The sequence below is a fragment of the Rhinopithecus roxellana genome, chromosome 3 (assembly GCF_007565055.1).
Source record: "Rhinopithecus roxellana isolate Shanxi Qingling chromosome 3, ASM756505v1, whole genome shotgun sequence".
Lineage (NCBI taxonomy): Eukaryota > Metazoa > Chordata > Mammalia > Primates > Cercopithecidae > Rhinopithecus > Rhinopithecus roxellana.
The window spans coordinates 92,311,174-92,455,352 of NC_044551.1; the positions used below are offsets into that span (position 1 = coordinate 92,311,174).

The 144,179-nt window shown below is 44.8% G+C and overlaps 1 protein-coding gene and 1 long non-coding RNA gene across 2 annotated transcripts; both read right to left on the reverse strand.

Moving 5' to 3' along the window:
* Positions 1 to 13,871: 13,871 nt before the first annotated feature.
* DAP (death associated protein) lies at positions 13,872 to 90,413 on the reverse strand. The gene is made up of 4 exons (XM_010356610.2): positions 90,151 to 90,413; positions 77,302 to 77,398; positions 17,284 to 17,326; positions 13,872 to 15,848 (listed from the first exon to the last, which is right to left on the reverse strand). The coding sequence occupies exons 1-4, from the start codon at positions 90,203 to 90,205 to the stop codon at positions 15,735 to 15,737; spliced, it is 309 nt and encodes a 102-aa protein (XP_010354912.1). The 5' UTR covers positions 90,206 to 90,413; the 3' UTR covers positions 13,872 to 15,734.
* Positions 27,919 to 38,287, reverse strand: LOC115896419. Its single transcript, XR_004056297.1, has 2 exons — positions 37,695 to 38,287; positions 27,919 to 28,272 (listed from the first exon to the last, which is right to left on the reverse strand). It is a non-coding gene; the product is annotated as an uncharacterized LOC115896419 (long non-coding RNA).
* Positions 90,414 to 144,179: the final 53,766 nt, after the last annotated feature.

Below are 144,179 nucleotides of genomic sequence, written 5' to 3' on the forward strand. Positions count from 1 at the left end.
GCCTTCCAGCAGGTGAAGAGATGCTCCCGCTCCTTGCCCCTAGGGCCATGCTGTCATCATGGTCTGGAAAACCCCGTGGTGTCCTCAGTACCAGCAACAGCGTCCCAGACCATGTGGGCCCAAATCTTTCCAATCCTGGTAAGAATAGGCGGGCAGCCCCCAGGAGAAGCCCCCCGCTTCTCCCACAGCCTAGAGTAAGGCGTGGTGAAGAGGCCTGGCCTGGGGCCTTCTGAGAGGAGGGGACCCCTCCGGGGTGGATGGTGTCCCTAATCGGCTCTCCCACCGTCCAGCCACTTGGAACAAGGAGAAAAGCCAGGGCGACAGGAAACGTGGGCCTTCTGTGAAATGGTGGAGCCTCTCCTCTCGGCCCCTTCACCCTGCAGGTGGCACCCAACTGCAGCCCATGCTGGCATCCTCATGGCTAGAGCTCCAGCAAGCATGGCCTGCTGCTGCCTCTAGACTGCAGAACGCAGCCAATAGATGAAGGATTTCATTATGTCCAGCTTGTTTTCTCATCTCCAAGCGAGGAAAAATCATGCCGCTTTTATAAAGAAATTATGGACACATGGGAAGCTTCAGAAAATCAGGGCTGAGAAATGCATATGACAGCCTGCTCAGACACAACCCACTGCCCCTGTATTTCTGACCAATGAAACAGTATGCAAGGGGGTCTTATTCCAGACTCTCTGCCCAGACTGAGCACAGAGCGTGGCGTGCCCCTGACCCTCGGGCAGCAACTGCTCCCCCAAGAGAAGGGCCTTGGCCAGAGGCAGCTGCATAAAGAAATGGGGCTGAGGTGGCTACGGAGCCATCTGATGCCTGTGTCTGCATCTGTTTCCCAAAAAGGTTATGGGTGCACCAGGCACCCAGACTGTAAGGTTTCAGGACACAGTTTCTAAGTCTGCCCTCACTTCTGACAGCAACTGCAAGCTTGAAGGGTTCCCCAAGCTACCTCCCACTTTAAGAGTTTGCTAAAAGGATTCACAGAACTCAGTGAAAGCTATTATAGTCGTTGAATACAGGGCAAGGGCACCAACAGAAATGAGCCAAAGGCAGAGAAGCATGGGGCAGTCAGGGAGGGTCTGAAATGTGAAACTTCCACTGTCCTAAGGATGCGTCACCCTCCTGCCAATGATGCGTGGCAAATGCATGAAGTATTGTCAACCAAGGAAGCTTGCCAGAGCTTCAGTGTGCAGAATTTTTATTGGGGCCTCACTACACAAGCATGAACAAATGATTGATTGATCACATACATAATTGAAATCAGGCAGCAAGGCCACCTATATATTGTGTAACTCAAAGCCACCATGGTTGGTCTTTCCTGCATGGCCAGCTCATCCTGAGACTGTCAGATGTGGCTGACTCTATGCTAAGGTTCCATGTGGCCAGCCTTTGCCACCAACAAAGACACTCCTATCAGGTATGCCATCAGTCACCTCCTAGAGCTGAGGGAAATGGCCAGACCTCTCTGTGGGCAAGGCCACATTTTTTCCTATGTACCTGGCTCCAGGCTGTACTGGTAACAAATCCCAAGAGGCCCACTGACATCCATGCAGACATACTTGATACTGGGTCTGATTGTATCACAGAGTCATGCCGTGAGAACAGACACAGAGAAAATGGCAGAACCTCAAAGACAATCAGGAGCCTGGCTTCCACAGCCAGTGATGCAGAGCTTACCCAACAAAGGTTAAAGAGAAGGTGAAGGATGAGTCAGTCACAACAGGCCCCACCCAAGGGGACAACTTCACCAACTCCCCTGCTGGGCACCCATGCTCCCTCTGGGGCCTCAGCCTTGACCTTTAGTCTCTGCATGTTTTCTTCCCTCCTTTTCCCCACACATTCTTGGAGATCCTTTCTATTGTCCACAACTTGAATGCTGACTTAGCACAATTGAACAATAGTTGGCTAAGTGGGTTATTTTCTGTTGCTCCAGTGTGCTCTGTCTTGAAAGTGGGCTCTGCTCTATTTTTTTGGAGACAGGGTCTGGCTTTGTCACTCAGGCTGGAGTGCAGTGTTGGGGATCTTGGCTCACTGCAGCCTCAACCTCCCAGGCTCAAGCGATCCTCCCATCTCAGCTACCCAAGTAGCTAAGACTACGGGTGTGTGCTACCATGCCTGGCTAGTTTTTGTATTTTTTTGTAGAGATGGGGTTTCATCATGTTTCCCAGGCTGGTCTTGAATGTCTGGGCTCAACTGATCCTCCCACCTTGGCCTCCCAAAGTGCTAGATTAGCCATCACGTCTGGTCGGCCTCTGCTATTCTGAGCTCATAGCTTCACAGGGAAGCTACTGAAAGGTATTGAAGAGTAGTGTCTCTTCCTTTGTTCAAGGGAAAACCCATTCTGGCTTGGCTATTGTGAGCATAGGTACTAGGTCAGGTTTACCTGCATATCACAGAAAATCCAGTAATCATCATTGTCACTGTCGCTGTCATCATCATCATGATCATGGCCTATACTTATAAAAGTGCCTACCATAGTAGGACCCCAAGAGTTAGAGGAACAGCTAGGTCCTCTGATTGCCAGTCATGTAACAATGCTGTAACATAGAGACCATTTCATGCTCGTTTTACAGATGGGGAATCAGATACAGAGAGGTCAAGTAACCTATCCAAGGTCTTGATGCTAGTGAGTGAAGGTGCTGAGATATAACCCAGGGTGTTCAGCCTCAAAATCTGTACTCCAAACTTTTCTGTTACAACCAAGAAAATAGTGGCTTAAATACTTAAGGGTTTGTGTCCCCATAAGCAAAGTCCAGAGAGGCAGACTGGGGTGATCATGGTGGTGCCACTGTCATCAGGGACCCAGGCTCCTTCTGTTCAGTCATCCTTGGAAGGAGCTGGCATTAACTCATTGACTCATGATCCAAAGTAGCTGCTGGAGGACAAGCCATCACACCTGTTTTCCAGGCAGGAGGAAGAAGTGAGGGGGGAAAAACAGGCAAATCTTCTGGATGAGTCAACTCCTTTTAAGACACCATCCTCTTACATAGCCTATTGATTAGAATTCAGTCATGAGCCACACTTACCTGCTAGGCTGGAAAATGGAGCAGTAGAACTGGGTCAATTGCTGGCATGTATGTAACGGGGCTCCAGTCCAAAGACAGAGGGAAGAATGGACACTGGGAAGCAACTTGGCAGCAAAGCCAAGAAAGTCAGTCTCTTGTGTTTTCTTCCCTGAAACGTCTCCTGTGGGGCAAGAGGGAGGCAGCCCTATCCTTTTTTCTGATTTTTGGAGCTCTTCACCATTCTAGACCTGCTTGCCCCATAGGACTTTCTCTTACAGTTCCCTGTTCTAGGACCCCTGAAGAACAGCCCTGCAATGTGTGCATAGGGGGTCCTATTTGGTACTGAGAGAGACAGGGTCTAGAGCGTAGAGTTGGATTTCTGTACAGTGAAAGCAGGACTTAAGTCTGGTCTTTAAAGATTTCCTCCTTTTCATGATATGGCCCACTGTCATTGTCATTGTTATCATTGACAATGATGAAATCTCTTCAAGATTAATAGGTTTCAGACTTACAGTGCTACCATCCTGGGAACAGGACCTAGACACCTGTGAGGCCCCAATTATTGACCTAAATGGTTGACAATTGGAGGATCTAGCTGTTCCTCTAACTCTCAGGGTCCTACTTTCACCTGAATGATGGACTGATTGGTTCAATCAATTAAAAATGTGTGAAAATGACAGTGGAGCTTCCTGCTCTTTAAAAGTTTGTGGTAGAAATCATAGCTGTCATATTGATCTTAGCTTTGCCACCTACTAGCTATGTGATTGAAGTACATTATTTTACTGCACTAAGCCTCAGTTTCCTTATCTGTAAAACAGCAATGATGAAAATGTCTACCAGTAGGATTGTTATGAGCATCTAGCACATAGTAAGTGTTCAATAAATGTGAGGAGGAGGATGATAATGATGATCATGATGGTGGTGGTGATGGTTATGATCATGGTGGTGGTGGTGATACTGATGACAAATGATGGTGGTGGTAATGATGGTGATAGTGATGATGAAGGTGGTGATGGTGATGAGTGATGATAATGGTAATGATGATGGTGATGGTAATTATGGTAATGGTGATGGTGATGATGGTGGGGATGATGGTGATGATGAGGGTGATGATGATGATGATGGTAATTATGGTAATCGTAATGACAATGATGGTAATGATGGTGATCATGGTGCTGGTGATAATGGTGATAGTGATGATGGTGATAGTGATGATGAAGGTGGTGATGATGATGATAGTGATGATGATAATGGTAATGATGATGGTGATGGTAATTATGGTAATGGTGATGGCGATGGTGGGGATGATGGTGATGATGAGGGTGATGATGATGATGGTAATTATGGTAATAGTAATGACAATGATGGTAATGATGGCGATCATGGTGCTGGTGATGATGGTGGTGATGATGGTGATGGGGATCATGATGATGGCGATTTAGGACCAGAATCTCCTTCAGTGGGAAATCCGTCTACTTCAACACTTTTGTGATTAATGAAAGAAATAGTATAACTCTGACTAAATGTATATGGGTTAAACAAAGCATTAATTAATAAATGCCCATTTGTCATTGTCTTATTGTGTTCAGGTTACTTAATTGTCCTTGAAGAAAATGCTGGTTTCGTGATCTAATGCTTTCTTGGACGCTGCAATAGTGTTGCACCTGAAAAGTAATAATCTTTTGGTTTGGTTTTGTTTCCTAGGATAACTTTCTTTGGGATCCTTTTGATATACTAAGAGCGTCTACGAGGATGGCCGAATAATTATTAGGCTGAAAAAAAAAAAAAAAAAAACCAGTATTAAGGCAGGGAAAATCCTTCAGCTGTGAAACTAAACATTACATATATGAAGCCCTCAGCATCATGTTAGGGCTGTTAAATATATGTGATGTGACATTACAAAGTAATTTGGGATGATTTCCTTAGTATGCAAGATGGAAATGATTCATAATTACCCCAAACACCGTTTCTTAGGTGTTGTTTTTATGCATGTATTAATTACGGCTGTGGTTGTTTTTGTTTAGAGATGCTTTGTACTCCAGTCTGTCTTCTTAGGCACAGCCTTATCTGTGATGGGCTAAGTCTTAGGATGTGGGTTTCTTGCATTGGCCACTGGTCCCATTGGGTGAGGATGGAGGCGTCATTGCTATAGAAGGCAGGGGATTTGTGATGAAACTTGCATCTTTTGAAAAGTTTGGTTTTGGACGGTGCTCTGAAATTTGTCTTTTATATACGCGTGACGCAATCTAGTTGCACGTTGCAGCTAAAAGCGGAACCAACTAATTGAACATTTTCAGAGTCTGACGGAAATGGTGGGTGCCAGCATTCCTGGTCTATCATCCAGTTAGTTTGGAGGCTTGGGTAAGTGCCAGGTACGGTAAGAAATGACCACATTCCCCACATCTAGCCTTCACTCCTGTGATAGAAACAGGGATTTGTTGAGGGGCTGCGATAGGTAGGAATTCTGCTAGCAGACAGGGATACAGGACAAGGCCAAAGTCCCTGCCCCGAAGGAGATCTTTACCTACACCAGTTTCTTTTCATGCTACTGTTCCGCAGACACACACATTTTCCTCTCAGCTATTCATCCCTTTGCCATGCACACTGATAACTGGGAGGTTAATCAGCCTGAGGCACACATGGTTCATTTTGGAAAGCAGCTGCCATTGTTTACAAAGAGGTTTCTAGACCTGTTTTTGAGAATATTTAAATAGCTGAGCCAAAAGCCAGTGTGACTGTCCTTCCTGCCCTAGGTGGGTGTGCTGGGAAGCCACCGAGGGCATTGATCTTGGCTCTTTTTTGTATCAGTGACTGAGAAAACCACCATTCAGCTGGAGAGCAACTGAACGCTCTCCCTGAAAGCAAAGATTTGCTTTATCTAAAATTTTCCACTGCGTCCAGGAGCAAATCTGCATCACAGCAATTTACTATTTTCTGCTCCAGGAGCTGGAAAACACAAACAAGCCTGAGCTACTTTAGTTGCTTCCACGAAACATGCTGTCATCACTGAAACGCATGTATTTTTTTTTTTTTTTTTCAGGATTCCAGGTTGAGGGAAATTGGCTTTTGATTGTTTAATTGCATTATTATAGATTTTTAGTGGCATCTCTGGCCTCCACCCACTAGCAACCTCCAGACACTGTGAAATGTTCCCTGGGCGGGGGGAGGGCAACATCACCCCCAGGTGAAAATCATTGCCCTAGAAATAATGAAGATCATTATTAGCTCTCTAAGCACATTCCATGTTCTCAATACATCCCTATTTAAAGAGTAACATAAATGGGTTTCTGGTGACTTGCACAGGAAACTGAGTCCTTATGCTACAAAATGTTGGAGTCTTTCTTTTTATTTATTATTATACTTTAAGTTCTAGGGTACATGTGCATAACGTGCAGGTTTGTTACATATGCATACTTGTGCCATGTTGGTGTGCTGTGGAGTCTTTCTTTTAAGTGACCCTTGGCAGTGCAGATTGGTGATGTCGAAATGTAATCAAAAGCTCATTCCAGGCTTCTGGGTAGAGTTCCAAATCCTCCAGATTATATTAGTTCATTATAGCAGACCATGCTGGGGCTTTTCCAGTTGACAAATTAGATTTTTTTGAAAGCATGGCAGTTGGATTTATGAAAATAGTTAGGATTAAAGGGGAGGATGAGGGAAAATACTTTTCTCTTGTCATGAATGCCCTTAATTGAATTTTAGAAACTGTGTTTAGAAGAGCAAGGCAAATGCTAGACAGAAAGTTGTAAAGATTTGCAGATAGGTCGAAGTAAAACACATCCAAGATGCTTTAACGACCCAGAGTGAGGAAAGAAAAAGACCCTCTCACATTGTTTTATATTGTTTTATACTCAGTACCTGTTTTAATAAAGAAACAAGGAAGTAAAACCAAAGACAGCAGCCCGGTGCCAGGCCCAAAACCAGGCCTGGGTCTGCCTGGCCTAAACCCAGTAGTTAAAAATCAACTCGTAACTTAGAAACCGATGTTATTCATAGATTCCAGACATTGTATAGAAGAACACTGCGAAACTCCCTGCCCTGTTCTGTTGCTATCAGTGCATGAAACCCCTGTCACGTATCCCCTAGATTGCTCAATCAATCACAACCCTTTCATATGAAATCTTTAGTGTTGTGAGTCCTTAAAAGGGACAGAAATTGCGCACTCGGGGAGCTCGGATTTTAAGGCAGTAGCTTGCCAAAGCTCCCAGCTGAATAAAGCCCTTCTTCCTTCTACAACTCGGTGTCTGAGAGGTTTTGTCTGCGGCTCGTCCTGCTACAAGAGAAAAAGCCACAATGAATACTTACATGAGCTAATTTTATGTGTCAACTCGGCTGGGTCATGACACCCAGATATGTGGTTAAACATTATCTTAGATGTTTCTGTAAAGGCGTTTTGGGATGAGATTAACATTTAAATCAATAGACTTTCTGAGTCAAGCAGACTGTACTCCATTATGTGCGTGGGCCGCATCCAATCAGTTGAAGGCCTGAATAGAACAGAAGACCAACCTTCCCTGAGCAAGAATGACTTCTGCCAGCAGAGCTTTCAGACTTGAACAGCAGCACCAGCTCTTCCTGGGCCTCCAGCTTCCTGCCATCCCTGAAGACAGGGGATTTGATAGGCTGCATAATCTCATGAGCCAATTCCTTAAAATAAGTCTCTTCCTATATGTGTGCATGTGTGTGTACACATGGATAAACACGTGCACACACACACACACACCCACTGATTCTATTTCTCTGGAGGACCTGGTGAATACAACTGTGATGAGGCTGTCTCAAGTTCGCAAAGCCTCATGGTTCGCCACCACCACCCACTCCCTCCCTCCCCGTTCATCAGGCGCATGTGGCTGCCGGCGCCTCCTGGGAGGGTTACAAAATGCCTGTATTTTTTTGTTTGTTTGTTTTATTTTGTTTTTGTTTTTATACTGCAGAGGCCAGCAGGATGCCAAGTCTTAGGGAAAGAGAAGTTTACTTTTGGATTTGTAAAAAGAAGTATTTAACCAGCACAGCAGCTGTGAAGACAAGAAAAGCTGCAGAACTGCAGAACAGCATGGGCTGCCGAGGCAGTGGCAGATGCTTTAACAATAACCAACGAATTACAAACCCGCTGGGTCTGGCCATATCTCCCCATGGCTCTGCTCTCTCGCCCCCAATCCCTACCCTTTCTCAGGCTGCCTGCGTGGCGCTCATCCAGGCCAGCGCCCTCCACTTGGCTGGTGGTCATTCCATGGTCTCCTTGGCCAGGTTCCTGTCCAAGCCATGGGCACATCACATCCTGTAGCTTCCTGATATGCACACGGGGGTTCACCTGGTGCCCAAACCTAGTAAGTGGCAGGAGGCACCTGAACCTGAGCCCCGCCTGAGCTTCCGGGTTCTGCGGTCCAGGCACTGGCTCCATCAGGGGCTGGTTCTAGTTTGAACTGGAGCTAAGGAGGTTCTTTGAAATGGTGTCGAAACGGCAGAACTCCAGGACACATTTGAATAGGGTACCAGTTCTCCTTCCTCCCTGAACCCAGAAAGGAAACGTCCCAGGGATCCCCTCCCTCTAGGAGGGGCCTGTTGAGACGGGGGCAGCCCCAGGGACCTGACCTCTGGGTCAGGGCAGGGCAACAGGGGTGTCCCAGGGGCACATTGCAGGCGTGGGGAGGGGCTGCTTGCTTCTCGGGTGGTCGCAGGGGAGAGCTCAGGGCTTGTGGTCCACGGGGCAGCAGATGAATGAGTCAGGGGCACTGGAAAACGATGTGCTCCTCTTGGTAACCCCTCCAGTCTTGGATCATTCCAGTGACACGTATAAACATTATGAAGGAATTTCTCAGTGAAAACATTCAAAGGGCTGCGCTTTGTGCTGGGGCCACCTGAGCCCAAACAAAGACTGAGGTGGATGGCATGCAGGAACCAGAGGCACGCATGCGCCGCTGACCTCTGGGTGACAGGTGGCCCCTGCAGGGTCCTTAGGGCCCAGCACCCTTCTGCCCATCCCTGCTCCGCCAACACTCACCTGGGCCCCTGGCCTCCTCTCCATCTCTTCATTGTTCCTGAACACAATCTTGAGTAGCATTGATCCAACCATCCCTTTCTGGAAACTTCTTGCCAACTGCAAGCCTCTGTATCCCTCTAGCACCCTTTGTCCATGCTGGGACCCCTGTCCTTGTGATCCCAGTAATGCCTCTCATTTACTGAGCATCTGTATTAACCATGAGGTTAGTGTGTATGACTTCTTTTCATGCTCACAAAGCTCTGCGAGTGCAGAGTTGCGATTGGGTAGGTGGGGTCCAGAGACGCTGATGGAGGAGCCTCTCGCTCCAGCAGGGCTGAAGTTTGAGCCTGCGCAGGGGTGACTCTAGAGCCTGTGCTTGCCCTGGTGCAGTGCCATCCCCCCTCACCCTTCCTCAAGCCTGCCATTCACCACATGGCCATTAAGGCACATAGGTGCTCATGACCCTGTCTTCCCCGTCTCTGTGCAGCAAAGGACAGCTTGTCCCCGACACTGTGTCCCTAATCCAGGGGCAGCAGCTACGCAGAGCTTCTTGCTCCCTGTGGGGGGTTTCAGGTCAGCATTTGTCCTCCTCACAGGTCTCCTTTCTCCATGTTTTGTGCCTTCTGTTTAAGCTCACCCTTTCCTGGTCCTGACTGCTATCATCTAATCACCCCTGGGATGTGCTGCTTCCCTAAGGATTTCAGCACCAGTTTCATAGTCTCTGGGGTCTCAGCATCTACACTGACCCTTCCAGGTCTCTCATTTCTTCGACTTTCCTCAAATGGCTCCTTGCTGTCCTGCTGACTAGCTCCCCTGAGTTTCTGACTGCCAGTCTCTCTTCCCTCCCTCAGAACCCCAAGCTGCCCTCTCCATGGTTATCTATCCCTTCTGGGCTGGCAGGTGGTAAGGTTTGTTTGGTAATTGAATAATAAGCCTTTAGAGTGACACTGCCTGTGTGCAAGTCCCAAGTCTTCCAAGCGTCAGTTTCCTCACCTTGTAAATGGTTATGACGATATGGGGATCCATCTCCTGGGACAGATGGTGCACGTCTATGGCTCAGCACAGTAACGCACGCCTGCACAGAAAGAGCACCTGGTGTTAGTCAGCAATCCCTGTCCCCTAGGCTGGGCCCTAGGCTCGGTGATTCCGGGCACTGCGGGAAGCACTCTTGATCTTCTGGCCCATGGCCATGCTCTGGCCCCATGCTAATCCCCACACTTGACTGCAGGGAGTCTCTACCTCTTCCAAGCTCCCCCAGTTATGGTTAGAGAAAGTCCTAAGACTGGATGCATCAATTCCACTACAGATCCACTCTCCTCTGTCTCAGCTCTCAGTCTTTCCAGGCTCAGTACTCTTTTGAATAATTTGTTAGTGGCCTTGCGTCTCAAACATCCCGATCTTCTCAGCGCCCTATCCTGCAGAAGCTTTCTCATAGGTTTGCTGAGAAGGCTGGCTGTGCATCTGCAGTGGGTGCTCTCTGCTGTCCTCTTCCCAACTTCAGTGTGACTTTCCTGTGTCCACATTGACTTCTGTCCCTCTCGCCTCCCCTCAAAGGTGACCTCCCTGCTTTGGCTCATGAGCTCGCCCTCCGTGAGGCCCCAGGACCTCTGCTGTCAATGAACATCGTGCAGTTGTTCTCTTTCTTACGCCTTAAATCACTCTGGAGCCTTTCCCCACAAGCATGTTCAAGTCTTCCTTTAGCTCAGGCTAAAAACAACTTTTCTTCTTCAAACCTACCCTCTCCTCCAGTGAGGGTCTTACCTACAGCTTCCCGTTATAGGCAAACTTCTCCACTCCTAATTTTGTGAAATCTGACTTCCATCTCTCCACCTACCAGAAGCCCCTGCTCTAGGGCCATAGGGTGATGGAATGCAGTCGCCTGTCTGCAGCTCCCTGTGTCCCATCTGCCAGAGCCCCTGGCACTCATGACCTTGTGTGCTGGTGTGCCTCTCCAACCTTCCCTCACCTGGCACCTCTGCACTCATGCCTTCGGTGTGTCTCCACGGCCTCTCCATCACTGAGTCCCTGCCTTTATCAGCATCTCCACACAGATGGATCCCAGATGACTCTCCAGTCCTGGCATCCCTCCAAGCTTCGGTCTCACGCTGTCAAAGCCCTGCACAGTAGCTCTGCTTGGAGGTCACGTAGGCACACTGGACTCTGCACGCAATGGTCTCTTGCTTCCCACATTAATTCCTCCTCCATTCATGCTGGCTTTTCTTAACACCTTCCCCAATATCCTGGCCATCCAGCCTTGAAACCGCAGCATGCTCTTGACCCCCTTGCCCTTCACATCAAACCACATTCTGTGTTTTCTGTTATTTAGTCCCAAGACCATGGTTGGGTGAGGCGTGATGTGTTGTGGGATCAGAATGATCTGGATTCAAGCCTCAGCGCTGCCATTTGCTAACAGTGACTTTTAAAGAAACATCTTTATTGAGATATATTTCCCATACTACACAATTCGCCTAAAGTGTACAGTTCAATGGCTTTTAAAAAGCATATTCATGGGTATGTGCAAGTATTCACATGGTTGATTTTAGAATATTTTCATCACCTCAAGAAGAGACTCTGTACCCTTTGGCCATCACTTTCCTACTCCCCCTGCCCCAACACCAGCCCTAAGCAAGCACTGTCTCTATAGATTTCTCTGTTCTGGACATTTCATATGAATGACATCACACATGTGATCTTTGGTGACTGGCTTCTTTCACTTAGCATGATGTTTTCAAAGTTTATCCATGTTGTTGTGTGTTATCAGTCCTTCACTCCTTTTCATGGCTGAGTAGTACTCCACTATGTGGCTATATATTTTGTTCATTCATTCTTCAGTGGATGGACATTTGTGTTGTTTCTTCCTTTTGGCTATCATGAATAATGCTGCTATAATCATTTGTTTACACATTTTTGCATGGACATGTCATTTCATTTTTCTTGGGTGTATATACCTAGGAGTGGATTGCTGGGTCATATAACTCTATGTTTAATTGTATGAGGAACTGTTTTCTCACTTGAGGAACTGTTTTTCTCACTGTTTTTTCACATGGGACTGTTTTCCCAAGTGGCTGCACATTTTGCACTCCCAACAGCATTGTACGAGTTCCAATCTCTCTGCATTCCTGTCAGTACCCTTGTGTCATTGACTTTCTGGTTCTAGCCATCTTGGTGAAGTGGTATTTCATTGTGGCTTTGATCTGCATCTCCCTGGTGACTAAAGACGTTGAGCATCTTTTGATGTGCTTATTGGCCATCTACTAACAGTGGCTTTGACATTGGACCCTGAGCTTCAGTCTTTCCTCCTGTAAAATGGTATAACCACCATCCATGGAGCACAGTGGCAACACTGTGACTCTCTGGGCTGAGGACACATGTGACAGCAAGTGATCCCACAGCCACTGGACCCAGAAACAGGCAGCCTCTGCAGCCGAGGGTCCCGTCCCTTTATGTCTCTGCTTCCAGTCTTTTCCCTGTACTTCCTGCAGCCAGGCTTGGGCTGCTGTATGGCCAGAGATGCTGTATCAGGAAACCTGCAGCAGGTAAAGGTTCTCCCAGCAGAGTTTTTGCAGAAAAGCAATGCACTAAGTGAACTGTTCTTCAAATGGTGTGAGCTGGGAGTGAGGTTTCTGCCTTTTCGGCACATGGGTGATGTTCTTGGGTGAACGACGTTCCCCCAAAAGATATGCTGAAGTCCTAAATCCCAGTGCCTCTGAAAGTGACCTTAATTGGAAACAGAGTCTCTGCAGATGTAATTAGTGAAGATGAGGTCATACTGGAATAGGGTGGGCATTCATCTAATGACCGGTGTCCTCAGAAAACAAGGGAGATTTGGAGACAGACACACAGACAGGGGATGGCCATGTGACGGCGGAGTCAGAGACCGGAGTGATGCTGCCCACAAGCCAAGGGATGCCAAGGATGGCCACAGCCACCAGGAGCTGGGAGAGGCCAGGAAGTCCCACTGGGCCTGTGGAGGGAGTGTGGCCTGGCCAATACACTGATTTCAAACTTCTCCAGAACTGTGAGAGAACACACTCCTGTTGTTTTAAGCCACACAGTTTGTGGCTTAATTTGTGACTTTGTTAAGGTAGCAATAGAAAACTGACACAGGATAATGATGCTCAGGAATGATGTGGAGAGCCCTGGGGGTGGTTCTGTTCCATGCTTATTGGATGCTTGGCATTTCTGGCCACCACCATGTATTTACTGAGAATGGACTCTGTCTAGTGACAGAAAATGAGTATGCCCCTGGTTTCTGTCCTCAGCTTAGCATGGGAGACAGGAGGCAGGAATACAAGCAGCAGCTTCAGAGGCAACACCAGACAAGGCCAGGGTTGTTGGAGGTGTAGACTCCAGCTACACCCAAGCTGGGGCTGTGAATGCGGCCCCTGGTGCTCCCTCTGGTGCTCCCTGACAAATACAGCCCTGGGTGAGAAAACCTCAGGCCCCTCCCACTCACATTCCGATTTGATTCTGGATCGCCAGTGTAATAGTTGTGATTATTTTCTCACAAGGGTTACAGGACACCTTCTGATTAAGGCAAACGTCTTGTACATCAAAAGCTGCTCACCGTCACCCCTGGGCTTACTATTAATCATTCTCTCTTACATCTGTTCCCAAAGGGCCTACCTGGCACAGGCCAGCTGCTGGGCCCAAGTAATATGCTTTAATCAATGGTATTAAGCTTTTCCATGTTATGACATTTTAAGTAGATAATTAGACTCGACTCACCAGGTGTCCAAGAGTTCGACTTCTGTATCTGGAAAATAAGGTTTGAAAACACCCATCATGTACACATGTATGGGTATTTGTGTTTCTATTGAAACCATCTGGCAACCCTGGTAAAATATAAAAGGGAATCTCTGATCTACAAGAAAAAACAAAGCTGGAGAGAAATGCAGGAGCTTTATTATAAATCATCAATATTCTTGAAGTTAACAACTGATAAACTCATTTAGGCAAACAGTTTGGATTTAATGATCTAAAGCCCACAGATACATGCCAGATCTAGCTAAAAGTACATAAAAAGCACACCTCTGGAATCACAGCCCTCCCTCCGGCTGAAGACTGAGAAGCATTCAGCATGCTTCTGGATTTCTGCAACGGCAGGGGCAGGGGTCTGCACGGGCCTGACCTGGTGTTGCTGGAGCGTGGCATCCCCTCCTGGGTGCTACTCCGAAAGGCAGGCTGGGAGGTGCTTGCTGGGGTGTTCCACGGCAGCGCTGCTGACCAAGCTTGGGTCTCTAAAAGCCACCCTCAGTTTATACCAAACTGATGAGGAAATAGGTGGCGACAGGGTCTTGAAGGGTACACGCTGGCTTCCCTTAAGTTGATTAGATGGGAAACCAAACACTGCCTTTCAAGTGTGGGGCTGTGCTGTGCTCCCTCAGGGAGGACGAGCGCTGGGTCTGACCAGGTCTGCCTCTGCCCTCACCAGCAGGCAGACGTGAACTGAACAGTACCAGAAAGGCTGGTGGTTGGCAGCTGCTCATGGCATGGTTGCTGACCTGCAGCAGATCGGCTGTGGGTGAGCAGGACAGTCAGGCCCTCCACAAGCACTGTTCTGGGGTTTCGTCTGAGGACGCAAACCCTCTGGCTTTTCGGAGATGCAGGGTACTCTACCGCCACCAGCCAGTGAGCAGACTAGGACATCTCTGGACAGGAAATTCATCTAAAAATCGGAGGACAACCTGATGCACCCAAGTGACGATGGACCCAGGCAGCTGTGCACACGGGGTGGGAGGCGTTTGGAGCAGTTAGACCCATCGGTGGACAGGTTTTTCTAGCACAAATGGAATGTGGTGTCTCACGTCCCTAGGGAGACAAGGGGCAGGTTTCTTATCTGGTCTTTCTAAGCTTTCAACTCTCTGGTTCAAGTGTCCCAGAATGAAGTAGAAGTCTATTCCTCCACCCTGGTCCGTGGTCACTTCCAGAACTCTGAAGTGGCTCAGGAGGTGATTCCTTAAGGCCAGCTTTGCTTGATCTCCTGGTGGAGCCTGTCTGGGCTGAGGCGATGTTGGGCTTGCCATGCCGAGATCTCATACCAGAAGTCCTCCCTCGGAGCTACCTGCCTCCAGCCTCATTTTTTGGCATGTTGACTCTTGGAATTGAGGGGCTATTTCTAAGATGCATGCTTTTTTTTTTTTTCTTTTTGAAACGGAGTCTCGCTCTGCTTTTTTGGCTTTTCTCATGGGTGCCTCATCAGCCTGCACAGGATCCCCCATCTCACAAGGGAGGGAAATTTGGCGTTGCTCTTCCCTGCCTCTAAGGTTCTTTCTGAGGGGCCGCCCAAACTCATTCCCTTATTTCTTACTTTCCCACAGGTGTTAAGATTTTATTGTCCCAATACTAAAAAGCATGCAATGGCTGAGCTTTTCCCCTAACATTAATCTCATCCTCTCAAATGTGTGCCTTCTTGTTTTTAAGACCACAGACAAGGACGTCAGGCGACTGCTGAAATAGAACTAAAGCTAAAAGTTTTTCTCAGATTTTGGCAAATTCTGCTAATGGCACCTCTAGGGGCGCAATCCTCCTCAAACGACATCCAACCTGACTCACCATAAACAAGGTTTGGGCTGGAGCGGTTTCTAGTTTTAAATATGGAAATGTAAGGCAAAGGACAAAGCACTTGGTTTTGCCTTAGATTTCCCAGCAGAGCAGGATTTGGGAGACAGTGCTGGTTTTCTCTGTCAGGGAAATACCAAGTACAGTAGAGCCAGGGCCACGGGGGAGGCTGGTGGGGTCCAGGCTCACTTGCGTGGCTGCTGGATGTGCTGGGTTCTTGGGGAAGGATGCTTGTCCATGGAGGCATGTGGCTTCTGGTGAGCCACCTGCGCGGCTGCCGGGGGGAAATCTTTGTCACCCTGTCAGGATACACAGAAAGCTCAGGTTGGTCAACAAGAAGCATGGGGTTCGTGGATGAGGAAGCCCCAGGCCAGTGCCCACCAGCGTTTCTGCAGGATGCATGGGGTTCATGGGTGAGGCGGTCCCCAGGCCAGCACCCAACAGCATCTCTGCAGGAAGCAGTGGGTTTGTATGTGAGGAAGCCCCAGGCCAGCGCCCACCAGCGTCCCTGCGGGAAGCAGGGAGTTTGTATGTGAGGAAGCACCAGGCCAGCACCCAACAGCATCTCTGTAGGAAGCATGGGATTCATGTGTGAGGAAGCCCCAGGCCAGCGCCCACCAACGACCCTGCAGGAAGCATGGGGTTCGTGTATGAGGAAACCCCAAGCCAGCGCCCACCAGTGTCCGTGCAGGGAGGGCACGGACTGTGAATGGGTAAAGGAAGGTGGAAGCCTGTCCCCTGTGGGTGGTGGGGGGCCCAGGCCATCAGAACCAGGGAATGGCAGGTGGCACTGAGGCTCACACACTGGCAGGACAGCAAGAATGCTTACTGGCTCTGCCCCATGCTGTGAGACACAGGAACACGCGACTCCCACAGAACTGACTTGGATGCTGGAGGCTTTCTTCTGCTACATTTGTATTTGTGACTATTTACATTGGGGGTAGGACAGAACCAAATCCAGGATCTGAAGTTCAGATGTGCCACCACAGCTGTGAGCCAGGCCTGGGGCGCTGGCCGGGAAGGAAATGCACAGGGCGCCTACGAGACAGAGCCAGGTTCGGCCTGCCCAGTCTCATGAGGGACCCGCTATTTTCCAGAGGGATCAATGGGCTTCTGTGCCAACTGTGGGTGTGGCCAGAGTGGGGCCCACACGAGCAGGCTGGAGCCACATTTCTCTGGCTGGCAGGTTGGCTGGCTGTGGTCACAGTTCCACCAACAGTGGGCTGTCCCCAACACTGGCACTTTTCTTCAGGCACCCTCTGATAAGAAAGTGAATGTCCTGAGAACAGCAGCCCTGTGGATGGCAATACTGTGGGGGTTCACTGGCGGGGGTTCGCTGGCGGGGGCTCGCTGGCGGGGGTTTGCTGTTGGGGGTTCGTTGGCAGGGGTTCGCTGGCAGGGGTTCGCTGGTGGGGGTTTGCTGGCGGGGGTTCGCTGGCGGGGGTTCGCTGATGGGTTTACTGGTGGGAGGCCTGTGCTTAAGTCACAATGTTGGGTCTCACCAAAGGGTGGCTCTGGAAAGGTAAAGGATGTGACCCAAACTGTGAGTCTGGCCTGGGGTCTGCAGAAGCACCCTCTGGGGAAATGCGGCAACCAAGAGAGCCATGGCCACAGATGAGATGAGCAGTGGTGCTGGGTTATTCCAGGTAGAGTTTAATAAAACCAGAAGGAACCGGGAGACTCCATGCTGCCATGCAAAGGCCTCAAACCCACTGCAGACGCTCCCAGACTTACCCGGGCAATGACCCCAGAGATGAACACAGTGGGTTTAGGTGGACTGGAAAACAAGAAGGGAAAAGGCAGATTTAACAAAACAGTCCAAAAAAGGGGACACAGTGGCAGAGCCAGGCTGGAGGGCGTGGAGGCGGAATGGGGAACGAACCTCTTTCTCTGCATTATTTGTTGTAATGACCACACTACAGGGCTCGGGAGCCTTCTTCTTCTGAGGCTAGTTCAGCTCCAAGTACGAGAGAGAAAGAGACTGCAGCCAACTGCAAGTGAATTGCCTACAAGCACTTCCTATTTGTGCTTTTTTTAGAGACAGGGTCTCTGTCACCCAGGCTGAAATGCAGAGCCACGATCATAGCTCACAGCAGCCTCCACTCCTAGACTCAAGTGATCCTCCTGCCTCAGTCTCCCGAGTAGCTGGGACAACAGGCGTGCATCATCACACCCGGCTCATTGTTTTATCTTTGCGGAAGCAGGGTCTTGCTATGTTGCCCAAACTAGTCTTGAACTCCTGGTCTCAAGCCAACCTTCCACCTTGGCCTCCCAACATGCTGGGATTACAGGCATGAGCCACCGTGCCCAGCCTATTTTTGTTTTTTGGTTAAATCAACACATTTTAACCGTGGGCAAGCCCAATTCTTTTGATTTAATGAGATCATGAAACAGGCGCTTCGCTAAAGCAGGGGAGAAGTAGCTTTACATGGTGTGGACTTGCAGACTTTCTCACTGCCTCCTCAACCCTGGGCTTCCCCTTCCAGCAATCCTCACAGGGGAGATTCCAGAGCCAACACAAACCTCCCGTCCCCCATCAATCCCCGAGCATTACAAATATAAGGTCCTTGGGAAACTTGTCACCTCTTGACATGTTAACTCACACTGAACTCACCCAAACTGTGGAGTATTGAGGGAATGGATACAGTACCAAAGCAATACAGCTCAGTGTGAAAAAACAGACAAGCCCAAACAGGCTCAAATCACCAGCAGGTCTACCATCTGAAAACACGTGCTGTTAACACGGCGCTATCCTTCCAGGCTTTCCTTCTATGGATAGATGTACGTGCTTTTCTTCTTAACTTTTTTCTTACAAAAACAGTCATACTGTTTTGTAATCTTCCTTCTGAACTAAGACTATGGTAAGCATCTCTCCATGTAATTATATACTCTTCTGTACATTTATTTTTGATGGCTATGTGTGCCATAATTTAAAAACATCAGGACACAGTTTAAGGTAGTGGACAAGGTGTGTGCACTTCCAAAATGCCTCCACCAAGGTACAGGCACCACTCTTAGGTACAGGCACCCAAAATGCCTCCACTCTTAGGTACAGGCACCCAAGAACAGGAGGTGAATACAAGGTCAGCCCAGCTGGGACAGCACGATAGATCTGGAACACTCATGGAGGTAGGTGGAGAGGAAGCATCTCCCTCTTGGCTCAGTTTTGCTTAAGGCCAGCCCTGCTGGGCAGAGGGGGTAGAATTTATCCCTTGAGCTCCCCAGCCTGTCTCTTCCCAGCTCTACTTCTCCTCTGCTGCTGGTAGTCTTTTTAAGGAATCCACTTGTCTTAGCTTTGTTTTGCTGCAGGCAAAAGTCCCAGCATTCAGAAAGTTCACTGACTATTTACTTCCCCAAAGAGTTTACCAAAAACACCTGAAATTCCCCCAAGTAATTTCTGTTACTTTGTGAGATTAAGAAATTTCAAGTTTTGGCTGGGCGCGGTGGCTCAAGCCTGTAATCCCAGCACTTTGGGGGGCCGAGACGGGCGGATCACGAGGTCAGGAGATCGAGACCATCCTGGCTAACATGGTGAAACCCCGTCTCTACTAAAAATACAAAAAACTAGCCGGGCGTGGTGGCGGGCGCCTGTAGTCCCAGCTACTCGGGAGGCTGAGGCAGGAGAATGGCGTGAACCCGGGAGGTGGAGCTTGCAGTGAGCTGAGATCCGGCCACTGCACTCCAGCCCGGGCGACAGAGCAAGACTCCGTCTCAAAAAAAAAAAAAAAAAAAAAAAAGAAATTTCAAGTTTTACAAAGCAGCACAGAGACACCCCATACATGACCTTGTTTTATTTAGTGTTTGTTGTATGGTTACCAAGGGTGGATTTTCTTCCCCTTCCTTTATGTGTATGATTTAGCTATAGGATTAATAGCCGGCCAGAGATGAGTAAGCTCAGCTCAAGTTTAAGTCCCGCCACGTGGTGTAACTGAATACATTTAGATTCTTAAAGCACACCCTGCTGTGGTGCCTGATGCCACCCACAGGGGAGGGCTTCCAGGGATTCAGGCCAAGAAGTTTGCATCCAAAGCTCAGGAACTGTGGTCTGAATTCTAACATTTTATAAAAGATTTGGAAAGGAATACAGAAATGGCAGCACAAAGTTTCTTAAAGTCCTTTGGAATGTTCTTTTAAACATCTATGAACAGCCTGAAGCAGGGATGGCCCCACTCTGGTAGCAAATCATATAGTATCATCTTGAACAAGGCACAGCCGTCTTTCCGCAGCAGGAGTGCACAGTGGCTTTCATTGTCTCCATGTCTTACTTGCTTTTTAATCTGTCGAGGCTCTCAAAGGCGGAAATACAGGAGATCACCCCACTCCAGAAACTTGATAAAAATGTCATCCATAGAGAGTCAATCTAGTAAGAATACATGCATAATAAAGGGAATTAGCTTCCCCATCAAACTGAGCCCTAAAAGGTGGCTGAGGAAGCTTGAGTAATTATGTACATATATAGGTAAACACCCTCCCCTCTACACACACACACACACACACACACACACACACACATACACACACGTACCTTGTTTTATGGCATCGGCTTATTGCAGTTCACAGGTAATGTGTTTCTTTAGGAATTGAAGGTTTGTGGCAACTCTGCATAAGCAAGTCTATGGGCATCCATCTTCGTTATTATTATGTCTGTTATGGTGATCTGCGATCATTGATCTTTGATGTTACTATTGTAATTATTTTGGGGCACCATGAACTGTGCCCATATAAGATGGTAAACTTAATCAACACTTGTCGCATGTGTTCTGACAGTTCTACTGACCAGCCATTCCCTGTCTCTCTTCTTCTCTTCAGGCCTTCCTATTCCCTGAGACATAGCAATATTGAAATTAGGGCAACTAGCAACTCTACAATTGTCTACAATGGCCTAGAAGTGTTCAAGTGAAAGGAAGAGTCGCATGTCTGGTCACTTTCAATCAAAAGCTAGAAATGACCAAGCTTAGTGAGGAAGACAAGTCGGAAGCTCAGACAGGCTGGTCTCTTCTACAAAATAGCCAAGTTGTGAATGCAAAGGAAGAGTTCTTGGAGAAAATTAAAAATGCTACTCCAGTGAGAACTGGTGTGAGTGACAAGGAAGTAAAAGAGCATTATTGTTGATACGGAGAAAGTTCGAGTGGTCTGGATAGAAGACAAGCCGCAACATTCCCTTAAGCCAAAGTCTAATCTAGAGCGAGGCCCTAACTCCTTCAGTTCTGTGAAGGCTAAGAGAGGTGAGGAAGCTGCAGAAGAAAAGGTGGAAACTAGCAGGGATTGGTTCATGAAGTTTAAGGAAAGAAGCCATCTCTAGAAGACAAAAGTGCAAGGTGAAGTAGCAACTGCTGATGAAGAAGCTGCAGCAAATTCTCTAGAAGATCTAGCTAAGATCATTGATGAAAGTGGCTACCCTAAACAACAGATTTTCAGTGTTGACAAAACAGCCTTTTATTGGAAAAAGATGTAATCTAGGACTTTCATAGCTAGAGAGGGGAAGTCAGTGACTGGTTTCAAAGCTTCCAAGGACAGCTGACTCTTATTAGGAACTAATGCAGCTGATGACTTTAATTTGAAGCCAATGCTCATTTACCATTCCAAACATCCTAGGGCCCTTGGGAATTACGTAAAATCTACTGTGTGTGTGTCCTCTATACATGGGATGACAAAGCCTGGATGGCGGCACATCGGTTTACATCAAGGTTTACTGCTTATTTTAAGCCCACTGTTGAGACCTACTGCTCAAAAAAAAGATTCCTTTCAAAGTATTACTGCTGATTTATAATGCTCCTGGCCACCCAAGACCAAGTATACAAGGAGATTAATGTTGTTTTCATATCTGTTAAGACAACATTCATTCTGCAACCCATGGATCAAGAAGTAATTTCGACTTTCAAGTCTTATTATTTAAGAAATAAGTAATTCCACTGGTGGATTTGGGCAAAGTAAATTGAAAACCTTCTGGAAAGAATTTAGATGCCACTAAGAACACTCATGATTCATGGGAGGAGGTCAAAATATCAATATTAACAGGAGTTTGGAAGAAGCTGATTCCAACCCTCATGGGTAACTTTGAAGGGGTTCAAGACTTCACTGGAGGAAGTAACTGCAGATGTGGTGAAAACAGCAAGAGAACTAGAATTAGAAGTGGAGCCTGAAGATGGAACTGAATGGCTGCAATCTAGTGATTAAACTCCTCAAGGATGAGGAGTTGCTTCTCATGGATGAGCAAAGAAAGTGGTTTCTTGAGCTGGAATCTACACCTGGTGAAGATGCTGTAAACACTGTTGAAATAACAACAAAGGACATAGAATATTACATAAATTTAATTGATAAAGCAGTGGCAGGGTTTGAGATGACTGACTCCGTTTTTGAAAGAAGTTCTACCATGGGTAAAATGCTATCAAACAACATCGCATGCTGCAGAGAAATCTTTCCTGAAAGGAAGAGTTGATCTATGTCACAAACTTCATTGTTGTCTTTTTTTTTGAGAGAGGGAGAGAGTCTCACTCTGTTGCCCAGGCTGGAGTACAGTGGTGCTATGTCTGCTCAATGCAACCTCCACCTCCCAGGTTCAAAAGATTCTCACGCCTCAGCCTCCAGAGTAGCTGGGATTACAGGCGCACACCACCATGGCTGGCTAATTTTTATATTTTTAGTAGAGATGGGGTTTCGCCATGTTTGCCAGACTGGTCTTGAACTCCTGGCCTCAAGTGATCTACCTGCCTCAACCTCCCAAAGTGCTAGGATTGCAGGCGTGAGCCACCACACCCGGCCTGTTGTCTTATTTTAAGAAACTGCCACAGCCACTTCAACCTTCAGTAACCACCAGCCCAATCAGTCAGCGGCCATCAACACTGAGGCAAGACCCTCCACCAGCAAAAAGACTGAGCCTCACTGAAGGCTCAGATGATCATCAGCATACAGAATTTTAAATTGTTTTTTAATTTTAAATTAAGGTATGCACATTGTTTTTTAGATGTAATGCTAGACGTAATGCTACTGTACACTTAATAGGCTACAATGGAGTGTAAACAAAACTTTTATGTGCACTGTGAAACCAAAAAGTTTGTGGGACTCACTTTATCGCAATATTTGCTTTATTATGGTGGTCTGGAGCAGACCCTGCAATATCTCTGAGGTCTGCCTGTACATATTCATTATTGAAAAGCAGACAAGCAAAAAAAGTTAAAATCACTTGTAATTCTGTATTACTGTATGTGTGTATTTATAAAGACTGACACAAGCACAGAATTACTGTCCCATCACAACTGCCGAATGGCCATGGAGACTCTGGGGGCTAAAGGAGACCCCCAGCAATGAGGGTGGTCTACGCTGTGAGTAGGCCACCCTATGCAGAAGTGGATGAAACTCTAGGACGCAGAGGGGCTGTCCAGCATCAGGGTGCCAGCCTGGAGAGGACTCCATGGTGGGTGTTCCTGACAGGCTCCTTGGTTGAGCCCAGTCCCATTATGTAGTAGCTACCACGTGAGGCTCTCTGGGGACCTGGCCATCAGGAGTCTGTTTCCAGCACTGGTCCCCTGTGTGCACTGATGACGGATGTCTGGAACCCAGGGACCTGCCACAGTCCTACCCTTCCTCCCTGCCCTCGGTGCTCCTCAGAGATGATGTCCTCTGGGCATCTCCTGCATTGATCACGACAAGGGTGGGGTTCTATGCCTCCAGTATGTCCCAGGGGAAATGTGTACGAACAGTGATGATATGAGACCATGACCACTCTGCTCTAGCCTGAGTGCTGGAAAACACACATGGAAGCCGAGGCCTAGAACCCAGCCTCTGACTCCCAGTTCATGCTGTTTCCTTTCCTAAACCCACATTTAGCACCTCACTCCCACATGAGCTGCTCAAGGACACTGTCCCATCACAACTGCTGAATGGCCATGGAGACCCTGGGGGCTAAGGGAGACCCCCAGGAGTAAGAATGACCCTCCCCCTACAGTCCCAGCTCATTCCAGGAGCGTCCAGGGCCGTGGCTGCAGGTTGCAGATTCTAAGAGTCCACGGGAGGCATTCACAGATGGCGCTGTCCTTGCAAAACCCCAAATTTTACGGAGATAGATCCTATGTGGTGAGCCATGACTGAATCATCTGAGCTTTAGTGGCTTGCTGGATTCTGCTCATAAAGACAGGGCATGTCAGTGAAAATCATGCTAGGCTCAGCATAAGAAATGTGCCTCTGCCAGCCATCGGGTGGTGGGGGTGAGGTGAGGCCCGCCGGGTGCGGCAATAAGCCAGGGGTTGGTGTGCTTTGTGCTACATCCTATACAAAGTGGCTAGTCATTCTGCTGGATGTGGTGCTGGTGACTTGGCTGAGTGATGGCAAGACTGAGGGTCTGGCGCTGCAGTCAAAGGGACTCAGGACGGAAAGGCCGTGAACTTGCCCTCGTGCACACCTTGAGGGCTGACTCCGAGCTGAAGAGCAGGAACAGGGAAAGTCACTCAGTGGCTTAGGTCAGAGCTTAGGTCAGAGCAGTCTTTTGGGGGCACAACCATAACAGTGTGCATTCCACCCAATTAACTTGGGGAAGAGCAACACGAAGACCTGAGACTTCATCCTGCACTGCTGTTCTTTAGTGCCCCCATCTGTTTGGTGCCGGTAAGAAATAAGGTACTGAAAGAAAGAACCCTGTGTATCCAGCACTTCCGCAGGTGAGGTCCTTGCTTTAAGACTGCACTTTTTACACGATATTCAAGAACTGTATTTTGTGAGAAAGTCTTATCAAGCCCCAAGAGGCGACTCGGTGGGAAGTGACAGGACACCAGACTGAGGGGTCTCCTTTAGCTCTGGTCTGCTCCAGGCAAACGTTATTCCTAGACAGTCCAAGCTCTCTCTCCTCTCTTCTAACTTCGTTTGGAAACCCCAGCCAGCTCAGCAACTAATTACAAACAAATTATTACCATTTTAGCCATTTTTAAGTATACAGCTCAGTGGCATTAAGTATATTCATAATATTATGCTATCATCACCTTTATCTATTTCCAGAACTTTTTCATCATTCCCAACAGAAAGTCTGTCCCTGTTAAACACTAGCTCCCCATTCTCTCCTCCTCCCAGCCCCTGGCCATCACCATGCATTTAACTATCTTAGGGATCTCAGGTTAAGTGGAATCATACAGTACTTGTCTTTTTGTGTCTGGCTTATTCCATCTAGTATAGTATTGTCAGGGTTCATTTATGTGGCAGCATGTGTGGGAATTCCGTTTTGAGGCTGAATAACATTCCGCTGTATGGACAGACCACATTGTGCTTATCCATTTGTCTGCTGATGGACACCTGGACTGCTGCGAATGGTGCAGCTATGGACGTGGGTGTATAAATATGTGCTCGAGTTTCTGCTTCCAATTATTTTGTGTGTAACTCAGAAGTGGAATTGCTGGGTTATATGGTAATTCTGTGTTTAACTTTTTGAGGAATCACCACCGTTTCCACAGCGGCTATTCCATTTTAGATTCCCACCAGCAACGGACACGGGTTCCTATTTCCCCATATCCCTGCCAACACTTGTTTTCTGTTTTATTTTATTTTTTGGATAAAGGCTCTATTCTAATGGGTGTGAAGAGGTATCGTACTGTGGTTTAGATTTAGCAACTAATTTTTAAGAATAAGCTTCCCTGCTGCAGAATAACAAGTATCAATCTGTATTGATCATTCATCATTAAAGGTCTTTATGAACCAGAAGTCCTCCCCCAAAAGTCTCTCCTCTAAAACTGAAAAGGCCATAATTGGCTGTAAGGACATATGGCAGCTGCCCATGAAAAGATGGCAAAAGGCAGGCCTCTTCCAAGATGTCTAGCGGCGGTATGTATCTTCACGTCACTCGCCCCGTGACGCAGCGTATGCTGCTGAAGGTTTCCATCAAGTTTGGCCCAAAGGCTTCAGAGCCCAGTCGTTTTTTCCAACTATAATTAACAGTAAGTTAAATTGGCAAATAATTATTTATGATGTTCATATAGTAAAAACAGTTACTAAACTCTTTGAGATATGGTGGCTTGAACAAAATCTCACAAGCGAGAAACCCCGGTCAAGAGTCTGGGTGTAAGGCTGTACAGGCAAAACATGCCTATTTTAAATGCCATTAGGCTTCCATGCCAAGTACAACCTGCATTTCTCAAGTCTATAAAGTATGATAGCTGCTTCGAGGATTTATTTGATCTGATGAAAACCATTCTGACAGATGCTGTTTTGAAGATGCAACATTATTTTCTCTCAGGAAACAGAGAGAGTGAAAACTATCAACCCTGCCCGCCCCGTGTCCTCAGGCCTTTCCAGACTTTAAAAATCACACTTATTTAAATGTAAAGGAACTGCAAGCCAGGCAGAATTAGCCAGGATTAGAATCCAGATAACACTTCCTATACACTAGCAGAAACTGCAGCTTTTTCACACCCAGACTAAGCAGCCACCTGCTGTGCGTGCACGTGGGTCTCTCTTGTCCATCTGGTAAGGACCACATCAAACTCTGAAAAGGACCCTTTGTCCTTAACAGAAGTTCACTATTTCCTATTTTCTAAATTTTCTTAATGAAGAAGATTTACACCGTATTGGCACTCTGTGGAAACTGCAGACAGGCAGGATGAAGTGCCAGAGACGCTCACTGAGGGAGCAACCCTGCAGAATGCAGATCTCATCAAGACTGAGCTTGATGGTCTCATCTTTAAAGGCATGTGGAAAGGGCGGAGAAACCCAAATTCATAGTTTTAAAACTTCCCTAAACTCCCATACAGCAACTATTTAACTCAATATATTCAAATTACTACCATCCCAACACGTAACTCATATAAAAATTGAGAAGATTTAACGTTCATTTCCCTCCCTCGCCATCGCGGGGCTCTGACAGCGTGGTTTCTGTGCCAGTTCTGAGAGGGGTAAAGCGATGCGCTCTGTGAGTTAGGGCTGGACAGGAGGTTCCCTACCAGACAGACGGCTGCTGCAATCTACACCTTCATCCTTTTGCAGTCGACAGCTGGAGGGACTTCAGTGGGGGCCGCCTGGATGTCTCCCAGGGGCCCGGATTCTGTCTTCTTGCACTTAGTCCAGCGCCCATCCCAAGTCTAACGACTCTTCCACAGGACAGCCCTTTGATATTTGAAGGTGACCACAAGCCCCCAGAACATCCCTTTCCCAGACTCAAAGGCATGATTTCAAATTCCTTCACTCTCTCAGCTATTTTCCCAACTGCGTTCCGGTGTGGTTTCTAGAGCTTTGCTTAGAACTGTACGTGACACCCCACATGTACCTACTCAGTCCCCACAGGACACCGATATTGCAATAATACTTTCTCCTGGGCTACAGAGAGCAGGTCAGCCAGAAAATGAATCCGGGTGTCCCAAAAGGACCGATTGTTAATAATCTTCAAACAGGATTGCTACTGATAGGCAACCTGTGGACAAAGTAATTTGTATCTGCTGCCCTGCTCCAGCCTGGCTCACCATAGCTAGTTTTGTGGGGTCCTTACCCTTCTTCCCTTAACCCTGGGGGAGCTTCTGCACTCTTGGAAAAATGTAGTGCCCTTCTTCACCACAAAATAGGATTCTGTGCAACAGCGAGGGGTCCGATGTGCATCTGACTGGTCAGCCTCTTCCTTCCCAAGCATCCTGGTAGGGATTAGGGTCAGCTTAGTTACCACGTAGGAACATTCTGGGATGGGGAGAAACATGCACACACACACATACACACACACACACACCTGTGCGCAGAGTAGTAGTGAAAGTGGGAATCTGGTCAAGTCTCTGATCCCGCTGAAAGTAATCAAAATGGCAGCAAAGGCATTACTGGGGAGCTGTATGTAACAGAATCATTTTCATGTTAGTTTTGACCTGGGTTCATGGAAGTCTACTCAAGTTATCCTCTGCAAATGCTGTCTCCTCTTCATGTAAATGTACTCTATTAGTGGGAAGTGTGTACACACAAGGCAGGGACACATGGCCTTTTAATAAGCCATTGGGGCTCTATTTTCCCTAAAGGATAGAAATGATCTCAGGTGATAAAAGTTACTGTTTACCAATCACCACTATGTACTATGGACCAGCTGCTGAGTTAGGCGCTCCCCTTAGAAGTGCTGTATCTAACTCTCTTGGTCCTGGGAGGCAGGAGCTGTCCATTTCACAGATTAGAATGGTAAATCAGAAAGGGCCGGTCATTTGCCTGAGGGTTGCACAGTGATAGGTGCTGGGAACCAGACTGGGAACGAGGGCCGTACGGGGCATGTAATCTTGGTCCCAAGCCCAGTCCCCTCATTTTAAAGGGCTTAGCAGCCTCAAGTTTTAGCTTGTCTTCTGTGTATGATTTAGAGACGCAGAGTTTTAAGCTAAACAATCTAAATGTAACCTGAGAGTCCTTTATTCAACCAGACAGTACAATATATTCAAATCTACCTAAAGATTTACTTTCTGACTTGATAGTGGATTTTTTTTTTTACTGAAAAATGATCACTTATGTCTCTAGCATTTAACTATCACACAAAGCACTTCCACATAAATCATTTGCTCATCTGAGTTCCTTCGGCAGGCGATGTTCTATTTCATGGAGGAAGAAATGGTGCTTCAGAGAGGCTGGAATCTTGCTTGGGGTCCTGGGGGCAGAGCCCGGGAGGAAGCGCAAGGGCTGTGCTCTTCGGCTGGGTTGCTGAGATCTCCACCATTTCAGACGACTCTATTCCTCAGTCTCGGGAACAAAATGCAGGGGAGGCTTCAAACCATCCAACAGATCCAGAGGCAGCTGACAGTTCCAGAGACGATTCAGAACCACAGAAAGGAGGGACAGTGGCAAATGGACACCATGAGTGTGGGCTCTGGTGTTGGATAATCTGGGTTAAAATCCTGACTGCCAGGGACAAGCTGGTGAGCTAGTGTTTGGCTTTTCTGAGGCTTAAGTTTCCTTGTCTATAAAACTGGACAGTAACAGACCTTACCTCCTTAGGTGACTGTATACATGTGTACACACATACACACACACACACACACACACACACACACACACACACAGCAGAAAGCAACAGATTCGAAACAGGGTCAAAATAGAGTTTCAGAATTTGCTTCTAGGCTGCCTGGTGGGCTCTGTGCTTTCCTGAGGAGGGAAGGCAAAGAGACTGCTTTTCTAGGGTAATGACCTTGAGAACTGCACCTCAAATCCAACCCTCTGTCAGTGCAGAAGAAGAGGCCCCTGGTCCTCGCCCACTGTGTGCTGATGAGAGGTAGTCACAGTGTGCGCTTAGCATGTGTGTAACAGAGAGGACACGACGCTAGAGCCCTGCAGTGGGAGGACGGGGCACCCTTGATCAGCTTCTGCCCGCACAAAGTGAATAGGGCCGGGGGCCTTTCTCATGCACGGATGAAGGGGTGACTTAGGTTGCGGCCCAGCACACGTGCTCATTGACTGGGAAAAGCAGTCTCCCCGTCCACTCTCCTCAGGAAAGCATGGAGCCTGCAGGGCAGCCTAGAAACAAATTCCAAAACTCTTGTTTTGACTCTGCTCGGAATCTGTAGCTTTGCACTTCCAGAGTTTATGGAAAATATATTCCCACCTGGGGTGACTTTTTAAACATTTCCTAGTAAGTTGATGGAAAACAAATCCATTCCTGCCATTTTTAGTTCTTGAAATACCTTCTTGGCTTGGTCTTAATTTATTTGGGCAATTAATTTTCTGGACAGCAAAATAATAATTAGCATGGCTGGTGAGCAGAGGGAAACGTCTCACTCGACTGCACCCAGGCATTTCTGGGTAACGTCCTTCTTCAGAGGGTGACAGTTGAAGCCGTCGCCCTCCTTCAGCCTGGCTTCAGCACTGACAACATTCCCACAAGATGGCACTGCTGGTCCTCTCAGCCCGTGAAGGCTCCGGCCAGCTCGGCCACCGCGAGGAGAAATGGAACCCAGCCGGGCACTGTGGGCAAGGGCTGCTGGCACCTGGACACGAGGTGCCCCTTCTCCCCAGGAGTGGCTAATTGTCACATGAGTCCGACCAAAGGTATATAAAACTCAACTCCAGCGCTGCAAACACAATTCTAAACCCGAGAGAAAATAACCTGGAACCTAATTCCTTCTAAATTTGATATATGAAATTTATAATATGTTTCAAAAGGGCACAGCCAGAGGTGCTCTTCTAGGGGAGAATACTTGAGTTCGCACTGGTCTAACAGCACCTTCTTTGCAGTGAGATGGTGGTTTCATACGACTGGAATCAGAGTCTTCAAATCTTTCAGTGAAGAGGCTGGGACAGCAATCTGCCCCTTCCTCAGACCTACTGCTTCCAGGACACTGTGATTTCAGGACAAAACCTCACCCCAACCTGTTCTTCTGGTTCTGGGCCAGGTCTGGGTCTGTGTGGGAAGGATGCTGTCATTTGGGGGTTCTGAAATATTCCCCTCCAGGTAGCATTCCACCCACAGATAGTTGGCTAATTGTTGATCCAGATGTCAAAACTTCACAGAGATTTTTTTTAATTAGGAAAGGCTAAAACCCCAAGTTCTGAGTGTGTCGGGTGAACAGGGCTCATCAGTAGATGACGTGTTCCACACTCTGCATGCAGTGTGAAAGCCACAGACTGGGTGTCTAGTTTAAACAGGTGGGAACCTTCATTTTCCCTCTAGACACAGCTCCAGAAAGCTCCTGTGGGCCCAGCACTCTTCCCGTCCCAGACCACCTCAGCTGGCGTGTGGCTCTTCCCTCCCCCTCCTCCTGCTCTTCCTTATTCTACCTCTTTCCCCGGATGCAAAGAAGGGGAAACAATGACAGGAAGTGTTAATTACCCTTCTTACATCTTATGGATTTAATACGTACTGATGGTCCTGCGCCACTGAGAGTCTCAACATTCATCACATATACAGGAGCAACCACATCTGAGGGGCACAGCCCAGGCACCGCTTCCTGACAGTGAGGGAGGGAGGAGGGGGTAGGGGGAGGCCTCAGCCTGGTGTAGAAATCCCAGACATTCTGCTGCCATCTCTACAGGAGTCAGAGGCGATTCAGAACCACAGACAAAAGCAGTGTCATGGCATGTTTGAGGGCTTGGGCTTAGAAAACAGATGGTTCTGGGGTCAAATCTCAGTTCAGATGAGCAGCCTCTCAAAGCCTCAGTGTCCATCTGTAAGATGGGAATGATTCCTACTTTGTAGAATAGGGAGTTTAAATAAAATAGTGTATTCACTGTGTTTGGAATAGACCTCCACTGACAAGCTCATGTTTAGTGGCGATAAGTAATGAATTAGTTTCCTATGTAAAGACAGTCTAGTCATTGCTTTTTGTCCTCTAAAGCATAACACATCCTTTCTCTCTCTCTCATTTCTTTCAAGTCTGGGGAATTTCAGAGTTTCTCAGGGCTTCTTTGAAGAATGCCAGCGTGCCCACCTTGAGTTTCCTCACTCCTTTGTTCTAAGCATTGCATGGTGCCATGGGGCAGGGTTTGAGGACATTACTATGAGAAAAGGTTCCCCCAGCACCAAAGAGTGGGAATCCCTATCCACCTCCACTCCCATCTCCACTCCTGAACAATTCAAACACTATAAAGCAGCAAAAATGGCTGCTTCCTTTACTTAATGAAATGTTCCAGAGAAGATAACTTTTAGGAAGAATGTAGGTTATCGTTAAAGGCAAGAGGCAAATTTTTAAAAAAGTATGCATGTGGCCGGGCGCGGTGGCTCAAGCCTGTAATCCCAGCACTTTGGGAGGCCGAGACGGGCGGATCACGAGGTCAGCAGATCGAGACCATCCTGGCTAACATGGTGAAACCCCGTCTCTACTAAGAAAACAAAAAAAAAAAAAACAAAAAACAAAAAACTAGCCGGGCGAGGTGGCGGGCGCCTGTAGTCCCTGTTACTCGGAGGCTGAGGCAGGAGAATGGTGTAAACCCGGGAGGTGGAGCTTGCAGTAAGCTGAGATCCGGCCACTGCACTCCAGCCTGGGCGACAGAGCGAGACTCTGTCTCAAAAAAAAAAAAAAAAAAAAAAAATAGTATGCATGTTTAACTACACGGCAACATGGAAGATACTGGGGGGAAGCCCACCTAGGCGTAGCTCCAAAGCTACACCATTGGGAGACCTTGGCTGTAGGTGGGCCACCTCTAAAGACGCTAGATCAGGCATTGGACACAGTCCTTTGCAGGATTCAGAAAGGCTCCTGGCACTGCCCTAGGAAGTGCCTGCTCACCGTGCTTTATTACATGGTTAGCTCGTTACAACAGAGAGACGTGTGGCTGTCCAGTAGGGTCTGAGGACAATTGGTATGATGATTAGTCTGTATAACGATCATCTATGTATTAAAAACTTTACATGTTGCTTGATTTCAGTATGTAACATTTACCCTAAAAATAGTTCCATCTCTGATTCCGAACACGTCCATGCTTTAGAGTCATTCTTGGGAATTTCAATTATGGGGAGGTGCTGGTGACTGCTTAATGCTGATTAGACAGGTGCTTTAAAAATCACTCTATTAATTGTCTATATTTTGAAATGCAATCTTCAGGCTCAAGGGTCATATTATAAATCGTATCATTTTTGGGAGGTGGGTGTCCATGGTTCAAAGTACAAAGTATGTATTTTAAATAGGATAAAACTATGATGGCTCTAAAAAGGAAAATGATCATGTAGGTAGAAAAAATCCAACAAGACAACTGTCAATGGAATTCCTATTAGAAGGACGCACACACTAATCCAATACCAGGAAACTCATCTGGTCTGAGTCTACTTCCATCTCCGGAAGCACAGGTGGCTGACCTTCAATGGGATCAGCTGTCACTAGGATGTTTTCATGCAGAACCAGCAACAGAATCAGAGACATGCCAGAGTTAACTTGTAATGAGGATACTTTCCAGCCAGGTATCTCTTAGTCACGGAGCTACGCATCTAGCAAGAGTCAAAGCATGGCCTGGGAGAACCACGCACAGTGTGGGTTCAAGTCAGGGACACTGCATGATAGAGGAGGGCTTTCTGATTCCTCTGTGGCTGGATTCACCAGGAATTATGTCCTTAATCCACCTTTCCCACACACAGCAAGGGAGGGAGTTGGTGAGCTGAGAGTACAGCTACTCGCCAGCCAGCCAGGCTGACACAGTAAGTGTCCTCAGTGGTCTCTGGATCTGCAAATTCAGCTGCTACCTGATTGGAAATGCTAGCTCTGCAAGCCCTCCTAAGGCCCCTCCTCAGATCATACCAAGCACTTGGGCCTTTTCCAGACTTAGCAAAAAAAGGAAAAAAGAAAAAAAAAAAGAGCAGGGTCAAATAGGCAGAAAACTAAACCCACAACCAATTCTGTTTACTTTTCAAAACCAGCTAGTGAGTTAGGACAACTTACATTCAACCCAACAGCCCTACCTTCACCCACGTTTATAGCAAACACTGCAGAGTATTAGAATAGCATGGGAGCACAGTAGGGCAGGCTGTGGTATAGACCAGCATCAAAGTCCCCTAAAGTTTGGGTTTTGAGAAAATGTACTGTGAGCCACTAATTAGAGTCTTCACTCACTGCCTGATATTGACTATTCATGATGCCCTGATCTCTAGTGACTGCGTCTCTCTTGGGTAAATTAATATTCAGAGCCCTAAGGTTTATTGTGGTTTATTTATTAGTTGGTTTCATTCATTTATTCACACACATGCTATATATATACATATGCAGATGTCATTCTATCTATCAATCAATCATTTATCTGTCAACAAAAGTTCTCTGAAAAAGGAATTTGGAGGAAAGAGATTTTATTCCAGTGAACAGTTTGCAAACCAGGAAGGCACAGCCTCCAATATAAAATGAAGGTATGTTCCAAAGAACAAAGGAAGGCTTGGGTTTTAGAGCAAAAGTTCCTACCCAGGTTCCCAATCAGGTCTGTTAATTCAAATTTAAAAAATGGGGCCAGGCGCGGTGGCTCACGTCTGTAATCCCAGCACTTTGGCAGGCTGAGGCGGGCGGATCACGAGGTCAGGAGATCGAGACCATCCTGGCTAACACGGTGAAACCCCATCTCTACAAAAAATACAAAAAATTAGCCAGGCGAGGTGGTGGGTGCCTGTAGTCCCAGCTACTTGGGAGGCTGAGGCAGGAGAATGGCGTGAACCCGGGAGGCAGAGCTTGCAGTGAGCTGAGATCGTGCCACTGCATTCCAGCCTGGGTGACAGAGCGAGACTCTGTATCAAAAAAAAAAAGAAAAAAAAGAAAAAAAAAAAAAGAAATTTGCTTAGTTCTGATTGGCTGATACAGCTGAGCCCTGGTTGTTTGGTTCAGGTGAGCTCTAAGAGTCCCAAAAATAAAAAGGTACAGGTTTTGGGGGAAATTCAGAGTGCCTTTATGACTCCTAGTCAGCAAATGGCCACTTGGCTCTATTTAAAATCTGGACCCAGTGAGCCACTAAGGATCTGTATTGGAAGACTGGCCCTTCCAGGTTCACATTTGTTCACATCTACCTACCTACCTACCTACCTACCTACCTACCTACCTACCTGCCTGCCTACCTACTTACCTATCTGTCTGTCTGTCTGTGGTGTTTATAAGTATCAAGCATGCCTGAAAATAAGGAAGCATTTGCACAATCTCTAGAGCATTTCCTACTTTTCCTGCCTGTCCAGTTGCTAGAGGGACATAAGAGCTTGTCTCTGCTTCTTATCACTGTCACCTTCTTCCTCCTCTGTACTAACAGGCATTTGGTGTTCACAAGCTGTATGGGATGCTGGGTTAGGGACTGAGGTGAAGATTGGTCCCAGAGGGCTCCCTAAATAGCAAAAGGCCGTCAGGCCACACCTGTGAGGTTTCCCAGAAGCTAATGCGAAAGCAGGTCACCATGGGTTTCTGGAAACGTGGGCTGTCTCTGTTTTGATGTGGCCGGTCTCTGTGGCAACCACATGAAAACTAAGTATGTCCTTATTGACAGGAAGGACTTCCACAAGACTGATCCTCATCAGGGATGAGAGCTCCTCCACAGCTGTTCCTGAGGACATATAGGGAACCACAGAATCTCTGTGAACTTGGCGAATGAGCCTTTCCAGAGAGGAATGAAAGGGCAGGGGCAGGAAGTAAGGGGAATGTCCAGTGTGTGCTGCACTAGGCCCCAGGCCCACAGCTCTCACTCCCACCTGTTTCTCCCAAAGGTTCCCGGTGGGGGGGGGGGGGGTCTCCTGCCTTGAGGCAGCTTCCTTTGCTTTCCATGGGGCAGCCAGATAACATGCTTTACCACCAGCAAATCTCACCAGTGAAGACATCCATATGCCTTGTTATTTACAAAGTGAGGAGGCAGATGCTGGATGATGGACACAGCAAGCTGCGACCTGGAGAACTCCTCTCCGAGCTGAGATGCACCTGGAGGGCATGGCCTCCAGCACGAAAAGGGTAACCAGAATGGGGCTCTGGGTGGGCCCCTCCATGGGCAAGATGTGACATGCTTCTAGGGAGCATTAGGGCTCAATGGAAACTTTCCACTAAGACGTCAGAGGGGAACTGATTTGTAGTGTATAATCCTCATTTTGAGGTGGTATGCATGAGTAGACATCTACATGACAGCCTTCCTTCTTCCACATGGCTGGGCAGATAAGTCCACCCATCTGACTTCTGAGACCCACTGGAGAAGTGACAGAAAGTGCAAGAACAACACAGGTGCATTTCAGGAGAACTGCCACCACCATCTCCAAGGACAGCCCTGAAAATGTTAATGAATTAGAATGCAAACTAAGGTTGGGGCCAAAGAAGGAACTGGAGGCTCTTTCTTCTCCTTTTCACACCTGCTGGGACCTGTAGGAAGGGGAGTCTTGTTAGGGATGGAAGAAGGGAAGGACATTTTCAGTTGAGGCACAGGTTCTGGTGGGGAGCTCTCACTGGCACTGTGGAGCCCCAGGGGCAGCGTGGATGTGTGGGGCATGGCAGTCACGTGCATGGATCTGTGCTCACCACCACTGTGCCCGGGCGCTTCTATCAGGTAAAATATTCACTGAGCAACCACCCAGTGCCTGCCCAGTGCTAGGTGCTGGAGACCCAGGAGCAACCACCCAGATGGGGCCAGCCCTGCTGCGGCATGAGGGTGCTGGGCTCTCTGCAGCATTACAGGACTCAAGGCTGACTCAAACTGCTTTGCAAACTAACCCAGGGCCCTTGTTTCTCTGGGTCACGTGCTATAGGTAAGATGGCCCTATGGTTTTACATTTTGTTATCTCAAACCAGAACACACTGGCTGACCAGCACAAGAGAGAATGTGTGAAACCAGACCTTTCCCAGAAAATCTGGGCCATGTGGCCCCTGTTCTGAGTAGCCGGGTGTGAAATGCCTGTGTCTGTGCTGTTCCATGCATCTGACAAACAAGCTGTCACCTTAGAAACCAGAGGGAAGAAGCCCACATAGAAGTGAACACCCAGGAGGCAAACCATGGCATCTGGCTGGGGCATGTGGGTACTTGGTCAAGATCTGAAGCAACCGTTGGCTCTGAGGGTTTATTTCCCAAGGAAACAAAAAATGCAGTGTTTAAAGTGAGATACATGCATAAAGCACCCAGAGAAGTCATCTGCCTCTGTGTTGCTTGTTTAATAAAGGCAGGTGAAGATGGAACGGGAGCACTAACTCAGAACACTGATGTAAAAGAAGTCAGCTGTATCGCGGAGAATGCAAGTCAAAGAGGAGTTCTTTTCAAACTCAAGATGCAATCTGCTGCTTTTCCTCAGCATTTGCCTCAATAAGGAACCAATTTGAATATTTTTAAACCTAGCATCTTTATGGTTCAGTAATGGGGCTGAGAGCGAGTCCTAAAATGGTTTTCAAGGATAGAAGTACAAACATACTGTGCACTGTAGTTTCCAATAATGATTGCAATGTCAGATGACATTGTATTTGTCTTCTATCATTTTCTTAAAATAAATAAATAAATAAAAAGGTCAGGTGGCCGGGGGTGCAACCAATCCCCTGCCATCTCCTCTCTGACCAGTAGCGGGAGAATGAACTTCATTCAGGGCAGCAAATTAGGCCTCAAGTTATCCCTAGGATGGTGGTTACATCCCTGATTCCCTGGGACAGTCTGGGTTCAGGCATCCGTCCTGTGTTACTACTAGTGCTGCTTTCTTTCACTGTCAAAGCATGTCAGACTAAATATGCTGCATGGTCACTCCAAGCTGAGACACGGAATTCTGGTATGATCCTCAACCTTTCCGGGGCACTTAAGTTTCATTTTTCATGGAAGAAATGCTCGGATTGCCTGTGCTTGGTTCCACCTTGATACGTGAGCCAGCTGATAAACACCAACTTCAAGGCTGGCTCATGTTCTCTTTCCATCACTTTCCTGCCCCCCCAAGGACAGGACTTATACTTTCCCAGTTGTGTTTCCACAAGAACTTCCCACTTATCACAACACGGCTTTAAGCTTCTGCACGCATGACTCCCCTTCAAGGTCAAGGACCATGGTGGAATTTGTTGTGTGCCCAGCGCCTGGCACATGGTCTGGTGCACACACATACTCAACAAATGCTCTGAGCACCAAATGACATCACTGTTCAGTGATCCTCAGCTTAGCACAAGTTTGTGGTCATGGCCAGGCAGTGAATGAACCACAGTGCTTAGCTGGGACTGTTTGTTGCTCATTTCTTAGGAATAAGTAACTCTCATGCCCTGCTCGCCTCAAAGGCTTGCAAAAGAGCGATTAGAGATAGCAGATTTATTTTTGTGACCTGACAATCTGGCTGCGCTGGATCTGCTGGCTATGGGGTGATATCTGGAGTCCCCAGGCAAACGGGCTCTTCCTCCAGCTTTTGCCAGACTGACCTGGAAGATTAGCTTTTCTCCCTCTTTAGAGGGAGCTCAGGCTAACAGGTACTTCAGATCTTTTCAAGTCAAACTTGAGAATGGTGATAGAACCATGAGTTGAAGCTTAAATGATAAAAACAGTAAGCTAGAGGCAGTACGGAAAAGAGGAATGGGGTGTTACCAAAGAATACATTCACGAGCCTGAATTAACAAATTTAACAGGAAAAAGCCCATCTACCTTCTTTACGGCAACTCCTGGCAGCTGCCAACAACAGCTGGATGCCTTTGCAGGACTCTTGCCTAAACCAGAGAAAGGCTAAGGATCAAAGGTAGCTCATCTTGTAAAGAAAACATGTCGTTTTAATAAAGTGCGATGCCACTCATGACCAAAAATACCCATGCAAAAGGGACAGTAACATGCAGACAGATGTGCACCCTTACCCTGAGCAGAGACGATCTGGCATGCCTTGCCTTCTCAGCCAGTCTCAAATGCCTGAAGGATCCGGGTCTTAAGTTTTCAACTTTCGTCTCCTTACCTAAGGCTACCCCACAATTTCTGGGTTTAGTCATCGGCAAGTGAGTGTTGGGAAACAGCCAGTTTCTGTTGATTTCCCCTTATCACCAAGCACCTGGGAGCAGGAGCCAGCTGCAGGCTCTGTGAGGAATGACTCACTCTGGGCAGGAGGACACACCTTACAAAGCAGGGGTGCTCCCAAAATAGGGAGCTTACTTGTTGGGACACAGAAAGATGTTTCTCCCTTTAGAAACAACATGGATGACGCAAACAATATGGTCCCTAAACTGTCTCAGAAGACACACGATCCAAGTGTAGGCTGTGAAATGCTAGTGTGCTAGCCTTGGGGCTGAGAGCTGGGCCTGGCTGGCTGTAGGCTTCTGCAGAGTAGCTGCAGCCCTGCACACAGGCAGGGGGCTGTCACCGACTCCCATGTGGGCAGGTCTGTTTGCTGCACATCAGGTGCTTTCAGCTTTGGAACAACTGTGTAGAGTTCTATTTTAGTATTCCGGAAGCATCACTGAGGAAGCAGTCCAGTGAAGTTAGCTCTAAAAATACTCTTTTCTCTAACAATTAAAAGAAATATACCAAAGGATCCATAAGGGATGAATAAATTATTAAACTATTAAGAAGTTGCTATAAATATGCAGTGTTAATTCAATAATTCATAACAGACTGGTATAACAAGATTTTTTAAGGTTCATAAAATACTGCTGGCTTTGGCGGTAGCTAGCGTCCTGGCGTGCATGCCAATTGCTTCTTTACCCAGCAGCCTGGGGGTGGGGGGCACAGGGAGCCTCCCCGGCTGGTTGCCCGCCCAGGGACCCCCGTAGAGGAGAGCACAGGGCCTCGCTGGGGGGATGTGCCTTCACTGCCTCTCCAGCCTGGCTGGGGGCCAGGCACTGGCTTGTCTCTGTGGCTTCACAACAAATGCAGCAGCAGTGAGGATGGGGAGAATTCACAGCACCACGCTGTGACCGAGAGCAGCATCCTGAGGGCTGGGCAACCTCTTGCCTGAACCTGGGAACAGGGGGTCCTGCCTGTCAAATACCAGGCCAGCCTGGTGACCTTCATCTCCACAGGTGCCTTTGTACCCTAGTTTCCTTCACAGTCCCCGATCTCTTCTACCTGGAGCCCTTGGGGCTACACAGATTTCAGAATTAGGGATTTTTCAAGTTTTATAAAGGTAATATGTCATAAAAATCATATATAGTGAACAGCTCTGGAGGGGCTTGGGCAGCACCCCATATTCAAATCCATTCATTTCTCTACAGCAAAATGTATGGATATTACACTAAGTAGGACTTAGGGACCATAAATAGCCCCACATCAGTTCAAGTTTTGCCACCATGGGTTTCAGTGTGAAAACACGAAGCCCTCTGCAGTTTTCTGAGGGCTCTGGAATCTCTATTTGCTAGACCTGGATACATGGGCACTTTCCGCTCACCACTTCCTATGCGTCTCTGTGCTGTTGCCCAGTCTGCTGCCAAGAAAGGGAAATGGATTAGAAACAGATAAGATAGTAAAACTGTCAGGAGGTAAAAAGATTACTCTTGGATTACATGGAGATGCCATGGTCAGCTCTATACACTTATCTGTATAGAGTAAAATTGAATTCATCCAATTAAGTGAAAACCCTTGGCAAAGCAGAACAGAACAAATGCAATCAGGGAATTTCCCCCAAATTGTATCTTGGCCTTTTCTGGGTCAACAGAACTGAGTACCAACACCTGTCTTCTGTTTGTGCGGCCTTCACTGATTTCAGAGCCCACTGCCTGTGGTCCCTCAGTCTTTCCTGCGCAGTGCACAGGGCCAGGAGCCCACAAGCATCACTGACCTCCTTTTCATACAGGTGAGGAAGCAGCTTAGAGGCAGACAGTCCCTGTGGTCACAGGAATGGGAGGAAGTGGAGCCAGGACAAGCACCTGGGTCCTCAAATTCTCTGGCAAGCTCTGGTCTTCTTACACCTGTCAGATGCACAACCTTAGAATTGTGGCCCAAAATACATTCTGCCTGGCTCTCGTCCTGCAATTCAATTTGAGTAACCTGTGGTCAACTAAATTCTGGAAGCACTACTTCCTGCATCCTCCTCTGAGAGACTGAAATGCCCCTTAGTGTACTGGGGCTCTGAGCCATCTTAAGGAAACCAGATTAACTTCATTTCACCCATTTCCTGAGTGCGTTTGAATAAGGAAGCCTTTTGGGCAGAACTTCCATTAGCATCAACCCACTGTGGCCCACATTACAGAGGGCTGCGAGACAGGTATTAAAGGCAGAGTTTCAATTGTGTTCCATATTTTATGTAGAGGTAAAGATGGCTTACACATTTTAGAAAGAGTTTTACCTTGGCGGCTAAAGAGGGGCCACAGTGATCCAGCGGAGACCCTGGGCTAGGGAATCCATTTCTCCATCCTCTTTTTCTCCACCATTGGGCCATGTGCTATTTGGTCACTGGAAGGACAAGTCTGTGTGGCGGAAGCCTGGGCTCTCTCCACTGCTGTGTGAGGACAAGGCTGTGCATTTGGCCCCAGCCTTTCAGTTGCCTTGTCATTTGTGATGAAACAGAAGCAGTTCCACGCAGCGTGCCCCCACGGTATGTACTATCTGGGCAAAACCTGTCAGACAACGGGCATTTTTCATGGAGAAAGGAGAACTCAACTTTGGTCTAAGATGCTCTCTGTCCTCCTGAAGTTTTCTTTTCCTGCTCAGTGTCATCTTTCACGGAGAGAGAAGCAGATTTAAACGTAAGGTGCAGTCACACCTTTGAGTGCTGATTTTCTTTTGTTATGATTTGATATATCTATGTGTTGGGAAATTCCAGAAATTATGAAATCCTTGGTTAGGTGGGTGTGCTGGACCAAGTGTGCTTGGTGAGACATTAGTTCCATAAGCCCGTACAAAAGTGACATTCCTTTCGGGATTTACTGCCCCTGAATCATGTGAGAGCCCTAGAAACAAAGCATTTCTCAAACATGCATCATTTTAGGTAGATGAGAAAGAAGCCACAGTCACCTCCACCCTCTGGACTGCAGAGAGCTCAGTTCGCATCAGCATTTGCATCCAACAGCACAACATGGAAAGCAGTACACAACAAAAACAGGCAGAATTGTCTTCATAAACACATTTTGCCTAAATATTCTGTATTAACCAGAGCCATCCACTTACAAGGTGTTAGGATTACTTTTAGTTCCAGGTGCTTGACTATAAAATGATGGAGATACATCAAGTACTAATGAACATACTACTAATAATAGCTAGTATTTCTTTCTGACTCTGGGCCCAGAACTATTCTATATATTGGAGACACATTAACTCATGTAATCTTTACAACAGTCAGCCTAGGTAAGTATTATTAATAATCACAGTTTTACAGATAAGGACACCTGCACAGAGAGGTTGAATAACCTGCCTAAGGTTACACAGTGAGTAAGAGGAGAAGCTAGGAACCAAACTCACAAGTGTGACACCAAAGCCTGGGCTCCTAACTGCAGCTGATGCTTTCAAATCCAAACCTCAAATGCATTAATGCCTTATATGGCTTGGGCACAATCTTGAGAATTTATTCAAATGTTACTTGGTTTGTCAGCAAGTCGGACAGAGACAGACTTGTTAAGACAAATTCACTTTACTAATCAGTGACGAGGCAATTGAGAAACATTTTACATAGAAGAATTTCTTGTCTCTTGTTTATGAGACAAAAATGATGATGGGATTTGATAAGGACATGCTTGCACTAACCTAAAAACTGTATCCAAATTTAATACATTAAATTGTACCTAATGAAGAGGCCAACAGATGTGTGCACCTGATCCTATGCTGTAGGTGGGAGCACTGCCCTGGAGAAAAGGGCTCAGCATTCCAGAAAAGCCCAGAAAAACCTGATGCACATGGCATGCTTCAGGTCTACCTTCATGAACAACACAAACCTCTTGTGTCCTCCCGTAATTAGGTAACCTGGTCACGTGCTTCCTCCTTTCTTGATCTGAATTCCCACAACTATAAGAGGGAAGGATGGCAGGCTAAGTTCAAAACCCACATGGAGAAGTCAGAGGGGACTGGCTTTAAAAAGAAGCCATGGGTCTGTCCCCAAGTCAGTCAGCCAGTTTGCAATGTCTGAGGAGGCTGGGGCTCAATGTCAAATGAATAATGAAAAATCAGCTGGGCATTTACATTTAAGCCAAGTGCTATGAAGGGGAAGGCCAAGGTGCTAGAGGAGCATAGGGCAGGGGTTTACACTGGTTTGGAGGGACAGCAAGATTTCAGCTGATATCTGAAAGATGTAGCTTAGTCAGCTGAGCAAGTGTTGAGAGGCAGACACGTGGGTGGGCTCGGGAATGGGAGAACTGCCCAAGGGTGGATTCTGCCTTTTCTCAACAGCAGCACAAACTTGAGTAATTTAAAGACTCATATTCAAAACCCCTTAACAATGTGGCCCCAGCACTGAGCTGAGGACAGGAAAGCTGGTGGTGTGATACATGGGTGACATGGTACATAAACTATGTGGTGCAAAGGCAGTGTGATGTGCAGGTGGTGTGATGTACGGGTGCTGTGATGCATGGGTGGTGTGATTTGTGAGCAGTGTGGTGCACAGATGGTGTGATGCACGGGTGCTGTGATGCATGGGTGGTGTGATTTGCAATCAGTGTATGGACAGTGCAGTGCACAGGCGGTGTGATGTGCAGGTGGTGTGATGCACAGGTGGTGTGATGCATGGTTGTGATGCATGGGTGGTGTGATTTGTGAGCAGTGTGGTGCACAGGTGGTGTGATGCATGGGTGGTGTGGTGTGATGCATGGGTGGTGTGGTGTGTGGGTGGTATGGCACACAGATGGTGTGGCATAGATATCACATGACGCACAGGTGCTGTGGTGCAAGGGTGGTGTGATGGATGGGTGGTACTGGATGAGCACTGGCTCTGCTCATCATCCAGTTCTCTTTTAGATTAAATTCTCCATGAATCACCTTAATTTGGTGCCTTACCCCATGCTGTCACTACCTCCAAGTGGCTCTATTCTTATTTAGGCTTGAAATTCTTAAGAGTTAGATGCTACACTGAAGAGTTGAATCATCTTTTAATATTAAGTACAAAGGAATTCCACAGGCGATACGAACTTGAGCATTGTTACAACTCCAGGCAGATATACCAACAGGCAGATTATAAAGGGCATATGCTGTCAGAACAGAGAAATAACTTGGGAGAATATAAACTCAAATGATCACTTTGAGGACAAAACTTTTAAAATCAAATTATTAATTCTTCTCTACTCTGTAATTGCTTAGAAGATTTTCTATCAAATGGCTTTCCTATATTTTCAGCATCACCAGCAATAAAAACCTGGATCATTTTACAGTGTGACGCAGTGGGCACAAGTGCACACACACACATACACAGATACACACATACACAGAGACACACAGACACACACATATATACACAGATACAGACACACATACACAGAGACAGACACACAGACACACACATATACACAGATACACACAGACACACATACACAGATACACACATACACCGAGACACACAGACACATAGACACACACATATAAACACAGATACACAGATACACACACACAGATACACACAGACATACAGACACGCACACACCACACAGACACACATGCAGACACACACAGACACGCACACATGCATACACATACACACATATCAGACACACACATATCACACACACACACACACACACACACATCTTCCTAAACAAACAATTCTGCCCCTTGTATCCTGGGATGCACTAATATTTTCTGCATGGTCCCAGCCCTGCTGATCTCCATCCACTAAACCGACTTCACGACCCACCAGCAGGCTACAGCGTACAGTGTGAAAAGCACGGCGCCTCTGAAACCATGTCATTAATGACAACAGTTTCCACGCTTTCACTTTTCTCTGTCATCGTAAGCAATGGGGGAGAGTTCTTGTGCGGTTGTGCAGGTGGACACCTACGCTGCAGGCCCATATAGGAATGGGTTTGGGGTCAACAGATAAGGCTCTGGACGCTGTGAAACGTTCTCAGCACCTCTAACTAGGGTGCGAGAGCACAGGAGCACAGCTGTGCCTGTTGTCGGGTGAGTGACTTTTCTGACAGAGTAAAACCTTATTTCGTTGGATTTCACTAATTTGAAGTTCATGTTCATTGGGTCAAAGGTTATAGGCAACATAAACAAGATAGTAGAAAGAATATTAAAACCAAAAGACCCTAAATCTACAAATAATTGATACGTTAATTACAAGTAATCCTCCCTTGTGCTTTCAGTCACATCTCCTCTACGAGGAACTCACTTGGCACCTCTGGAATAGACAAGTCTATGCTATGGCTTGATCATGACAGAAACACCACCACATTTCTTTATAAATATTTAATAACCTGGATTTTTAAAAAGCACATCTGACTACCATTCACTATAATTAACACAAATAGCTGAAGTTCTACTGTATGAGGTACGCGTTATAAAGGTTTTTAGGTTTGCTATTCAGGATGTGTACATGCATTCCTATAAAAATCCAGGCAAGTTACTGGGGAAAGATGAATAAAAGTCTGACTATGCGATGCTGCAGCTGTGGCGCTCACACAGTGTGACTACTGCGTGGTGTGGTGTGCCAGACCCAAACGCAGGACACTCCCAGAGGAACGAGGTAGGTAAGGGAGCCCAGTATGTCAATCCCACCACTGGGGAGAGCTTGGAAAGGATTTTCAAATCCAACCTCATTGCTCCGACGTGTTCAAAACATCCCACCGCGCTGCCCAGAGGGTTGCCTCCTGGTCAGATGGGTTTGGCAAATGGTTAAACAGGGCTGTGTGGCTTTCTCCGAGGCATGGTCTCCAGGGCAGGTCACAAGCTAAGGTGCATAATGAATTTCCAGGAGAGAATCCTAGAGGCTGCTTGCCTCCGACCACACGACAGGAAGCCAAGGAGCAGGCTTGGAACTCTGCTGCACAGCAGGGCTCCCACTCTCCACAAGGGCATTAAAATGTGGGCAATGGACCAGAGGCTGACACCCACCTGTAACATGTCCCAGGGTATACCCCCAAAGGGAAGAGTGGTGAGCACTGTAGCCTGTAGCCCCCTCTTGTATTCTTCAGGGCAATGGTTCCAAGTGGAGTCCTGGGACCCAGGGCATTGGCACGGATTCACCTGGGACTGGTCAGAACGCACATTTCTATATACGACATAAGCCTTCCTCAAACACAGGGGCCCAGCGATCTGTGTGTAACCAGCCCCAGGTGATGCTGGCACCGCTCAAGGCTGACTGCCAGGCTCTGTGATGAGGGAGCAGTGCCCACATAAAGAGGCTGCCTGGGAGTTTCCCTCACCTCCACCTTCAGAGACAAATCAGGGAAAAATCACTTCCTCAGCAAACGACCCCTCCCCTTACCTCGGCTCCAAAACAATCCAGCCCCAAAGCCTCAGGGAGAGGTGGCTAGGGCCCTTCTGAGGGCCTGCTCTTGGCAAGGGGCCACACGGAAGCCTTCACAGCCTCAATCACACCAAATCCCCTGAAAAGTCCTGTAAACGGGTATCACAGGCCCATCTCCGAGATGAGAAGCTAAGACTCAGGGAGTCGCAGTTATCTGACCCAAACCACAGAACGGCCCTGGCAGAGGCAGGTTTAGCTCCTCTTCTCCCTGTGTTCACCCCACTGCACTGAGAGGCCTTCTGGGAAACGTGTCCACAGCCCCAACACAGATAGAACCATGACGGGGCCACAGAGCGCTCCAAGTGAGGCCCCAACACAGACAGAACCATGACGGGGCCACAGAAACCTTTCATGGGGCTTAGGGCCCACAGAGCGCTCTGAGTGAGGTCAGGAGGCCTCTGGCATCGGGCCTCGAAGGGTGGTGGGATGATGGGTGTGCTCTGGAGGGTGCAGAGGAAGGGATGGGGGTTCACACCGATGGAGGGGCTGGTGGGAAGCACAGCGCCTGGGAAGGTGGCCGGAGAAGGTGCCCTGATGGCAGAACGTGCCCTGGCTTCTGTGGGTGACAGAGCAAGCAGGCTGCGAGTGTCCTTCAGCCCTGCACCTGTGCCTGAGTCCCAATCACCAGGTGTTAAGGGACACTGTGGAGTCAGTGAGAAGCAGGTACAAAAGGGAGGGGCAAATGGAATTGTTTGGGGCAACTGAAGGGATCTTGGGCATCTGCATCAAGCTGCCCAGTTACACCACCAAGCTGAGCCAGGCGAAGCGGTGAGGGCTCAGAGGTTGTCCGTGGAGGCACGGTGTGAGAAACTGGCTGAAATGAATTTACCCCGGAGTGTATTGTGTGAGGACAGAAGGGACAAAGAGAAAAGGCAGTGCAGCTAACAAATAACAACTGAGGTCTTTAACTAAATACCAGTGAATCTAAGACTTGAACTCTTGAAACATCTGAAGTTGTCAACATGAAATAAATCTGGCCATGGGGTCCACACTTCCATGTTTTGAAATGACGGGAGAGAAACGTGTTTTGCTCTTCTGTACACAGCAAGGGGAAGGTCGGTATAAGCAGACCCTGGGATCAGCAGGGCCAAGAGTAGTGCATGGCTCCCAGCTGGCGGCTGAAATCTACCCACCCGGGGTGGCCTGGAGCTTTTACCTTCATCAGAATTTCATTCGAACTTTGCCCTGATGCCAAGGGATCCATGTCTGCATTCACCCTCTATGAAGGCCAGCCTCGGACAGGGTGGAACTAGAGACAAAGGTGGTCTCTAACCACCCTGGTTTGAGGAAGGATTCTCCTTATGACTGCCCCCACACTGGTCCTCTGAGGACACACGCGCACCTGCCTCCTCCAGCGTTGATGCTCTGTGAGAGTGATGACTTCTACGCTCTCTTACTCTTGGCATTAAAAATCCTCTGAACTCTGACAGCACTTCCTCTATTTCCTGGAGTCAGTGCTTCTCACCACCCTGCCCTCCAACTGTCTATCCCCATCTTCCTGATAAGACCTCAGCCACTTCACTCTGGGTGGGACGTCTGTTTACTCTTTCTCACACAGAGCTCTGAATAGAGCCTCAAGAATTGCTGATTCGCTGACTTCATTAAACCCAAGTTTGGGACTCAAGAGTAAGTTAGTTCTTCAATGAAAAATGATGTGTGTCTAGCATTTGCAAGCACTGCATGGGTACAAAGTAATATACTACACAATCCTTCCTTAAAAACAGGACCAGGCAGGGTAGGAAAGACTTAAGGCAGGCAACCACTATGTGCCAAGTGAGAGGCTGTTCTGGCTGAATTTCACCCCGTCCTTCCCAGCAACATATTCATATGTTGAAGTCCTAACTCCCAGAATCTCTGAGTATGACTCTTCTTGGGGACAGGGCCTTTAAAGAGGTGATTAAGTTAAAATGAGGTCATTAGGGTGGACCCTCACCCAGTATGACTGGTGTCCCTATAAGGGGAGAGCAGGACACAGACAGGCCCAGAGGGAAGACCATTTGAGGACACAGGGAGAAGACGGCCATCTACAAGCCAATGAAAGAGGCCTCAGAAGGAACCAACCCTGCTGACACCTTGGTCTTGGACTTCCAATCTCCAGAACTGTGAGACAGCAAACTTATGCTGCTTCATCCCCCCAGTCTGTGGCACTTTGTTAAGGCAACCCTAGCAAACTAACACAGTGACACACACAGCATGTGTAGAAAGAATTCAGATGGGAGAAGCTCCTGTGGGCTGGGGTCAGAAGGGAAGGCTTTGAAAAAGCCACTTCAGCGGGGCCTGGAAGGACTGATGCAATTCAGGGTATGGGGGGATTGGGAAACCCCTCCACATAGGAAGGGCAGCAGAGGTGTGGAGGAGGACTGAGGACTGAGTGTATTCTGCTGAGTAGATTTTGGCCTCTCAGGTCCTGATTCATGGAAAAGGTAGGCAGTGATGTCTGTGAGGAGGGCTGGATGGGGTGGGGGAGACTGGGCAGGGTCTTAAGTGACAGGTTACAAAGGGCAGGAGCCCATAAGAACAACATGGCACAGGGGACAGAGTTCTAGACCAGGGCAAGGGAAGCCCCGTGGGGCTATACATTAGCCTTGAAGTTGGTGGGAATGCCCTTAGCTTCTCAGGGCTACTGTTATTCAATTGCAGAATGACGATGTTGAACTCTTTCAGTGGTTATCAACTTCTTCTGTAGCAGTAGATCCTGTTTTAAAACATCAAATCTGAATGAACCTCAAGATATCAAATGGATCTAGGTGGGGCTCCTATTGAAGTGGGGGAGGGAGAAGCCTGAGGTGGACTCCAAGGCATCCACTCATTAGTGCAGGCCTCCATACGACACATGCACCCATGAACTAGGCTGAGGGAAAACCAGTCAACCAGCCGACCAACCAGCCAACCAACCATCTTTATCTCTGTTGACATCTGACTAGTATTTAGCATGCCCTCTCAGGGTGAACTCTGCAGGCAACTTTCCCAAGCCAAAGGCTACATAATTGATTCCTAGGGAGTAAAGGCTACGGGCTGGGGACACTGGAATCTCAGGCAAGACAACCTAACATCGGAATCAAAGGTCAACTGGACTGGGGCGAGACTGAGACAAGGTGACCAGTAAGAGGTTCTGTGGCAAACCAAGCCTAGGATCTGTGGCAGTCGGAGCATTTCCTTGTGGGAGTTATGTTCTAGGCATGACAGCAGGACTGGGTTGGGCAGCAGAGGAGGAGATCACAATGACTGATTTTCAAGCCCAGGAGGAGCAGGGAATGAGGGAGGCAGAAGACTGAAACAGAGAACTGCCACCAATAGCCATTCATAACGTGCTTTATCTTGCTCAAGGCTGGCATCTTTTCATCTGAGAGGGGTTACTGTTTTGCCCCCCATTTTCCAGCTAAGAGACCAGGCCCTGAGAGTTGAAGTGTTTTCCACAATCACACAGGCAGCAGGTCCCAAAGCTGGGACTCAAACCCAAGTCTCCTGCCCCAAGCCCTGTACACTCCATCCACCAGAGGCTGAGGTGAAGCTGGACCAGGAAGGAGTCATCCCTCCAGCCAGCAGGCACGCCTGGTGTGCTCTGGTGGGGAAGCAGGGCTGGGCAAGTGCTGCTGCATTTATTCCTCATTCGGGTGATGACAAAGGCGGGAACATGCAAGTTCTCTAATGGACGGTGAACAGAAGAAAGCAGAGAGGTCTGAGAACTGAACATCAGGGAGCAGTCAAGATCCCATCAGGCTGCCCATGTATTTCCTCTTAATATTTGACAGCGAAAAGGGTGATTAGGACTCACAGCAATGCAGGCTTGCAATGGAATCACTTAAACTAGGCTGTGGGTTCTTTCCACATGGAAAGGCATATGGGGTGTAGAACTGTGAGAGTCACACTGAGATCCACACCTTTGGAAAGTTGTCTGATGTAATAAAAAATTGGAGTAGACATATATGTTTTGACATAACACAGATCTAGGAGGTATAAGGTAAAGATTCTTAATTTAATGGGTCAAGAAATAAAATTCAGAACACCCATGAAGTAGGCTGGGGAAAAACCAACCAACCAACCAACCAACCCTCCATCTTTATCTCCACTGACATCTGGCTGATATTTAGCATGCCTTCTCAGAGTGAACTCAGCAGTATCAGCAGTGCCTGTAACTTTTTCACCAACAGAAATCACAGATATTAATAGTCTTATATCACATTCCTATTGTTGCAGATACCTAGAAATACTGTTGACATTCATCACTACTCTAAAGTGATGGCAGTGATCAGACCTATCAGGAGACCTTGTTATTAAATCTTTAAAAAATTACAATTTAAAGTATTATTTTGATATTTGTACTTCATACTTCTTCCGGCAAGAAAACAGGTAATACAAATAAAAACAAAGTCAGGAAAAATATAAAGAAAAAAATTCAAAGGGATTTGAAAAGTGAGGGAGCACGGATATTCAGATACACGGCGATATGGGGATCTGTGTTCCCACCAAATCTCATGTCGAATCGTAATCCCTAAGGTTGGAGGTTGGGTCTGGTGGGAGGCGACTGGATCATGGGGGTGGATTTCTCATGAATGGTTTAGCACCATCCCCCTGGTACTGTCTTTGGGGTTGTGAGTGAGCTCTCGTGAGACCTCGTTGTTTAAATGTGTGCAATACTTCCCCTCTTGTTCTCTCTTGCTCCTACTCACACCATGTGAGACGCCTGCTCCCCCTTTGCCTTCTGCCATGATTGGAAGCTCCCTGAGGTCTCCACAGAAGCACAAGCTGCCAAGTTTCCTGTTCAGCCTGCAGAACCATGAGCCAATTCAACCTCTTTTCTTATAAATTACCCAGTCTCAGGTATTTCCCAGGTATTTGCACTGCTATAGTGCAAAAATGGATTAACACATATGAATATACAAATATGCAGGCCATAAGGGTCTCCATGTCTTCAAGAGTTGTGCCATGAATGTGACTTAAATTTGCTTGTGCCCAAAATGCAGGGAGTTATGTGGACAGTTGCTGAGTTCCTGTTTTTGGAGGAGAGGAGGCCCCAAACGTAAAATGTTGAAGAAGTTAAAGACACAGTAGCCTGATGTCCCTTGGGTTTGGTCCTTGGGAGGATGCTGCTGTACCTGCACTAGGGAGTATTTGTGAAGTAACAGGCATGGCAGCCATATTACAGGGCCCAGGACAGCAACAGGAGCAACTTCCCAAACATCAGGCTGATGCCCCACCCACCTCCAGGTGCCACTCACTCCAGGTCTAAACAGCTCCTGGCCACACTTTGCACCATTCCACCCTTGGGGACATGGAGTAGAAGCCTGAGCTGCCAGTGGGTTCCTACAGCAAAATCTTCTGAGCTTGAGAAACGCAGGCACACTGGCAATGTCTTGTGGGTCAATTACCAGGCAGTTCCTGAGGACCCAGCAAGGTACTTTTGAAGAAGCTGCTGGGTCATTTCTAGGCACATAGCACCTCTCAGAAGGAAAAGAAAAATGCTAAGAAGAATTAACACAATTGTTAGGAAGTGAGTGAGTTAACTAAGGTCTCAAGGAAAACAGGGGTGAGTTTTCCGATGCCACAGAGAGAATGGACAGGCTGCTGTAGGCAGGGAGGCCATCAGCCTCGTTTATTGTTCATGCCCCCGGCCCTAGGAACTCACCATGGAATTCCAACAAGGCACTGAGGTATTTATCGCTTTCTTTGCGTGTCAGCTTGTCACATGTAACAATTAATTTGAGATCCCAAATTGGATCTGACAGGAAACCTCTCAATGATACACCATGCCCAGATTTAGCAGAGATAAACACTGCTGTTAATTTCTCCAGCAGAGGATGAGTATCAACCCAGGGCTGCTTTCATCAATGTCCATCTCACTCAGTGTGGGCCCACCTCATATTGGCATTGTTCCCTTTAGCTGATAGCTGTGGTCAATTTTAGAAGTGTGATGTCCTAGGGTTGCCTGCCAATTATTTCCCATTTTCAAAGTGATGAGAACGTGACAGGGGACACAGAAACTGAGCTCCATTGGTGAAGAAAGAGTGGGCAGAATGAAGCTGGATAAGCCCTGAAACTGTTGGTAAGAAGATAAAATGCAACTAAGAGAAACTGTGCTTTACAATGAAGTTTTCAGGAACACATCTATCGTGCAAAGTACACCCTTTTGAAGTCTAGATATCTGTGGGTAGGCCCCTATACTAACTGTGACGGTTAGTACCCAGTGTCAACTTGATTGGATTGAAGGATGCAATATTGATCCTGGTGTGCCTGTCTGTGAGGGTGTTGCCAAAAGAGATTAACATTTGAGTCAGTGGGCTGGAGAAGGCAGACCCACCCTTAATTGGGTGGGCACCATGGCCTTTTGAAGTCACAATTACAACACCAACTGGGTGACAATACTTTGTAGGGCTGGGGCAAAGTTCTCCAGAAGGCTGTGTATGCTCTCAATCAGCCCCCAATATATGGTACTGTTTCTCCCATAGCCAGGATTCATGGGTCCAGTAATTAAGGGGTGGAAGTAGGAGTGGCACCATTCACCATTACCCGTAATGATCCACTGGCAAAATATTTGCTTCCTGTTCCCACAACATTACGTTCTGCTAGCCTAGAGGTCTTAGTTCCAAAGGGAGGAACGCTGCTACCAGGAGACACAACCATGATTCCGTTAAACTACCAGGAGACACAACCATGATTCCAAGTTAAGATTGCCACCTGGACGCTTTAGGCTCTTCTTACCTTAAGTCAACAGGCTAAGAAGAGAGTTACAGTGTTGGCTGGGGTGACTGACCCAGACTCTCTAGATGAAATCAGTCTACTACTCCACAACGGAGGTTAGGAAGAGTATGCATGGAATACAGGAGATCTATTAGGGCATCTCTTAGTCTTACCATGCCCCGTGATTAAGGTCGATGGGAAACTACAACAGCCCAGGCAGGACTACAAATGGCTCAGACCCCTCAAGAATGAAGGTTTGGGTCACTCTACCAGGGTAAAAACCACGACCTACTGAGGTGCTTGCTGAAGGCAAGGGGAATACAGACTGGGTAGAATAAGGTAGTCATCAATACCAGGTATGACCATGTGACCGGCTCCAGAAATGGGGACTGTAATTGTCATGAGTATTTCCTCCTTCTTTTGCTAAAAACATGTTTGTGCATGTATATGCTTGTACTAAGAAAATATCTTTATTTCCTTTTCCTTTATCATGTGACATAAGATTTACTGACCTCATCAACATTTAAGTATTGTTAACCTTATGTAATAGCATTTGGGTTAGGGATCGGTGCATTTCTGGTTGTACAAAGGATAGTTGTATTATGTTCGGTGTAATTATGACCTTATTACTGTATTTATTTGAAGACGTATGATCTCAGGAAATGTGTATGGGTTCAAGCTGACAAGGGATGGACTTGTGGTGGTTAATAATGAGTGTCGACTTGATTGGATTGAAGGATGCAATGTTGATCCTGGGTGCATCTGTGAGGGTGTTGTCAAAGGAGATTAACATTTGAGTCAGTGGGCTGGAGAAGGCAGATCCACCCTTAATCTGCTGGGCACCATCTAATCAGCCATCAGCAAATATGAAGCAGGCAGAAAAACATGAAGCAAGAGACTGGCCTCACCTCCTGGTCTACATCTTTCTCCCCTGCTGGACGCTTCCTGCCCTTGAACATCGGACTCCAAGTTCTTCAGTTTTGAGACTCGGACCTGGCTCTTCTTGCTCCTGAAGCTTGCAGACAGCCTACTGTGGGACCCTGTGATTGTGTAAGTTAATACTTAATAAACACTCTCTCTCTCACACCATATATATATATATACATTCACGACTGCAGATGGTCAGATGCTGGCTGCTATACCCTGCCCGGACCCAGATGCCACAAGAATGTCACCTTAATGAAAACTATATGGGGGAAAATGACAACATCTAAGTGACGACACTTTACCCACCAACAGCAATGCCCTTCTCACACCCACCACCCAACGACTGATACTCATGCCAAATCTTTCTTGAAATTACTATTCCCCACCATCCTTTACAGACTGCACTTAGGAAGGAAGGAGCCCACAGAACCGAATATCAATCACAGAAGCTGCATAGCAAGACATTCAGTGTTCGATGTACCGAAAAATCCTCTTTACACGTCTTTATGCTTCTGGCCACTGCAGCCGCAAAGTCCAGCCATCAGAAGGGACAAGCCATCTTTCAGAGTCATGTGCCTTGATGAAATGTCAATGCCAAAGAAATATAGACAGATATGCCTTACGTATTTTGCCATGTCTCCTCCCTCTTGCCATCACAGTCTCCTCTAAAAGAGTAAGCAATTAAAAAAGAAAAGCTAAATGTTCAGTCCCTATAAAACAGCACTTACAAGAACAAACTCACACTGATAGAGAGGGAAGATACTGTATTAATAGGCCATCAGGTCAAAAAAATTAGAAGATAAGAATGGTAAAAGCCATGGCAATTAATTCAACTCCCTATACATAGTCTATCCTGTAAATATAATTTGATGTGCACAGGGCTGCTCAGCTGGCTATTAGTGCAGTGGTCAGCTCAGGTCTTCTAGGCCAGTCCTTGTTTTGTAGCATGATGCCTTGTAAGAACAATTCAGTGGCTGCAAAACTTTGGAAATAGTACTTAGCTCCTTTGGGTCATCCGAGCAAAACTACTCCTGTGAAGCTCATTTCATTGGGATATCGGGGGAAGAAATAGCAGAGAAGGAATGGAGGCACATACAGAAACAATCATTAAGAAGACCCAGGCAAGAAATAAAACAGTTCTTGAGCATTTTAAGTAAAGAAAAAGGCAGTATGCTACAGCCACTAATTAACACGTAGCCCTTTCTGAGGAGAGATTCTATCACAGGCTCCAGGCCAGATACTAAAGCAAAAGAACGTGTGAAACCAAGCTCCTACCTCATTAAAGATCTCCGGTCTGAGTCGGTCCTACATGTTATTATATGCCATAATCTTCATCTTCATTACAATGCTAAGTCGTGACACCTTCTATGTTGACAGAACTCCTAAGGATACAGAAGGAGACTCGCACATCTTGCTCTGCATCTTAGAGGACTGTGTGCTATCCCAGTGTACTTGCCAGGTGTCTACTTGGAAGATTATTGAAGTAAATGCCAAAATACAAATGGTGTATTGTTTGGGTGCAGAAAAAAACATATAACAAAAAAGTAAACCTGTGGGATGTGTTCAAGGCACCACACAGCAAAGGCAATCCATTTCCTTGTGCTACCATCAAAATGTTATACGATAATTTCCGGTAAAAACTCTTAAATTAAAATCATTTAAAAGCACAGCACCTCTAATCCTGTTTAAGCCTGAAATGATTCATAAATACCTACCCAGGAACTACTCTGCCACCAAAGGAATGCAGATGGCCTCGGTGAGGATTAATCAATCTCTGGAAGGTTCCTGAGGACTGACTTGTACTTTCTTATTTTCTCCAGAGTCTAGCAAGGTTCCACCTCTCTAACAGGAACCCCATGAATATGGGACTGCTATTAACTCGTGCTGTGCTTTTAGTTCTTTTCAAAGCTTACAGATATTCCTATTTTCCCCTCATTTTCTTTTCTCCATAAAAGTCCCATAAGAGAAACAGACACACGCACACATCTTGTGCTACAGATGAGGAAACAGGCACCAAAGGTTCATGATTTACCAGGGGCCACCCAGGAGCAATGGGCCAGCACCCCATCAGCTTAGGGATTTCCTAGACTAAATGCTTTACATACATTTCAAGATAGACCAGGGGAGGCTGGCTCTTGCAGACTATGTGTACCTAAATTGCTTGATTTAGGAGTCATAAATGTGGTCCAGGATTTTCAAAAAGTTATAACCAGCACATGAACTAACAGACCAAAGGCTCAGCCTGGGTGGAGTCAAACTAAAGCCGCAGAGGAAACATTCCTCCTTTCTGTTTCTGTGTCCCGAAGGGATGAGGGCTCCAGTGACTTGGAGGGCAGAGTGCTGGTGCTCCCCCAGGCCTCTCACCGGGGTACGCAGCCATCTGGACAGAGTCAAGCTCTCAAAAACCCAAAAGCCGCAAGGGGGTATAGCTCCCCCCTCCCCCCAGGAGGAGAAGGCGGGGGTTCTACAGCCGCTGGCTGACCTGAGCTCCTTGCTCCCCACACTCCCATTCAGGCTCCCCTTTGACCCAACACCCCATGGGCTTGGCCTCACTAAGGCTGGGAAAGGGCTACATTTGTTTCTATCTCTGATCACGTTTGGAATCCCTGGCAAAGTGAAAACAAACCTTCTATTCTTCAGCCGTGTTTGTTTTGGGCCCATTTGGCACCACCCTTCCCATTTCAGGCTTATTTTTTTTTTCCACTTAACACTCATCACTAATTTGGTAGAGGTGAGTCACTGGTTTTTACCCTGGCTCCAGCTTCCTCTTATTTGTACTTTTCCAGTCTAATTTCCTTTCTTTGCAGTGCCTTGAAAGTCTCCAATCGCTAGCCTCTGACATAGTTATATCGGGTCCTGAGCTTGGGCTGTCTCTAGTCCTGAGGTGCGTGGGCTCCTGCACGCTGGGCCAGGGATTGCTGAGAGTTCAATTGTGTTCCTGGTTCTGAGGCTCCTGCCTGCAAGATCTGAAGACTCACCACGGCAGCAGCTGACCTTCCGGTGGAGGCAGGGAGCCTCCGCAGAAGCCGGTGCCACTGCAGAGCTGCTCCAACACTGCTGTGGTGTCTTATAAAGCCCCAAAGCTTCAGTTGACAATTGGGGTAGAAGGAAAATCACTGAAACTCCTCTGTCTTAAATGAGCTTGATGGAAGTCAGTACCTAACAACACAATCCTCGTGCTGAAAAGATGACTCTCAGCTTAAACATTTGAAGTAGGATTTTAGGCTGTCTTCTCAATAATTTCCCCACAACTCTTTGGGAAAAGATGACCAGTAAACAGGGCAGAAACGGTGGGCAGGAGACTGGAAGTCTTTGGAGTCAGACACGTTTGGATTCACATCTTATTTGTCAGTTACTTTGGTAATGACCTTAGGCATGTCATTAGTCTTTCTCAGTAGATGTCCTTGACCATAAAAGAGAGTCCCACCACTTACCTTGTAGGATGTGAAGACTAAATAAGACTAAGTATGTAAAGCACCTGGTCTAAAGGTAGCTGTATTTGCTGTTATTTGGCTATTAGACTTCCTGAATGTTGCTGAATTGCTTAAGTCATACCAGGGACAATCTTTTAAACTTCTCATTCTCCAAGGCCCAATTAAGATGAGACATAATCATAAACTCAACAGGACACATCACAGATGCTTTCAAAATAGATTCAAGTCCCATGGAAAAAAAAAAACGTTCAATTCTGCCTGTTGGATAGTTGTCATTTATACCCTGGAGTCCTTATAAATATGGTGGCCAATTAGGAAATTATCATTACTCACCCACAGTGAAAGAATAAACTGTTCATGAACCATTTTCCTCCTTTAACACAGTGTTCACACATTTCTGAAATGTGTAGGCTTCACTTGCATTGCAGAGACTGGGATGGTGCCCGTGTCTCAGATGAGTGCTGCTCACAGCGTGATGGGGAACAAGCAGCACCACGAACTCTGGGAGCTCAGGAGAAATAGTCTCAGGCCCACCTTAGCCCTGCTGAGGCAGAATCTGCATTCTGACCAGATTCTCAGGTGATCTGCAAGCACATTAAAGTCTGGGAGGCTCCTTGGTCACACAGCGGAGGCAGACATGTGACGGTGAAGGTGCTGGCCTTGGCGCAGGAGGCTGGGTTCTGACTGCTCTTCAGCCCCTGCCACTTCGGCTTAGCTGACGGACAATGGGCAAGTCACATCACCCTCCAAGCTTACCCTCGTTACACCCAAAACTGTGAAGGGCCTGAGATTTTATCCCACTTGTCAGCTAACACGTCAGCCTGCCACTGTGTGTGCATGTGTGTGGAAGGGTGGGTGTGTGTGTGTGCACGTGTGTATGGGTGTTCATAACAGAAGGTGCAAGACCTCTGAGTCAGAGAGAGCAGCAAGAACATCTTGGCCCTAGTTTGCTAAGTGCCAGTCCCCACAGTGATATGACACGGTGAGGGCCAGGTGTCACCTAGGCATGTAGTGGAATCATCACAGAAGAGAAACCCCAGACTTAGGGAACACTGACCTTGTACAGGGCTGCTGGTGACCTTCCCTCTCCACTATCGAGAGGGAGAGACAGAGACTTAGCTTGATCCTGGAATGTAAGCAACTGTTTCAGCATATTGGAAAGGAGACTTCTGTAAGCTGTATTGTCCTAAAATGTCTCCTTATACAAACATTATTAACTTGGCTGTAAATGTCTTTGCTCAGAGGACCTGGACTGTGCAGAAACATGAGATGTTCATGGGAATGGTCTCTCAGTGTGCCCATGTGTCAGAATGGGTGGCTGGCACACAGCAGGCAACAGTACCTGGCCACGGTCCCGGGGGAGCTTGTAGTCTGAGAACCACCCACAATGGAACCACAGTGTCATGAGAGGGGAAGTCCCAGGTACCTGTGGGAACACACAGGGGTCAGCACACCCTGATGAAGGCGGGGCTGTCAGGAAAGCGTTCCTGGGGCTGACTTCCAAGCTGAGACCTGATGTTTAGATTGGCTGGTTCTGAGTGCCAGGCAGGGAGCCCTGACAGTCGGCCGTGACAGGGTGGTGGGGATGGGGCCTGCTGCCTTGCTCCTAATGCTAAAGGGCCTGACTTCATTCTGAGGGTTTGGATGTGGGGGACTGGGGAGAGGGAGAAATACATGTTGATTCCCTGGTTCTGGCTTGGACAACTCTGTATCCAAGTTAGGAGAGCCTAGTAACAAGATGGAAAGGGGAGCAGAGTTGGAGGGATGAAAACGGTGTGCTGTTTGTAGGCAATTTGCTGTGTTTCCGGGAGTATAAATTGAGATATCCAATCTATGCAGTCATCCCTTGGCATCCATGGGAGAGTGGCTCCAGCACCCCTGTGGAGACCACAATCCCACAGATGCTCACGTCCCTGATATAAAATAGTGTAGTATTTGTGTATAACCTCCACACATCCTCCCATATACTTCAAATCATCTCCAGTTAGTTACAATTCCTAATAAGATGTAAATGCTATGTAAAAAGCTGTTACCCTGTATTGTTTAGGGAAGAGTGACAAGAAAAAAAAAAGTCTGTACATGTTCAGTACAGAGGCAATAATCCGTATTTTTTTCCTGAATATTTTCAGTTCACAGTTGGTTGACTCTGCCGTGGGTTGAATCCTTCGATGGGGAACCCACAGACACAGAAGGCTGACTGTCTATGATTAATAGGCAAAGAAAAGAACATGAAGGCAGTCGTAACTTACTTTTTTTTCTGGACATCAGAAAGTGAAATTTTATTTTTTGTATTTATTTACTAATATTTGTTTACAAATATTTCTTCTTTTGATAATTATTTGTTCATCTTCTTTTTAAACCATTGGGAATTTGATGTGTTTATTATTGACTTATATGAACTTCCCATTCATTTTTAGTCTGTATTAGGTTTTCTGCTATCACTGCTACTTTTTAGAATCCTTAAGTGTGGAGTTACTTAAAATGCTGGGGGAAAGATTTAGACTGAGCCCAAGGGATAGGCCAAAAAGACAGCAAAGAAGACCTCTGAGGGACCAAGACTATGTTATTTTGCCCTATTTTCAGAGCTTCAGGGAAATTAAATATAAACAGATGTATGGACAAGTCAATTCTGAGTTTAAGAAATTAAAGCAGTGCTACTAATTGATGATTTTACTGATTTGTTATTGTTCTTGAGAAAACCTGACCTTCCAGTAAGTTCAAGTAAGCAGATATAATCACCAAACTCCTGGGTTCAAATTAATCACACACTATGAAAAACATGTCTTGCCTTAGACACAACTTTTGATCATGACCACAGCACTGGGCAGGGGGCTGGGCTGTGGGGCTAACCCATGAAGAAGGTCTGGAGAGATACCCCCATGTGGCACCCTTGTGTCAAAGTGTGAGTGAACTGGGGGGAGAGATGCGGAGAGGAAAAGGTAGGGGGAAAGGGCCAGCCAGCACCATTCCCAGCATCAGTGACATCATTTATTCTGCTTTCTTCAAAATGAACATTGATGCTGTTCCCCAATCAGTACAGACTCGTCATATTTCCACCTATCGCAATTCTATGTGTTTTTTTAGGTTCAAAGGGTATCAACTTTCTCATGTTAATTAAACAGCATGTTAACTGACAACATCCATGTTGTTAATTGTCCTAGTTTTTTTCTCAACCCACAGAACTTATTTAATATTGCAGGGTATCAACAACACTTTTCCCACAAAGAGTGTAGGTTTCAAAAATGTCAAAACAATTCCCTCATGTCCACTTCCCACTGAAGGATAGCTGAAAGTTAACCCTAGCTACAGAGGTCATGCTCTGCTGTTCTGTAGGTAGGAATGTTAGATAAATGCAATGAATTCGTGTTCTTATAATCAAACAAACTTTATACCCAACCTCCATCTTTGAAAATAGGCTCCCATATCAGAATACGTGTATTTCTCCTCCACCATCTCAGCTTCCCTCCCCTTCATTTCCTACCTCCCACGACGTTCCCCCAAAAAGTAAACAGTAATTACTTCTCTTAATTTAGATTGGCCAAAATTGCCCTAAATTTCATTATCACTCTGAAACTGCAACAAAGGAATGCTCAACAGACGTCATTTATAATCTTCTTTATTCCTGACTTACCTAAATTCAAAGTGATCTAGTTAGAGGTTTTGCCAAATTCTTGGAATACCAAAGACATCCCCTATTCTCCAGTGTTCTTTCTTCAGTTGTCCTACCTAGAATGCCAGGACAACTACAGCCAACCACATTCTGACTAGCACACCAAACACTCTTGATCGTGCCTAGTTTTCAGGATCCTTAGCCTCAGGTTTGCCCGTACATCCTGAAGCCATGTCCAACAGCGATGCTACTCTGGTTCCCCTTAGCAGAAAATTCATCTTTACGGCGACCCCAAGTTAACAGTGGAGCGGAAGTGCTCGGACATCTGGGTGCTGCCAGAGCCTGCCTGGCGAGCTTCTGCATGCATTTGTGGGCCCACAAGGACACTGACTGCACAGCTGTGTCCTGGGGCAGCTACCCTAGCATCTGTCTTCATTTCCTTTTTCCACATGCATTCTGCAGAGGGCCTTGGCTACAATTAACGGTGGTTACAAAAATTCAATCAGGCTGTCCTCACGGGCGGTTTTCTCAGGAAATAAAGACCCCTCACTGCCCCTTGCCTTCTGTGCTTTCTTTGCAGCATTGCTAAGTCTACTTGCTACAGCTCATCTTCAGCTGTCCATATGCTTATCATGTGTTGTTCCCAGCGGCATGCCTGCCCTGTGAGAAGAGGGATTTTGTTTTGCTCACTAATGTGTCCCCACTGTGTAGAGAGTACCCAGCACAGACAAGGCACTTACGGACATCAGGGGAATAAGCAAATGCCCATGTGCAGTGAGTAGGTACTCAGATGTGCGTGCCAGGGAAAACAGCCAAGGGCTGCTGCTGAAAAAATTATGAGGACACGAAACCCTGTCCTATACAAATCTACTACAAGAGTGGGAGACCGAGAGCCCTGGCGGGGGGAATCTTTCTCTACTGAGAGCCCTGGCCGGGGGGAATCTTTCGCTACTGAGCCCTGGTTAGGCGGGAATCTTTCGCTACTGAGAGCTCTGGTTAGGCGGGAATCTTTTCTCTATGGAGAGTCCTGCGGGGGAAGGGAGGAATCTCTCCATAGCTTTGGCTGGTGCCAGTTGTACCTCAGAACCTGGACCTGGATTCTGATCTCTTGCTACCAGCCACATTGGCTTCAGATCCCAAGCCCTGTGCGAGGGTTCCTGAACCTCAATGCCCAGGCTCCAAGTCCTAACATTTGGCTCAGTGGTGCTCCCTGCACTTCATTCCTTTTCTGTACAGACCTGGGCCACCTCCTCATCCCCACTACTCCAGGAGACTTCCCGAGCCTGGCTTCTGCCCGGCCAAACTGCCTGTGGTGCTGGTCTTTGTGCCTGGCTTCCCAACCTCCATGCCACTGCAAACTGCACATCTAAGGCAACTGTAGCAATGTCTGACTTAGGGATAGTCAGATCACCCGATTCTGGCCAATGAGTTTGCTAGGGGGCTTCTGGCGAAGCTTTACTTCCTGCTAAAAAGAGATGAAAGAGGAGATGCCTGTTTCTTCCTCTCAATGCCACTTGTCTGGGTGTGAAGCATGGATCCGCTACAGCCAACCCCCTGCTAGCCTGTGGAGGCAGCTGCTCCAGGAGGAGGGCAGAGAGGTGGCCCTGGAAGAATCCCAGGGACCCACCTCTCCTGTGGTCAATCCCATCCTGAGACTTCTTCAAAGAGTCAATGTGTCCTTGCTGCCTGGGCCTGCAGCCTGGCTGCATGAGATGCCTCTCTCCCCAACCCTGAAGGGTCCTGACGTCCCTGAGGAGTTCAGCCATGGCCCTCCAGAAAGTCCTGTCACCACAGTGAGCTTCCACTTTCTCAGCGATGACAATGTGTGGGCTGAACCTAGCCATGGTTCCCAACTGTCAGGCATAAGGACTTCCTTTTTATTGAGGTAACATTCATAGAACATAAAATCCATTTTAACCATCTTAAACTGTACAATTTAGTGGCTTTTAATACATTCGCTACGTTATGCAACCACCACCACCATCTAATTCCAGAACTTTCATCATCCTCAAAAGCAATCGATACCCATTAAGCAGCCACTCACCATTCCCCTTTTTCTCCTCAGCCCCTGGCAACCAGTCATCTGCTGCCTGTGTCTACGCATTCGCTTATTCTGGATATTTCATATAAATGGCCTTGTTGAATATGTGGCCTGGTGTCTGGTTTCTTTTATGTAGCACAATGTTTTCAAAGTTCCTCTGTGACCGTACCATTAATCAACCACTCCATTCTTTGTATGAATATACCATATTTTGCTTCTCCACTCATCGGCTGATGAACATTTGGGCTGTTTCAATTTTCTGGCTATTGTGAATAATGATGGGATGAACATTCATGTATAAGCTTCTGTTTGAGCACTTGTTTTCAGTTCTCTTGAGTATATACCTAGGAAGGGAACTGCCAGGTCACGTGGAAATGCTGTTCAGCTTTCTGAGGCTCCACCAAACTGCTTACCACAGCAGCAAGGGCCTTGTTTTTTGTTTTAAAAATATTTTTATTATGGTTAAAAAACATATATCACAAAACTTACCATCTTCACCATTTTAAGTGTACAGCTTAGTAGTGTTAAGTAGATTTACACTGTTGTGAAACAGACCTCCAGAACTTTTTCATCTTGCAAATCTGATACTCTGTACACATTAAACACTAATCCACATTCCCCCTTCCCCCAGTCCCTGGTAAGCACCATTTTAACTTTCTGTATCTATGAGTCTGACTACTTTGGATACCGCACATACATAGAATCATGCAGTATTTTTCCTTTGGTAGCTGGTTTCTTTCACTTGGCATAATGACCTCCAGGTTCCCCCATGATGTGGCATATGACAGGATTTCACCCCTTTTTAAGGTTGAATAATATTCCTGTGTGTGTGCATGTGTGTGCACGTGTGCGTGTGTGTACCCTACATTTTGTTTCTCCATTCATCTGTTGATGCGCACGTGAGTCGCTTCCACCTCTTGGCTACTGTGAACAGTGCTGCTATGAGCACGGGTGTACAAATATCTCTTGGTGACCCTGTTGCTTTCAATTCTTTTGGATATATGCCAAGAAGAGGACAAGGGCTAATTTTTAACACAAAACACTTTGTGGATTGGTACCCAATATATGTTTCACTTTTGGTATCTAGATCCTTCTGGATCTTTAGCAAAATCTGACATCTCACCTCTCAAGGCCCCCACTTAGGAGCACCTGGATTAAGTGATCCTCAGGTTATGTCCAACTCTAAAGCTGCTGATTCTATGAGAATCCCTTGAGTAGAACACCATCCTTGATACTCTGGCCCATATTAATTCCACAGTAATGACTACAGTCCTGCCTTAGGTGATGTGCACAATCAAAAATCAAAGTAAACATCCTGCCTAGAGAGAAGGGAAAGCCCAACAGAACATGTGAGGATAAAGAATTTTCTTCCCCAACATGGCTACTACTGCATTCACCTTTTTTCACCAACTGGAAAATAAGAAGTAATCAAGTTAATTGACTATTTTATCTTCAGAGAATCAAAGTCCAAGATGATTATTACTGATTCACCAAGTGTTTTCTGAGTGCTATGCCTTCTGAGACAATTGAAGTCAACAGGGCTTATTTAGATAAAAAGGACTTAAAAACTTCAGGCCTAGTCATTTTAATGTAATAAACTCAATAAGGGCTCTTACTTTGATGTGGTTATTATTACATATTTCATTCTATAAAATCCAAGCACTGGAGAGTTGATTTAAATTCAGTTCATATGTTTATGTAATAAAACACTCCTGATAAATAGTGCAACCTTTTGAGTCACACCATAAAAACAAAAGAGCCGTCCGTTCCAACAGGCTGACTGCAGTGCAGATGCACAGAGCAGAGCCTGGAAGGGAGAACCGATCGCCCCATTTCCTTTCTTCCCTCCTCCCATCAGATTAAAAGAGCCCCGCCGGTGTAGATGGGAGTATGACAATCTTAGAAGGAGGCTGGGACTTGTGGAAGGAGAGACAGCAGGAAGGGGCCATTCGGAAGCTCATAAATCACACCTGGTTTCCACATCCGTTATGTAGCCAGATGTTGTACAAACACTGTCTCAAAGGCTATTACCAGCAGCCAGTGGCCCTGGAGGAAAGCCTGGCCGCCCGCACTTTCTTTCTCATCCCCAAATCTAAGGAGTTCAGCCAGGATCTCGTGACATATGGGTACCCATATGCTCCGTCCCTCCGTGGCGAGGCTTTGATTCACTGCCTGCCAGCCTCAAGCCTTTCTCTGGCGTCCACCTCCAGGAGAGGAATCAGGCTAGATTCACTGGGAATCCTGACAGTGCTATTACTCTGTGTTCATAGGGCGATTCTGGGCAAAACTCCTTAAAATGCTCACAGTGTAATTTCTACTGATCATGCTAAAATACACATATCCACAGGTGTTGGGAGAAATGTTTAATTTCTATTATATACAACAGCAAAAGTGGTATTGGGCCGTGATGAATTAATCTATGATTAAGGTAGTCCCTTGTGCTTAAGAAGGCAATTATTTAGCTGGGAAAATGAGCTAAACATGAAGATATATTCTATTTACATTTATTTTTTATCTAAAGAAACAAAATGAATTAAGCTCTGCCACTATTTACTATGTGGCCCCCAGGCAGACTGTCCCTCACCAGCCTCCTGGTCCTGAGAGCTCCCAGGGAAGCAGCGGGGCCGCCACCCACAGGCCTCCATGCCCTTCACTTGCTTTCAGTGTCTTCCAACATATCCATGACTCCATTTGGTTAACAGGGTAATGAGTTCAATTCTCTAGTATCATCCTGAATATATCCCAAGTGCCTCAAACTGTGCTCAGATGTTGAATTTAGAGTGAATTTAAGCTAACTTTTACAAAATGGACAAGTGGCTTAAACAAAATTCCTGAAAAAATAACCTCTGGAGGCTGAAGTTAATCCCAATACAAGCACAAGTGAACATAAGCAGAGAAGCACTCCTGCCTGTCGTCATTGATCTCCATGTTACAAATGTCAACGACCCAATCATATCTGACAAGAAGCAGCTCTCCCCTACAAAACCTAAAATTGCCTGGAAGCCCATTCGAAATTTAGATTTACATCCTGAATTATTAACGAAAAATCCCATCTCCAGGGTATCTGGACCTTGAGATTAGCTAATGATAGTACAAAGTCACTAGAAATAGCAAGACATTTAAAATATTGCTTATTTCATCTTTATCAAATATCTTACCATCCATTTTGTGTAGGTTTCATAACTTATCTAATGGCAGTGTAGTGCACATGTATACTTTTAAAATGAATATACATATATTGGGGATGCATGCAGAAAACATTTTTCTTAATTGATAGAGTGTGTGATCAAATTTGGGGCTACACCGCCGTACACAGCATGCCCCTGGTCAGGAAAGCAGGCTGCTGCAGTGCTCAGCATAGGCAACAGTAAACACTGGCAAAGGGGAAGAGAGAATCATTTAACATGTAAGCATCACAGTTAATAAATTACCGTGCTGTCTTTGCTGTTGGGATGCCCACAGAGCCAGGAACTGCTAGCTGATGCTTAGTGTCACAAGGTGCTGCTTGCTTGTCGTGGGTTCAATTTACGTTTCCCCAAGAAACACAGGTTGAGATCCTAGGCTCCAGTACTTAAGGGCATGACCTTATCTAGACAAAGTTGTTGCAGATGTAATTAGTTAAGAAGAGGTCATACTGGAGAAGGGTAGGCCCCTAATCCAATGGGGCAGGTGTCTTTATAAAAAGGGGAAGGTTGGTCACAGACAGGCACACAGGGAGAACGTCAGACAAAGGCAGCAGAGTGAGGCTGCCACCAGCCAAGCACTACCAGAAGCTGGGAGAACCCGCGACAGACCTTCCCCAGCGCCTGCAAAGGGAGTGTGGTCCTGCCGACATCTTGATCTCAAGCTTCTGGCCTCCACAACTATGAGACGCTACATTTCTGTTTTCAAACCATCCAGTTTGTGGAACTTTGTTATGGGAGCCCTAGGAAAACAAATGTGCTGCTTCTCGGAGGAGAGGAAGCCGGCCTGCCCGGAAGTTCTGCCCACTCTAACCTGGGTGGAGATGAGAGTGGGTCTGTCCTAATGGCAGATCTCGGTGCTGCCATTAGGGCAGCCTGCAGCCTCTGGAGAGGCTGCCAGGTGCCAGCTCTCCCTGGGCAGCCTCGCTCGCGCAGATGCCATCCTGCATGGGGCTTCACACGCAGCGGATGCTGCCAGCAGATTCGGCTGCCGTCAGGGGGTTTGAAGGCTTGTGCTTGTTCTGTCAACTTTCTGCTGCCCAAGTTGCCACAGGCAAAACGCTTACTTTTACCACTCCCCTGCTGGCACATAAACTGTGACACTTCAGCAATGCCCCATTTTGCCTACAGCCTTGGTCTCTGAGTCTCAGTCTGACAAACCCGACAGGAAGAGCTGCCCAACAGCAATGGGAATCTTCCTGATTCTCCTTCCCAGGGCAGATGGGCTATTTGTTACTATTTTATGCTGCCATGAAATCAGGACTGCTTTTTATTCTGGGCTCTTGCTGTGCCTTCCATACAGCTTCTCCCTGGAAGAGGCATCTCAGTCCATAAGCAGTGACAACCAGTTACCTCTCAAACAGATATTCCATGTCACTCAGGGCCCAGGCCATGTTGCGGCTCTGCCTTTGGCCAGGGCAGGGCTCTGTGGCCCATGGCACTCCAGCACCTGGGTCAGCTGCTGCTGGCAAGTGGTGGGCCCTGCCTGCCAGCACAGGGCACTCACAATATGGGAGCTGAGCCAGGTACGGTGGCTCATGCCTGTAAACCCAACACTTTGGGAGGCTGAGGCAGGCAATCAGCTGAGGTCAGGAGTTTGAAACCAGCCTGGCCAACACGGTGAGACCCCATCTCTACTAAAAGTACAATAATTACCCAAGCATGGCATGTAGCCTGTAATCCCAGCTACTCGGGAGGCTGAGGCAGGAGAATCACTTGAACCTGCGAGGTGGAGGTTGCAGTGAGCTGAGATCACGCCACTGCACTCCAGTTTGGGCAATAGAGCGAGACTGTCTCAATACAAACAAACAAACAAACAAACAAAAACTGGAGCTGACAGCTGGCTGGTGCTCAGCATCCCTGGTCTGCTGAAATCTCCACACACATCATAGAGAACAGGGACACGCCCCTTTTAAAAGGCAGCTCACAACTAGCCTGGATACAAAAGGTGACACTGGAACTTAAGGGTGATGTTGAAATTGGTTCATCAAACGGCTTAAAGTTCAAACATGCAAATCATGGCTCAAAGATAAAAATTTCCAGGCATACAGGCCTGAGATTTAAGCTGGCACATGGCTGGGCCATCTTTTAACTGAAGTTTAAAATTTTCTGTTTATTATCTTAACAATGATAATAATGAGAACCATTAAAAATTGCCATAGCTCACCATTTGGCATCTGCTATGGGTTGACTTGCGTCTTCCAAGAAAGGCATGTTGACATCCTAACTCCCAGCACTTCAGAATGTGAGCTTATGTGGAAATGGGATCTTTATTAATCCAGTTAAAATGAAGTCATCAGGATGGGTCCTAATCCAGTATGACCAGCGTCCTTATGAAAAGGGGAAATTTGGACACAGAGACATGCAAAGAGGAAAGACGATGTAAAGAGACACAGGGAGAAACCATGTAAAGGCACAGGACTGGAGTGACGCCATCTACAAGCCAGGGGATGCCAGAGATTGCTGGAAACCACCAGCAATGGAGCAGCATGGAACACATGCTTCCCACAGCTCTCAGAAGCCACCAACCTGCCAACACCTTGCTTTCAGCCTTCTAGACTCCAGAACTGAGATGACAAATGTGTTATTTGAAGCCACCCAGGTTGTGGCATTTTGTTAAGGCAGCCCTGGGAAATAAATACAGTATCTCTACAGTAGTCACTGTTTTAGGCAAGCATCATCAGTGAGTGCTCAAAGTAGCAGGCGAAAGTTTGATGAGAAACATGATACTCATAGAGTTGCAAAGTATTCCCCCGTGAGATACGTACGAATTACAAAGGGTAAAATAGTAAACTAATAGAGGAGAAACTTAGCAGATGCCATCTTAACTGAATGACCAAAGCTAGCATCACCAGCCATGAGATGGGGAGTGTCGTGTACCTCCTGATCCAATACACCAAGGAGGACAAGACCTCGCTTCGTGCGGTCCCTGCCCTGAAATCAGGACCTGAATTCAATCGTGGAGGCACATCAGAAAAACTGAACTGAGGAACTTCCTACAAAATAAATGACCTATGCTCTTCAAACATGTTAAGGTCATGAAAGATTTTAAAAAGCTGGACAACTGTTCTAGATTAAAGGCGACTAAAGAGATATCACTGAATGAAGGAATTATCCTGGACTGAAATTTGTGGCAGTAGTGGGAAACCGGGCCAAGTCTGAAGAGTCTGTAGATTAGGCAACACTACTGTTTCAATGTTAGTTTCCTGATTTTGATAATTATACAGTACTTGCTTTTAGTAAACATACACTAAAGTATTCCAGAGTAAAAGGGCTCTTCAGAAGAAAGTTCGTATAAACAGACAGATGTAGATTTAGACATATGTGAGGGTAAGAAATGGGAGGAGCAATGTAGTGAAATTCTACCATATGGGGTATATGGTAAGGGGTAGATGGGATCTTTTTAGTACTTTTTTTTTTTTTGGCAACTTTTCTGTATGTCTGAAATCATTTCAAAATAAAAAGTTTTAAAAATCCCCACAGATGTAATAACAGCTATCACTTAATATGTGACTGAGATGGTTGAGGTGTTTTTATATTTTGTCTAATTGACCAGTGAATTATAATCACATGAGGCAAATACTATGATTCCCACTGGCACTCTAGGCCTCACCCAGGACTAAGCAGAGACCCACCTTGGTTGGAAAGGGATGGGGGAATTGAAAGGCTCTAACCCACAAGGCTCAGCATACACACAGAGCCTGCTGAAGTCCAACGGCAGGGCAGGAAAATAGACACACCTTCGAGGCACTCATATCCTAAGCCACTACAAGTGGGAAGGTTATAATCCTACCTTCAATTAATTTGATGTTTGTGAAGTCTTCAGTCTAACTAAAGCAGAAACACAGCCCAGACCCAGTTCAATGATAAATACTAAATTCACACACACACACACACACACACACACACACACACACACACACACACGAATGGGTTTGAACAGAAAGGCATGCTGTTTTCTGGACTGATGTAAATATTATTTACTTCAGCTTCTAGAGTTATTTCTGTCTCTGTCATTCTTTTACACACCAGGTTTTACTTTAGTTAAAAATTAAAAGACCCTCAAAGAAGTGATGTGACCCATTGTAAAGGAACAGTTAACAGAACGAGGGACTAAGCCTGGATGTCAGACCCATCAGATGAAGATTTAAAATAACTGTGACAAATATGTGTGAAAAGACAGAAAATTTCAGCATGGAAATGGAAGCTATATATTTTTAAAAGCCAAATGGAAGTGGAAATGAAAAACGGGATATCAGAGATGAAGAATTCTTTCACTGGACTTATCACCACACTGGGCACGAGAGAAAGGAGTCAGGTTCAAAAGAAACCAGAGGAAAAAGGAGTCGGTGGCAGAGGGGAGAAAAACAGAGCATCTGAGGCCTGTGAACATATCAAATGGTTTTATACGGGGATAACTGGAGTTTCAAAAAAAGAAGAGAAAAATGAAGCAAAGAAATTTTTGAAAAGACAATGGTCAACAATTTTTCCAAGCTGATGACCCCAAATCATAGATCAAAAATACTCAGTGAAAGTAAGATACATACAAAGACAACCAAACTTGGTGCACCACAAACACACTGTTGAAAAACAGAAATAAAGAGAAAATCTTGAAAGTAACCATAGGTAAACAGAAACATTACGTACAGAGAAAAATGACAAGAATTATGGCTGACTTCTCACTGTACACAATGGAAGCCAGAAAAAATGGAATACCACCGTACCTGGCCGTGAAAACATCTTTCAAAAGTAAAAACAAAACAAAGACATTTTCAGAAAGACAAAACCTGGAAGAATTCATCTCCAGCAGACACTATCACAAATATTTTCAGAAAGAGAATAAAACAGATAGAAACCTGGTGGGAAGAAAGAAAGGACACCAGACAGAATGAACATTAGATGCACATAATGAATCTTTAAAAGATATTTCATATCTATCTTTCTTTAAACATCTTTAAAAGGCTACTCTTAAAAACAATGACAATATAAGTGGAAGTTGTAGTCAGTGGTGTGTTGGAGCTGACTGACACTGGTATGTAGAGCTGACTGTTCACATACATGCCTTCACAAGTCTATGTTTAGTGATGTCATGTTGTTAGTTTAAAATTGGCTGTAGCTGGGTGCGGTGGTTCACGCCTGTAATCCCAGCACTTTGAGAGGCTGAGGTAGGTGGATGGCTTGAGCTTGAGAATTTGAGACCAGCCTGGGCAATGTGGTGAGACCTGGTCTCTACAAAAAAAATTTAAAAATTAGCTGAGTGTGGTGGTGCACACCTCTAGTCCTAGCTACTTGGGAGGCAGAGATGGGAGGACTGCTTGAGCCCAGGAGGTTGAGGCTGCAGTGAGCCAGGATTATGCCATTGCAATCCAGCCTGAGTGGCAAGATGAGACCCTATCTCAAAAAAAAAAGCAGGTTGGTGGGGGGCGCTGTGGTAGGAGTATTCACACTATAAAAATAACAAATACTACAAATTGGGGCTTTTAACATTTTTTTCTTGGAGGGCCAGGAGTCAAGTAATCACCAGCACATTATTTTTTATAGTACTAGTAGAAGTATATGATAAAACACAAAGTGGGTAGAGTGGTAATTAGAAGTATACTGTTGTAAGTTTCTTAAGTTGTTTATAAAGTAGTAGACTAGTTTTTGAAGGCAGACTAAGTTAAAATGAGGGTTGGCAAAACTTTTCTATAAAGGGCGAGATAATAAGTTCAGTTCATCATTACTATTTATGTATTCCATTTTTGTAAACTTGCCTACTTGCTAAAATTTATTTGTAACCCCCAAATCAAACACACATTGCACCTTCATGGTCACTCACAGACACAGGCAGAGCAGCGAAGGCTTTTTACAGTATTTTTTGTGACAATCAACCTGCATTTTCCCAGTTGAGGCTGAAGGTGGTGCTCTGCCTTGTTTCTGTTTTCATACTGTACACAATGTGCTTCTCATGGCTTCCATGGTAAAGACACTCTTTTCATTTTGTTTTGTAATTAACCAATATATTGGGGAAGATACTTTGAGACTATGCAAATATCCTGTTGACTACATAAATATCGTGTTTTTCCTCAAACTTTTACCCATTAATTCTGACATCCATCAGTGGATCTTGTCTACAACAATTACTGTGCTGTCTGCCTCCTGGTGATATTCTAGTTACCTCCTTTCTTACACATTAAGTTCACTAAGGAGTTCTTCTATAAAAAATAGCTATCCGTTCTCCTGGCTTATTAATTCAATTATTTATATCAGTATGGACTCATGAATATTTATTTTACCGTATCGGTTAAAATCTAACACTATCGGCCAGGCCTGGTGGCTCATGCCTGTAATCCCAGCACTTTGGCAGGCTAAAGCAGGTGGATCACAAGGTCAGGAGTTTGAGACCAGCCTAGCCAACATGGTGAAACCCTGTCTCTAATAAAAATACAAAAAAAATTAGCTGGACGTGATGGCGGGTGCCTGTAATCCCAAATACTCAGAGGAGAATCCCTTGAAACTGGAAGGCAGAGGTTGCAGTGAGCTGAGATCACACCACTGCACTCCAGCATGGGCAACAAGAGTGAAACTCCATCTCAAAAAAAAAAAAAAAAAAAAAAAAAAAAAAAAACAACGAATACTATGACTTTGCTACAAATTATTCCAGCTAAGGCCATAAGGAGATCCTTCAGCTGGGCTTCTGTAACATTCTGCCCTGCCCCAAACCTTTCTGGAGAACTTCCTTATGTTCTGGCACTACAGTGTATTCCAGGCTCATCTAGTATTTTTCCTGTCGTGGCCTGGAATCAACTACTTCTCTAAGAAACCCTTGTTCCTCTGACTGGGGAATGGTGTTTAGACACCACAATCTGGGCCCCAGGGATGCTTATGGCTGCATGGGTGTCAGTTCTTCAGGCCCTCTCAGTGAACAAAGCTAGGAAATACAGGTATGACACTAACCCTCTCATCCATATTCATTTCTGTATATCTGTATAGGTATGTTTGTATCTACCATCCATCCATCCATCCATCCATCCATCCATCCATCCATCCATCCATCCAAACCATATGTTCATACAAATACTTCCAGTTCCCATCCAACAGCACCAAGTTCATTTCAATCTTCTCCCTTTCCTATTTGTAACCTCTTTCTCTGACAGTGAGGAACTTGGCTCTTTGTTTGTTGAATCCTAGTATTTACATAAGGCAATTTCAGAATTGCTAAACCATGCCCTTTAAGAAGCCTGTTTACTAACTGAAATACAGCATTTATGCATAGTTCTTTATTGTCTTTGGCCTTATAGTAACCACTCAAAGATGTTGTTTTCCAAAGTGACTTAGGTAACTCCCCACTCCCCTCAATTTGGTTATATCAAGCAATTGCATTTCCCACTCCCTTCAATCCATCAGTGCTTGTATGCCATTTTGGGTCCCTCCCACCTCTTGGTTGATGTGAATTGCTGGCTTCCTTGTCAGGTATGTAAAACAGTGACATGGTTCTAGGTCAGGACTATGCAAAAAGCCAAGCTCAGGGAAGAACTGTTCCTTATTCCCCATTCCAGTTTCTCCCATCCTTCCACCCCTTTCCCATCCACCACTTGTCAGTGACCAAACCTGTTCTTTTCTGGTTTACCCCTTCTGTTACCCATTCCTTCTTAATATCTTGTACCAAGCCCAGTTCATGGCAGAATGTCAGTAAATGTTTGACATTCAACTGTTTTCTGAACTCTGACTCCTGACGTCCATTCTATGCCTGCGATCTCTCCTTTACATAACGAAACTGGCTACTTCATCTTATGACACTCAGCAAAAGGCTTGAAAACCACCACTTTCCTTAACTGGGTCAGCTCTGAGATAGAACCAAGCAGCCACACAGGGAAGTATTAGCTAATAATAATGGCTATTACTCTTCCTGGACATGAAGAGCCACCAGTAACTAGAACCCAGGTTGATGAAAATTCTTTGGCAGCATTTTCACATTTTGGCTCTTTTTTTTTTTTTTTTAACACAGCATCTCAAAACAACTTGGGAGCATAAGAAATTATGTTCAAGTCTGTGGAAAACTACAAGATTCAAGGGAATAAGAGTTGCATAAACAATTGCAAGAAAAATAACTACTAGTAAAAGTTGCAGGGTTTTTTTTTTTTTCCTGTCAATACAATAACATCTTTAATCTTCCATTTGTCCCTTTTCTCTGTAATCAGTACTTGATTTTCCAATTAATGGGGAAGGAAGCCACCAGAGATGAGTCAGTAAATTTAAAACTAGTCTTAAATGTCTGGCAAGGAAAAGAAAGTGTTGCAAATGTACATCTACGGCTAAGGAGGAAACTGGCATTTGGTGTTAGGTACTCATTTTCATATCTAAACAACACTGGGATCAAAATTAAAAAATATAAAACTTTAGGATCAGGGTAATGTGGATAGGAAAGTCACATGCCCTAAGACATTTCCAAGAGGATAATTGTTTTATATATTCTGCAAGTAAGTAGGCTTTTCCATACCTAAAGTAAAACCAGCCCAGCCCCCTGAAACCTTATTGTAAAGTGATAATTAGAGCATCTACTGATGGTGAGGCATGAAAAGGGTAGGATTATGGGTTTCAGGAGCATAGACAAGGTTATGGGCAACCCCAGAATCAGTAAGTTTCATTTACAGAGAGATCAGGATTGTAGTCTATGTGGATCCAGGGACTTATGTGACATGTCAGGGGCAAGGGCTTCCAAATCAAGACAGACTCAAGGCTAAACCCTGGCCAGGCCAATGACTGATTACATATCATTAGGTTGGAAACCTCCATAAACTTTGCTTTCCTCATCTCTATAGTGGGCACAGTAATACCAACTTATGGGTGCAGTGAGTATTAAACCCAATGTGAAGCACTTAGCAAGTGCCCAGCACAAAACAAGAGCTCAATGGGTAAGCAAAGCCTTGTGGAGGAGCGTAGGGAATCTGGAAACTGCCACCAGCACTGGAATGCTGGCACTGCCACTTACTTACCGTGTGCCCTTGGAAAAGTCACTTCACTCTCAGAACTGTTGAAGAGGGAGTAGTAATTCAGAATGGGAGTAATGGCCAATAATAACCAGCTCTGAGACAGGGATGATAACAAAGTGAGTAGTAGCACAGACCAAATGAATTAATATGAACAGAGCAGTTAGAACAGGGCCAAGCTCACTGCACTCTGTACGAATGAGTGATGATGATTATTAATTACGATTATGCAATCAGCCCACCAGAGAAATGGGGAGTGGGAGTGCACGGTGGTAAAAGTAAACTATTACACAGAGTACCAGGCCTGGTGGAGTGTGTTAGAAAGGGCTATTTTGGCACCTTACATCAATAGCTGAAGAGTATACACAGGCTTACCCCATTCTGTAAATGCTGTGTCAAGTTGTTTAACCCACAGCAGTAAACAGCCAAGCCAAAGTCAAGAGGACAAGTGCTAACACACTCATCAGGAATGTATCCTAGCAATTTGGCTGCAGGGAACAATATCAACAAAAGCCTTGCTCATGTGCTTTGCAAACCATACCCTGCAGTTCCGCCTGCTTCAAAATATCTGGTTCTCTAGAGATAGAGAATAAATCTTTAAGGTAAATAAGATGCTACAATCTACAGTGCTGGGGTGCTCCATCTTTTCTCTTCAACCGTTCATCCTCTGGCTTATTTATTTAAATTGCTCATCTTCTAGAAAAGCTGCATTTCAACTCACGAAAAAAATCAATACAAAGAAAACTAGTGGGCTGTTCTGTCCTTATTTCTAAACTTGCTAATAAATTGCTATCTCTCATTGTATTGACACTGTGTTAGGCAGGGAACTAGCTGTTGGGACCTTACTCCACTTAAACTCACCAAGAAAAGCATGTGTTTCATTAACTTTCCAGGACTCTTTCTTCTAGGCAAGGCGTTATCTCTTGCCCTCGTTCTTCCTTAGGGAAACAGGTGGTTCTGAAGAAGGGCAACAACACCCCAGGTTTCTTAGAGGGAAATTACTACAAGCTTACACACTCTTAGCCTCAATTCCCAAACTCGGAATTGAGAATGCTCGGAAAATGGAAGGTTTCCTAATAACTTATACTGAGGCAAAACTTAACCTGAAGTGACATGACTCCCTAAATTTAAAAATGTTATCTAATTCAGTTTGAACATCACATACAGATTAAAACATGCTGCCTGAGACCCCACTGGGGGTGCTATGTGGTACGTGCAAGGTTTTATTCTCCTAAAAGCAGTATTATCCTCCTAAACCCCCAAATTTCTCCATTCCAAAATAAGCCGGGCCGCAAGTCTTTCAGATATACAACTGTGAACTTACAGGAGAGTTGCTGATGCTATTATGTTCCAAACACAGCTTTGTGAACACGGTCAATGAGAAAAATAATTCTAGTGTTTTCTTTTTTTTTTTTTTTTTTTTTTGTGAGATGGGAGTTTCTTTCTGTTGCCGCAGCTGGAGTGCAGTGGCATGATCTTGGCTCACTGTAATCTCCGCCTCCCGGGTTCAGGTGATTCTCCTGCCTCAGTCTCTTGAGTAGCTGGGATTACAGGTACATGTCACCACACCTGACTGATTTTTGTATTTTTAGTAGAGACGGGGTTTCCCCATGTTGGCCAGGCTGGTCTCGCACCCCTGACCTCAAGTGATCCACCCACCTCGGCCTTCCAAAGTGCTGGGATTACTGGCGTGAGCCACCATGCCCGGAAAATTCTAGCACTTTCTTTAAACTGCCTTCTTTTAAAACCAGAACTGGGACTGAATCTTTACACTGCTAATCTCATGATTTAAAATGGACAATAATCACTAATAATCACTCAGAAACGTCACCCAAAATGCTGTCCTTCCCTCACATGGCCGCTCCATAACTCATACTGTCTGAGGTTTTATAGACAATACTCAATGGGGAAGGCTACTTAGAAGCAGACAGGCAGGGTTACCAAGAACATGCACCACTTCCTCATGTGGGTGCCTGCTCTTGGCAAGTACCCATTTGGAAGCCCAGCCCGCTGAGCACTGCATGAGAACTGGGTTGAAATTCCTGCTCCATTACCTAGCAAGATACATGATACGGGCAAGCTGATACCCTCTTTGGGGTTCTTTTTCCTCGTGCACAAACTGGGGAGAATACCACCTACTATTCAGGATGGCTGGAATGAAACGAAATAAAAGCATGCACCTAATCCGCAGGAATCAAGGTTAGCTTCTTTCCACAGCCTCTTTCCCTTTCCACACCCTCTCCTCTTCTGGCCGAGACATCATCTGGAGACAAGCTATAAGTAGAGCTTAGCTTAGTGCTTTCTTCTATGTGGATGAGCTCCTGCAGAGGTGTGTTAGTGGTGCCTGTTTCCGTATTGCAAAGTCGAGGGAAATGGATTCCTTTCAAGCTCCCTGAACCCAACTGGAAATCTGAACCTTTAAGGAAAATAGGTGTCGAGCGGGGAGGAGGGGTCTGCAAGGAGACCCCTGTGCTGGCCCCAGGAGGGGTGGGAGCAGAGGTATCATATAAGGACACCCAGTCCTCATAAGGGCATGGCCTTGTAATTCTAGATCTGGCTGATGATCCGAGGGAGGAAATGCTTTAACCATTCTTAAATCAGAAGTTTTTGCCCTGGTTCCACAGACAGACAGGTCCACCCCTGAGGTTCAACCAGTGTGGCAATTCTCAAGGGTCTCCATGTGATTTCAGTATGGAAGCCTAAGTTGCAAACTACTGCCCAGAAATTGTTAGTATTTGTTTCTCTGGAATGACAACAGAAACCTGGAGCACAAAAGACTCACAGGTGCAAGAATTTGTCTACTTTGCCCACTCTGGTGGTCTAGCCTTGGGGAGAGGGTGGCGGGCAGCTGTGTCCACCATCAGAAAACGAAGGGGCCACAGGCAGTTGCTCCTGCTTGGCTTGGCTTGCCCTGGCTTCCAGGAAGGAAGGCACACTGGCTAAACCCAGGCACCTGGGCAGGTGGAGGTAGGTCTCTAACTGCACAGACAGACGGGGCACCAGCCCTGATGTGGGGTGGGGAACAGGGTGGGCTCGTGGGAACTGGTCAGGGAAGAGGACCTCTAGGGGCTCTATTTCTCCCCTGAGAAAAAGCCCCCTCCTCCCTGATTAGGAAGGGAAATATACACAGAACAGGGCCCCCACATAGCCCAGGAGTTATCAGAATCATAGAACAGAGAACAAATGTTAATGTTTAACCGAATAGGGTTTTTGGGAAACATGCTCAAGTCACCAGCATCGTCCCACCTGGGGCTTTCCCATTCCTGGTCATCCTTGTCTTTCTCTTCTTTGGCGTCTCCAGTATGTGGATGTTTCTGCACAATTCGCATTCCACCAGCTTTCACTGAAATGAAAACAGAAAGAGTGGGATTAATGTGGAAATGGGGCTGCCTGTGGATCAGGGGGACCAGTTGGAAAGGTTTTGGTTGCTCAATGGCCACAAGTTAGTCTGGATAATCTGGCAATTACAATGATTAACTAGGGAAGGTCAAGGCTGTCGGGGTAAATTCAAAATGATACAGCACTCAACATAATCTCTCACTATAGATCTGCTCAGAAACTTTCCAAGGCTCTTGCTTTTCTATTTGGTCACCTTTCAAGTATTTTGTAAGAGCAGCAGTGTAACCAGGGCACAAACTACACAAAGAGCATGGCTGCTGCTTTCAGTTCTCCACAGCCTCAACACAAGGACTCACCTCAACCCTCCCCTCTGAAATTTACCTTCTCAAATATCGAAGATGTTTTTGATGGGGTGATATGGTGATGGGTGACATGGGACAGCTACTGTGCCTTCACAGAGCCCAGGCAATTGGCAACAAAACTTCTGCTGCAGCTTTACCCAAACTGTGCTATGAAAGCCTACCGCTGGCCGATGTTAACTTAGTTTTAAAAAACAGCTTTATAGATATGTAAGTCATGTAGAATACAATTCACTCATTTAACTGGTATAATTCAATGGCTTTGAGCGCATTCAGAATTGTACAACCATTGCCATAATCAATTTTAGGAGATTTTCATCACCCCAAACAGAAACCCCACACCCATGAACAGTCACCCTCCATTCCACCCCTCCCAACTCCGGGCAGCCAGTCACCCGCCACATGCTTATTCTGGACATTTGATGTAAGTGGAATTATAAAATATGTGGCCTTTGGTGACTAGCTCCGTGCACTTAGCGTATTTTCCAGGTTCCTCCATGTTATAGCACATGTAAGTATCTCATTCCTCTTCTTGTCAAATAATATTCTATTGCATGGATACATCACATTGTATCTCTCCACTTGTCAATTAGACATTTGTGTTGTTTCTACTTTTTTGGCTATTATGAACAATGCAGCTATGAAGAACCTATACATAAGTTTTTGTATGGACATATGTTTTCATTTCCCTGAGTATATACCGAGAAGTGGAACTGCCAGGCCACATGGTAACTCTGAATTTATCCTTCTGAAAACCACCAAGCTCTCTTCCAAAGCCTCCACACTATTTCACATTCCCACCAGTGTGTGGGTTCCAATTCTCCACATGTTCCCAACACCTGCTATTGTGTGTCTTTTTAATTATAGCCATCCTAATGGGTGTGATGTGGTCTCTTATTGTGGTTTGATTTGCAATTCCTTTATGGCTAATATGTTAATACTGTGTTGTAATGGGTAGGGTGATGTAGGATCTAGTAAGAGTGGGAAATGCTAGGTTGAACAAAATTAAATAGGTTTCCCCAAGAGAGAACTTCTTGGCCCTTAGTGTGCTACCCTGCATGAGGAAGACTTACGGCAGGCATAGAGCATGCCAGCTCTCCCCAGCCTATCTGACCACACACTTTTTTTTTTGGTATAATACCAGTTATCCTCCATCAAGACTACAGTGTTCCATGGAACAGAATTTGGAAATGCTGGCTGGCCCTATATCCAAAAAGCCTGCCTCACATGGTAGCCACCAGCATGTGTTTTGGGGTCAGCACGTTCCTCCACGCCCTTAGCTATGTGGTCTCAGACTAGGGTCTCAGATTCTCAAAGATTCCCTGCTTCATCTGCAGAAAGGAGATAAACTTCCTCAGACTGTTGAGAGAGAGGTGTTCGGGAGAGTGGGGTGCTGGCTAGAAAGCAGGGCCGTTTTCCTTGCGGTCATTGGCCCCCCAGGCTCTGGGTGCAGGCCTTACTGAGCTTTACCCTTCAAGTCTCCGCCACAAGATGGCTAACATCATGATACAGTCAACTTGCCACACCATGTCCTCTGGCATTTTAAATTGGGGTGGACCCTGCTGAGTCACGAAAGTCCAGGCCAAGTTTCTTTATGCTGCTGATGAATGGGAAGGAGAATGGGAGAGGCAGCCTGGGGCTTACATGCTTCAGGTTTACTGGTCTTCAATTTCCCTGGGAGACTTCGTCAGCCCCTGACTGGAGGGAGATGGTGACATTTGCTCCCAGGACCAGCATTGCCCCAGCAGCTGTTAGAAAAGGGCAAAAGAGAGCAAGGAAAATGAAGAACTGTGTTTAAACCATTCCTCTGCTGGCTTGGGTTCAGAACTAACATCTCCCTGCTGCCCGCACCTCTTATCAACAGAGAGGAGATTCTACTTGGGGCAGAAGGAAACAGAATCCTGCTCAGTAATTCTCTCAAAAATATGCTCTATATCCCATCAATTGATTTTTAATCATTGTATTTTTCATTCCTAGAGCTTTTGTCTCAAATTCACTAAGTCTGTATTTGATGGGGTCTTATTCTTTTCTTTTGTGTTCCTTTATATAATCATTTTAGTTGTATATCCAATTATTTGATTTTCTAAAGTCCTCTGGAGTCTAATCCTGCTGTCTGTTTTTGTCTGTGGATTCTTGCTCTTGTCCTGGGAGACTGTGGAGGAGGAACCTGTCTTCACTGGGCTTTACCAGTAAGGATCTTATGGGGCCTGTGATGCAGACAGCAACCCTCTGGGGAGATGCTACATGTGTTTTTGTCAAGTCAGGAGTATGGGTGTCTGAAAATCCTTTTCAAGGCAGATTTCTCAGAAGACAAATTGCCAAACAGTGCAAATATGAACTGAACTCATGTAAAAGCAAACCTTTGTTTGCAAATTCTCAAGGAAACTTCTGTCCCCATGTGGAGCCCAGGCTGACACAGCCCGGCTTCCTGGCCCTCCCAGGGCCACTGGGCAGGTTTCCCTCTTCCACCCTGTCCCCAGGGGTGTGGCCTCTGAGCATCCAGCCTTGGCTATTCCCTGCCTCCTGTGGGCCCACCTCTCATGCTAAAGGTCTGAATTTCAGTTCCTTCTTTGTTTTGGGTTTCTAGGAATTCCTTTCAAGGTCAATTTTTTTTTTAAAAAAGCGAAAAGCCAAAGACAAAACAGAAGAGACCTACCATTTGCAGGCAGCTTTTTAATCTAAGATTTCCCAGCCTATGTAGTTGGCCTCCCAATCAGAAATGGAGACTGAAAATACAATTATCTACACCTTAGGGTCATTTTCCACTCTCTTGAAGCATAGGATCTCGGAGTTATGAATGTTTTGGGCCCAAGGAAGAGCTTAGAAGAACTGTCTCACTAAATGCTCTTTAAAAATTAATTTTCCTCCCCGCTCTATCCCACCTCTTTCCCATGCTCATCAGAAATTGATGAAAGATGCTATTACGGGCTGAATAGTATACCCCCAAAATTCATAGGTTGGAGTCCTGACATACCCTTAAATTGCAATTGTATTTGGACAGAGGGTCTTTAAAAGATAATCAAGTTAAAATAAGGAATTGAGGTAGGGCTCTAATATAATAGAAACGGTGTCTTTATAAGAGAAAGAGACACCAGGGATGTGCACACACAAAGAAATGGCCTGTGAGGTAACAGCAAGAAAGTGCCGTCTGCAAGACCAGGAGAGAGGCCTCAGGAGAAAGCAGGGCTGCCGACACCTTGATCGTGGACTTCGGACTCCCAAGCTGGGAGAAATAAATGTCTGTGGTTTAAGCCACCCAGTCTGTGGTATTTTGTTAAGGCAGGATGAACCAATAATACAGATGCCCATTTAAAAATGATCTCTGAATCTTTTCAACTTGGCACACGTGAAACTTTTAAACTGTAACTCACAGATGTGTTCATAAAGTAAAAATAAAAAGAGCTGTGCAACTAACTACAAAGAAAACTAATGATGAATGTCAAGGTGACATTTGAAATGATCAAGTCTTCCGCAGCTCCTGCAGAGCAGCCTGTCCACTCCTCCACTGAAATAAGCACACAATGTCAGGGCTCAGTCACCCAGCATTAGCACTTGCATTTAATCTAGTTTCTAAAAACAATTAACTTCATTAATCCCTCTCAGTATGTTTGGTGATTAATGTAGCAATAAAAAGTGGCAATAATCATAATAATAACTCAAAGCTGAGACAGGTTCATTTTAACTTGCAATACTGCCAAAAAATATGACAGCACATATTTATTGTGATTGTTGCATCACTGTCTCTAGAATTCTTCATTTGTAAAACTACAAAAGCAGAATTACTTTTGCAGAAATCTTTGCAGAATGATTTGCAAATCAGTATTTTTAGGAGAAACAGAAAAACCTTAGATTTTTGTTGTGGTGGTGGTTGTTATTCAGATGAGAGCTTCAAATGTAAAGAATAAGCTTCCTCTTAGCAGAAGTGCTGTGCAGCGGCTAATAACACAGATGCTGGAGCTAGAACCTTGGGTTCAAATCCCAGCTTTGCCTGTGTGTGCATGTGCCTGTGCATAAGTGTGTGCACATGTGTGCCTACGTATGTGCTTGTGTGTGTGTGTGGCTGTGTGTGGGCAAGTTGCTGAAGCTCTCTGTGCCTCAGGGTCTTCCACCTATGACGAAAGGGTGACAATGTTCCCCTCTCTCAGGGCCAACTGAGGATTACATGAGTTAGCACACATGAAATGCCTCCAACAGGGCCTGGCACACAGGATGTGCTCCACTGTTAGCTAGTCTTATTAAATGGGTTTTTAATTTAACATTTAGTACTTAGAGAGGCCTCTAGAGTCCTCAAATCATTGGTGCTTTTCCAGTTCTTCACCTTCTCTTCACAGCAGTTCCTTAAAGAGCACTGCCCTATGGGTTGCTGGGGAATGAAGGCCATGCCCTGTAAAGCAACTGCCCACCATGGTGCTGATCACCACCAGGACCTCTGCCATTACATCAGCACCTAAGTGAGGAATATTCTGGAGAATCACAGATCCAACTTCTGCTCTTCATCACCACTCTGTGACAGGCACTGCTCTAACCACGTGGAGTCCACGCATCTTTCCACTGTACAGCAGCCCCACGGAGTAGATCCTGAGGCAGGGAGAAGGGGAAGCCAGTGGCCCCAAATCGCACAGCTGGCAAGTGGCAGACTGGGTTCCACCCTTAATCATAGGTAAGCCTTTCCTTCCTCAGACTCCTTCCAGGAAATACAGCACCATGGCTTCTGAGAGTAACTCAAAGGAATGGCCTACAGATAGGGCCAGGTTATTACACTACCTAGATAAGGAAAGGTGAGTTTGAAATGAAAAGCTCTCTACAGAGCAGCTGCCCGCCCAAATGGGAAGGGGAGTGGAGGAAGCTTTACCCATGGTCACATCTGGGAGGTAAGCAAACACCAGGGAAGCAAATGACTACATGGGACCCTGGGCCAAGCATCCATCCTCAGGTGTCAGGATGGCTGGCTGTAAGACAGAGTCACTGGTGGCTTGCTATCTGCTAGTGCTCAATAGCAGATAGCAAGAAAATGGCAATAGCAAATAGCAAGAAAATAGCTAGAAAATGCTATTGCGGGAAGAAAAAAGGGGATATACCGGAAGAGTCCCATGAACCAGGGAGCAGTTTACAGTGGGGGGCTAGGAAGCGCTGTTAATTCACACAAATGTCCCAAAAGCATTCACTGCAGGTACTGGAGCATGACACACAAGTATATGCTACCTTTGTTCTTGCCTGAGAAGAGCTATTGAAATATTATTCAAACGAAGCTCTTCTACCTAAAAGAAGAGATGAAAGGTTCTGAGGACTGTTCTGGTGGAAAGAACAAAACAAAACAGAAAACCACCACTGCTGCAGGTTATGATTAAACCACAGGATTTTAGGTAGAGCAATGTATTGGCAGGTAAGCAAAGGGGTTGGTGAGATTAGGTGGGTAGAACTTCCCAATGCGAACAGAGCAAGAGACTATGGCCTATCTTAGTTAAGAAAAATGACTCCACCAGGAGAGAGGAAAGTCACTGGCAAGTGGAGACTCACATTTATGGAAGCCCATGCACCTGAAAGTGGGAACCCTAAAAAATGGAGAGGATAAAGGGGTGAGAGGCGGTAAGAACGTACGCAGAGAGTGAGTGCTGACAGTCTGGCCCAGTAACAGATACAAGTTATTGAAGACCCCAATGAGACCCTTGCCCCCAGACCAAATGGGGCCCTTACAGGAGCTTTCACGTGTGCACATATAAGCTAGAAGTAATGGTTTGTGCTAAAAAATGAGCCAGAGCCCCAGATACATTCCTGAATTTGCACTCTTGTTGGCTTCATATTGCTATTTATTCTGTGCTCAGAATCATAGACTGAAGGTGAGAAGGCTCTTAAATTACGTGGAGCAACCCCGTTAAAGAATGAAGTTCAGAGACATAGTGGGACTCCCCTGGGCCACGGAGCTTTGACTCTGAAGTAGTAATGCCTGACTCCATCTTCCACAGCAGTGTGTGTTCCATCCATGACATGGTTTTTGACCCAAAGGACAAATTCAGTACTGACTGGGCCAGGATGGGCACCCTGCTGGACAGCTGACTGGGCCCCTTTCAAGCTGGGAGGTACATGGAGCAGCTACATGTATATCCCTGAGTATAGGGAGGCTGATTTCAGAAAGTTTAGGGGAAAGTAGGATCTGCTGCCTGGACGTGCTTTGGAAAAGCTGGCATTGGGAGTTGGTTGAGGCAAGGACTAGTCAGGTGTTCACCAGTCTCACTCCCAGCTTCCCCGTAGTTGGATTGGGGGCATCAAACTGAGTCCTGCCCAATAGTATGGGGAAAAGTGACTTTGGTGGGCAGCATCATGACATCATGTCCCCCTACTCTGGAACCTGTAAGTGTGCTGGGCTACATGGCCAGGGGAAATGAAGGTTGTAGATGGAATTACGGTTGCTAATCAGCTGACCTTAAGCTGAGGAAGAAAGAAGGGAAACTGCTATTCTGTGCTTAGAATCACAGACTGTGAAGGTGAGGAGATTATTCTGGATTACCCAGATGGGCCCATGTAATCTCAAGGGTCTCTAAATGTGAAAGAGGGAGGCAGAAGAATCAGGGATCCGAGTGTGCAATGTGAGGATGTGACTGGTCATTGCTGCCTTTGAAGAAGCTTTCCTTGGCTTGTGGAGGAAGGGGCCATGAACCAAGGAAAGTAGGTGGCCTCTAGAAGTTGGAAAAGGCAAGAAAATGGATTCTCCCCTGAGCATCCAGAAGGAACCACTCACCTGTGGATACCTTGATTTTAGCCCAGTGAGACCCATGTGGGACGTTTCACCTCTAGAACTATAACATAATAAAATTGTGTTGTTTAAAACCACTAAGTGTATTGTGATTTGGTACAGCAGCCATAGGAAACTGATGTGATGACGCACACCACTTGCTGGCCACACCATACAGATCCCAGCACGGTGACCTACACTTGTCTCCTCTGCAGCAGCCACACATTGAAAAGCTGGTGTTATGCAGCAGGGAGTGTCTGGGCCTCTGAATTGTTCTTTGTTAAGAAGACCGCCCCCCAAGACAGAAAATAAACTTGGATTAGTTTGGCCACTGAGAATTTAGGTTGTTTGTTACAAGACGAAGTACCATTTTCTATACCTAATCTAGTACTTTATACAAAAGTGAATATTCTCTATAGAAACAAAAAAGATTTCTGAAGCTGGGAAGGGGAAAGCAGTCACAAAACCAAGTAAGAATGCACAGGGCACTGGCCGAAATGAAAAGGACACTCACCAAAGACGTGAGAAGGCACAGATAACCAAAAATGGCTAGAGAAGGCTGGGCGTGGTGGCTCATACCTGAAGTCCCAACACTTTGGGAGGCCAAGGTGGGCAATCGCTTGAGCCCAGGAGTTTGAGACCTGACTGGGCAACATAGTAAAACCTTGTGTCTACATAAAATACACAAATTAGCTGGGTATGATGGTGCACACTTGTAGTCCCAGTTACTCAGCACACTGAGGCGAGATCTCTCGAGCCCAGGAGGCCAAGGTTACAGTGAGCCAAGGTCATGCCACTGCACTCAAGACTGAGACCCTGTCTGGAGAAAAAAAAAAAAAAAAGGCTAGGGAAGAGGTGAAATGTCAGGGGCCGCCTTGACAGAAAGCTTCTAAAAAAAACCGTGGTAACTAAAGGGTCTTGTTTTCCTTGGCATGTTGGGAACAAGAGCAGACCTCTAATCTGGACCCCTCAATCTATGGTCCTGACTGGTTGACATTGGGACTATGCTTAGCAAATCTGTGACCGCAGGGTTAACAGAAGACAAATTAGTCTTCCGTTTCTAGCAATCGATAATCTGAAAGTCTTTCTGGAGGGAGATAATTCAGGGAGAAAATTCAGGGGGAATTACACTCGAGTTTTGAAAGGCATCCTTAACTCATGTCTGAAGGATCAATTAGTATAAGAACTAAGTTACTTTGAAGTTACTAAAAAAAGTAACATGGTCTATTTTCCATTTTACTTGAAAGAAATACAATTGTGCTTATATTTCCATTTAATTCACTTTGAGAGGGGATGTAGAGTCTGCTTTTCAAAGAAAACCATATGTAAGATTAGTAACATTCAAAGCTATCACGTAACAGATTTATGAGAACTCTACTGACACATGGTTTTGGCTCCACTGGGAAATGGAGGGGAACTGGGCCAGCAAAATGTATTTAACAAAGAAATTTTACCCATCTCACTGCCACAGACTCACAAAGACTGGCAGAAATGAGCAATAGCAAGGCTTATAATTAGGTCCCCCTTTCTGCTATGGAATGCTATGACTGCTGTTAGATGAAACAGAAAGAATCTTGCTAATTCTAACTTTGCTAATCTGCATTTGCAATAACTCATCAAACAAGCAGTCTCACCCCATTTCTCTGCAAAGATTTTGTAGTCAAGAGCAGTGGTCAGGTCTCAAATCATTAAGGCTGGATTACTTTTACAGAGGACTGCAGACGACAGCACATTTGCCAGGACGTGATGCAGTGCCATCATCACTTGTAAATAACAATACCTGTATTTGCACGGCACCTTTCTCTAACACTCTTCAGAAGCCTTTACAAACTGCCTCATTTGTCTCCCACCTTGGGAGGAGACACCTGGCCAGGGACGGAGTCGTCCCACAGGCTGCTGAAGTTCCAAAAGGCAACAGCCTTTCTAGTTGCTCCCATTAGGTCACTAGCTCAGGCGAGTTGGTAACAGATACTCCAAACAGTTGGGTAAGGTTTTTTTTTTTATTTCAGACTAAGTTCTTGCTCTTCTTGCCCAGGCTGGAGGCCAGTGGCATGATCCTGGCTCACCACAACCTCTGTCTCCCAGGTTCAAGAGATTCTCCTGCCTCAGTCTCCGGAGTAGCTGAGATTACAGGCACCCATCACCACACTTAATTTTGTATTTTTGGTAGAGACGGGGTTTCACCATGTTGGCCAGGCTAGTCTTGAACTGCTGACCGCAGGTGCTCTCCCCACCGGGGTCTCCCACAGTGCTGGGATGACAGGCGTGAGTCACCGCACTCGGCTCTGGGTCAGGTTTTTAAATGGCACTGTGCTCGGTATCTCAGCAGTAAGATGACTGCTGATTTCATGAGTTAAACGTGCCAAGTGCTTAGAAGTGTGTCAGTACATTGTGACACTCAACATACTTCATTAGTGTTTCCACTAGTCTGCTGCCTGAACCGGCCAAGAGGACCACCTGCATCCCTGTGCACAGTAGAGAGCGCTCAGAGCCGAGGAAGGTGTGGGCCCTGTATGCTATGGGGGCAGTGAGGGGTGAGAAGAGGCCCTGGAGAAACTCAGGAGCGCTTATTAAGTATTTTGTGCCACCCCAGGGAATAAACAGATGGAGAAGACCCAACCCTGGAAGCAAGAAGACAGGCAGACAGGCAAAGGTTAGTGCACGAAGGAAAACAAGGGGATTGCAGGAATGTACAGGAGGAGATATGGGCCAGACAGCAATAAAGAGAAGACACAAAAGAACATTAAGATAGTCACTGTAAGAGAATTTTATTGTTTCTGATTGAGCATTGAGGCACAAGTCTGTTATCCAATTTAAGCACTTAATGAAAGCATTCTCAATGTGTTTAAGGCAGTGATTTTGGTTTATGAACTGTGCTCTTGGCAATCCTTGATGATTATCCTTTATTGCAGTGGACTGCCTTTTTTTTTTTTTTTTAAACTATCTACCCTTCAGAGCTGCCTACTCTCTGGCAATGCCAGACTAAACAAGAACACCGGAGCTTCCTGCCAAAAAAGGTTCACACACAGTCCTCTGTAACACCTGGGAAAGTGCATTTGAGGGGGTGCTGCTGGCATTTGAGGGGTGCTGCTGTCAGGCCCCTCCTCTTAACTATCGTCTTGGAGACAGATGACAGACGGTGACAGCCACAAGCCAGGAGCTCATCCCATAAGTCTAAAGGAGCTGCCCTGAAGTCACTAGAGGAGTTTACCTGTGGGATGAACAGTGCTGGTACCCTTACGCCGAAGAGGGCCAGAAGAGTCACTGCAGCAAACGCAGCCCCTCCCTGCGACTTGCCCTGAGGCCCAAACCTCGCATTTCATAAAGGAGAAAAACTGAGTCCCAGTGAAGCATGAAGTGATGTCCTCAAACTTAGAACCCAAGCTCACTGCTACACTAGCACAAATAAGCTGCCTCTTCCCTCCTGAGGGGTAAATAAGCTACTTACTCTGTAATTCACAAAGCCTAGCTGTTTACTCTGCAATCCAAAGAAAACCAGAGTCCAGCAAGAAATTTTTCCCAGGGAGTGAGTATGTACAGTTCATACCTCTGACCTTAAAAATCTCCATATGGGCACTTTGGAAGGCTGAGGCAGGTGGATCACCTGAGGTCAGGAGTTCGAGACCAGCCTGGCCAACATGGCAAAACCCGGTCTCTACTAAAAATACAAAAATTAGCCAGGCGTGGTGGCAGGTGCCTGTAATCCCAGCTACTCGGGAGGCTGACACAGGAGAATCTCTTGAACCCAGGAGGCGGAGGTAGAAGTGAGCCAAGATCGTGCCACTACTCTCCAGCCTAGGTGACAGAGTGAGACTCTGTTTCAAAAAAAATAAATAAATAAAACAAAGAAAACAAAAAAATCCTCCATATGGGTATATCTCTGTATGCAATTTAATTACTGTACTTTGGTTCTGTATCATTCCAACAGATATGCTTTAATGTAACCTAGGTCCTGGAGAGCGGAGGGCCAGGGCAGTTCCTGGAGGCAGCTCTGCCCCAGGTGGAAATCAAGGCGCTCCTCCCCACGGTGGACAGGGACCAGCTGTGGTAGAATGGAAGTCAGTTATCCTTAAAGGAAATCCCATTAAAAAAAGTACCTCCTTTTGAGGTACTTTTTTTTCTTTTTTCCTTAAAACCAATGCAACACAAATTCTCCCAAAGCCCATTTTCCACCCAGTGGAATGATTTTCTAAAACCCCATGCCTCTTAAGTTCTCTGGCATCAGTTAGACATTTTTCTTTTCTAGTGCCAGTTAGTTTTGTCGTAGAGAGCTTCCATCACCACCGAAAATATTGCCTACACTGGACTGCAACATATTTAAAGAACAGCTCCTATTCGTTGTGCTGGGGCAAGGAATTCCCGCCCTACAGTAGAGGACAGCAGAGAAGGATAATGGTAATTTTCTTTTTTTTTTTTTTTTTGAGATGGAGTCTCGCTCGCGTTGTCGCCAAGGCTGGAGTGCTTTGGCTCAATCTTGGCTCACTACAACCTCTGCCTCCCTGGTTCAAGTCATTCTTCTGCCTCGGCCTCCTGAATAGCTGGGATTACAGGCGCCCACCACCAAGCCCAGCTAATTTTTGTACTTTTAGTAGAGACGGGCTTTCACTATGTTAGCCAGGCTAGTCTTGAACTCCTGACCTCAAGTGATCCACCCTCCTTGGCCTCCCAAAGTGCTGGGATTACAGGCGTGAGCCACCGCGCCCGGCCAGGAATCTTTATTGTAACAAGAAAATGGCACAGATGTGCCACCAAAAGAAGCCATGTTTCTCAAAGACTTCTGTTCCTAGAAGACTGAGTTTATGACACTAAGGTGTGCTATTAAGACCCTAGAAGAACCCCACGCATCCACACATTGAGGTGACTTGGCTTCTGAGACCCAAGGCCTTTGATCTTCTCACCAGTGTCCCTCCATATGGGCCGAATGCCACTGGAGAGTAGAAACGGAAACAGACCCGTCTGGACAGAGTCCAAAGTGCAAACAGGAACTGCGCCGAGAGAGAGGAGGTGGTCGCAGAAGCATGAAGGCTGCTTAGATCCCTAGGTTCTAAGAAAGACCGCTCTTTCCTGGCGTTAACTTCCTTAGCTCAGAAGTTTAGGATTTGCTCAAAAAGAGAAAAAGCACCTTTGGAAAAAAAAAATCTGGATGTGGAAGAAACTGGCGGTGAAAGTCATATTGAGTGATTAACGATAAAAATTATTTCCGGTCCTTGGTTCTTGAATCGGTATGAAACGCTGGCAGCCTCTAATTAATCATTACCATGATATTAACACCACTGACTTTTCATTGTTTGTTACTTTCTTTCTAGACATCTGTACTTGTACCTTCTAAGTAAATATTATCCGCCAAAACTTTGGTATAAGTTGTGCAACTGGGTTCGCCCAAGGCACCGGAGCCTGCGCGCAATCGCACAGGTACACAGTGGCCCGCGCGCCTTAGGAAGAAACGCGTCTCCGCCGCCTGCAAGCCGGGCCGAAGCTCAGGCGGGCTCGTCCCGGGCCTGGGCGCCCGAGGTCTCCGCGGCCCGCGCCCCTCGGGCGAACATCAGGGTCCGGACCAAGTCTCAGCGCCCGCCGGGGCCCTCCCCGCGGAGCCCCCGCCCGGCGCCCCCGGGTTCGAGCCCGCCCCCGGCACCCGCGCGTGGAGAGAAAGGGGAAACGAGTCAGTACCGGCGGGCGGGTGTCCAGCTTTAGTCTCTAGTTTCCCTTCGGGAGGCGAAGACATGGCGCGGCGGGGCTTCCGCGGGGCCGAGGCGGCGGCGCGGTTCTCGGGCCAGGCGGGAGTGCGCGAGTGAGCGCGGGTGTGAGCTCCGGGAAGCGAGCGGGCGGGAGAGCGACGCGCGCGCGCGCGCGCGGGGTGCCGAGGCCGCGTGAACCGAGCGAGTGCCACTGCCGTTAAGGGGGCGCGGCCGCCGCAAGCCGACGTGGCGCAGCCAAGCCCACCCACGACGTGCGCACTGACGTCACCGCAGCCCGCCCGCCCCGCCGGGCCGCGAGTCACGTATACGGAGCTTGCGCTGCAGGCCGCGCCACGTCGGACGCTGTGGCCGAGGGCGGAGGAGGCGGGGGAGGCGGGGGAGGCGGGGGAGGCGGGGGAGGCGGGGGAGGCGGAGGGAAGGGAGAGAGGAGTGGGGGAGTGAGAGGGAGAAGGAAACAGAGGGAGGTGGGGTCCCCGGCTGGCTGCGGGAAGTTAAACAGGATCTAGCTGAGGATGCCTCCTGCAGCGAACGCGGTCAGCCAGGCTCCCGGCTATGCGGCGACGGCGGGGTGACTGCGCCCCACATGCGGGCCAGGGCCGGGGCGTCCCGGCGGGGAGGCAACCGTCCCCTGAGGCCCTCAGCCCCCGCCGCGGCAGGGCCTAATGAAGCGCGGAAAGGCGAGCCCACATGGCAGCGACGGGGGCGGAGAGAGCAGAAATTTGTTAAAAGAGGATGCGAGGGGAGAGCCTACTTTTTGAGTGAGGGCCAGCGCTGGAGAACGGAGGGTGGTTTGTGCCCTGCCCTCTCCCGGTATGGACCAGAAATAAAATTCTAAGCGCCGCAGCCAACGGATGGACCCTCCCCTCCGCTGGTGGCCTTCTAAGTTGTCGTGAAAAACTAGTTCAGCCCTTGCTGGGAAGTGGAAGTCAAACATGGCCTCACAAATATTCGCACGGAGACCCTATAATAGACGACTCTTTAGGTCTGATAAGAAACATTTGCAGTATTTTCCCGGCTTCATCTGCATGATAACACCTTGGTCTCCAGAACTCCTTAATGCAACCGGGACATTCCCCTCTATTGAGTCCAGGTGTTTCGATAACTCTCAACCAATTGCCTATCAGAAAACTTTAAATGTACCTAGGACCTGGACGTCCCCACTTCACATTTTACCTCCTAAAGAGCCAACCTACATTTTATGTATTGATTGATGTCTCATGTCTCCCTCAAATGTGTAAAACGAAGCTGTTACCTGGCCACCCTGGGCACATGTCATCAGAACCTCCTGAGGGTGTGTCACTGCACATCCTCAACCTTGGCAAAACTTCCTAAATTGAGACCAGTCTCAGACACTTTTGGTTTTCACCATCATCTTCCTGTTGCCGTGGCCAATGCCTGGCTCATGTGTCTTGGATCGTGTTCTTCCCGCCTGCCCCCGTGCTTTGCAACTGCTGTTAACTTCCCCACTGCCCTTGCTGGATTCGCATTCAGACAGGCCTAATCTCTCTAGCGAAGGAAACACAACCCCTCTTTTGATTGTAGTTTTCCCTTTGACAACAAAACTGTTCAAGGAGTTTGAGCTCATCTCTTGTCACTCCCTCCAGTCCAGTTTGTCTGGTTTTCATCAAGCTCTGCAGCCATGCCCTCAACCATGGGAGGTCCTTTAGTGGAAGTCACTTAACCTCTGTGCTGCCAGATCCAACTGTCATTTTCCACTTTCATTCTACTTAAGCTCTTAGTGGCACCTGATGTAGCTGGCCATTGCCTCCTCCTCTGCTCCTCCAGAGGTGCCACATCACTGCCTTACCCTCCAGTTCTCTGGCCACCCTGGCTGCTCACTCTGTCAGCTTGCCGGTTCGCCCTCTTCTAGATTTATAAACATTTGAGTATCCCACGGCTCAGCATTGGCCTTCTTCTCTATCCAGACTTCCCATAGATAGTCACATGGAGCCTCGTGTGGACAACTATCATGCAGATGCTTACGGGTGACAAATCCGCAACCCCATTTATTTCTGCCCCTGCACTGAGCTCCAGACTCACCACCGTCACCACCTGCAGATGCTTACCGGTGCCAAATCTGCAACCTCATTTCTCTCTTTCTGCCCCTCCACTGAACTCCAGACTCACCACCACCACCTTGGCTTCTCTATTTGTTGTCTAACTCAGTGCTGCGCAACTCTTTGTGCATCAGGACACACGTAGAAATGCACATAAAATACACTGGTCTTGCATTCCCCACTCCATATACACATTTCAACACCACTAATAGGATAATTGTTGGCCAGGCTGCAGTCATGACATGCTTGTCGTGGTCTTGCATTCACATCCAAACTTGCAGGTGGGTGCCAGCAGTTTGGAAGAGAATCCTGAAATTAATACTGGGGGACTCTTTAAAGAGATACCACGTCACTCACATTCTTGAAGGTTTAAGGGTACCTAACCGATTAATTTCATGAGTAATTTCCTTTTTATGTATGTGCAAAGGTGCTATATAATTAAAAACTCATGTCTTATGTCTTAAGCCTAAAGAACTATTTCTTGGAAGTATAAAATGAAAATTTTAAGTTGAAAGAGCACATAGTGGTATCCTTTAATTGGTAGTGTTTTTATCCTTAGTGGCACCTAAAACAAAGTTGCATGTTATGAGCGACAGCATCTTAGACTCAAATGCTATTGGTAAGGAACCCTGGGGAGTGGGGGGCGGGGAAGCCTTCGCAGGAAGGAGCAAAGCTCCAGAGGGGCCCTGGTGGCCCCTGGACTGCCCTGAGGTCTGACAGGTTGTGTATCTTTGGCTGTGACCTGTTCTCCAGGGTTGTACTGATTGGGAAACTGGTGGTGTTACAGTAGGTAGCTAGTCGGCCTGAGTAGGGCAGGAGAGGACTCTTCCCCACAACCCACACCGCTAGAAATGTTGTGTGACCATCAGGTGATGGTCAAGAAGTTGTTACACTATTTCTCTAAAATAATAATTGGTTGCAGTCAGTGCCAGGGAAAGGCAGTCGCCCAGTAGATAGAAAAAACTTGAAAGTGGTGATCAGCAGCTTCCTGATAAGATCTCTTTGCCACACATCAAGAGGCAAAATGGCATATATATCATGTAACTGGTATATGACCTAGGAACATTGGGCTGGTAAGGAAAGATTTCCTCAAGTGAGCGTGTGTACACCTCCAATAAACACACAGCCCCTGCTCACTTTCCAAGTGCTGGCAAGTCACTACGCATGTGGACAGCCCACCCCAAGGGAAGAATCGGGGGACAAGGGACGCAAGACCCCAGAAGTATGCCAATGTATAAAACCCTAAGTCAAAGGTCAAATCATGCACCTGATCTCTAAAGTTACCTGCTTGGCCATCTTCCAAGCGTATTTTCCTTTTGTTCCAGATATAAAGCTTTTAAATAAACTTTCACTTCTTCTTCAAAGCTTGTCTCAGTCTCTCTTTCTGCTTTATACCCCTCAGTTGAATTCTTCTGAAGAGGCAAGAATTGAGGTTGCTGCAGACCCATACAGATTCACTGCCACTAACGTATTATATTTGGGTGCTATGTGATTCAGATACAGTCTGCTCCTGACAGTGTGACAGCCAAGTTAATTTCACGTGTTCAAAGAACTCCTGATTCTCCCACCTAGTAGCAAATAGCTTCTTCTCTAGAATACAATCCAAGCTACTCATTACAGTGTGGAATAATCTGTCTACTCAACAGCATTTCTAATGAAGGAAATACTGTTAAGAAGGTAGTGAACTTCACAGACAAAAAAAAAAAAAAAAGACATTTATTTTTCAGCTTCCCTTGTAGCCAGGGGTGGCCAAGTGACACCGTTCTGACCATGGAAATCTGCTGAGGGGTTTTGGAGGAAATTTGCATTCTTAATATGGGGAACCCCTTCCTCCTGATGACTTCATCGTTTGTACCACCTTGAATTCAGACAGAGAGCCAAAGGTAGAACAATCATATTGCAACTGTGAGGCAATCAAAGGCATGAAAATCACATGCTAAAGGTAACACAGCAGAAAGGTCAAAGGCATGTGGGAATCTGAGGGTCCATGGAGGCTCTTCAGAGCTGTGGACTCCTCCTCTAGACTCCTTTGTTGTGTGGGAAACAAATTTCTATTAAATGAAGTCCTTGTGGTTGGTGTCTTCATGGGCAGCCAAATGCAACCCCTAGCACACATGGCCTGCCAGACCCTGCATGACGGGGGTCCTACCCAACTGTGAGCTCATCCTTCTCAGCTCCTCTGGCCACACTGGCCTTTCTGAGGTTCCTCTAGCAGGACAAGCCAATTCTTCCCCTTGGGCCTTTGAGTTAGCCACTCCCACTGAGACAGCCAAGCATAAAGGGGTCCCCAGAGAAACTCTGACTACCTGCACACCGGCAAAATGGGGTGGAGTCACAGAAATTCATTCCCTTTGCAGGGGAGAGGAGCCTGATGTCTTCTGTTCCCGGGTGGAACCTGGGATTCAATCTGTGAGATGGGAAACCGGCTAGCAGGACTCTTGCTTTGCTGAGAGTCCCTGTTTCCCTTTTTTCCTTTTTGCCTAATAAACTCCATTTTCCTCACCCTTCCAAGTGTCTGGGAGCCTAATCTTTCATGGTTATGTGACAAGGACCCTGTTTTTAGCTAGGCTAAGGAGAAAGTCCCACAACACCACTGCCGAGAACCGTCTCTTCCAGATCCTCACGTGGTTAACTCCTTCTCATTCTGGAATCAGCTTTTCAAGGGGCCTGCTTTGACCATCAGATGTGAAGAAACTGGGCACTCAACTCATACACTCTCTGTCTTCCTGTCTTTATAGCATTCCATCCTCATCTGAAATTCCTCATTTATCTGTCTGCTGGCTTATTGTTTTTCTCCACTGACTAGAATGTCAGTTCCATGAGGGGAGAAACCTAATCCACCTTGCCCACTAGGTATTCCCAGCACCTAAAACCATCAAGGGCACAAAAGAAGCATTCAACAGATATTTTCTCATCATAATTCTAGAACATAGATACATTTAATTTCTCACAACTGCTACCTAAATGAAGAGTAGCCAATGTTGACTAAACAGAGAATGAAAAATATATGTAGCATGTAGATGGCACATGGCCACTAATCTTTTCTGACATTTGCTTTATCTTGTAAATGCTTTGTGCATGTGTGTGCACACGTATGTGCATGCATGCATGGGAGTGTTCAGCCCCTCCAGTCCTAGATGCTGAGGATAAATGTCAGTCATCACCCACTGGTGGTGTAGATGTACTATGTAGATGTTCTATGTAGATGTACATACTCAGTAGATAGGATGAGAATTGTTGAATGAATAATCTTATTTGAATCTCACAGTAACAATAGGAGTAAGGCAGGTTAACCCATGCACCAAGGAAAACAAAAACAAACAAACAAAATGGAGAAGAGAAGGATTGTTGGACTTATGTGGGATGCAACTCTGGTGAGTGTGACCTGGAACCCAAAGCTGGATTTTCTAAGCCCTAGTTCCATTCCCTCCAGCTGTGGGTTGACTTCTAAACAGAGTTTTGGGAACCATTTTCTTTTCTTCTCTCAATAGGCTGTTTTCTCTCTCTCTCTCTCTCTCTCTCTTTTTTTTTTTTTTAGACGGGGTCTCACTCTGTCACCCAGGCTGGAGTGCAGTGACACAATCTCGGTCCACTGCAACCTCTGCCTCCCAGGCTCAAGTGATGTCCCATCTCAGCCTCCCAAGTAGCTGGAACTACAGGACCATGCCACCATGCCCAGATAATTTTTTGTATTTCTGGTAGAGATGGGTTTTTGCCATGTTACCCAGGCTGGTCTTGAACTCTTGAGCTCAGATGATCCGCCTGTAAATAGGCTGTTTTCTAATCCCAAATGGTGGTGAATTCACTTATTGTGAATGCTGTAAGCACTAGAAAAAGGATTTGAAGAAGAAACTGAAAATGCAGATTCTCTTATCCAGGTGTATATTTTGAGTCCGTGGCTACATCACTAAACCTTTCTGAGCCTCAGTTTCCTTATCTGTAAGTCAGAGATGTGAATGCTAATGCCTCTCCCAGGAAGGTTGTGAGAATGAAGGGCTTTGCCTAACCTGATTATGCTTGTACAGCTCCGTGTCACCCCATTTACCCCCCACAGGATCCTGAGACACAGGGAGTTCTCTGCCCTTTTTTGATGGAGAAACTGGGTCTGTAGCTGTATTTTCTAAGCTTGGTGCAAGGATTGGTAGCTAGTGTGGGGAGACCCAAGAGAACCCAGCTCTTGCTATCTTATCCGTTGTACATTTAAAAGTGTTTTGTAAGCCATAATATACTAGAGAATGTACTGTTATTACTGCAAAGGGAGTTTCTTTTTATCAGCATTCATGAAATACAAGAATAGTCCCAGTGTGTATTAAAATAATCCCACATAACAATCACTTCGATGAATATTGCTTTCTTATTCCAGGTTGGTTTCTATTTCCTGTCTGTTTGTGCTGTTGTCTGATAGATGAGAATTTTAAATTCTTATTTACTACTTCTGTGGCTTGAATGTGTCCCCCAGAATTCATGTGTTCGAAACTTAATCCCCAAATGGTGATTAGAAGCAATGGTGTTGAGAAGCGGGGCCTTTCATAAGTGACTGGCTCATGAGGGCTCTGTTCTCATGAATGGATTTATGCTGTTATCGCAGGAGTGGGCTCCTGATAAGAGGATGAATTCAGCCCTCCTTCCTCTTCTTTCATGTGTTCTCTTGCCCTTCCACCCTCCGCCATGGGATCACACACCAAGAAGGCCTTCACCAGATGCGGGACCCTTGACCTTGGACTTCCCAGCCTCCAGAACTGTGAGAAATAAATATTTGTTTTTTATAAATTATGCAGTCTCCAGTATTCTGTTGTAGTAGCATAAAATGGACTAAGACAATGACCCAGGATTTCTCTGATTTCTCCTCCATTGTTAATTTTACTCATAAGGGAAGAGCATCAGTCATTCTTGACTTTGCTTTGTAATATCCAGGATATTTCTTATTATACTATGTAGTGTAGGCTTTAAATTAATTTTAATATAATTTATTTGCATACACACATAAATATAAAATACTTGAAGAGGCTATTCATATCTTAAAATCAAATAAAAATGATAGAATATATTTTACACACACATGTGCATACACACACACACACACAAGTGAGGGATCTTTGGGATTTCATTGGGCCTCGACTTATCACTCAGTGACACTTTCAGGCATTTTTCAAAAGTAATTCAACAGCTAATAAAGAGCATGGAGATCAATTTTAGTCACATATGAGGTTATACTTTAGTTAACAGTATTTGAAGAAAAAAATAACCAGTCTGAACCTTGGCAAAATATTCCTCTTATCTTCATTTAAAAGTTAGAAAATAGAAACTGCAAAAAAAGATGACAGTAATACAACCATGAATACTGATTTTCTAGGGAATTTCGAATGCTTTGTAAGTTATTTATAAAAAATGTGTTTTAGCAGAGAAATGGGGAGTGGTAAGGACAATTTTATGTGTAGCTCTTGCATTGAGTCATTATTTGACCTGTGCAAGCTACTTACGCATTCTGTAATTACATTTCCATATTGGAGGCCACAACACCTATCTTACTTGAGGATTCAAATAGTTATTCAATATTATGTCTTAGCATTTATCTTCTTGTATAACATTTTTTTAGAAAGGTATATGAATTGCTCTAAGTATAAAAGATAAACATGACAAACATCAAGAATAAAGAGGCTTTCAGCAAGATAAAATAATCTCAAAGGAGCTTGAAATTTGAAATTGAAGAACAACATTTTTTTACCTTTTTTTTTTTTTTTTTAAAAGAAACGATACAGAATTTGGTGGTACTAGGACATTGATTTACTCTGTTACTCTTAAAAATGCATAAAAACCTTTCAAAAGGCTCTTCAGGTGTGAGAATGTCATATTAAGTGAGACAACAAATAGCAGAAGTGTGGTGAGCGGGGTCACCTCTACCAGGCCCATGAGGCTCTGCTCAGACTTTTCATGTGGGATCAGTTGAGGAAGTACAATCTATAAATGACAGAGCTTCTAGGTCTGGAGACCTAGGTTTGAGCCCCAGCCTGACCACACATCACATGTGTTACCTTGGGAAAACTGCACCCTCTCAGAGTCTCAGCACCCTTCCCTTAAGACAGGCACAATAGTGCACCCCTCTGGAAGGCATATAAGAAGTACGTGTGATGGCCTGTTGAGAATGCTTTGTAAACTTTAAGGAACTAAACACAGATCTCAAAGCACATAACTTGTTGTTAGAGATTTTAGAGAAACAGCAAAGTAAACATATTACAAAGCAGAACATGGTGAATGTTCTAGAACAATCAGAGATTCCCACTTGTTTGTGGAAGACAATGGGCAGGTCTCATGGATAGGGAGTGTGGACGGCAGCCTTCCAGCTGACAGGCAGTAGGAGGTGGGCCTTCATAGGGAGGACTAGAGAAGACAAGAGAGACAGTGGCCCACAGTTTCTAAATCCCAATTCTTCCAGGCTGACTCGCAGGCAGGCTGTGTGTAGAAAGGCAATGGAAGGTCTGGAAGTGCCGCCTTAAGACTGGCTGACAGAAGGCAGCCTTTGCTTCTGCAGTCTGTTGCCATAGCCATTTGTGTAGGCCCTGAAAAACCCCACTATATACTGGAGAAAGAATGAGAGTGAAAAACAGCAAAGAACATTTTAGTATTATTATAAACAGTTTTGACCTCCTAAACACCCTGAATGCATCTAGAGAACTTCCAGGGGTCCTAGACCACACTTTGAAAACTGCTGTGCTAGTTCATTCCTTGCACACTTATTAATTTAAGATGAAGAATAAAAAAGGACTTGTACTAAGGAAACAACCTCCACCCTGTAGGCAGTGGGGATGTCAGCCCTGCAATAGGCAGGGGCTGCAAGGTGAGTGGGCATCACCCCTGCAGTGGCCTGCTCAGCGGGTGGGCTCTTGGCTCCCCTCTTCTAGGCACACTCACAGGTGCAGGGCTAACCCCTTCAGACGGGAAGAATGCATGGGCTTTGTCCTCCCCAGGGACAGCAGCAGCCCCCATTGTCTGGGAACCACTCAGCCCTTGTGCTGTACTATGTGCCTCCTAAATGTAGTTTTGGCAACCTCAGAGTTTTGGTAGCATTAGTGACACCATTTTTTAGAAGGGCTGTTTTCACAGGCTTTGAAGTGAAGAAGGTCTCGAAGAAGAGGCTGTTGGCCTGCGTTATTTTTTCCTCCAAAGGAGCATGTTATATCTTCTCTCACTGGCCATGTGGATGTTTTGACTACATTCAAGAATTAATTTTTATGAATACGTTTTTTAAAAAATACAAAAATAATACACTTTGGAAAACCTAAATAACAGATTAATGTCCAAAGGAAAAAGCAAGTCACCACTTGTCAGCAATCCTACCAGCACGTAAAGTTGACCACTTGTAACATTCTGTTGTACGTCCCTCCAGGCTTCCAGACAAAAACAGACAAGGATTCTTTTTAGCTATCTTATTTTGTAAATTGTCCCTTAATTTGTGTTTGATGTTTTTCTCATAGTTAAAAACAGGAGTTACAGGTTTTTGGAAGGAAGACCAGAGTGACCTTTTTTTTTTTTTAATCACATTATGTTAAGGGTACATGTTATTAATATGTCTGATCACTGAAGATGTCAACCTGATCACCTTATGATAGAAAGGGTTTTTAAGTATGGCCACTTTATTAGATTTAAGTTAATTTATTGGTGAGTTCAGCTCTATAATAGGACTCAATATGAACATGGGCTAAATTCTTTGTATCATACCTTAAGGTTCCCCAATAATTGCTAAGAGTCTATACTAACAAGCCTATGCCTGGGCATGAGTCTGGAAGATATCCCTGGGCTCTTGCCATCTCAGCTTTATTGGCTTTCACTGCTTTAGGGTTAGAGATGGCAAGCAATTTCCTTAAAAAACTTTAGAGCCTTTTTTTCCTGCTGAAATTACTTGGTTTTCTTTTTAGACCATCTTCCTTCTCAGCAAGTGATTTCCTATAATTGATTAATTATTCCATTCAGGGTGAAGTATGTGTGTGTGACTTTGCAGGCTTAAGAGGGTTGTAAATAATGACTTCTGTCGGATCCTAGTCCTCAGTATGTTTACAGAAAAGCCAGTTCTGTTCTTGCTCAATTTTAGAGAAGGTCTAAGCTTGGGAAATACGATTGCTATTAATCCAGATAAGAACAAATCCCAAAGCCATCCTTCAGGTTTGGAGGGACCCTCTGGGGCACCATTCACAAGCTTTTCTTTGACACAAATTCATAAAATGCCTTTGGCTATGGAAAAAATAAAAGAAAATATACAATTTCAGTAGCTCACTGGAGACTTACAACATGACTATTCATGGCCTCAACAAAGAACCACAGGTCATTTGGGTAAAGAAAAGCTATACTTAGCATTCCAGGCAAGGTTGTGTCAAAGGTATAGCTTGACATGACATCACTCAGCACAAATATTGGGGAATAACATGCTGGGTCAGGCTTACTTTGGGTTTGGCTTATTTACTGTTCCTCTGTCCCTTAAGAACGTTGTTATTCTCCTTTTCTTTTCCCTTCTCTTTTTGTTTCAGAAGGAGAAACCAACTCCAAGTTCTTATTGGAATATTTACAGGGTACTGGAGGGACTCACAGAATTAAGGAGAGGACTCTGGCAGCCTCAGAAAGAAAGAAAACTAGGGAAGCTCTGGAAACACCAATAAACATTTTTCTAGATGTATCTGTGAAGCTCTTTTTTAGATGAGATAGACACTGAAATTGGTGAACTTTGAGTAAAGCAGAGCACTCGCTATAGTGTGAGTGAGCCTCGTCCAATTAGGAGAAGAACTTAGTAGAAAAGACTGAATGTAGGCGCCCCAATCTCAGGAGCCAACTCCTTAAAATAAATCTCTCTCTCTCTCTCTCTCTCTCTCTCTCTCTCTCTCTCTCTCTCTCTCTCTCTCTCTCACACACACACACACACACACACACACACACACCCTATTGGTTCTGTTTCTCTGGAGTACCCTGACTGACATGCTCAGCTATGACTTTCCTCTCTCCTGGATCTTCATTCTAGACCTGATACAGAGAGCAGGCAACATTCTTGGGCCTGAACCTACTTTGATTCAGGTGCTATGCTGTACATGACCTTCCTGGGTGTAAGCTGAAGTGGAGAGAACTTTTACGACTTAGTAAGCTAACCAAGTAGCCCTGTCACATTTGACTAGCCTCTGTTATCTATCATAAGTTACTGATCTTCCTGCCAAGTTTTTCTGAAATTTGATTTCGAGAGATGAGGGCACTCCTATTATCTGATGTTTTACCCCAGAGCCTATCTTTACCCATTGGGAATGTAACCTCTTAACCTCATACCTTGTGTAACTCCAAGTTGTAAAACACATTTAAGATAATTGCATCTGTTCCTAAACCTCCCCCTGATAGGGAATAGTGTTCATAAATTGTGCCTATTGTTAAAGACTTCAGCTGCAAAATGACCTCGTACTAATTTAGTTCATCATCACAGATTATATCTTATATAAATTCTCTTGCTAATCTGATTTTCAGACCTCAGATCTAGTTATTCTCCTTTCTAACTTGCAAACTGCACATAAATAAAAAGCAGAGCCTCTAATGGCTTTTTCTCTATTATGGTGGTAAGAACACTTAATGAGACATCTACCCTCTTAACAAATCTTTAAGTGAGTGATACTGTATTGCTAACTACAGGCACGGCTCTGTGTAGCAGATCTCTAGAATGTATTTGTCTTGCAAACTGTAAAATATACCAAGAGATACGTCTTTCCCTCTCCCAGCCTTTGGCACCACCATTTTACTCTGTTTCTATGAATTTGACTGTGTTGGCTTGCTCATGTAAGTGGGGTCTTGCAGTATTTGGCCCAATAGTTTTCCATTGTGCACAGATGTCACATTTTCTTTATTCATCTGTCGATAGACACTTAGGTTGCTTCTGTTCTAACAAATTCATTACACAACAGGAAGTTTTGCTTTCCATCTCCTTTCCCCCCTACTACCTACCTACCTTGCTGGCCTTTCTGATACTAAAGGCCTGTCTCATGGAGCCAGCTCTTTCCATCAACAGCCCTATGCTGTCTGCTTTTTTTGATCTCAGTTCCCTGGTGTTTGTTTCCACTTCCAACTTTCACTTAGGTGTCTGGAGAGCTGAGTGGTCCTTGAGGGTCCAAACAGCAAAGTACAGGAACTGAGAGACTCAAAGGAAGTCCGTCCTTATCATCAGCCCAAGTGTGGTGGTCATGGTAGACATCCGCTGACCCTGAACCTCCCTCCTGGTCTCTTTTCTGTTCCTACGGTCCCAGGGCTATAGTGATGGAGAGGAGGGAGGCACAGCTGGCTACCAGGCTCTGAAGGTAAATCTAGAAATCTAAAGGCCAGGAAGGGATTTGTTGATCTTATACTTCCTTTTATTCAACAAAATATTTTCGAGCACCTTCCTTTTTCCAGGCACCTTTCTATAAAGTGAAGATAAAGTTTCAGCTCTCTCAGAGCTTATACTTTGTTCCATTGGAGGCCGACACAGTACATGGTGACAAGTGACAGAGGTAGGCTTCTGGTATTCTCCTCTAAAACAGACTGATATGCTGAATAATGATCCAGTTTCTAAAGCTTTCTGATATTAATATAATGTGTTGTTTCTGGACAGTTCCTTGGAACACATTTTAAAAGATAAAAGTCAGGTGCCATGGCATTCCTGCTTTATGTTATGTGCAGGCAAGATCTTTCAAGAAGAAATTTGGGGTAGGGAGAGGCTGGCTTGCAACACTTTATCCCTTTATCCCTTTCAGTTATTCATGCCAGAGAGATGGGGTAAGTCTTTTGAAGATAGTCCTTCATTCTCTCTCGCAGGTGTCAGTAAACTGTGGCTAAAGGACAAGTCCAGTCCATGCCTATTTTTGTAAATAATGTTCTAATGGAACACAGCCACATCACTCACTTAAGTATTATCTGTGGCTGCTTTTGTGTTACAAGAGCAGAATTGAGTAGTTGCAATGGAGGTGGCATGGGCTGTAACGCAGAAGTATTAATTTGACCCTCTAGAGAAAGTATGTAGGCCCCTTCTCTAGAACAGTGGTTCTTCGTGTGGTCCTGGAGCAGTAGCATCTGCACCACTGAGAGGTTGTAAAGAGATCCAAGTTCTTACCCTACCATAGATCTACTAAATCTGAAACTCTGGGCTGGGCCCCAGCAATCCATGTTTTCATAAGCCCTCCGGGTGTTTCGAATGCATGCTAAAGTTTGAGAACTGCTGAACATCACATAATCTATAGTTTCTAGGGGACTATTGCCTACTAGGGAGTCAGAAGCCTGCAGCAGTTTTGAATTACTGATATCTCCTTATTCTTTCACGTGATTGCTTGGAGAGTGAGTGCTGTGTGTTGTGACGTATTGGGTGATGCATTTCAAGAGAAGCTATGTGTAATGGTGCTAATGATTAAGAATTGTGCTTACAGCAGAAAGGATCATTAACTGATTTTATAACAGTTATGAGGACTAATATTTAGCTCATTGATTTATGAACATCGCATCAATGTTCCTTTTTAAAGTTAAATCTCTTTAAATTAATTTTGATCACAGTTGAGGAGAAGACATTGACTGATGGTGTTGTGTTCACGTGCTGTGATTACAAACAGCTCCTGGTGTTTTCCCAGGTGGCCATGAATGGGTCTGATTTATGGATTCCCCTGAAAGACACAAGAAGAGCATGAATGTCATGGTGTCCTTCTTGGCTGGGGTCAGTTGTGATGCTGCCACTGGAGGCTGCTGCCTCTTGCCCACTGTTACTCTCCTTTAAGGAGGAAAAGGCTGGCAGGCAGGGCACACACCAAGTCGAGTTTCAGTTTTGGGATATCCAAGATGCGGTGTAAAGGACAGAATGGAAGGGCAAGCCCTGGGAGCTGTCAGCCCGAGGCCTGAAATAACAGACTTCTCTGCTTCCGTGAGTGGATTAGGAATGAGAAGACTTGGTCAGACTTCTTCAACCTTTCGACTTGGCTGACTCTTGTTTCTGAACATTCAGACTTAAAACATCTTCATGGGCAAGCATCTTCCTCTACCTTGATTTCAGGTTTGGTAATTATTATTGGGAGCTTTTTCTTTCGTTTATATTGCCTGTATCTCCTAAACAGATAGGATTTTCATGGGCAGCCCCATGATTTTTTTTTTTTTTTGCCATATTATCAACTCAAATAAATGTATGGTATCACTGTTCCAGCTGACTAGGTAGAAATTCATCATTAGGGTGACAAAGGGAAGATTTCACATCTTACCACTCTTACCCCAGTGGTTCAACAGCTTTTTAAATGATTGTAGATGACAGGAGAAGTCACAGGTCAGGGGTCACTACTTGGATGGTGATTGCCAATACAACCTGTTAATATAATCTGCCCATATTTATGTTGAAGTATTTTATATACGTGGCACGTTATTGCTGTGTCAGAAATAATAATGTTCTAGCTGTACTGTACCATTATCACTAATTTTCATTTTATTCTCAACTAGAGTACATTTGAGTATTGTTTACTACAGGGTTGGTAAACAGCAGCCTGCAAGGCAGGTCTGACCTGGTGCCTATTTGTGTAAAGTTTTATTGGAACACAGTCATGCCCATTTCTTTACATATTATTCATGGCTGCTTTTCGGCTACAATGGCAGGGTTGAGGAGTCGTAGCAGACACATTTGGCCCCCAAAGTAAAATAAATTGACTGGCCTTTTGCAGAAGGTTTGCCAACCCCTGCTTTGCTGCATCACTTCACACACCAACAAAGGCAGCAGCTCAAGGTTAGGCATAGACATTTGTAGACACATAATCAGATCACAAATGCCTTCCTTCACATTTTAGCTCACTTGCAGGTACCAGCAAAGAAGTGGAAATAAAGTGCTTTGTACTCAGAAAGTATTTCAGATAATGAATCACTTTATGATTTTCCATGATTTATTTTTAAGTCTTTCTTTTTCAATTATTTATTTATTTATTTATTTTTGAAATGTAGTCTCACTCTGTCACCCAGGCTGGAGTGCAGTGGCGCGATCTTGGCTCACTGCAGCCTCCTCCTCCCAGGTTCACGCCCTTCTCCTGCCTCAGCCTTCTGAGTAGCTGGGCCTACAGATGCCCACCACCATGCCTGGCTAATTTTTTGTGTTTTGAGTAGAGATGGGGTTTCACTGTGTTAGCCAGGATGGTCTCGATCTCCTGACCTCGTGATCCACCCACCTCGGCCTCCCAAAGTGCTGGGATTACATGTGTGAGCCACCGCGCCTGGCCAACTATTTTAAGGCTTCTATTCAAAACTGAAATGAACTGTTAGAAAAAATGTAATATCTGAAACATATCCTTCTGAATATAGTTTTATAATATGTAATCACAAATGGTCATTTTTTAATGGAACAGTAAAGGCTAGACTTGATCTAACACCAGCAACACTAAACAAGTGGGAGAAAAACAAACATTTCTCTGTGAATCCAATTGCATGAGTGTCCTTGTTCACTACAAAGAGTACTTTTCTTGATGAAAATCTTAAATAAGAACGTCTACCTTTAGAACAATTGTCATTCACTGGGAGGTGTGGAGTCAGCCTGGAGCATCTCTAAAAATAAAAAATTTATGAAATTCAGAAATGTATAAAATTCAAGCATATTCCCTTTTCCTAGCAGGCAGTAAAATGACAGCTGTGCCCAAACACGTGATTACAGTGAAGAAAGGAATAGAACGGAGGTCCTACTTGATCACTTTAGACCTGTCAGAAGATGCACGCTCTGGAAAAAGAAGCCGATGAAGAGAGCAAAAGGGCCAAGCAACCAGCATTGTTGCTGTTTATGTCTTTGTTGATCTATCCATCCATAATCATATATTTTGAGCACCAGCTTTGCACAAGGCATCACCTTAGAGGTAAAAAAGAAAAAAATGAAATAAAAATAAGTCTTCCTCTAGGCTTATCATAGTTCTATGAGGTCTTGGGTCTTTGGGGAGGACAGAGAGACCCCAGCCCCAGTGTTCACATCACTTTGCCAATGCCCGTGCTTACGTGGGTATCTATCTGCAGCTCCACCATGCCCTGGAATGATTCTAAGACATGCTTCTGTGCTTCTTGCTGCAGCTCCTCCCAGTGGCCAACAGCAATGATCTGTCCCCGTCTAGGGGCTCCCATGCACCCACTCTCCACCCGCCAGCAGAACCTAGTCTGCACCCTCATGTGGAGGGATGAACAGGAGATGGGCCTGAGCCGGGTTGGCGGAGCCTGAATCCAGCATTCTACCTTGATGAATCTCCTACTCTCTCGGCTTTCGATTCCACCTGGATACAGCAAGGGGCTGTGTTCAGAGATGGATGGCTCCTCCAGCTTTAACCTGTTGAGTCTGCACAGGGAGCCATCTCCTGGTTGCAACTGAGTCAGGACGTAGAGTGGAGCAAGAGTTAGAGGCCCCACAGCAGGAGTGGACTCCACACCAAGATCCCCAGCTTAACCTGGGAAGTTTGGATTTCTGTGGTTACATTTAAGACACAAAACTGGTTGAAGAGACATTCACGTTAGAGATTACAGAAACTAGCCAATAAACGGAAACATTGCTTCTGGCCCTTAAGTGGCAGATTAGAGATTTAGCTGAGAACCTGGAACTTTGGCTTCCAATTCTGCTTCTGCCACTTGCTGGCTGTAAGATTTGGGGCAAGTTACTTCACCTATTCATACCCCAGTTTCTGTAAGAGTGAAATGGGAATATGAGGGGCCTGTTTCAGTGGGCGCTTGTTTAAAGAAGCTATTATGTTTAAAGACTATAGAACAATACAGGCAAACTGTGAGCACATGCCAGGGCACAGAGAGAAGGCCCGAGCTCTGGCCCTCATCTCTAACTCTGAGTGGTGACTCAGGCTGCTACCCCTAATGGGCTCAACAGTAGCTGCAGAGGCCTGACAAAACCCGAGAGCTATTACAAAGGCTCAGGTCCTGGAGATCAGTCTAGGTTTTCCCTGGTGAGAAGGGAGAGGTCCTTTGGAAGATCCTAGAGAAGCCCCCAGACTCTGACATCCATGGCCAGTCTACAAACTCTCTACCACTGCTGGGCAAACAGGCAGCAATGGCTCTCCCTCCTTCCTCATTCCCACAAGCTTCCCAGTCCAGGCATCTTTTTCTCTTTAAAGATTCCCAAATGTGAATTTGAAAGGTAAGAAAGGAGAGGCAGACAAGAGAAGGGAAAAGATGTGGTAGGAGTTGCCCCTGATTCTCACGTTCTTCTAGAAAGAACCATTCCTCAGACTTCCACTGTATGCAAGGCTCTGAGCAGCTGATTGGCCAGGCTAGTGAATGCCTAGCTCTGTTCTGATGGGCTGAGGTGGAAGGGAAAGATGTGTTAGGCAGAAAGAAAAAATGTGTGGCAGAGGACAGAGTCTGCTTCAGACAATTGCTTGCAGGAGCTACAGGGCATGCATGCACACACACATGCACACATGTAGGTATACATGCACACATACAGGTACACACATGCACACGGGCACACAGAGGCATACACCTGCACACATGCATGCACACAGTCACATACCTGAATCCACACATAAACACAGGCGCACACACAGGCCTTCCACATAAATACACACACAGGTATACATACACTCAGGCAGAGCTACTTACAGCTGCATGGTGGCAGGCAGAGGCAGTAACAGTAGGAATGCTCAGCTTACTTATCTGCTGGTGAAGACCCAGATCAATTTCCTGGATGGTTACTTTCTGTCCAACACGAGTCCTCTGTCTTCTAGGATTTGAGACATTGAGAATTGACTGCCAGGGGCACCGAGGGTCTATAATTGTTTAGCAATTGGCTCTCTGGGGGTCAGGGATATGGGGGAGAGCCCTGATTTGTAGAGTTTGCCAATTTCTGTGGTGTAAACACTCCACTCATAAGTGATTTTGGGCTACCAAAATGATGTCACTGAAAACAGTGTTGGTAAGAGGCACTAGTAGTCAGCTCTTGTAAACAATACAGCTGGCATAGGTACTAAGGAATCACAAGTTGGGTAAAGTGAAGGAATGGTTTTCCATATCAAAGACCACCATGATACCAAACACCAACAAGAAACAGACCTGACACACCATCTCATCTACTAGCCAAAATCTACTGGTTCAATTGATAATATGTGCTCCAGTCAACAAAAACAATGGAGAAATCTTATAAAGAAAACACTCGCTTTTGATTTATGACACAATGTATAGTTAACAAATGTAGAATTTTTTCCCGTCCAGAAATTGGCAAAATGATCAATATTACTGTATAAGCTCCGGGAGACATCTACTCTGATGAGATTTTCGGTTGTTTTGTTTTGGTGTTGTTTATAATAATTTTGAACAGCTTTATATCACACTGAGTTAGGGGAAAGGAAAATTTACTAGAAATGCACCCAAAGTGAGGCCAGTGTAGAAGGATGTGCCACCTCACCTGTGTGAGATAGTTTTGCAAGAGGAAATCATGGACATCTGAACCCTCAGAAATGACTGACTGGAGTGGGCAGGAGCAAACTCCTCTTTCCTGAGAAATTGCTAAGTCCTTCTGCAAGCAACAGCCTTGTGCCATCATTCTGCAAAATCCTCATCAAACAACTTCTTTCATTCCTCTGCTTCCACCCAGTTGTTTGCAGCTCAAATTTTTATTGGGTTTTCTGGATGTAGACTTGAGATGGCTCTCAATGCAAACAGAGAAAGCTCCTGTTACAGTCCATTTAAAACACTGCCCACTTGAATAGGGGAAGAGAAAACACATTCTGTATTTATTCAAAAGCAATGGAGCCTCAAACAGTAAGTTAGGATTGTAATATTCTTGAGGGAGGCAAAATCTTCAGTTTCAATATAAACTCTACAATTGGTTATCTCTATACCATTCAGAAAGTATCCCAGTCAAATGCGTGAAATATGCTCTGGACAGCCAAGATCCTTTACAGAACAGCAATCAAAACAAAGGGAAAAAAAAGAGATAAAAATAGAACATCTCCCCCCTGACACTAGCCCCCAAGCAGAAAGCTATAAACCTATCAGAAGTGTAGGTTTATCATCTCATCCTTCAGGAAAGGATTAATGAAGCTATAAGACGATCAGAGCTTGAATTTATGAGGCATCAGCTTCTTTCCAACTCCAGATAAACATTAAACTCCAGCTTATAAGAGGAAAGGAGTTGATGAGTCTGGGTATAATCACTTTAAGTAAATGTAGTATCCAAAGTCTCAAAAAAAAAAAAAAACTCAAAAAACAAACAAATACATAGGAAAGGGGCAGAAAACAGCAGGCTACTTTACATGTAATCTGGTCAAGCTTCACACACCTCCACCTGCAAGAGGCTCCTGAGGGAGGAAACCTGGATTCACAAAGGTAAACTTCCACCCACGTTCGCACAGCTGGTCAGTGGAAGAGACAGAATCAAACCTAAGGCTCTTCTGCCTTTTGCCATGAAAATAACATACGGGTCCAAAGAAGATAAGAAATTCTTGGAGCAGGAATAGAGGCACTCAGAACTTGCCTCCTCCACAAAGAAGGACCAAAACAGCAAATAGATAACCACATGTCAAACAGTGCATCTAGGATAATATGCTGGAATGCAGCAGGGAAGTGGCAGAGACACTTTGAGGCATGGAGGTGGGGAAAGCAAAACAGCCGGCCCACTTAAGATTGGTATAAAGCCAGAAGGAACTCCCCATTGTGGGGAAAAGATAAGCAAGAGATTCCCAACAGTCCACATTCCCACCACAGACTCCTGCAGTACTGGCCATGAGAGAGCCCCTTGGCCCTCACAGGCCCTGAGACTACTACAGGGAGCTGCCTGGATAATGCATGACTGCATTGTCCTCGAGAGGAAATGCTGGGTCCTTCTCACCCCCTAAGACCCAAACTGCTACGCCATGGCATCATTTTGAGAGTCCAACCTCCACCAGCCTACATTCTGCCCTGGAGCTCAATATCCCCTGCATTTCTGCATCCATGGAGACCCCCCATGAGCTGCCCCCATTGTCCACCCAGAGGTCTTTAGCATCACAACACCATCTGGATCCAGTGGTTTGGCTTGATCCTCAGCACTCTAGCCCATGCAGTGTCCTATTGCCACGCAGACAACAGGCAGTGCAGCACACCAGGAAGGCTACTCTCAGAACAGAGGGAGCCCAAGTGCATGCTCTCCAGAGCCTGGGGGCCACCTGCCCAGGGCTGCTGCCACCAGCAGCATCCCACCCCTCCAGTAGTCGGGCCACTGCACACCTGCATGCTGTCCAGCTCCAGTCTACAGCTCCCAGCATGAACGATGCAGAAGATGGATGATTTCTGCATTTCCAACTGAGGTACTGGGTTTATCTCACTGGGGCTTGTTGGACAGCAGGTGCAGCCCACAGAGTGTGAATCAAAGCAGGGTGGGGCATCACCTCACCCGGGAAGTGCAAGGGGTCTGGAAATTCCCTTTCCTAGTCGAAGGAAGCTGTGACAGATGGTACTTGGAAAACTGGGACACTCTCACCCTAATACTGCACTTTTCCAATAGTCTTAGCAAATGGCACACCAGGAGATTATATCCCGCACCTGGCTCAGAGGGTCCCACACCCACGGAGCCTTGCTCACTGCTAGCATAGCAGTCTGAGATTGAACTGCAAGGTGGCAGTGAGGCTGGGGGAGGGGCATATGCCATTGCTGAGGCTTGAGTAAGTAAACAAAGTGGCTCGAACTGGGTGGAGCCCACCACAGCTGAAGGAGGCCTGCCTGCCTCTGTAGACTCCATCTCTGGGGGCAGGGTATAGCTGAACAAAAGGCAGCAGAAACTTCTGCAGACTTAAACGTCCCTGTCTGACAGCTTTGAAGAGAGTAGTGATTCTCCCAGCATGAAGTTTGAGACCTGAGAATGGACAGACTGCCTCCTCAAGTGAGTCCCTGAACCCTGACTAGCCTAACTGGGAGACACTTCCCAGTAGGGGCAGACTGACACCTCATACAACTGGGGGCCCCTCTGAGACGAAGTTTCCAGAGGAAGGATCAGGCAGCAACATTTGCTGTTCTGCAATATTTGCTGTTCTGCAGCCTCCATTGGTGATACCCAGGCAAACAGCATCTGGAGTGGTCCTCCAGCAAACTCTAACAGACCTGCACCTGAGGGTCCTGACTGTTAGAAGGAAAACTAACAAACAGAAAGGACATCCACATCAAAACCCCATTTGTATGTCAAAGACCAAAGGTAGATAAAACCACAAAGATGGGGAAAAAACAGAGCAGAAAAGCTGAAAATTTTAAAAATCAGAGTGCCTCTTCTCCTCCAAAGGAATGCAGCTCCTTGCCAGCAATGGAACAAAGCTGGATAGAGAATGACTTTGACGAGATGAGAGAAGGCTTCAGATGATCAGTAATAACAAACTTCTCTGAGCTAAAGGAGGAAGTTCGAACCCACCACAAACAAGCTAAAAATCTTGAAAAACGATTAGATGAATGGCTAACTAGAATAAACAAGCATATAAAAGACCTTAAATGACCTTTCTCAAGGTTCTTAGCTTTCTTGTATTGGGTTAGAACATGCTCCTTTAGCTCAGAGGAGTTTGTTATTACCTACCTTCTGAAACCTACTTCTGTCAATTTGTCAATCTCATTCTCTGTCCAGTTTTGTGCCCTTGCTGGAGAGGAGTTGCGATCATTTGGAGGAGAAGAGGTATTCTGGTTTTTGGAATTTTTGGCATTTTTCACTGTCTTTTCCTTATCTTTGTAGATTTATCTACCTTTGAGTTTCGAGGCTGATGACTTTTGCATGGGGTTTTTGTGTGGGAGTCCTTATTGTTGATGTTGATGTTGTTGCTTTCTGTTTGTTAGTTTTTCTTCTAACAGTCAGGTTCCTCTTCTGCAGGTCTCCTGCAGTTGGCTAGAGGTCCACTCTAGACCCTGTTCACCTGGGCATCACCAGTGGAGCCTGTAGAACAGCAAATATTGCTGCCTGTTCATTCCTCTGGAAGCTTTGTCCCAGAGGAGCACTGGTCTGATGCCATCTGGAGCTCTCCTGTATGAAGTGTCTGTAGACCCCTGTTGGGTGGTCTCTCCCAGTCAGGAGGCATGGAGGTCAGGGACCCACTTGAGGAGGCAGTCTGTCCCTTAGCAGAGCTTGAGCACTGTGCTGGGAGAATCCTCCTTGTCAGGATCAAGTGATTTCTTCAGAGCCATCAGGCAGGAACGTTTAAGTCCACTGAAGTTGCACCCACAGCCCCCCTTCCCCCAGGTGCTCTGTCCCAGAGAGTTGGGAGTTCTATCCATAAGCCCATGACTGGGGTTGCTGTCTTTCTTTCAGAGATGCTATGCCCAGTGAGGAGGAATCCAGAGAGGCAGTCTGGCCACAGCCACTTTGCCATGCTGTGATGAATTCCACCCAGTCCAAACCTCCCAACCTCCTTAGCACTGCCAGGGGAAAACAGTCTACTGAAGTTTCAGTAATGGCAGATACCCCTCCCCGCAGCAAGCTTGTTCATCCCAGATCAACTTCAGACTGCTGTGCTGGCAGTGAATATTTCAAGCCAGTGGTTCTTAGCTTGCTGGGCTCCGTGGGAATGGGGTCCACTGAGCGAGACCACTTGGCTTCCTGGCTTCAGCCCCCTTTCCAGGGGAGTGAATGGTTCTGTCTTGCTGGGGTTCCAGGTGCCACTGAGGTACAAAAAAATCTCCTGTAGCTAGCTTGGTGCCTCCCCAAATAGCTGCCCAGTTTTGTGCTTGAAACTCAGGACCCTGGTGGTATGGGCACACGAGGGAATCTCCTGATCCTCGGATTGCAAAAACCATGGGAAAAGTGTAGTATCTGGGCCAGACAGCACAGCCCCTCAAGGCTTCCCTTGACTAGGGAAGGGAGGTCCCCTGGCTCCTTGCACTTCCCAGGTGAGGTGATACCCCAACCTGCTTCTGCTTGCCCTCTGTGGTCTGCACCCACTGCCTTACCAGTCCCAATGAGATGAACTGGGTACCTCAGTTGGAAATACAGAAATCACCTGCCTTCTGCGTTGGTCTTGCTGGGAGCTGCAGACCAGAGCTGTTACTGTTCAACCATCTTGCCACCGCCTCCCTGAATTGGTTTTAAAAAAACAAGATTCAGCTGTATGCTGCATACAATAAAGAAATATCACCCATAGAGACACACATAGACAAAAGTAAAGGGATGGGAAAAAAATATTCCATGCAAATGAAAACCAAAAGTTTGCAGTAGTAGCTACTGTACTTATATCAGACAAAAAAGATTTTAAGCCATAAAACATAAAAAAGAGAAAGAAGGGAGGGCGGTTCCAAGATGGCCAAATAGGAACAGCTCCAGACTACAGCTCCTAGCATGAGTGACACAGAATATGGGTGATTTCTGCAATTCCAACTGAGGTACTGGGTTCACCTCACTGGGGCATGTTGGACAGTGGGTGCAGGACAGTGGGTGCAGCCAATTGAGCGAGAGCCAAAGCAGGGTGAAGATTTGCCTCACCTGGGAAGCACAAGGGGTAAGGGAATTCCCTTTCCTCGCCAAGGGAAACCGTGACACACAGCACCTGGAAAATCGGGTCGCTCCCACCCTAATACTGCGCTTTTCCAAGGGTCTTAGCAAACGGCACACCAGGAGATTATATCCTGCACCTGGCTTGAAGGGTCCCATGCCCACGGGGCCCCTCTCACTGCTAGCACAGCAGTCTGAGATCTAACTGCAAGGCAGCAGTGAGGCTGGGGGAGGGGCACCGCCATTGCTGAGGCTTGAGTAGGTAAACAAAGTGGCCGGGAAGTTCGAACTAGGTGGAGGCCACTGTAGCTCAAGGAGGCCTGCCTGCCTCTGTAGACTCCACCTCTGGGGTCAGGGCATAGCGTAACAAAAAACAGCAGAAACCTCTGCAGATTTAAATGTCCTTGTCTGACAGGTTTTGAAGAGAGTAGTGGTTCTCCCAGCACAGAGTTTGAGATCTAAGAATGGACAGACTGCCTCTTCAAGTGGGTCCCTGACCCGAGTAGCCTAACTGGGAGGCACCCCCCAGTGGGGGCAGACTGACACCTCACACAGCCGGGTACCCCTCTGAGATGAAGCTTCCAGAGGAATGATCAGGAAGCAACATTTGCTGTTCAGCAATATTCACTCTTCTGCAGCCCCCGCTGCTGATACCCAGGCAAACAGGGTCTGGAGTGGACCTCCAGCAAACTCCAACAGACCTGCAGCTGAGGGTCCTGACTGTTAGAAGGAAAACTAACAACAGAAATAATACCACACTTCTACAACCATCTACAAACATGTGCAAACTTCACGTTGTGCACATGTACCCTAGAAGTTAAAGTGTGTATGTGTGTGTGTGTGTGTATGAAACCATACCATTATCACAAAAGAAAAATAAAAAATAATTATAAAAGACAAAGAAGGTAATTATATAATGATAAAGGGATCAATTCAGCAAGAGGATATGACAATTATAAGGATATATGCACCCAACACCAGAGCACCCAGATTTATGAAGTAAATGTTATTAGAGCTAAAGAAAGAGATAGACTCAACACAATAATAGTTGGGGATTTCAACATCCTGGTTTCAGCATTGGACAGATTATCTAGATCAAGATTGTCCAACACATGGCCTGTGGGCACGAGGCAGCCCAGGATGGCTTTGAATGTGACCCAACACAAATTCATAAAGTTTCTTAAAACATGAGATTTATGCATGGACATTTTCATTTTCTGAGCTCATCAGCAATCATTAGTGTTAGTGAATTTTATGTGTGGCCCAAAACAAGTCTTATTCTTTTAGTGTGGCCCAGGGAAGTCAAAATATTGGACACCCCTGATATAGACAGAAAAATCAACAACAAAACATTGGACTTAATCTACATTATAGACCAATGGACCTAAAAAACATTCATAGACATTTCATCCAACAGCTGCAGAATACACAATCTTCCTCAATACATAGTCTATGTGTCCTCAACACATAGACATTCTCTAAAATAAACCATATGTTAGCCTACAAAACAAGTCTCAACGAATGTGTAAAATCTGAAATCATATCAAGCATTTTCCCTGACCACAATGGAATAAAACTAGAGATCAATAACAAGGTGAACTTGGGAAACTGGAACAATACATGAAAATTAAATGACATGATTCTGATTGACCACTGGGTCATTGAAGAAATTTAAACGGAAATTTTAAAATTTTGTGAAACAAATGAAAACACAATATACCAAAACCTAATGGATACAACAAAAGCAGTACTCAGAGGAAAGTTTATAACAATAAGTGCCTGCATCAAAAAGTAGAAAGATCTCAAATAAACAACCTAATGATGCCCCAAAAGGAACTAGAAAAGAAGCAACCAAACCCCAAATTATTAGAAAGAAAGAAAGAAAGAAAGAAAGAAAGAAAGAAAGAAAGAAAGAAAGAAAGAAAGAAAGAAAGAAAGAAATGATAAATGTCAGAGGAGAACTAAATGAAAGGGACTTTAAAAATAGAAAGAATTCAACAAAATGAAAAGTTAGTTTCTTGAAAAGATAAAGAAAATCAATAAACTGCTAGCCAGGCTAACTAAGAAGAAAGAGGCAAGATCTAAATAAAGAAAATCAGAAATAGAAAAGAGACATTACAGCTCTCAAACAAAAAGAGACATACACAGAAGTACAGAGAATTACTAGGGACTGCTATGAACAACTATACATCTACAAACTGGAAAACCTAGAAAAAATGGATAAATTCCTGAACTCATAACCTACAAAGATTGAGCCAGGAAGACACAGAAAGCTGAATAGATCAACAACAAGTAACAAGATAGAATAGGTAACAAAAAGCCTCCCAACAAAGAAAACCCCAAGACTGGATGGTTTTACTACTGAATTCTACTGAATTTTTAAAGAAGAATTAATACCAATTTCCAAACTATTCTAAAAAGCTGAAAAACAGGGAATTCTCCATAATTCTTTCTATAAAGGCCAGTATCGCTCTGATACTACAGCCAGACAAGGACACAACAAAAAAACCAAAACTATAAGCTAGTTTCTTTAATAAACAAAGATGTAAAAATCCTGAACAAAACAGTAGCAAATTGAATCCAACACCATATCCAAAAGATGATATGCCATGGTCAAGTGAGATTTATCCCAGGGATGCAATCATAACTCAACGTTTATAAATCGATAAAGGTGATCTACCACATCAACAGAATAAACAAAAACCATATGATCACAACAGATGCAGAGAGAACATTTGATAAAATTAAACATCCCTTTGTTATTAAAATCTCTGAACAAATTAGGCATAAAAGGAACATTCCTCAACACACTAAAGGTCATATACAACAAACGCACAACAACATCATTTCCCACTGAGTGGGAAAAAGCTGACAGCCCCTCCTTTAAGAACTGGAACAAGACAAGGATGCCCAGTTTCACCACTCTTTTCACCACTCTTATTTGATATAGTACTGGAAGCTTAGTAGAGCAATTAGGCAAGAGAAATAAAAAAAGGTCTCCAAACTGGAAAAGAAGAAGCCAATCTGTCTGTTTTTGCAGATGACATGATCTTATATAACCAAAAGGCTGCACCAGAAAATTCAAAACTGACAAATACATTCAGTAAAGTTGCATGATACAAAATCAACATTAAAAATCATTAGCATTTTTATATGAGAATAATGAACTAGCTGAAAGAGAAATCAAGAAAGCAATCCTATTCATGATAGCTACAAAAAATAAAATAAAATACCTATTAATAAATTTAACCAAGGATGTGAAGGACTTCTACAAGGAAAACTACAAAACACTGATGAAAGAAATCAAAGAGGACACACACAAATGAAAATACACTCCATGCTCATGGATTGAAAACATTAATATTGTTACAATGACCATACTACCCAAAGCAATCTACAGATTCAATGCAATCCTTATCAATACACTAATGACATTCTTCATAGAAATAGAAAAAAAAAACCTAAAACTTGTATGAAACCACAAAAGACCCCAAGCACACAAAGTAATACTGATCAAAAACAATAAAGCTAGAGGCATTAGACTATCTGACTTCAAAATATGCTATAAAACTATAGTAACCAAAATAGCACAGTATTGGTATAAAAACAGACACATAGGCCAATGGAACAAAATCCAGAAATAAATCCCCATATTTACAACCAACCGATTTTCAACAAAGGTGCCAAGAGCATACATTGAAGAAAGGGCACCCTCTTCAATAAATGGTGCTGGGAAAACTGGATATCCATATGCAGAAAAATGAAACTAGAACCCTATCTATTGTCATATACAAAAATGAACTCAAAATGGGTTAAAAACTTAAATGAAAGACCGGAAACTACCGAAATACTAGAAGAAAACAATATCCAGAGTTTCAGGACATTGATCTAGGTTAAGATCTTATGGCTGAGACTTCAAAAGAACAGGCAATGAAAACAAAATAAACAAATAGGACTACATTAAACTAAAAAGCTTCTGCACAGCAAAGAGAACTACTAAGAGTGAAATGACATCCTGCAAAATGGGAGAAAATATTTGCAAACTATTCATCCAACAAAGGACTAATATCCAGAATCTACAAGGAACTCAAATAACTCAACAGCACAAAAACAAAACAAATAATCTGATTACAAAGTGGGCAAAAGATCTGAATAGATATTTCTCTAAAGACGACCTATAAATGGGTAGCAAATATATGAAAAAATGTTAAATATCACTAATTATGGGGAAAATGCAAATCAAAACCACAATGACATATCATCTCTCCCCAGGTAGAATAGCTGTTATCAAAAAAACAAAAAATAATAAATGCTGGTGAGGATTCAGAGGAAAGGGAATTCTTATACACTGTTGGTGGGAATGCAAATTAGTATAGCCATTATAGAAAACAGTATGGGGATATCAAAAAAACAAGAACAGAACTACCATACAATCTATTAATCCTACTACTGGGTGTTTATCCAAAAGAAAAAAATCACAGATTGCTTGAGTTCAGGAGTTTGACATCAGCCTGGGCAACATGGCAAAACCCTGTATCTACAAAGAATACAAAAATTAAGCAGGTGTGGTGGCATGCGCCTGTAGTCCCAGCTACTTTTGGGGGGCTGAGGTGGGAGGATTGCTTTAGCCTAGGAGGTCAAGGCTGCAGTGAGCCATATTATGCCACTGCATTCCAGCCTGGGTGACAGTGAGATCAGGTCTTTAAACACACACACACACACACACTTTAAACACACACACACACACAAAAGGAAATTAGCATATCAAAGGGATAACTGCATCCCCATGTTTACTGCAGCACTATTTGCAATAGCAAAGATATAGAATCAACCTAAGTGTCCATCAACAGACAATTGGATAAAGAAAATCTGTATATATACACAATGGAATATTATTCAGCCATTTAAAAAGAATAAAATCTTGTAATTCATGGTAAATGGATGAGCTTGGGGACCATAATGTTAAGTGAAATGTCAGGCACAGGAAGATATGTACCACATGTTCTCACTTATATGTGGAGTTAATAAAAAATTTGAGTTCATGGAAGTAGACAGTAGAATTGTGAGTACCAGAAGTTGGGAAGGGTAATGGGGAGAGGGAAATAGGGAGGGTCTGGTTAATGGATACAAAATTACAGCTAGATAGAATAAGTTCTAGTGTTCTATATTGCTGTAGGGTGACTATAGTTAACAAAAATTTATTGTATATTTTCAAATTAGTAGAAGCAAGGATTTTGAATGTTCATGATATGAAGAAATGATAAATGTTTGAGATAATGGATATGCTAATTACACTGATGTGATCATTACACACTGTATACATGTATTGAAATATTTCTCTGTATCCCATAAAGATGCACAATTATTATATATAGAATAAAAAAAGAATCAAACCCAGGTTTTTCTGGCTCAAGATTACTTAACTTTTCACCATGTCAGGAGGGTGCCCCATTATCAAAAATATTATTTATATAACAACCTTTTAAAAAACTAACTTCCCCCTCATCAATTTAAATGCTATAAGCATTTCATTTTGTGCACTTTCTAGAAACTTGTACTTAGAAGCACTGAGATGAATTTTATTTTCTAAGTAGCAGGGGAAACAGAACAGGAGTAGAGAAAGATACAACGTTGTGTTCACCAGAAGGCTGAGACATTAGGATCCTGAGGCCTTCAAGTTGAGTCCTTCTTCCACCATTTTGGAGCTATGCAATCTTCAGCAAGTTAGTAAACCTCTCTGAATCTCAGCTGTCCTCCTTTGTAAACTGGAGTTAATAATAGATATCGCTGCATGTAATAGGCATCACTGTTTAAAGTGTTTGATTAGATAAACTAGGTCTTGCTTGGCACATAGAGAAGGCTGTGATTTTCAGCTATTAATTCTGTATTCATCAATCCTAAGATGCATTTTTTTTCACAATTTAACATTTCTTCAGTGCATCTGACTGCCTATGGCATCTGTGTCAAATTTTAATGTGTCATTGTGTCAAATTTTAATGATGCATCTTACAATCAGTGGAGTCTTGATTTGATGAATTGTGGTCTTGTAATTATCAGTACTATTAATACCAAAGAGATCTGGCCATAAAATAATAATGAGACTGTTTCCACAAGCTGTAGACAATAAGCACCTTATTATTTTATAATAGCATGGCACAAATTTCCTGCTGGAAGACTCTCCTGGGGGCCTCCATGTCGCGGCTAAGATGGATGAATATTGCCTTCTGGCAGTAATGGACTTTCTGTAGATCTGTCTTACGTTAAGCAAGCACAATATGTGAAAATCTAGATTTCTGTTTTAAAAATTAATCAGAAGGTGACACTTCAAAATAGAAGAGCTTCACAAAAGTGTCCATTTGGAGTAGTATTTCTCAATATTTCTTTCCTCATTACTTCCCTCCCCAATAGCAAAGCTTTTTAGACATTTTTGTCCTAATCACTCCCCCAATGAAATTTTAATATTGAAGACATACTGTGTACCTATTTATGTATTGTTTGTATATTTTTTACTAATACATGAAATGATATACAAAAGATATATAAAAGAGTACCATTTGTTGCACACACCCTCTCATTCAAATTTTCACCCCCTTGAGTACAATATCTCCTCTTTTAGAATGCATACATTAGAGACAGACCTTAAAGGACATTTAAAATACCATATGGCTTTGGAAATTTTTATTTGCACTCAATTTTCCTAGGACACATCAACTACAGATAGGAAGGCATACAAATACCATATTAGATAAAACGTCACCATGGGGTGTCCACTCCATGTTGATTACAGGCTAATGTCTGCCTAGTTGTTTTTTAGGCCATGCTACCCAACTAAAACACCAGAAGGAAGGGACACGTATGAGCCATTTATAATTCCTATAATGGAAGAAAACTTGTCTCAAAGTTAAGTTGACTTTTTAAAATGTGCCTAAGTGTTATTCAATTGCAACATTTCATTTATTAACATCATTTCTACAGTGGCTCCCCAATATTTTTTCTTTTCTCACATTACTATTTCTTTAATACCAGAAATCAACACCCTGATCAACAGTTTCCAGAAATATTCTCTACAGTTGAACCCCAAGGGAAGGATTCTTTATATCCATCATCTTAAGGGCCATGGCCAGACGAAAGTTCCCTGGGCCCTCACCCGTCCTCCAGGCCCTGGGCCTTAGAGGAAGGACTTTTGAAGCAGCACAAAAAGCTGCTTCCTGTTTCCCACTTCCCACTTCCTGCTTCTGACTTCTCACTTCCTACTTCCTGCTTCTGGCTTTGACTGAGCATCTGAGGGAGGAACAAGGCTGGGTTCCTGGGCTATAGTGCTTTTGCCTCAGAGTGGTTGGGGGAAACCCTGGCAGAGGCTTGGTCCCAAAGATGGGCAGAGGTACTCAGGGGGCCAGGCTCAGAGCAGCATCCCCACCCCACCCCATTGCCCAGGAGACAGGCAGTTTAGTTTGATGTTTGAAATACCATTTAAAGAGGCCTTCCACTCCATTATGAGGTAAATATCTAAAATGTTAAAAATAAAACAAACATCTCCACTAAAAATACAAAAATTAGCCAGGCTTGGTGGCACACGTCTGTAATCCCAGCTACTGAGGAGGCTGAGGCAGGAGAATTACTTGAACCCAGGAGGCGGAGGTTGTAGTGAGCAGAGATTGTGCCATTGCACTTCAGCCTGGGCAAGAGAGTGAACCTCTGTCTCAAAAAAATAAATAAATAAAAAATAAAGTAAAATAAAAATAAAAAATAAAAACAAAAATAAAATAACAAACCAACAAAAAACACAGCCTGCAAGAATTTTCACCTAGTTTTAGCTTAGTACAAGGACTCTGGAAGACTCTGGAGCATTCACCATGGCTATCATCTGTGTCTTTCTGAGCACTGGGAAAAACAAGGGACCTGCTTAGAGCCTTTTCTTCTTTCTGGGGCTTGATGGCCTTGTGTCACCCTTCCATGCAGTGGAAGGACTATTCCACTATGACGTGTTTACTCTGTTATGTACCCCAAACCTGGCTACCTCCATGCCTCACTGAAGCAGGCAGGGCCAGGGCTGTCCTTGACCCTCCTTTTTCCTTGTGCAATGCTGTGTTGAGGTCTCTGACTTGGAAGGAGGTTGGCCAAGTTCTAGGTTGACAAGGATGCCTGTGTGAAGCCATCCTGCCAGCGGACTGCAGACACATGAGCGAGCCAAGCTGAGAATGCTGAGCCTGGCCTAGGTCAGCAGAACCTCCCCAGCCAGCTCAGAAATGACACACTGACACATGGTTGTGTGTGTGTGTGTGTGTGTGTGTGTGTGTGTTCAGAGTCTCACTCTGTTGCCCAGGCTGGAATGCAATGGCATGATCTCAGCTCACTGCAACCTCCATCTCCCAGGTTCAAGCAATTCTCCTGCCTCAGCCTCCTGAGTAGCCAGGATTACAGACATGTGCCACCACGCCTGGCTAATTTTTGTATTTTTAGTAGTGACAGGGTTTCACTCTGTTGGCCAGGCTGGTCTTGAACTCCTGACCTCAGGTGATCCACCCGCTTCAGCCTCCCAAAGTGCTGGGATTACAGGCATGAGCCTCCGCGCCCAGCCGGTTGTGATTTTAAGGCACTATATTTGGGGGTATTGTGTTGCTCATTGATAACTAACTGGAACACCTGGAGCACAATAAACATTGGGTAAATGTAGCTAGTATCTTTAGGTTTTTATTCAGTTCCCCACATAAGTACTGGTTTCCCCATGGTGAGCCTTCACCCCTTCCTGCGTGACTGTCCTCGCTAGTCCCTGCTGGCCTCTGCTGTCCATGCTAAGCACAGGCATTGCCCAGCTTCATAGGCACTGAACATCCTCTGCATCCTGCTTTTCATTCCTGACACACAGTTCAAGGAAAAACAAACCCAAAGTGGCTTTTCCGAATAGAAGAAAGCATAGAATATATAAATTCCCAGAACCACATTAAATTCACACAACCAAGGCAAGGTGAGAGGCTCCTTGATTCCAGCCACTGCTGTTTGATGTCTGTTTGGCTTCCTTCTATTTCTTTTAAACAGGGAAACGAACATTAATCCTCACCCTCCACAATTGTCTCAGGCAAGCCCCAAAGTGCTGAGCACAAGGGGAAGGCTGGTTAAGTATGTGTGGAGTGGAATTGGATTACATGGGGAGAAACTCTGGTTAACTCTGAACTTGATTTCTACTTGGGCCAGCTATCTGCCGTTTGACCTTGGCCCAACCAGCTCTTCTCTCTATCTGTGCTTCTTCTTCTGTAAAATAGGAATAATTACATCTGCTCTACTCATCTCATCCATTGTTGCAAGGAGTAAATTAGATGGCATGTGTGAAAATGCTTTGTAAACTATTGAGAAATATGTAATGCAATGTAAGGCATTGTCATGATTGCTACTATTTCAAGTCCAGTGGGGGAGATTGGATCAAAGACTGGCAGACAGCCCAGGGTTGTGGGGCAGTGAGGCTGACTTGTTTCCTTATCAGTAGAAAAAGCATTCTGACTCATCTCAGAAAAGAATCCTGGCAAGCACAAAGAAAATAGTCTGGAGAAAGCTGATGAGTCCACAGTTGGAATTCTGTATTGGGGTTTAGAAACGTGAGCACCAGGATGCTGAAAACATGAGCATCAGGATGCTGAAAACATTGAAAAGAGTCCAAGCAAAAGCAGTGCAGTTACGAGAGAACAGAAGGCTCAACTTGGGAAGAATTCAGTGTGAAACACATGGGCTTTGGCCACCAAGTTTTTTCCAAGAGGAAAAGTTTGCCCGAGTTTCTTCCAAGAGGAAGATGCTGCAGGGATATGTAACATGCTCTTGTGGGAAGAATGCTGGTTTATAGGCCCCTGCACAGGGACTCCCCTAAAACTCTACCCCAAGTCTGGATGAAGAAAACAGTGAGAGGTGCACCAGATGAGGAGCCAAAGCTTTTCACAAGAACCAAACAATGTTTTGCCAGTTAGGGTGCCTTTGGCTGTAAGTAATAGACCGGGTAACAAAGAAGCTAAGGTCATTCATTATTTCCTTAACAAGAAGTTCAGAGATAGACGAGTACCAGGCTTGGTTAACTCAGCAGTTCAACAAAATCCTCTAAACCTCAGTTCCTCCCCCTCCTCTCTCTGCGATCCTCATTGGCTTGATTTATCCTTTTAGGGTTGGCTTCCCTCATGATGCAGAGATGGCTACCACAATTCCAGGCATGCCATGTAGATGACAACATCTCTGTCCCTTTTTAAGAGCAAGGGATAATTTCCCAGAGGTTCCCTGGCAGATTCTCACTTCCACTGCCCTTGACCGTGACAGTGACCTCTTTCCAAGCTGTATTAGTCTGGGTTCTCCCGAGAAACCGAACCAATATTAGATAGATATATTTATATACATACATGTGAGTGTGTGTGTGTGTGTATGTGTGTGTGTAAAATAAGGAATTGGCTTACATGATTATAGAGGCTGAAATTTCTCCAGATCTGCAGTGCAAAGGCCTGAGATTCAGGAGAGCTAATGATATTAAGTTCTAGCATGAGTCCAAAGGCAGAAGAGAGACATCCCAGCCCAAAGTCAGGCAGGCAGAGAGAGCAAATTCCCTCTTGCTCAGTCTTTTGTTCTAATCAGGCCTTCAACAGATTGGATGAGGCCCATGCACATTGGAGAGGGCAATCTGCTTCACTCTACCGATTTCCATGCTAATCTCACTTGGAAACACCATCATAGACACACCCAGAAATAAAGTTTACCCAAATATCCGGATGCCTCATGGCACAGTCAAGTTGACACATAACAGTAACCATCACACAATCTTAAACTAGCCACCAATAAGAGGAGTAAAATGACTATGACTGGCGAGACCAATCCCAATTCACCCTGGGGTTAGACAGGGAGCTCAGACCCCAGAAGCTCAAGGCCTTCCAGTCCCTGGACATAGCTGAGGTTCTGCTGGTAAATAATAGGGGGAAGAGCTGTGGGGCAGTGACCAAGAATGGCTGCATCCTCTGCTCCATGTAACTCACCGAGGAGGTCCCCAAAATGTAATGCATGACAGGACTTTATTAGTGCCACAACAATAGCTAACACTTGCTGGGCAAGTACTCTGCACTAGGTGTGGTTCTAAGCACTCTGTAGGAGTCATCTCATTCAATCAGTTTAACGACCTGAAGCCTCTTGTAGTGGGCTTTGTTGGGAGGTGAGATGGACCTCAATAACTGAATCTTCCTGGAAGAGCTCAGGGTTAATCCTCTTTATATCAAATTGCTCTCCATAAATAACTGTTTTGCTGTGGTTCCCACGAATTTCTACTTCTTTTCTTTCTAGCAGTTGACCTCACCTTAGACAACTGCAATTTCTACTCTGGCATGATTTCTCAGATGGGGTCCTCAACAAACATGCCGAGGGTTTAGGGAGAGAGTCCAGTGACAGGAAAAACTAGCCCAGAATGGCAAACCCCTTGAAGTTCCACAATTATTTATTATTTTTTATTTTGGTTTTGATTTTTTGAATTGAATTTGGTTTTTTGAATAAATTCAAGCAATACCAAAGTACTGTTGAGAGCTAGTCCCTGCCCAAGTCCACTCTCCCGTGGATCCATTCATCCTTCCCTTCCTATTTATTGATAAACTATTGTTCTGCAAAAGTCTGTGCCAGGTTCAAGCTGACTTGTGGAGTTCCAATGGAGTTATCTTTAGTTCTTCCCTTCCACACCCGAAGCACTCATCAGGTGCTGAGTTCTAAACATCCATCTTCACAAAATCTCTGAAGTCCTCATTCTCTGTTTGTTTATTGCTTCTTCTTGGACTCATCGTGCCAGACTCCAATGGACTCCGTGGTGCCATTGCCTCCTTCTCTGTTGTCTGCATCCTCTTTAAGTGCATTTTAGGTGGAATTGTGTCCCTCCAAATGCATTCGTTGACTTTCTAACCCAGTAACTCAGAATGTCACTGTAGTTGCAGGTAGGGTCTTTAAAGAGATAATTACATTTAAATGAGGTCTTTGGGGTGGGCCCTAATCCAATCTGACTGGTGTCCTTAATAGTAAGAGGTGATTAGGACACAGACACACACAGGGATAGACCATGTAAAGACACAAGGAGAAGACTGCTATCTACAGGCCGAGGAGAGAGGCCTCAGAAAAAGCAAGACCTAGTGTCGCTTCGATATCAGACTTCCAGCCTCCAGAACTGTGAGAAAATAAATTTGTGTTTGAGCTACATGGTCTGTGGCACTTTGTTAAGGAAGGCCTCACAGCCAAACACAGACTACCTATAGTCCAGCCACTCTCTGGCTGAACGCTCTGTAGTGGCTCCTGGATGTTTAACAGTGGCAGCACTGGCCCACCTCTCAGGACTCTTCTGATCTGGTGTGGACCTGCCTCTACTGTCCTGCTTGCTTACCATCCATGCTCTGGGCTTGAGTTCACACTGGGCTGATTTCCATCCAGGGAACACGGCCATTCTTCCCTGCCTTTCGCCTTTGCACAGGCTGTTCCATCCGCAAAAAACATTTCCCACCATGCCCTTCCCATTTCTACCTGTTGAAATCACGTCCATCGTTCAAACCCGCCACAGTACCATCTCCCTTATAAAGGCATATGCTTTCCCAAAGCTACAATCTAGTGGGGTCACTCTTTTTCACCTCCCCCATTGTTACAGGTAGTCAGATGGCATAAGCAGGGCAGAAGAGGGCTCTCCCATCCACTAGGAATATTGGGTAATGGTTCAGCAATGATCACATTGCCTCTCTAAAAGTGACAAATTGGTCGCCTGTGCCAGGGAGAGGCCATTTCCTGCTGGCCCACACCTGTTACACTAAAGTATTCATTGAATGCAGACACCAGGGAGAAGCAACTTCTCCTGAACATGTGCATTAAGAGACAAAATGGCAGAGTATGACCTTCCAAGGGCACCCAACAGGAAAAGGGAAGAAAGCCTCAGACGGGCATGTGCACAGCTTCCTAAACACACTGCGGGTGCTCACTTCCCAAGGGCAAGGGGGGCACTGCCTGTGCAGGCAGCCCACCCTAAGGGAAGAATTGTGGGAAAGGGATCAGCCTATAAGGCCCTAGGATCAAGGTTAAACACTGCACTTGTTCTTCAAGTCACCTGTTTGGGTTTCTTCCAAGCTACTTTCCTGTCTTTCCTGTTATAAAACCTTTTTAAATAAACTTCCACTCCTGCTCTGAAACTTCCTTGGTTTCTTTTTCTACCTTATGCCTCTCAGTCAAATTCTTTCTTTCTTTCCCCCTTTTTTTTTTCTGAGACAGAGTCTTGCTCTGTCACCCAGGCTGGAGTGCAGTGGTGCGATCTCAGCTCATTGCAACCTCTGCCTCCCGGATTTAAGCGATTCTCCTGCCTCAACCTCCTATGTACCTGGGACTACAGGTGTGTGCCACCACGTCCAGCTAATTTTTGTATTTTTAATGGAGACAGAATTTCACCATGTTGGCCAGGATGGTCTCGATCTCCTGACCTCATGATCTGCCCTACTCGACCTCCCAAACTGTTAGGATTACAGGTGTGAGCCACTGCTCTCGGCCAAATTCTTTCTTCTGAGGAGGCAAGAATTGAGGTTGCTGCAGACCCATATGGATTCCCCGGTAACTCAGACATCTTCCAGCAGGGTAACACCATCATCCTTTGTAAAAGTCTCATGTTGGAATCAGGCCTGCCTGTGTTCTATTCAGGTGTGCACTCAGTTGCCTTCCTATTTGACTTGCTCACCTTTCAGCGTGTCATCTAGGAGGACTAGACAAGCAGCACATTTTCACAAACACGAATGGAATGAACATGACAGGCCAGACTGGAAAATAGGATCAAAAATAGGTCAAAAAATGAAAACTGTGTCCATAGAAAATAAGAAATAGGAAACACGACTCAAATTGTGTCAACCCTAGGATGACCTGCAGGAAGTTGAAACCCTGGGTGAGACAAGTACTAAATAGAAGAGAGAATGCTGCTTCCCCGACACTGCAGCTAGCTATATTGGAAAATACATTCTAAGTCTACTTAAGATAGAGTTCTGGTTGAATATTCTGAAATGTGTTCTTACATGGAAGACATTTGACTCCCGGAGACAACTTGAAGCTTTGCCTTGGAAAGCTGGTTGGATAGAGAGGTTTTGTGAGGTCTTTTTACTCTGGAATCCGAGATGCCTCGTAGAACTTGAGCAGCAGTGTTCAGCATGGAGCAGGCCTCCAAGAGCACACATATACCCTTAAAAACCATCTGCTCTGCAAACATGCAGAAATCATTAATACATTGCAAGCGTGGTTTTGCCCAGACGTGCTGCAAAATGATCAAAGGCAAAGTAGTTTGTGTACTCTCCCCCTCACTGATGACTCTTTGGGCCATCAGTTGAGCAAGGAACCCACATAGAGCTAAAACGTACAAACGACCAATAAAATGTTGCCTCTCTCTCCAGACTCTCACAAAATAAGGAAAAAAGCAAAAAACAAAAAAAAACCTTTCTTTCCATTTCTCCAAGAGAGAAATGAGAGCTAAAACTGTTAGCCATGTGAAATCTAGTAGGGAAACATGTTTTTTTTTTTTTTTTTTTTCTTGTGAGTCTTAAAGCAGTAATAATTTTTTCCCTTTCTTTTCCTTTCTTTTTTCTCCCCTCTGCCACATTAGAAAGGGTTGCTGACAAGGACTTGAGTAGGTTCTATAATGATCCCCAGGCATCCCCAGACATGGTGCACATTGAGATGGATGGAGAAGTTGTGTATGGCGGAGGAAAGGAGGAATGCAGCAGGAAAGAAATCCACTGGGAATAAGATGGGTCGGTGTCCCTCTGGAATCTGTGTTGCTGCCACTGCTTGGTAGAGAAGGGTGGGTGGAGTAATGTCCCTGGAACCTGCCTGACAGTGTTGCCAGTTCTCTTGCTTCACTTCTGGGGCTGCCCCCGTGTCCCTGATGTCAAAACCATGAAGTGACTTCTGGGAGGGGAGAAGTCAAGCTGGAGACGCTGAGACAGGGGTGAAATCAGAACCTGCTGCACTGGTGGAATTTGGCAGATGCCTCCATGCTATGAAGGGGCTGTGGGCACCAAAAGATCTCCCAACCCCTGCGCCCTCTCACTCTGATGCCAGGGCCTTAAGTTTAGTTCCCCAGAAGCAGAACTGGAGCTGGGGAAGACTACATGAGGGATTCATGAAGGCAGAACTCTCAGGAGGAGAAGGGATCAGGAAAACACACGGTGGAAGGCGCGGGGCTAGGTGGGGATGTGGCCTCTGCTGGAGACCAGCTTCTGTCGGATCCCATGGTGGCTCCATGGCAGGAATCCTGCCACATCGTGGGTCCCTTTTGAGGTGAGGACATCGTCCTTTTGTATCTCTATGTTTTGTCTTTGACCACTGGCCATGGTGATGGTGTTGGGTGACTGACAAGGTAGCTCTGTGCTGGGCTGCACGTCCTTCCACTGAAAGTCATTAGGATGCCTCACAGCTCCTTGTCAGGTTAGACCTGGCGGGTGAGCACTGAAGATGGCAGGATGCTTTGGTACAGAGCCAGATGGTAGATATTCTGGTTTTTCAGGCCATCTGATATGGTTAGGCTTTGTGTCCCCACTCAAATCTCATCTGGAATTGCAATCCCCATAATGCCCATGTGTTCAGGGAGAGACCAGGTGGAAGTAATTGAATAGTGAGCGTGGTTCCCCCATGCTCTTCTCATGATAGTGAGTGAGCTCTCATGAGAATTGATGGTTTTATAAGGGGCTCTTCCCCGCTTTACTCGACATTCTGCTTCCTGCCACCTTGTGAAGAGGGTGCCTTGAGTCCTTGTTGCCTTCCACCATGATTGTAAGTTTCCTGAGGCCTCCCCAGCCATGCAGAACTGTGAGTCAATTAAAACTCTTTTCTTTATGAATTACCCAGTCTCAGGCAGTTCTTATAGCAGTGTGAGAATGAACTAATACACCACCTGTGGTCTCTGTTATGTATTCTTTTTTGTTTTATTTCACCACTCTTTAAAAACAGAGACTCCATTGTTGGCCTGAGAGCCACAGAGAAACAATCCCTGATTGACTAAATCCATTAATTCATAAGGGACTGTAAAACGGTGATGGCCTAACTCTTCACGCTTCATTCACTAGCTGAATTATTTCCATAAAGAAAAAGTTTCCGCCAGTCAGCTATTTAATACCCTCCAGGACAGTTCATTTAGGAAAGGCACAATAAACGCTTGGATTTTTCTGTTTACTTACTATCTTAGCCCATTCCAGGCTGCTATAACAGAACACGTGAGACTGGGTGATTGATAAAGAACAGACACTCATTTCTCACCGTTTTGGATGCTGGAAGTCCAGGATCAAGGCACCTGCAGTTTTGATGTTTGATGAGGGCCTGTTCTCTGCTTCCAAGATAGAGTCTTGTTGCTAGAGGTGACCGATACTATATTTTCATGTGGCAGGAGAGACGGAAGGGCCAAAGGCCTGGCTAGTTCCCCAGAGCCCTTTCATAAGGGTTCTAATCCTATTCATGAGGGCAGAGCCCTCACAATCTAATCACCTCCCAAAGGCCAACCTCTTAATACTGTTATCACACTGGGTCTTAGGTTCCCATGTATGCATTTTTGGGGATACCTATGTTCAAATCATAGCATGTACTGATTTTAATAATGAGTTTGTTTCTAGACATTCTCCAAAGATGATCAAGATTTTTTTCTTTTAGTATAATTGTGAACTTAGGGATGTAAGCATGTTTGACATGTTCAGGATCAAATTTGCCATCTTTGGGCAGGTTGGCCCCTGAATATTTTTCAACAGTTTAATTGAGATATATAATTCACATACAGTACAAACACTCATTTAAAGGGCACAATTCAATGGTTTTTCATATATTCACAGAGTTGTACAGCCATCACCTCAATTAATTTTAGAACATTTTAATCATCCCCAAAAGAAACCCTGTACCCACCAGCAGTCATTTCCCACTTCCCTCCACCTACCTCTTCCATCCCTGCACCCCACCCCCAGACCTAGGCAACCACTAATCCACTTTCTAGCTCCACAGACGAGCCTGTTCTGGATAATTCATATACATTGAATAATATAATATGTGGTCTTTTGTGCCTAGCTGCTTTCATTTAGTAAAATGTTTTCAAGGGTCCTCTACATTGTAGCATGTATCAATATTTCATTTCTTCTCATTGCCAATTAATATTCCATTCTGTGGATGTACCACTTTTTATTTATCCATCCATTGGTTGATGGACATTTGGTTGTTTCCTCTTGGCTCCTGCATCTTTTTGATAGCTCCCTAGCAGTCTTTAACGGCTTTCTTCCTTTCTGGCATAACACGAAGTTCCAGACTCTTCTTATACATGTCTACCCAGGCCTGGAAGAGCTCATTCTCCAAGGAGCACATATTTGTTTTAATGGGAAATGCAATGTCAAGACAAAACCTGGATGTTAGAGATGTTTATTGCTACTGGGCTGGTCATTGATTCTAGGACTTGCAACAGACAGAGACAAAACATTTTTTTTGGTTGTTTGTTTATTTGCTGTTTAAGATAAACTTTATCTGGTGTATGTCCTGAAGCTTACAGTTCAAAGTTAGGACCACAGAGTTTTTACTTAGCTTCATCAATCTTACAATTGTATTTTTTTCTATGCTAAAATTTCAGGTTCTTGGTGACACCAAAGTAATGACTCATTTGCATTATCCCATAAGACACACAGACATAAGTTTCATGTCGCAATATCAAAACTTGTGGGAGCAATATGTTTACTGAAAACAGTTTAAAATGTGTTCAAAGTTATTTTTGCCTTACAGATTTGTCACTGGAGATGTACAGTTGGAAATGTGTTTTAACGGCATTTGCAAGAGTTCCTCTTTGTGGTTTTGCTATCAACTGGATGCCACTTAAGTTCATTTAGTTCACTTTATCTTTGATTTTTAGAGATTGCTTTTTTAGAAATTAATTTTGTTTTCTAATTATGTTCTAAAGTTAAAACTACAAGATAAGATGTATTCAAAGAAGTCCGGCTTCTATTCCTGTCCCTTCTATTTTATTCCCTTTTCTTTCGATAAGGCAACCACTAAAAACAATTATCTTCTTTTACTTTAAATTTTAAGCAAATTCTATATAAATGTTCAATCCCCCTTCTGTCTTAGACTACTGTATTTACTATTCTCCATCTTGCTTTTCTCATTTGACCATAAATCTTGGCGATCACTTCATAATGGAAATCTTTCTCAGTCTTTTTTAACAGCTGCATACTACCCTAATACTTTGTATATGTACCCCAGTTAATTCACCTTGTACCTGATTGACAGACATTTGGATTGTTCAAAGTTTTATGCAGTCTCACAAATAGTGCTGCAATGAATCGCCTATATATTTCCAGAGTTTTAGCAGTGTATCATTGGATAAGAGCATAGAAGTGGGATAGCCAAGCTAAAGCAGCATACATTGTATAATTTGGGGTTTTCTAAGACATGAATTCCGTTAGGGCCTGCAAAATGGTGATAGGTATTTAAATTTTATCATTCTTTATTTATTAGCTGGAACAGCTCTATAAAAAGAAAGCTTCCCTTACCACCTCTTTGACTACACTGAGGGACAGTCCATTTAGGAAAGGCACGACAAATGCTTGATTCTTTTTACTTATGATTTTCACAATATGAATTGGTTCTCAAGCAACCTCCAAAGTTGATCAATGAAGATTTTTTTGCCCCTTGTATCATTATGAACATATACATTCAATCATATTTGATGTGTTTAAATCCAGTGGCATCTTAGTATAATATTAATTTCCTTTATTATAAGTGAGGTTGAGCACCATTTCATTTGTCTAAAATCAGTCACATTAATTCTTATAATAAACTATCTGCTCATATTTCTAGACTACTGTTGGTCAAGTTGTGAACCTTTTTTTCTCTTTTTAGAATCTCTTTTAAGTTGTTTATTGACTTTTGATACATGTATTTTTTCTTAGTTTATTATTTCCCTTTTCTACTTCACTTGTGCTGTTTCTTTTTCATACAAAAGGTTTTTTGGTGATCAAATTAATCAAGTGTTATACTTAATGCTTCAGATTTCAAGTCATAATTAGGAAAGTTTTCTTCATTCACAGGATAAAGAGGAATTCGGCCACATTTCCTTCTGGTGCCTTATGGTTTGGTTTTGTTTTTACATTGAAATACATACCATTTGAAATTTATCCTATCATACAGCACGAGTAAAGATTCCATTTTATTTTCTTCCATATGGCTATCCAGTTATCCTAACATCACCTGTGAAAGAGTCTATCTTTTCCCCGCTGACTTAAGATGTTGACTTTATTGTATACTACATTTTAATCATCACATAAGTCTGTTTCTAGATTTTATATTCTGAATCATGTGTACCTATTTAAGCACTAATATAAAGCTTTTGAAATGATGGCAGCTTTGTAGGATGTTTTAATATCTGAGAGGTCTTTCCACCACTCTCCCTGCCATTCCTCTCTTTTTTTTTTTTTTTTTTTGAGACAGAGTCTCGCTCTGTCGTCCAGGCTGGAGTGTAGTGACCGGATCTCAGCTCACTGCAAGCTCCGCCTCCTGGGTTTACGCCATTCTCCTGGCTCAGCCTCTCGTGTAGCTGGGACTACAGGCTCCCGCCACCTCGCCCGGCTAGTTTTTCTTCGTATTTTTAGTAGAGACGGGGTTTCACCGCATTAGCCAGGATGGTCTCGATCTCCTGACCTCGTGATCCGCCCGTCTCGGCCTCCCAAAGTGCTGGGATTACAGGCTTGAGCCACCGCGCCCGGCCAATCTGCTCCTCTCCTTTCTTAAACTGCTATACTTACTTGTAAGTTAATCCAAATAAATTCTATATAATTAGCCTGTCTGGCCCAGGTAAAAACGTGGGAATATTTCAACTTTGTATTACTATTACATTTATATATTAGCTTAGTGAATGCTGATTTTTTTTAAAAATTATTTTTATTTATTTATTTATTTATTTTTTTTTTTTAAGCTGAGTCTTCCTATCCAAGGACATGGAGTGCCTTTCTATTTGTTCAAGTCTACTTTTCTGCCACTCTCATGAGTGTTTTTTGGTTTTCTTCATGTAGGTTTTGGGTGCTTCTTTGTAAGATTCACACCTAAGTATTTCCTTCTCATTTTTGCTACCACAGATGTGGTCTGCTATCTTCTCACTGGTTTTTGTTTACAATATATGATGAGCATTTATTTTTCTCTGTTAATTCTAAAAATTGCTCCCTTACTAAATTCTCTCAGTGTTATAGTATCTTTCCCTTTGATTCTTTTGAATTTTCCATATATATAATCATAAAGAGAAAATTTTTTTATATTAGAAACTCCAAGGGAATGTTTGAAATATGAATCTCTGAGAAAGTAGGTCTCTTATGACCCATGGGAATGAAGTCAAGGCAGTTGCCACAACTTGTTGACAACATGCTAGGAAAAAAATATATGCAAGGAAAGGAAAGATAGCTTTTTAAGTACTCTAATTACAATCTCAAAGCTATAAGGTTGGAGACAACATTGCAAAAATATATAATTAATTATTAATTATCTTTGTCTCTCTCCTCTTTCTCTGACAGCCCTTCCTTCTCTATGTCCTTTACTCCTTTGTTTTATATATTGCTACAGCATCCAGAAATGTTCTTCCCTCACAGATCCTACATCTTTCTACCTTCTTAGCTTCTTCTTTTTGCTCCTCTTTGCTCTTTTGCCTACATCCTCTATTCCTTTTATTCCTCTATTTTTTTTGTCATATGTATTTGTTTATTTCCCATTGGTAAGGACATTGGAGTATAATTAGTATTAAGCAAAAAAAAAAAAAAAAAAAAAAAAAAAAAAAGTTAAATGCAGAAAATGTCTTGAAATGTTATTATAAAATATTACACTATACATGTCTTTAATATTGTTCCTAGAAAAACTTATTTTTGTGTAAAACACATAGTACATAGTACAGCTTATCCTAAAGATTGTAGATAATAAGAATAACAGTGAAAATCTCCATTTAGTGGGCAATTCCTAAGTGCCAGATACAGTGCTGGATATTGTACTAAAAACTCATCTATTCATTCTACAAATATTGATTGAGTTCCAGGTACTATTCATTCTGCTGTGAATAAAATAGATGAAATCTCTGCCCTCATTGAACTTACATTCTAGGAAGAAGCATAAAATAATGAAATATTACAAATCAACAAGATACGATTAATGCTAGCTCTACTCTTCTAGGAGGCAGAGGTTGAAGCAAGGATTTGGGAGTTGCAAGGCTGGACTTGGAGAATATAGAAAGAAGAGGAGAGAGATAAGAGATGTGAGGCTGGGAGACTGAGGCAGGAGAATTGCTTGAGCCCGGGAGGTGGAGGCTGCAGTGAGCTGAGATCGCACCACTGCACTCCAGCCTGGGTGACAGAGCAAGACTCCATGTTAAAAAAAAAAAAAAAAAAGAGAGAGAGAGAGATGTAAAGCAATGTGATGTATATTGAGTTGGCTGGAGCATCATGAGCTGCCAATAGGCACAGCAGGTTGCATCTTCTTTGGCTTGTCAGAGTCCTAGGGAAGGATGGCAAGGAGGAACTGCATCTTGGTATATTCACAAAAGGCAGGGGTTTATCAGCCTGGCTCCCTCCCATATTCTCTTTTGCATTGGTGAAAGGCCACCTTATGTGGAATTAATTTCCTCACACTGCCAGATTGTACCTTCTCGACCTCTGGTGGTCTACCAGGAAGCCACACCCAACCCAAGTCTATTGGTAGATGGGTGACCCAGCAGAAGTAGGGTGCTGACCAAGAGAAAGGAAGAAGGGTAAAGTCGAGGTGAACAAAATGTGCTGGCTTGTGCCCCAATGTGGCTGACACAGTCCTCAGGAGGGAGAGACACAACAGATGAAGTCAGAGAGGTAAGGAGGGTGGGGAGTGGACAGATCCTGTGGAACCTTCTAAGTTCTTGCAAGGACATTGCTTTTTAGTTTGCATGAGCTGGGAAGCCATTGAAGGGAGGTGTTGGAGCAGAGGGGTGACATGATCTGACTCCTGCTCTCAGAGGATCATGATAACCCTGAAAAGTTAACAATTCAGGCTTAAGAATTGAAATAATTTCCTGATGATCACAGAGAGAGGTAGTAGAGTCAGGATTTGAACCCAGGTCCTTTTACTCTAAAGTCCTTGCACTATCTAGTAGGGGCATTTCCTTTCTAATATATTGGCTGCAAACTTTTTATTCATTTATAAATTTATATATTGATTTTATGCCTCCTTTTTGGGCCTGTACATTTCTGCTTGATGGAGAGTTGAGTGGTGTTAGGTCTGTATTTCTTCATTCTTTCCAAAACTATGCATTCATTTCCAGCTGTGTGCATGGCATCATAAATTGTGCTACAAAGAATAAAAAGGTGGACAAGGTCCCTTCTCTCAAGAAATGTATAGACTAGCTATAAAGAGAAGACAGGATTTGTATTTAAATTAAGTCCGATCATTTTCACTTTTGAGGGGGTTCTTGCTTATTTCATAGAATTCCCTAAAAGAAAATTGCTATTTCTTTTAAAGAACAGCCCTATCTGAGAGCTGGCAGCAGACAAAATATGGGATTTCCTCTTCGAGTTTTATAGATTTTGACTTCCAGCTTGACGTTCAGTTAGCACATTAAAGGATGACTCCCTCCCTCCCCAACCCTAAGCCTCGCAAACCCAACCTGTGATCAGAAAATCCAGCTGTGCACTTTCTATTTCTCGCCTCATTGCCAGGAATAAAGATTCAGCAATCTCTGCCTAACCGACAATGTTGTCAGTGACACCTGAGGCAAAGTAAAAACCAGCTCAGCAGTTCTGCAGCTGCTGAGCCGCTGTGGCATTGCATTAGCCAAAGCAAGGATTCCTAGGCCGCCCCCTCCTCCCTCCCATCTCTCACTGGGGGCAGCTTCTGCTGCAGTGGGCAAGAATGTTCAGTATCAGAATCTGCTCCTCTCATTTTGATGAGGAACTGTGACAGGGCTAAATGACAAATCTTGATCCAAAGACTGTTCTGTTTGCCTTCAGCCAGTATTTCAATTATTTTCAGGACTTGAGTCGTACAGTCATGCCCTTGGTTTTCCTGCAGAAGACTCAGGCAAGCAACACATTTTAGGACAACAGCCCTGGATAAGGATTCAGGACACGTGGGCCTCAGATCTTCCTCTGGCACCATCTGCCTGTGGACTGCACACTCTTCAAGGAGTACACCATGAAGGCCTCTAAGTCCCTGTACCCCACATGAGCTTTGTTTGGGTCTTGCAGAATCCCCAGCGGGAGGCCAACAGAATCATACCTGGCCTTTGCAGCTCTGAAAATTCCCACATGAGAAAGCACATCCGTATTCTGCTTGAGTTTGCCTTCCTTTTCTGTGTGAACATGCAAACTCTCTCTGGCTCTCCAGATTAGAATAAACCCGCTCATGACCCTTACCAGAAATACACAACGACTTTCATCTTAGCCAGTTTGTTCTCAGTTAATACATCCTTTCGAGCCTCTTTTTTTTTTTGTCTTCATATGCATTTGTTTATTTTCCTTTGGTAGGAACGTTGGAGTGTAATTAGGACTAAGCTGTGGTTTTGTATAGCTACCCTCAACATTCTATATCCTGGACTTGTTATCCTTTGCTTATGACTGTTATCCACAGTTTCTCCTTACATGGCTGTACAAGTCACTTATTCATTCTTTTATTCAATTAATATGTTTATTAAGAGTTTATTACATGCCAGGTGCTATGAAACCCAGCATACACCCTGCCTCTCTTGGGAGGCTGATGGTTCTGGGGTTTATATATATGCTATTCGAGTATCTTTCCTATTTGAATATCTTCCTGTCAAATAGATACTATTTGAGTATCACAGGAATAGGCATATATATAAACCTGTAATGCCTATTTGAGTATCTATTCCTATTTGAGTATCCTTTTGTGATAACTTTACAAAAAAAGAACTTTCAAAGAACTACAACTTTTTTTTTTTTTTTTTTTTTTTACTGATCAAGTTTCTATACCTTAAAAATTCTTCAAGGTTCAGTATTAGAAGTTATTACAAATTCTTTATTTATTTGTATGGAAAAATCTACTTAGCAATGGTGAACTTTTTTTTATCCCCAAAGTACCAAAAATGATAGAAATGATTTAAAGAAAGATTACTTTTAATTTCATTTTGTTGTTGTTGTGACAGAGTTTCACTCTTGTTGCCCAGGTTGGAGTGCAATGGCATGATCCTGGCTCACTGAAACCTCTGCTTCCTGGGTTCAAGGGATTCTCCTGCCTCAGCCTCCCGAATAGCTGGGATTACAGGCATGTGCCACCACGCCTGGTTATTTTTGTATTTTTAGTAGAGACGGGGTTTCTCCATGTTGGTCAGGCTGGTCTTGAACTCCCTACCTCACGTGATCTGCCCGCCTTGGCCTCCCAAAGTGCTGGGATTATAGGCATGAGCCACTGTGCCCAGCCTTAATTCCGTTTTTTTTTTTTTTTAATAAGTTGTTTGGTCAAGTTCCTCTGAGCTACAAAATCATAAACAATAGTGATAATGGTTTTGAAATAAAACGGAGGATTTCTACCTAGAATAAAATACACTTGAAGCATGCAGAACGTAGCCTGCCAACCAAGTAGTTTTGCACTGATTATGAAGAAAGCATCATTCTTTTTCATGTGTAGCAATTGAATTTACTTATGTATCTGCCAAACCACATATAAGCATAAACATTTCGCTGTCAATTCTCATATCATTTCACTTTATTTGTCATTAAAAATGTATTTTTACTGTCAATTCCCATTTAAATTGAATTGTGCATGTGTGCGAAGCATGTATTCAAATGAAGGTGATACAGTGTATTGTGGTAGTAGAAGGATACTGAGGCTTGGGATGAAGAGTTTAATGGGTAGTCTAGACTACCACATTTCTTCTGATGGAAACTGTCCCACTTCTATCCTAAACCATCAGGCACTTTCAGATTTCTTCTTTCTTTCCTATGTGTGACTCAGCAGCAGTGTAGTGATGATAGAAGTAAGAGCAGAGCAGAACTAAATGCAGGGAGTGTTAACAATACAGGCATACTTATTCTCCTATACCTCACTGTGCTTGGTAGATAGTGCATTTTTTACAAATGGAAGGTTGGTGGTAACCAGGCATGAAGCAACTCTTTTGGTAACATTTTTTTTCCAACAACATGTGTCTCTGTATCACTTTTTGGTAATTCTTCCAATATTTCAAGCTTTTTCATTATTATTATACCTGTTATGGTGATCTGTCATCATTGATTTTGATGTTACTATTGCAATTGTGTTGGGTCACCATAAATCATACCCATATGACAGTGAACTTAATAACTCAAAAAACAACTCTTGTGTGTTCTGACTGCTCTACTGACTGGCTGTTCCCCTATCTGTCTCCCTTTCTTTGAGCCTCCCTATCCCCTAAGACACAAAAATATTGAAATTAGATCAGTTAATAACTCTACAACGGCCTATAAGTGTTCAAATGAAAGGGAGAGTTGCACATCTGTCACTTTCAATCAAACACCAGAAATAATTATGCTTAGTGAGGAAGTCATGTCAGAAACTCGGGCCAAAACCTGGGCCTCTTGCACCAAATAGCCAAGTTGTGAATGCAAAGGAAGAGTTCTTGGAGGAAATTCAAAGTGCTACTCCAGTGAGCACATGAATGACAAGAAAATGAAACAGCCTTACTGCTGAGATGGAACATCACACACTGGGGCTTATTATGGGAAGTGGGGAGGAGACAGGGGGGAGGGATTGCTTTGGGAGTTATACCTGATGTAAAGGATGAGTTGATGGGTGCTGACGAGTTGATGGGTGCAGCACACCAACATGGCACAAGTATACATATGTAACCAACCTGCGCGTTATGCACATGTACCCTAGAACTTAAAGTATAATAATAAAAAAAAAAAAAAGAAAAGAAAAGAAAAGAAAAAAAAGTGATTCTTAATACGTACAGGACTTCTTTTGTATGCACTGTAATGCTCTAAAATTATATCACGGTGATGGTTGCACAACTCTACTAAAAACCATTAAATTATATACTTCAAAAAAAAAAAGTTTGAGTGGTCTGTATAGAAGATCCAAGCAGCCACCATGTTCCCTTAAGCCAGAATCTAATCCAGAGCAAGGCCATTATTCTCTTCAGTTCTATGAAGGCTGAGACAGTTGAGGAAGCTGCAGAACAAAAGTTGAAAGGTGGCAGAGATTGGCTTATGAGGTTTAAGGAAAGAAACCATCCCCAGAACATAAACGTGCAAGGTGAAGCAGGAAGAGCTGATGGAAAAGCTGCAGCAAGTTATCTAGATCTAGCTAAGACAATTGGTGAAGGTGGTTACACTAAAGAACAGATTTTCAATGTAGATGAAATAGCCTTCTATTGGAGGAAGATGCCATCTTGGATTTTCACAACCAGAGAAGTCAGGTGGTTTCAAACCTTCAAAGGACAGTCTGACTTTTTTGTTAGGGGCTAATGCTGCTGGTGACTTTAGGTTGAAGCCAATGTTTATTTACCATTTGGAACATTCTAGAGCCCTTAAGAACTGTGCTAAACCTATTCTGCCTGTGCTTCATAAATGGAACAAGAAAGCCTGGATGACAACTCATCTGTTTACAGCATGATTTACTGTTGAGACCTACACCCACTGTTGAGACCTGCTTCTCAGAAACAAAGATTTCTTTCAAAATATTACTGCAGATTTACAATGCACCTGGTCACCCAAGAGCTCTGATGGTGACATAGAAGAAGATTAATGTTGTTTTCATGCCCCTGAAGATAATATTCATTCTGCAGCCCATGGATCAAGGAGTAACTTTGCCTTTTGAGTATTATTATTTAAGAAATACATTTCGTAAAATTACAAGTTCTATGGATAGTGATTCTACTGATGGATCTGGGCAAAGTAAATTGAAAAGCCTTCTGGAAAGGATTCACCTTCTAGATGTCATTAAGATCATTTGTGATTTATGGGAGGTGGTCCAAATATAAACATTAGTAGGAGTTTGGAAGAAGTTGATTCCAACCCTCATGGATGACTTGGAGGGGTTCAAGACTGCAGTGGAGGAAGAAACTGCAGATGTGGTGGAAACAGCAAGAGAATTAGAATTAGAAGTGGAGCCTGAAGATGGGATTGAATGGCTACAATCTCCTGATAAAACTTGAATGGATGTAGAGTTGCTTCGTATGGATTTGCAAATAAAGTGTTCTCTTGAGATGAAATCTCCTCCTGGTGAAGATGCCTTCAGTTCTGTTGAAACGACAACAGAGTATTTAGAATATTAAACAAACTTAGTTGATAAAGCAGGAGCTTGAGACAATTGACTCCAATTTTGAAAGTTCTGCTATGGGTAAATTGCATGCTCCAGAGAAGTCTTCCATGAAAGGAAGAATCAATCATTGCAGAAAACTTCATTGTTGTCTTATTTTCAGAAATTGCTACAACTACCTGAACCTTCAGAAACCACCACCCTGATCAGTCAGCAGTCATCAACATGGAGGCAAAGCCCTCCACCAGCAAAATGATTTTGACTTGCTGGAGGCTCAAATAATCGTTAGCATTTTTAGCAATAAAGTATTTTAAATTAAGGTATGTGCGGCTGGGCTCATGCCTGTTATCCTAGCACTTTGGGAGGCCGAGGCGGGCGGATTGCGAGGTCAGGAGATCGAGACCACCCTGGCTAACATGCTGAAACCCCGTCTCTACTAAAAATACAAAAAATTAGCCAGGCGTGGTGGCAGGTGCCTATAGTCCCAGCTACTCAGGAGGCTGAGGAAGGAGAATGGCATAAAACCGGGAGGCAGAGGTTGTAGTGAGCGGAGATCATGCCACTACACTCCATCCTGGGTGACAAAGTGAGACTCCATCTCAAAAAAAAAAAAAAAAAAAAAAAAGGTGTGTTCATTTTTTTAAAGACATAATGCTATTATACACTTAATAGACTACAGTGCAGTACAGTGTAATTATAACTTTTATATTCACTGGGAAATGAAATCTTTTGTGTAACCTGGTTTATTACAATATTCACTTTATTGTAGTGGTCTGGAATTTAACCCGCAATATCTCAGAGGGATGTCTGTAGCATAATTCGCATTCTACCATATCTGAAATCAGAAAGTGTCTTACAATTGATGGGACGTGTCTCAGATCTGATGAAATACAGTTATCAGTGGACTGGGAAGTAGGACTCTTACTGCTTGTTGATTGGTTAACTGTGATGATGCCTGTTTCAGCTTGGAATCTCCACCATCTCTAGTATATTGCCTAACACACACATGGTAGATTCTCAAATATTTGTCACTGAAGGCAAATATTGATAAAATATAGGTGAATAATACTGAATTATTAATAACTTTAGAGAATGGTGCTAGCTAATTTAATTAGTTACAATGGAGGACTGTTTGTCTAGGTTAGGTTAATAGTCTCATTTGAATATTTTTGAATCCATTTATGTGGTATCAACTTGTGGTCTCTGCTTTGGTCAGTGAATTAAATATACCCATTAAAATGTTTTCCACTTCCCTTAAATCTGAAAGTCTTAGAGATATTACTTTTGGGCCTTCAGAGCATTCTAGGTATGATGATTCCTGAGAAGTCAGCTGATTTTTAGGATCAGCTGACAGTGAGAAAATACCTGGAAGTCTACCTAGGATGGAGATGACTCCTAGGGGTGTTCAGTTAGCCCTCAAAAAAAAAAACCAAAACACCTTTTGTGTGCCTCTCATGTGCATTGGGATACAGTGGTGAGCGAGACAGGTGAGGTCTGTGTTCTGGTGGAAGTGCAGTCCTAGAATGTTGGCATAATGTATGCAAACACACCAGTGCAATGCTCACCATTCAGTAAGTATGCCATGGGTGTTAGTTTCTTTGTTCCAGATAAAGTTTCCAAGCTGAAAATAGCAGGGAAACCAGCTTCTCCCCATCTATATTCTCAACTGGTTCTTCAATCCCAGGGTACTGTTTTCTTGTGGCAAGACTTTTGCTTTGGTACTCTGGAAAAGACATGTGCCCGCTGCTGATGACAGCCTGGTGGGAAGAAGCTGCCGCAGACATCTGTACACATTAGAGTCTAAGAAAGTGCTCCTAATCCTTTAAGAAAACCATTACTTGGCTCACTGCAAGCTAATTGCATTTGTTCAGTCATTGTGAAAATGGATGCAGATGGAATAAGCTAAGAAATACCCTACTGCTAAATCACAAAATAGAGCCGCTTATTCAGGAGACACCATGACCTGAGATGAGGCTTTCTCCAAGAAGTGGGAAATTGATTGGTAACGTTCTCTTTTCTGCTTAAGTAACTCTTTTAATTAATTTTTACTGACCTACTCCTCCTTTGACATAAAGGGTGTGGGCATACAAAGAATTGGGCTTTGCTGGCAGTACCTTCCAGAGTAAAAAGTGAAGATAAGGGAAATGAATTTGCTCTTTCAATTTGAAACAAAGCTTTGGTGTGTTAGGATCTGCAACTTTGTTAATTAGCCACGATGGACACAATGTTGTTTTATTATCTTATTTCTGCAATCATCTGATAAGAGCTTACTTTTGAAATAAAATGCTAGGATGCAGTAACAATCACGTTAACAGAGAGAAGTACACAACATTAAGATAAAAATACTTGAGATATCTCTATTTAAAGGAGAGGGATTAAAACACGTATATATGATTCACAGTCTGACCTTGTAAAGTGAGCCACCTTGTTAGCCTCATGGATACTCTATTGTGAAAAGATTGCAAAAGTCCGGCTAAAACCTTGTTCACAGTTTGCCCATATATAAAAACATGTATTATAATCTGAAACTGATGATAGTTTTGTACTGCTGACCAAATGAGACATACAGCACTGAAGTTTATGGACTTTATAATTATTTATGCTTTTCAGAGTTTTAATGATTCAGTAAAGGGTGAGGACAGTCTCTCCAAATGACAGCGGGTCTAACAATTCTCCTTTTTCCTGGATAGCCAAGTCCATCTGTTTTTAAACTGTGATGGAGCTGCTGACACTTTATTAAGCTGCTGTTTTACTTAAATTGCAGTTATCTAAAGTGACACTTCCCCTCCACTCCTGCTTTTCAAAGTGCAGCAACCATAACATACACACACATACGTGGCTGTCCCTCCAGTTGATTAATATGGAGTCAATATTTTTGCTTTATTTTCAAGCATCACAGCATGTGGCTGTGTTTCTTGGATATTTACTTTTTCTACCTCTCTTTTCTCTGTTTTTCCTCTCACTCCTGACATAAGAGTGGATACACAGAATATTCTATTTCCAGCAAGAGGAAGTCCTGTTTGCTGTTTATGTAAACACTTATGCTAATTACAACCTCCAGAGTCCTTAGACATATTCACCGTTGCAGGTCTCAAAATGATATAGAACAATGGACTTCTAGACTCAGTGATTTCCCTCCTTAGTGAAGAAACCTCTTCCTGAAATTCCAGCTTCTCTCTTTTTCTTCTAACTTTGTGGTTTTCCTGCAGATTAATTTACGTTGATTTGGTCTGTGGACCTGTGCCTCTCTTCTGCAGAGATACCTTGCTGACCCATGTGGATGGACATTTCATGCACAAAGAG

What these genes read in the sequence shown, in the direction of transcription:
- DAP (XM_010356610.2), bottom strand. Translation starts at nt 90,205, where the DNA reads ATGTCTTCGCCTCCCGAAGGGAAACTAGAGACTAAAGCTGGACACCCG. An exon ending in CAGGAATGGGAAAGCCCCAG is followed by an intron (nt 17,327 to 77,301) that starts GTGGGACGATGC and finishes CTTGTTTTCCAG; the next exon opens with TCCACCTAAACCCACTGTGT. An exon ending in TCTCTGGGGTCATTGCCCGG is followed by an intron (nt 15,849 to 17,283) that starts GTAAGTCTGGGA and finishes GTATCCTGACAG; the next exon opens with GGTGACAAAGATTTCCCCCC.